The sequence below is a fragment of the Emys orbicularis genome, chromosome 6 (genome assembly GCF_028017835.1).
Source record: "Emys orbicularis isolate rEmyOrb1 chromosome 6, rEmyOrb1.hap1, whole genome shotgun sequence".
NCBI classification, from domain to species: domain Eukaryota; kingdom Metazoa; phylum Chordata; order Testudines; family Emydidae; genus Emys; species Emys orbicularis.
This window is the reverse complement of record NC_088688.1, coordinates 126,291,188-126,434,887: the sequence shown is the minus strand read 5'-3', so window position 1 is coordinate 126,434,887 and position 143,700 is coordinate 126,291,188. Positions and strand designations below refer to the sequence as shown.

The 143,700-nt window shown below is 44.2% G+C and overlaps 5 protein-coding genes across 7 annotated transcripts; 2 read left to right on the top strand and 3 right to left on the bottom strand.

Annotated features, from left to right (window-relative positions):
• The first annotated feature begins 15,241 nt into the window (after positions 1 to 15,241).
• GNE (glucosamine (UDP-N-acetyl)-2-epimerase/N-acetylmannosamine kinase) lies at positions 15,242 to 48,610 on the top strand. Of its 3 annotated transcripts, XM_065406503.1 has the most exons (11): positions 15,242 to 15,420; positions 27,522 to 27,973; positions 29,674 to 29,826; positions 30,520 to 30,732; positions 31,571 to 31,658; positions 32,240 to 32,450; positions 35,372 to 35,501; positions 44,020 to 44,241; positions 45,303 to 45,485; positions 45,725 to 45,841; positions 48,375 to 48,610. In XM_065406503.1, exons 1-11 carry the CDS (start codon positions 15,257 to 15,259, stop codon positions 48,608 to 48,610), a joined length of 2,169 nt encoding a protein of 722 aa, XP_065262575.1. In that variant the 5' UTR covers positions 15,242 to 15,256. The 3 variants fall into 3 exon arrangements, with proteins under 3 accessions (XP_065262575.1, XP_065262576.1, XP_065262577.1); XM_065406504.1 differs by lacking the exon at positions 29,674 to 29,826 and having other exon boundaries at positions 15,257 to 15,420; XM_065406505.1 differs by lacking the exon at positions 44,020 to 44,241 and having other exon boundaries at positions 15,257 to 15,420.
• A 6,458-nt stretch (positions 48,611 to 55,068) lies between these two features.
• CLTA (clathrin light chain A) lies at positions 55,069 to 76,682 on the bottom strand. The gene is made up of 5 exons (XM_065406114.1): positions 76,398 to 76,682; positions 65,370 to 65,407; positions 64,023 to 64,140; positions 61,843 to 61,954; positions 55,069 to 55,541 (listed from the first exon to the last, which is right to left on the bottom strand). The coding sequence occupies exons 1-5, from the start codon at positions 76,621 to 76,623 to the stop codon at positions 55,370 to 55,372; spliced, it is 666 nt and encodes a 221-aa protein (XP_065262186.1). The 5' UTR covers positions 76,624 to 76,682; the 3' UTR covers positions 55,069 to 55,369.
• A 6,536-nt stretch (positions 76,683 to 83,218) lies between these two features.
• Positions 83,219 to 84,994, bottom strand: CCIN (calicin). The gene has a single exon (XM_065406991.1). It carries the CDS (start codon positions 84,992 to 84,994, stop codon positions 83,219 to 83,221), a length of 1,776 nt encoding a protein of 591 aa, XP_065263063.1.
• Positions 84,995 to 92,198: 7,204 nt separating this feature from the next.
• Positions 92,199 to 103,841, top strand: NANS (N-acetylneuraminate synthase). Its single transcript, XM_065406236.1, has 6 exons — positions 92,199 to 92,330; positions 94,996 to 95,211; positions 99,638 to 99,737; positions 101,145 to 101,299; positions 102,591 to 102,857; positions 103,614 to 103,841. The coding sequence occupies exons 1-6, from the start codon at positions 92,199 to 92,201 to the stop codon at positions 103,821 to 103,823; spliced, it is 1,080 nt and encodes a 359-aa protein (XP_065262308.1). The 3' UTR covers positions 103,824 to 103,841.
• A 2,752-nt stretch (positions 103,842 to 106,593) lies between these two features.
• On the bottom strand, positions 106,594 to 143,480 carry TRIM14 (tripartite motif containing 14). The gene is made up of 6 exons (XM_065406235.1): positions 143,409 to 143,480; positions 126,623 to 126,718; positions 123,070 to 123,303; positions 120,758 to 120,920; positions 114,617 to 114,709; positions 106,594 to 107,153 (listed from the first exon to the last, which is right to left on the bottom strand). The coding sequence occupies exons 1-6, from the start codon at positions 143,478 to 143,480 to the stop codon at positions 106,618 to 106,620; spliced, it is 1,194 nt and encodes a 397-aa protein (XP_065262307.1). The 3' UTR covers positions 106,594 to 106,617.
• Positions 143,481 to 143,700: the final 220 nt, after the last annotated feature.

Below are 143,700 nucleotides of genomic sequence, written 5' to 3'. Positions count from 1 at the left end.
AAAACTCCATGGCCCACCTATGCCACAATAACTGATTTTCTGCATATAAAAGCCAGGGCCGGCATGAAGGGTTAGCAAGCAGGGCAATTGCCTGGGGCCCCATGCCACAGGGGCCCCCATGAAACTACATTGGTCAGGCTTCAGCTTTAACCCCGGGTGGCAGGGCTCAGGGACCTGGGCTTCAGCCCCATGTGGCTTTCTGCCCTGGGCCCCAGGGAGTCTAATGCAGGCCCTGCTTGGAGGACCCCCTGAAACCTGCTTGAGGCCCCCTAGGGGGCCCCCAGAGCCCTGTTTGAGAACCACTGAGTTAGACAATATCAGAGACAATCTTGTAATGACTAAAGCGGTGTCATAAAAATTGCTTGCAGATTTTGAGTATGTTCTTATTTTTAACTATGACCTCCGTTTTTCATAGATGAAGGGATGTTTTCCTTAGAAAAAAGTTTATAATGAGCTGTTAAAAAAAAAAAAAAAAAACAAGAAGGCAGTAGTTCTGTTGTAACAGTGATATATGAATCAAGTTAATTTATTATACATCTACTAAGCATATAGGAGGAGGAAGAATTAGTCCTTATAGATTTCATTTAGCAATATAGGACTATGTGCTGTATGACCTTGGCAACAGAACAATGTTGCTAGAATTGTTGCAGGGTCCTCCCTCCACATCCTCAAGGAAAGAAGAAGTTCTCAAACATGTTATACCTTTAAAAAAGGCATAACTGTTAAAGGAAATTAAATCCAAGACTACGTTTTTACTTTCACTGAGACATAGTATCGATAGGAAAGATACAGAACTTTGCAGCTGGAGAAAATGACAGTCTCTCTGAAGGATTGGAACCCAAGCTATTAAATTTCTAAAATAGTCATGAATTAATATTTGATTCCTTTTTAAATGGTGATTGGGTGTAACAGTGGTGTCTCAATCCAAATTGAAAGAATATGACTGTGGTGCCATTTAATACAGTTCTGAACTTGGTTAGGAATTTATTTTATTTATTAGTGTTTATTGCCCTGACAAAACAAAGCACTGGAGTTCTGTTTGGGTTTTTTTCAGTCATACAGGCCACATCTGTGGCTCTTAATCACATATTTTGTCCCACTGACTTTTCTGCAGGATGGAGCTGTAATTGCTTTAGCATTACATATGTCATACTAAGGCATTTTTGTTCACTATACACAGGAAAACGTCACTAATGATAGGGGGAAATCCTTGGAAAGTTGCTGAATTTTGTGAATTAGTAAATAAGAGCCTGTACCTGCAAACATTGAACTACCAGAAGTACTGCTTACTGCAGTAAGTAATCCCACTGTTGTACTGCACTAAGCAGTGCTAGGAGTAGAAAGCATCAGTACTGTTTGCAGGATCAGGCCCTAAGTGAATGAACACAATGAAAATGATTGTCTAATGAATTGCCAAATGTTCTTTGTTCCCTTATTTTGGCGACTAATTGAGTTTTAGTTATTAATGACACTTAATTGTTCTTTACTTTTTTTAGAAAAGGTCATTTGCATCGTAGCAACTCATTACAGCTTTGCTATTAAATGTTTGTGGAGGGGTTGGGAGAAACTGCTTTTTTTCTTCTGCCAAATATAAATTATGTGCATTAGTGAGCTTCCTTGAATATTGTTTCAGTGTTAGGAGAGCCCTATTTGTGTGAGGTCTTGCATTTAAAATGTGGAGGGGGGGAGGGGGGAAGGATGGTGCTTCATTGTGTGATGTAGCACAACATTTTGTTCTTCTCCAAGAGGAAAGAATTTGAAACCAAGCCTTTTACTTAAACTTGACCATTTTTCCTAGTCAAGTTAGCTGGAACACATCCAGCTAAAATTGAACTAAAGGTATTACCATGCATCTACACTAGGTAAAAGGCTGGGTTTAAATTGGATTTAGCAAGCATGTATGTTTAAACCCAGTTTAAGCAAGACCATTTTTCCTTGTCAAGACAAAGTTTATATAGAGCTTTTAGGCTTGGTTTATCCTTTCTGCATTTGTAAAAGTTGGGCTAAGAGCCTAAGGATATTTTCCAACCATTACTAAATTATCTCACTCATGTCCTTGATACACATTGTGGCCAATGGCTATTTTTTGTCTGCAGTCCACAGCCTTAGCCCTGGTCTACACTACGGGGTTAGGTCGAATTTAGCCGTGTTAGGTCGATTTTAAAGTAACCTCGTTCTGTCGACCTAAAATTGACTTCTGTACTCCTCCCCGGCAAGGGGAGTAGCGCTAAAATCGACCTTGCTGGGTCGAATTTGGGGTAGTGCGGGCACAAATTGACGTTATTGGCCTCCGGGAGCTATAGAATCATAGAATATCAGGGTTGGAAGGGACCTCAGGAGGTCATCTAGTCCAACTCCCTGCTCAAAGCAAGACTAATTCCCAACTAAATCATCCCAGCCAGGGTTTTGTCAAGCCGGGCCTTAAAAACCTCCAAGGAAGGAGATTCCACCACCTCCCTAGGTAAAGCATTCCAGTGCTTCACTACCCTCCTACTGAAATAGTGTTTCCTAATATCCAACCTAGACCTCCCCCACTGCAACTTGAGACCATTGCTCCTTGTTCTGTCATCTGCCACCACTGAGAACAGCCGAGCTCCATCCTCTTTGGAACCCCCCCTCAGGTAGTTGAAAGCAGCTATCAAATCCCCCCTCATTCTTCTCTTCTGGAGACTAAACAATCCCAGTTCCCTCAGCCTCTCCTCATAAGTCATGTGCTCCAGACCCCTAATCATTTTTGTTGCCCTCCGCTGGACTCTTTCCAATATTTCCACATCCTTCTTGTAGTGTGGGGCCCAAAACTGGACACAGTACTCCAGATGAGGCCTCACCAATGTCGAATAAAGGGGAACGATCACGTTCCTCGATCTGCTGGCAATGCCCCTACTTATACAGCCCAAAATGCCATTAGCCTTCTTGGCAACAAGAGCACACTGTTGACTCATATCCAGCTTCTCGTCCACTGTGACCCCTAGGTCCTTTTCTGCAGAACTGCTACCTAGCCATTCGGTCCCTAGTCTGTACCAGTGCATAGGATTCTTCCGTCCTAAGTGCAGGACTCTGCACTTGTCCTTGTTGAACCTCATCAGGTTTCTTTTGGCCCAATCCTCCAATTTGTCTAGGTCCCTCTGTATCTGATCCCTACCCTCCAGCGTATCTACCACGCCTCCCAGTTTAGTGTCATCTGCAAACTTGCTGAGAGTGCAGTCCACACCATCCTCCAGATCATTAATAAAGATATTAAACAAAACCGGCCCCAGGACCGACCCTTGGGGCACTCCGCTTGAAACCGGCTGCCAACTAGACATGGAGCCATTGATCACTACACGTTGAGCCCGACGATGTAGCCAGCTTTCTATCCACCTTACAGTCCATTCATCCAGCCCATACTTCTTTAACTTGGCGGCAAGAATACTGTGGGAGACCGCATCAAAAGCTTTGCTAAAGTCAAGGAATAACACATCCACTGCTTTCCCCTCATCCACAGAGCCAGTTATCTCCTCATAGAAGGCAATTAGGTTAGTCAGGCACGACTTCCCCTTGGTGAATCCATGCTGACTGTTCCTGATCACTTTCCTCTCCTCTAAGTGTTTTATAATTGATTCCTTGAGGACCTGCTCCATGATTTTTCCAGGGACTGAGGTGAGGCTGACTGGCCTGTAGTTCCCCGGATCCTCCTCCTTCCCTTTTTTAAAGATGGGCACTACATTAGCCTTTTTCCAGTCATCCGGGACCTCCCCCGATCGCCATGAGTTTTCAAAGATGATGGCCAATGGCTCCGCAATCACATCTGCCAACTCCTTTAGCACCCTCGGATGCAGCGCATCCGGCCCCACGGATTTGTGCTCATCCAGTTTTTCTAAATAGTCCCGAACCACTTCTTTCTCCACGGAGGGCTGGTCACCTCCTCCCCATACTGTGCTGCCCAGTCCAGGCTATCCCAGAGTGCTCCAATGTGACCGCTCTGGACAGCACTTTCAACTCTGATGCACTAGCCAGGTACACAGGAAAAGCCCCGGGAACTTTTGAATTTCATTTCCTGTTTGGACAGCGTGGCGAGCTCAGCAGCACAGGTGACCATGCAGTCCCCCCAGAATCACAAACGAGCTCCAGCATGGGGCGAACGGGAGACACTGGATCTGATTGCTGTATGGGGAGAAGAATATGTGCAGGCAGAACACCGATCAAAAAGAAGAAATGCTAATATATATGCCAAAATCGCACAGGGCATGATGGACAGAGGCTACCACAGGGACACACAGCAGTGCCGCATGAAAGTCAAGATGCTCAGGTAAGTCTACCAAAAGACAAAGGAGGCAAACGGTTGCTCTGGGTCAGAGCCCCATATGTGCCGCTTCTATGATCAGCTGCATGGCATTCTAGAGGGGGACGCTACCACTGCCCCACCACTGACTGTGGACACCTGCAAGGGGGGAGTCTCATGCAACACAGAGGAGGATTTTGTGAATGAGGAAGAGGAGGAGGAGGAGAATGTGCAGCAGGCAAGCGGTGAATCCGTTCTCCCCAGCAGCCAGGATCTTTTCATCACCCTGGAGCTAATACCCTCCCAAGGCGGGATCCCTGAAGGCGGAGAAGGCACCTCTGGTGAGTGCACATTTGTAACTACGTACAGGGTTTAAAAGCAATAGTGTTTAATGTTTGATTTGCCCTGAAGACTTGGGATGCATTCGCGGCCAGTACAGCTACTGGAAAAGGGATCATCCCTGAGAATAGCCACGCGGTGGGGAGAGGGGTGAAGGGATCATCCCAAATAGCCACACGGAGGGGTAGGGGGAGGTGTGTGCTACACATCCACCCGAAAACCGCAGCCCTTCCTTTTAAATGGCAAACCCAACCGGCATTGCTTGCTATGGGAAAGGCGGGTGCTGCAGTTTGAAAGCATTCCCACATGTTATGAAGGCATTAGAAACCAAACCCGAGTACCCTTTGGCTTACCATGGCTGCCTGGAAACCGAATTCTGTTGCCCAGCCGTGTGTGATGTGTCACCATACCGGCAAGGTGCTTAATATAAAAGGCAAAATGCGACCTTGTACCTAAAGCACATGTGCTGTCTGCTGTGAATTGCTTGATTCACTGTGAAAGAGTCTCCCTTTTGTTCTCAGAAATGTATCATCTTAAATTTTACTCTCCCTTTTTATCCCCCCGCAGGTGCAAATGTTTCTATGCTCCCCCTATCATCTCCGTCCCTGAGGTTATCGCAGATTAGAAGGCGAAAAAAACGCACTTGCGATGATATGTTTTCCGAGCTCATGCAATCCTCCCGCACTGATAGGGCACAGCTGAATGCATGGAGGCATTCAGTGGCAGAGTCCAGGAAAGCATTAAGTGAGCGTGATGAGAAGAGGCAGGATGCAATGCTGAGGCTAATGAGGGAGCAAACGGACATGCTCAGGCATCTGGTGAAGCTGCAGGAAAGCCAACAAGAGCACAGACCGCCGCTGCATCCACTGTGCAACCGCCTGCCCTCCTCCCCAAGTTCCATATCCTCCTCACCCAGACGCCCAAGAACGTGGAGGGGGGAGGCTCCAGGCACCCAGCCACTCCACTCCAGGGGATGGCCCAAGCAACAGAAGGCTGTCATTCAAACAGTTTTGATTTGTAGTGTGGCTACAAAATAAGCATTGTGGCCTTGTCCTTCCCTCCTCCCCTCCTCCCCCATCCCACCCTACCCCACCTGGGCTACCTTATCAGTTATCTCCCTTTTTTTTTAATTAAGAAAGAATGCATGGTTTCAAAACAATAGTGACTTTATTTCCTTCGCCAGCTGTGATCGAAGGTGGGAGGGGGGTTGGCTTACAGGGAATTAAAATCAACAAAGGGGGCGGGTTTGCGTCAAGGAGAAACACACACAATTGTCACACCGGAGCCTGGCCAGTCATGAAACTGGTTTTCAAAGCCTCTCTGATGTGCAGCGTGCCTAGCTGTGCTCTTCTAATCGCCCTGGTGTCTGGCTGTTCAAAATTGGCAGCCAGACAATTTGCCTCAACCTCCCACCCCGCCATAAACGTCTCCCCCTTACGCTCACAGATATTATGGAGCACACAGCAAGCAGTAATAACAATGGGAATATTGGTTGCGCTGAGGTCTAACCTAGTCAGCAAACAGCGCCAGCGAGCTTTTAAACGTCCAAAGGCACATTCTACCACCATTCTGCAGTTGCTCAGCCTATAGTTGAACTGCTCCTGACTACTGTCCAGGCTGCCTGTGTATGGCTTCATGAGCCATGGGAGCAAGGGGTAGGCTGGGTCCCCAAGGATAACTATTGGCATTTCAGCATCCCCAACAGTAATTTTCTGGTCTGGGAAGTAAATCCCTTCTTGCAGCTGCTCAAACAGCCCGGAGTTCCTAAAGATGCGAGCATCATGCACCTTTCCTGACCATCCCACGTTGATGTTGGTGAAACGTCCCTTGTGATCCACCAGTGCTTGCAGCATCATTTAGAAGTACCCCTTCCGGTTTATGTACTGGTTGGCAAGGTGGTCTGGTGCCAAGATAGGGATATGCGTTCTGTCTATCGCCCCACCACAGTTAGGGAATCCCATTGCAGCAAAGCCATCCACTATGACCTGCACATTTCCCAGAGTCACTACCCTTGATAGCAGAACGTCAGTGATTGCATTGGCTACTTGAATCACAGCAGTCCCCACGATAGATTTGCCCACTCCAAATTGATTCCCGACTGACCGGTAGCAGTCAGGCGTTGCAAGCTTCCACAGGGCTATTGCCATTTGCTTCTCAACTGTCAGGGCAGCTCTCATCTTGGTATTCCTGCACTTCAGGGCGGGAGAAAGCAACTCGCAGAGTTCCAGGAAAGTGGTCTTACACATGTGAAAGTTTCGCAGTCACTGGGAATCATCCCATACCTGCAACACTATGGTCCCACCAGTCTGTGCTTGTTTGCTGGGCCCAGAATCGGCGTTCCACTGTATCAACCAGCCCCACTGCCGCCCTGATGTCCCAATTCCCACCGCCTGTGCTTTCAGGAACATCTGTGTCCATGTTCTCCTCACAATTGTCCTTGTGCTGCCATCTCTTAGCCAGATTCTGCACATACTACAGTATAATGCGCGAGGTGTTTACAATGCTTGCAGCAGCAGCAGTGAGCTGAGCGGGCTCCATGCTTGCCGTGCTATGGCGTCTGCACGGGTAACCCAGGAAAAAAGGCGCGAAATGATTGTCTGCAGTTGCTTTCACGGAAGGAGGGAGGGAGGGGAGGTTGACGACATGTACCCAAAACCACCCATGACAATGTTTTTGCCCCATCAGGCATTGGGAGCTTAACCCAGAATTCCAATGGGCAGCGGAGACTGCGGGAACTGTGGGATAGATTCCCACAATGCACCACTCTGTGAGTCAATGCTAGCCACGGTAGTGAGGACGCACTTTGCCGACTTAATGCGCTTAGTGGGGACATACACAATCGACTATAAAATCGATTTCTAAAAATAGACTTCTATAAAATCGACCTAATTTCGTAGTGTAGACATACCCTTAGTAGTGTGGGAGGTCCCATCACAGCTCTGCTGTCACAGTATAGTTAAAACAGGTACCCTGCTGGCTTTCAGAACAATGCTAGTTAGGTTACATCAAGCTCTCAAGAGTAGGGGTTATCTTTGTTACTTCTCTGTACTGTGCCTGAGGGGATCATATCATTGATTGCGGTTCCCAGGTTCTACCCTAACACAAATAACTAGAAAATTCCCTAAGGCTATCTTCTTGCTGCTGAAGCAGGAGCCCTGATGAGTGCTTCTGATTGCTCACCATGAAAACAAGAAGCAGAGAGGGCAAGGTATATAAGAATGGAGTAGTGGCCCTGAGACTTGGTCCAAAAGAGGTTATTGGTGGTATTGATGATAGTGATTTCAGATTTGGAAAAGATGGAAAGCAGACTGGAAAGGATCCAGGATGGAGTTGAAGGAGAGAGATTTAAGGCAAAAGTTGTAGATGGGGGGGAGAGTGTGTGTGTGTGGGGGGGGGGTCCATGAGTTTGGATTTGAAGGGAGATAAGGCAGTAGTTGGAGTCAATGAGAGAGCCTTTTTGAGGATGAGAACGCTCCTGGTCCCTGTAAATTCCCAAATTGCAGGATTTGCTGTGGAATCTGCACCTTGCGATAGCATTGTGGTCCTGAATCTTAACTTTTATTTAAATGAAATGTTCCTTTCCTCATATTTACAAAGATATACTTGGGTCATGTTTTCAAGGTTAAACCAATAGAGCGTTGCTTTCTAAGTATGCAGATAGCCTGAAACGTTATCTGAGAGTTACGGACTGCTTGATTCCTCTCAGTGGAGCAGCGTTTCATCGGAAACCTAATGACAATTTAGTGTTAGCACTATTTCATTGCTGATCATTTTTGCACAAAGATCTAGTTGGTGTGCTTATCGCAATCCCAGACAGCCTTCTTCAACTCTACAGTTGCTAAAAGCCCCAGCTATTTCTTATTCATTCTCCCTTGACAACTTCTACAATGGAATTAAGTATTGTCAGTAGAAATATCTGCAGCACATTGAAAATGTGGGGATGGCATAAACTAAATTGAATTTAGTATCAAGGTTTATAAAAGGGACTACTTTGCTGTGTCTGTTCATATTTATATTTCCTTCCTGTTTTAAAAAGGGGAATATTTAATAATGAAGTTGCCACAAACTTTGCAGTCAGCTGCAGAACTTAAATTGAGTTTGCTACAGGTACATGGGGCCTTTGGGAAGACCAGACCATACTTGTATTCTGAGAGGAGAGAACCAGAGGGAGTAGCGAGGCTAAGGAGGGGTTAAGAGTGAGGTCATGAAATAGGAGGCGGGAAGGGGACTCTGGAGCAGGTGACAGGGCTAAGGGAGAAGCCTTGCTGTTAGTGATGAGTCCTCTGAGTAGTAGGATTACTAAACTCAACTAATCAGCTGTAGAAGGTAGAATTAATGTCCAGCTGAGAAGATAATAGGCTACTGCTGCTTTAGAAATAGTGGAAATGTCTGTGACTGTAAGTGGTCCCTTTTAGTATTGCTTTGCTTGCTCAAAACTTGGGGCAAACTTTCCCATCCCCTCCACTTGGGCTCATCTGACTTACTCTTGACTCATGCAGTCTGGCTAGGGCTATTATCTGCTTGTTCAGAATATAGCTCCAGCAGTAATCTCAATATTAACCTTCGCACAAACCTCGATTGTAGAGGGAATGTATAAAGGTTAAAAACAAAACAACCCAGGAGATTAAATCTGGTGCAGGATGCCCATTAGATGAGACATTAAAGACAATCCATTGTAATGTAATGAGGTGTATTGTACCCTTGACATAACTTGACCCACAGAGTACTGGAGGTTAGCTCTTTGTTTTGTTAGGTATTATGCTGTTTTACCTGAGGAGTTAGAAACCAGTCTGTGCAGTGATTCAGGAGTTAAACATGATTTACAGGTTCTTAAAAAAAAAAAAAAAGAGCAGGGGTTGGAATTAAGCCAGTGGTAGATAGGAGAGCTACTTCTTATACATTAATATTTAATCCTCTTTTACCTTCACTGCAGTTTGTGTAGAGGAAGTGAAAAGTTGGTGGAGTTAGCCAATGGAAGATAGCATAGCTTCTTTTTTCATATATATTAATATTTAATCCTTTTTACCTTCACTGCAGTTTGCGTAGAGGAAAGCGAAAGGTAAGGTTTCTAATTGTATAAAAGAGAAAATAGATTTGTCATGCTGGAGACATAATTACATGGGTAGCAGTGGTAACTGTGGTGACACGAGGGGAAGTAGAGCTCCTGTTTTGGGGCTTAATTGACCAGATCAGGTCTCTTATCCCATAACTAGTTTGAAGTCTTGAGTTTAAAGCACTGAAATGCCTGAAGGAAACTAGTTCCTGACTGACTGATAGTATCTTGCAGCTGGCATAGCCAGAGCCCCTACATGTCACACGTGTGGTTTTTCAGGGGAAACTAGGTGCAATTGCTCTATAAAATTCCAGTTTGAGAAATGTTTCTGAGAAACATATTGAAAAAAGTCAGCTAATTGAACTGGCCTGTTGTGTTTTGCTTAAACTTACAGGAATAGGTTTAAAAATAAATCCTAGATTTGGTAGCCTGGTGTGTTCTAGCATTTTCCATTACCCTTTTAATAAAAGGAACTGACTTTATTGCCAAGTAAATGCTATAATGTCTACCACTGACAGCCTGTGTTGTAAAGTTGCTCAGTTCATTTTTATTTTTCTACTTCATGTTTGTTTAAATGTGATAGCTTTTCATATGTGTCTTTGAATGGTCAAACTTTGTAAACACAGAAAACTTTTCCAGCTGCACTTGAAATTGGGCAAGAAGAAATCTAATTCTTAAGACTCTAAAGAATTTCAGAAGGATAGTAAAAGTCTACTTTGAAGGATTGCATAACGCTAGCTTATTGCACCAAGCTTCCAAATGGAGGGTCAGAGTTTGAATCCCATTGCCTTTCATTTAATTAATCAGGGAGTGGTGGTAACATTCTTAACTCTTGTGGGTAGTGCTTTGTGCTACTGACATGCAGCCCCTAAGCAATGCTCTGGAGGGGTCTGAAATTCCTGCCATTGCATAATTAAGGAATCTGACCTGGAGAAGGGCTGGTGCTTGTGCCTAGATAGATAGCAGAGATATTCGGTTTGGCAGAAGGAAGCAGTCTTTCAAAAGTGAGTGTAAAATCAGTCCTGCTCTGGTGCGGTGAGATTAAAGACTCTGTCTTGCCCCGGGAACTCACTGCCTGGCTCTTAACAGGGCCCAACCATAGGGGTAGTATGTGTGAGAGAAGCCACAGAAGGAAGTTAATTGGCATACCTGTATAGCTGTACATGCCCAGTTGTTCACCTATTTATCAAAACGGAACAAAAATGTTTTTTAAAATGTATTCTGTTTATGTGATTCAGTTAAAGCTGAACAGTCTGTTTCCAGATCATTCTGGAAAACTGAAACTTTTTGTTTGACATGTTATTACACAAAAATGAAACACTGAGAAATGTTGTAGGAGATTTTGAGTTCCTAGTTTTCATAACTTGTCAAAAGGACATTATCATTTTAAAAGCTATCCAGTTTCAAGAAGTGTGTTAAAAGTAGCTTTCAGGGGGTGCACCTGTTACCAAGTTTCCCCTGCCTATTTTTGTGTTTTCACAACCACAGTTTTCTATTTCTACAAAGTATGTCTCCTCTGTTGCTGTGTGTAATATCCACACAAACAGCAGGGTAAACTGACCAATGAACTCTTATGAGGAAACAGTGAAACTGAGGCTATGTCTGCACTCCTACTTTTGTTGGTATAATTTATGTCGCTCAGAGGTGTGAAAAAACACCCTTCTGAGCGACATGAGTTACACCAGTGGTTCTTAACCTTTACCGCAGCCTGCACCCCTTTGGTTCTCAAAATATGTTCTTGCACCCCTTATCAAAAATCATTGAAGTAGGTCAGTTCTTTAAACCTAGATATATCATAACTATATAACTATATATATAACTATATGCGTCACATCATCATCTGTGCATGCATCAAGAAATACCCCGCAACGTGGCGGTACACTGTATTTTGTAGCGAGATAATTTCACTACAATTAGCTTAAAAACGTGAAAATAATTTTTTTTGTTTGTATATTACAGTAATTGTTAAAAAACGTATAATAATAAATACATAGGTTTGATGAAACAAAGTAGTTGTACTTACGTGCCTGTGCTTAATTTGTGTTTTCGATGATTTACCTTCTAAAAAAATCTGGCCTGTCTCGCACCCCCAGAAAGGGCATCTCACGCCCCCAGGGGGTGTGTGCACCCCAGGTTAAGAACCACTGAGTTACACCGAGAGAAGCACCGGTGTGGTCAGCGCTATATCTGCGGCAGAGCATTTCCCAATGACAAAGCTACCGCTGCTCGTTGGGGGTGGTTTAATTATGTCGAGGGGAGAGCCTACTCCTATCCGTATTGAGCGGCTACACAAGAGACCTTACAGCGGTGCAGCTGCATTGGTACAGCTGTGCTGCTGTGAGGTCTCTAGTGTAGACCTATAAAGTGGTATGCATTGGCAGTACAGTATTTGACTGCATTTACAGAGAGCCTCTGCACAGTAACTGAAATCTAAACTCTTCATGCAGGATTTTAGGAAACTGTATCAGGGGGTAGCCGTGTTAGTCTGTATCTACAAAAACAACAAGGAGTCTGGTGGCACCTTAAAGACTAACAGATTTATTTGGGCATAAGCTTTCGTGGGTAAAAAACATAGCTATGCATCTGAAGAAGTGAGGTTTTTACCCACGAAAGCTTATGCCCAAATAAATCTGTTAGTCTTTAAGGTGCCACCAGACTCCTTGTTGTTTTTTTAGGAAACTGTAGGGACTCAAACTAAGGTTGGGAAAAGCCATCTTGTCTGCCAATGAAGATAAACTTTAAAAGGCAGCAACTTCAGATGAAGACATGGCTTTGCGAGAAGCAGGTCTGCTGATCTTAATTTCATTAGTGATGAAACCAACAAGAACTCAGTTTCTATGAGTGTTCTGATCTAATTAGCTTGATGTTATACTGTGAGTGTTCATGAACTATCAGGATTGAGTGCTCTCAGGACTCAAGTTAACAGAAGCGGGATTTGATATGGAGCAGTGAGGAAAAGAGGTCTGCGACACCTCAGGAAGGCATAATAGAAGGAAGTATTTACCTAATACGTTAGTATGAAGCCACGAAAACTGAGTCACTTCTGTAGGAGGATATAACTTTCTTATTTGGCTATTAGTTAGCAAGAGATTGAAACTATGTAAGAGTTTCTGGGGAGGAGGAGATTTATTGAGCAATGTGCACACAATGAAACTCTAAGGACAAAAAGAGATCACTCTTCTAATGTAATGTAAATATGACAGACTTCCCAATATTTGTTCTGTAGCTTACCTGTTTGGAAGTGACAAGTGACCTTTTGACAACAAGAGACTAATGGTGTGTAGGTGGGGGCAGAAAACATTCAGGGCCTGATCCCACAGCCCTTTAACTCTTTGTTAACTTTTCAGGCCCTTGGTAAGCATTTAATTAAATGTACATGCCTATTACAAGTTGACTCCTTTATAGCACTCATGACCTAGGTGGCCAGGTACACTGTGTGCAGTGATGTGAATTCAAGCATCTTGTGGTAGATTTTTCCTTTCATGACTTCTAGCGTTATGCCTTTATTTTTCTCCTCTGTGTCAACACTTCTGCACCAAACTGTGAGCTGGCGCCTTTCTCAGCCCTGTTCTACAGACATTCACTGAAGGTTTCCTGCCTCAGGACTGCTCAGCCTTTACCTCTCCCCAGAGGCCACTCCTGCCTCCTTTATATCCAGATTGGGGTAACAGAGTCTTCAGTGGATTTGACTAACACACTGAACCCTTTCCCAGCAGGCTCAACACCTGCTAACAAGGTGAGGGGTGTTGGGTAAACCCTACCAGCCTGTTGTGTGTGAGACGGAAACTCAGATTTCCCTCTCTGCATTTCCTGTGGATGGTTTTCCCATGGAATGAGAAGGAGGTTCAGCCCCTAAACCCAATAGAGCCCCAAGATCTGAGTTCCACACTGTCTTTGGAGCCTCTGGCCCACTCCTGTTCACTCCGGTCTCCACAGCAGCGCAGCTCCAATGGAGAATGAGAGGAAAATGCCTGCCACCTTTTGCTCACCCTCATGGATCTGTGGAAGCCCACTGTGGAGATCCAGTTCCGCAAGTGTTTCCTTTCCCCAGTCCAGAAGTTCACTGTGTTTTCATCCCCTTTGCTTACATGGATGATTCCTGGCCAGTGTGTTCAGGTGTTAAAGATTCTGGAAACTTTCTGAGGCTATCTCCTCTACTGCAAATTTAAAATGTGAGCTAGAATAAGGGTCAGAAGATTTCTGATATATGAAGATCTCTGAACTGAGCCCCAGTCAGTGAGCTGACACTTAACTGATCTTCCTTTTCTGTTGTGAAGGGGAGGTTCAGAGTAGGAAAATTAGTGGTACAAAATTTGTCTTTTGTGAAGCTTGTCATTTAAACTCATAAAATACTCCATTACAACGTTACACCAATATAAGGAATAATCCGATCATTCTTTTTACTTTGTCTTGTTCGTGAAGCTTGAACATCTGTTAAAAAAAAAAGATCAGATGTAATGCCAGTTTATTATATACATTAAAGTTAGGGGACTGTGTCCTGTACTTGCACATGTGTGTCAGGGGAAATAGGAGAGAACTGAGTATCTAGTAGTAGCTGAAGATTGATAAGAATCATGATGTTTTAGAGCCTGATTCTGACTGCAAGCTGGTTTTACACTGGTGTAATTGCATTGACTTCAGTGGAATCACTTCTAACTTACATCAATGCAAATGTGATCACAATCAGGGTCATAGTTATAAGCCTGGTTTAGTGGCAGCCCCACACTTACATACTGTTTCTGCGCTGCTCATAAAGGAGTTGATGCCTAATTTTTAGGAGCTACTTTTTTCTGGTGGTCACACAGTGTCTTTGTTAGTGTAGCCCTGGGTATCTCCCAAGAGTCCTTTCCATTATGGGGTTTTGGGATATGACTGTCATCCAGGAAGATAATATTAACTTTGCACTTAATCTGACCATTTCAAACATTTTGCAGGCTTTTAATTACAATTGAACCTCACAATGTGTTTGCATCATTATCTCCATTTTAAAGTCAGGTAAACTAAGGTTCAAAGGTATTAAAACCTAAATTTTTCACAAGCGTCCACAAATTTTGGATGCCTCAATTTTTGAATGCCCAACTTGAGACTTTTTGGGCCTGATATTCAACAGAACTGAGCATCCACAGCTCCCATTTTAAATCAGGATAGCGCCACATCTCTGAAAATCAGACTTTACATCACTCAAACTGGGCATCCAAAATTAGTGGAAAATGTAGGCCTTCGTGACTTCCCCAAGGTTACATAGCAAGTCTGTGTCAGAGCTAGGAATAGAACCCAGGAGTCCTGACGTTCAGCCCCTTGCTTTAATCACTAAACATCTGTTTCCTTCGTGAAAGCACATATGCATGAACACACACACAATCTGAGATTATACCTATAATTGAAAGCATGTTTTTCCCAGCCAGGTACCTGTTATCTAAATGGTAATCTTTTGATCAGTTAGCACTTGTCCAAATTTCCACGCTGGAATTAGCATAGCATTCTGTCGCATGTCTTTCATTATTTAAGCATGCAATTTTATGGCCGTACAGAAAAATATTAATCTTTGCTTTTTGTTGTTTCAGGAACTGTATTTCAAGAATCTTTCCAAACAAAAACAAATCATGGAGAAGAATGGGAACAACCGAAAACTTCGGGTTTGCGTTGCTACTTGCAACCGAGCTGATTATTCAAAATTAGCTCCTATTATGTTTGGCATTAAGGCGGAACCACAGTTCTTTGAGCTTGATGTTGTGGTGCTTGGCTCCCATCTGATTGATGACTATGGGTAAGATGGAAACTTGCATCTCTGCCATGTTGTTAGTGGCAAATCCTTGCCAACTTGAGATCCCGTATAAAGAATGGTACGTTAGTTATCGCTTAGAGAAGCAGGAAATGTTCATCCTTAGAACTGGATTTTGGGACCCACATATGTTCAACCAAGTATTGTTTCAGATCTGATACATTAGATCATGTTATCCATTAACATTCGGTAAAAGGGGAAATGTCCTTGTTAGGCTGCTCATTCCTCTTTCAAATCAATCATTAATAATACCAAACTTAGTACTTACTTAGCGCCTCCTAACTGAGGATCTGAGCACTTTGGCCAGGCTTTTCCAAAATGACTGAAAGTCACTGGGAATTGAGCCCAACTCTCTCAGGCTACATCTACACTACAGCACCTACATCGGTGCCGGTGCAGCTGCACCTCTGTAGAGCTTGTGGTGGTGACATTCTAAGTCGACAGGAGAGAATTCTCCCGTTGGCTTAATAACTCCTGCCTCCATGAGAGACAGGAGAGCTTTTCCCGCCAACATAGCGCTGTCCACACTGGCGCTTAGGTCGGTGCAACTTACGTCGCTCAGGGGTGTGGATTATTCACCTACCTGAGCGATAGAAGTTATAACGAAGTAACCTGCAGTGTGGACAAAGTCTTAGGCTTCTATGAAAATCCCAGCCTGAATAAATATAAATTAATTAAAATTACTCGTCTTCCTGGAAATTATTTACCTTCTGTTGTAACAAGTAACAGTTATGGTTACTGTAATATTGTTCTCCTTCTTTTCCAGTTTATTTTGAGCATGTTGTATCCCTTTTATCAGTTTCTAAGCTAACAGAGCTAGAGCCATGCAAACACTCTTGAGTACACACCAGTCCTAAATCCTATTTTTGAAAGTAACTTAGGCATGATGGAGACTAAATTTCATCGACTTTCAGTCTGACATAGGCTCCCAGGTGCCTAAGCCACAATTGAAAATAGGACTTTGGCTCCCAAGTCACTTAGGTGCTTTGGAAATCTTTACCCAAAGTCTGTTAGAAAACAATAATTTTGTCTGAGAAAGTTAACTTTGTCCAGACAGCCCACATCTATTTCTAATGGGAGTCCCAGGTTCTTGTATTCATCTGGTGGCAGGAAGGGTTAATCCTATGGACTGGGCAGGTGACTCTTGATTTGGTATCAGTAGGGCTGACAGCACACTTACACTTCAGATCACTTCTGTGCCCCTCAGCAAGCGAGAGGCGTCTGTAGGGTATGTGGCCTTTCCTGCACAACCACTTAGGAAGGCTTCTTCCAAACAAAGACATTCTTGTAGATCGAAACACTAAAAACTAGGGCTGTCAAACGATTAAAAAAAATCACAATTATGAGATTAAAAAAAAGTCGTAATTAATCAGAGTTTTAATTGCACTGTTAAATAATAATAGAATACCAATTTACATTTATTTGTGCATGTTTTTCTACATTTTCAAATATACTGATTTCAGTTACAACACAGGATACAAAGTGTACAGTGCTCACTTTATATTATTTCTGATGACAAATATTTGCACTGTACAAAAGATAAACAAAAAATAGTATTTTTCAATTCACCTCATACAAGTACTGTAGTGAAATCTCTTTATCATGAAAGTGCAACTTACAAATGTAGGTTTATTTTTTTACATAACTGCACTCAAAAACAAAACAATGTAAAACTTTAGAGCCTACAAGTTGGAGCATGAAAGAGCATATGAATGTTTAGCACATCTGGCCTGTAAATACTTTGCAACACCGGTTACAACAGTGCCATGTGAACACCTGTTCTCACTTGCAGGTGCCATTGTAAATAAAAAGTAGGCAGCATTATCCCCCGTAAATATAAACAAACTTGTTTGTCTCAGAGGTTAGCTGGACAAGAAGTAGGACTAAGTGGACTTATGTGAGGTGAATTGAAAAATACTGTTTCTTTTGTTTATCTTTTTTTATCTACTCCCAGGAAAGTCAGTGGACCCGTTTACACTCCCATTGAAATAAATGAGAGCCTTGCCTTTGATTTCAATGGGAGCAGGATTGGGCCTGCTGACTCTTGTGACTGAAGCAGCAGACAGTCAGTTAGCAGCAGGCTGCCGCTGCAGAGTAAGTCTCTAATACAGAGGTGGCCAACCTGAGCCTGAGAAGGAGCCAGAATTTACCAATGTACATTGCCAAAGAGCCACAGTAATATGCCAGCAGCCCCCACATCAACTCCCCCTGGCTCCTAGCACCTCCCACCCACCGCCAGCCCCACCAATCAGTGCCTCCCCTTCCCTCCCCGCACCTCCCGATCAGCTGTTTCATGGCGTGCAGGAGGCTTTGGGGGGGATGGGGGAGGAGCGAGGGCACTGCAGGCTCCGGGGAGGGGGCGGGAAGGGGTGGAGTGGGGGCAGGGCCTGTGGCAGAGCCAGGGGTTGAGCAGTGAGCACCCCTCGGCACATTGGAAAGTTGGCGCTTGTAGCTCCAGCCCCGGAGTCGGTGCCTGTACAAGGAGCCGCATATTAACTTCTGAAGAGCCGCATGTGGCTCCGGAGCCACAGGTCGGCCCCCCCTGCTCTAATAGATTCCCCTTCACAGGATCACCATCATTCCTGCATTGCTCAAGGTGTAGGGGGACTTTGGGCATTGAACCATGAAAAAGATTGCAGCCACCACCATTGCTGCTGCTGATTGCTAGGTATCAGTGAGGAAGGCGCTCACAGAATGTCCTAACGCTATTGAATATGAGGATGCAGTGGTGAGCAGAGGTTAGTTGTAAACAGCCAAAAACAAAATGCAGAGGAAACTATTTAAAGTTAGCAGGTTGAAAGACAGTTTTTCGGGAATAGTATCAGCTCTGAACAAATCCTGTAGGAGGTCACTGGCCAAGATTTATCCTGCATGCACTTGTAGTAAGAGGAATTTGGGAGTGGCAAGATTGGCTCTCTGGAGCTCAACAGAAGAATGGTTTCCTCCCCTCCGGAGGCTGAGCTCTTTGCTGTGCTTGTAACCATTGCTCTGCCACCACGCTTGCCAGCCACGATTTTTAACTTGCAACATGCAAGTGATTCGCCAAGCGTTAAATCTGACAAAATCCTATCGGGAAGTTTGCTCCTTTCCACTAAGGAGGGTGAATGGATCAGTTCTCTTAAGGAAAAGAATTAGAACCCTTTGATTTCTCATCTCTCATTCCAACCAGAGAGTCTGGAACATTTATAAGGTCAGGTATAATGAATATGGTATGTAAGTGCATCACTATACACTTGTAATCAGAACAGCCATCTTTTCTCCTATTATCCTGCCTCTTGTCCTTCACCCCAATTATAGATTACAAGTGTGTTTGTGCTGGTGATAATGACTCCAGCATATCAGAAGTACTACGGCTTTCCCATTGTGGGTGTAAGCTGCTATTAGTACTTGTCATCTCAGCAGCATAAAATGAACCCTCTCTCTGTGGCATTGCTGCGCCTCCTGCAGCAACTATTCAAGGTCTTATAACTGTCTGCATTTGTTCCTGGACTTAGTTAGCTTTGTGTTAGTTTTAATATAATTCATAACATACTCTAGAGGGCTGAGGAACTGCTTGGTCAGGCAGTAAATTGGAATTATTATATTGACAGTAGTGGCCCTTCAGCTGCATAGCAATGGGAAAAATACAAGGGGAAAAAAAATGCGAACAGCCTTGCAGCTGCTGCCCCTAGTGCAGGGATCTCAAACTCAAATCACCACGGGGGCCACATGAGGACTGGTACATTGGCCCGAGGGCTGCATCACTGAAGCCTTTTCATACAACAATACAAAGGTATAGTCAAAAATGAAGAGTAATATAGTATGCTATTCAAAGTCAATGTATTAACTTTTTTAAAACTGTAATGCGAAAAGTCAGTGCTGATTTTGACAGTCATTTCATTTTTGGCCACTTAGCTGGCAGCGTTTTGCATCAACCAGAGCATCAGTATTAAGTTTGACATCCTGAGACGAAACCAATCTCAGTGTTGCTTTCAAATGTTCATCAGTGAGCCTTGCCTTAACACAGATTTGTTAATCTTCATGGAAGAGAAAAACTGTTCACATATATATGTACTTCCAAACATTGCCATTACCCTTGCGGAAGCAGAGAATAACATGGGAAGTCTTTCTTGTGAAAGAAACCGGTAGAATTCTGGTATTCCAGCATCTGTATACTTCTGCTTCAAAATGGTATCACACTGAAGCTCCACTAACTCCATCTGCATTTCCTCTGCAACATTGTCAATTTCCACAGTAAATGGTGTGGAAAAAAGTTGAAAATGTGGTTCAAGTGCATTGAAATCTTTAAACCGCACATCAAACTGTTTGTCTAAGTTAGAAATGATATCTGCATATTCTTTCAAGGATTTGGGTTCAACTATTCCTAAGGAATTCTGAGTTGAGCAATGGACCAAATTGCCAGCAGTCAGCTGTTTCCCCCACAAAGTAAGCTTGACTTTGAATGACTTAACACTGTCATACATCTGCGTTATCACCCGTTTTCTACCCTGAAGCTTCAAGTTCAGTGCATTCAGGTGATCAGTTACATCTGCTAGAAAAGCAAGGTTGCAGATAAAAGTGGAATCAGCAAGCTGTGGAACCTCCTTGTTTTTCATTTTTATGAAGGAATCAATCTCCTCTCTAAGTGCAAAAAAATGCTTCAAAACATCTCCACGACTCAGCCATCTAACTTGAGTGTGATGCAGAAGTTCCCCATATTCGCTGTCCATACTTGCTAGAAAAGAAGTGAACGGTCTGTGATTCAGCCCTCGTGCACATATAAAATTAACGGTTTTAACTACATCGATAACTTCCTTCATTTGTAGATTTTTACTACACAGAGCTTCTTGGTGCAAAATGCAATGTATGCTGGTGAAGCTAATTCCTGGTATATTGAGGCTGTTCAGTTTGGTCTTCAGTAATCCAACCACACCAATGTTTTCAGAGCACATTGATGGCGGACCATCCATAGCCAAAGATACGAGTTTGTTCCATGGCAGCGCAGCTTTTTCAATGCACTCTTCCAGTCCTTGAAATATGTCACGTCCCGTTGTGGTACCCTTTAGTGGCATTAAGTCTAGCAATTCTTCAGTTATATTCAAATTTCAGTCCACACCTCTAATGAACACTGCACACTGTGCGATATCTGATACATCTGTTGTGACAAAGTTCCTCCTCTGTCTTGGTGGGTCCTGCGCTTAGTGGCGGATTTTCTTGCCTCAGAGATTCACCATGTGGGTTGGGGAACAGCCCAGAGACCTTCCCCTCTGGAAGAACCCAAAGTCCAGGTCAATTGGAAGGTTTGGGGGGAACCCGGGCCCGCCCTCTACTCCGGGTTCCAGCCCAGGGCCCTGTGGACTGCAGCTGTCTATAGTGCCTCCTGTAACAACTGCATGACAGCTACAACTCCCTGGGCTACTTCCCCATGGTCTCCTCCAAACACCTTCCTTATTCTCACCACAGGACCTTCCTCCTGGTGTCTGATAACGCTTGTGCTCCTCAGTCCTCCAGCAGCACACCCTCTCACTCTCAGCTCCTTGCGCCTCTTGCTCCCAGCTCCTCACACTCGCACCACAAACTGAAATGAGCTCCTTTTTAAAACCCAGGTGCCCTGATTAGCCTACCTTAATTGATTCTAGCAGCTTCTTCTTAATTGGCTCCAGGTGTCCTAATTAGCCTGCCTGCCTTAACTGGTTCTAGCAGGTTCCTGATTACTCTACTGCAGCCCCTGCTCTGGTCACTCAGGGAACAGAAAACTACTCATCCAGTGACCAGTATATTTGCCCTCTACCAGACTCCTGTACCCCACTGGTCTGGGTCTGTCACACTGTACTCTCATCAAGAGCAATTGAAAATGCTTAGAAGTCTTTTGCCATTTGAATCAATTGTTTTTGCACATTATCTACTAAATCCGTTATCCTGCAGGCAACTGTATTGGCAGACAAGCTTATGCCTTCAAAAACTTTCTTCCTATCAGGACATAAAATTTCGCTGGCCTTCACAAGACATTCTTTTACGAATAGGCCTTCTGTAACAGGTCGTGATGATTTAGCTATCATTTTGCTTATCACAAAACTTGCTCTTACTGAATCTTCGCTAGACTTGTTAATCTCAGAAAAGAAATTTCTTTGCTTGGCAAATGCTGCGTTAAGTTGCCGAACTTCTTCCTCTCGGATTTTTCCGGTGAATGCATCATATTGTTCACGGTGCATCGTATCGTAGTGCTGATGCACGTTATACTCTGTGGGAACAGCAATCATTTGCTGACAAATAAGGCATTGAATTTTATCTTTTACCTCTGAAAAAATATAAATTCTCCCATTTGTCTTGGAAAACTCTCTTTTCTTCCATGAGTGTTCTTTTTTTTGATTAAGTCATTTCTGAGGGGTTTTAATAAAATATAAACACTCAGTAATGCACCTCACTCAAAGGACAAAACATGCACTGACTTCTAGAATTACTTCTGTTAAAGCTCGGCCCCGCCCCCACTCCACCCCTTCCATGAGGCCCCACCCCTGCCCCGCCTCTTCCCACCCCTTCCCTGCTCCTATTCCAACCCCTTCCCCAAATCCCTGCCCCGACCCCGCCTCTTCTCCACCTCCTCCCCTGAGCGCGCGGCTCCCCACTCCTCCCCACTCCCTCTTGGAAAGCCCTAAGCGCTGCCAAACAGCTGTTTGGCAGTGGGAAGCACTTGGAGGTAGGCAGAGGAGTGGAGACATGGCGTGCTGTGGGGGGTGGAGGAGGAAGACAGGGGGAGGGGAGCTTGGCGGCCACAGGAAATAACTCCGCAGGCCGCATGCAGCCTGCGTGTTTGAGACCCCTGTCCTAGGCCTTGGCTACACTTGCGAGTTACAGCGCTGTAAAGCTGCCCCCAGTGCTGTAACTCACTCCCCGTCCACACTGGCAAGGCATTTGCAGCGCTGTATCTCCGTGGTTGCAGTGCTGCATGTACTCCACCTCCCCGAGAGGAATAGCGAGTATTGCGCTGCCGCTGCGGCGCCAGTGTGGCCGCCCAATGCGCTGTGAATGGCCTCCAGAATTATTCGGCAGTATCCCACAATGCCTGTTCTAGCCACTCTGGTCATCAGTTCAAACTCTACTGCCCTGGCCTCAGGTAACCAACCATGTGACCCACCCTTTACATTCCCCGGGAATTTTAGAAATCCCCTTCCTGTTTGCTCAGCCCGGCGTGGTGTGGAGTGCTATCAGCGAATCTTTCCAGGTGACCATGCCTCCACGCGCCAAGTGAGCCCCAGCATGGAGCAATGGCGAGTTGCTGGACCTCATCAGCGTTTGGGGGGAGGAAGCTGTACAGTCCCAGCTGCGCTCCAGCTGTAGGAATTACGATACCTTCGGGAAGGTATCAAAGGACATGATGGAAAGGGGCCATGACCGGGATGCCCTGCAGTGCAGGATTAAAGTGAAGGAGCTGCGGAGTGCCTACCACAAAGCCTGCGACGCAAACGGCCGCTCGGGTGCTCCCCCCGCGACCTGCCGATTCTACAAAGAGCTGGATGCGATACTTGGGGTTAACCCCACCTCCACTCCGAGCACCACCATGGACACTTCAGAGCCGGTGGGGGGGAGGGGGGGAGGAGGAGGAGGAGGAAAACGGGAGTGATGGTGGTGGGCCGGATGGAGACACCCCGGAATCCCTGGAGCCATGCAGCCAGGAGCTCTTCTCGAGCCAGGAGGAAGGTAGCCAGTTGCAGCGGCCAGTACTTGGTGGAGGACAAACAGAAGAGCAGGTTCCTGGTAAGCGGTTTTTTTTTTCGGGAAGGAATTTTTTCGGTGCGGGCTCTTTGGGAGAGGAGGGTTAGGCATGCATGCCTAGATGCGGAATAGTGCATTGATGTGGTTTATCACATCGCGGTAATCGGCGAATGTCTCATCCAGAACGTGTGCAATGCGCTTGCGCAGGTGTATCGGGAGAGCCACCGTGGTCCTTGTCCCAGCCAGGCTAACGTGTCCACGCCACTGTGCCGCGAGGGGCGGGGGGACCATTGCTGCACACAGGCAAGCTGCATATGGGCCAGGGCATTGCAGTAGAAGACCCTCCCTTGCTTCCCAGGTCACCCTCAGCAGCAAGATATCATCCAGGACGAACTCCTGTGGAAAATGTTGGGACAGTGTTCAGTGTAGGTGCCCCCTGAAGCTGTTGGCTCTCCCCAAGGCACAGAAACCGAGAGGACAGTGCAGCCCTGAAACAATCAGTCCCCCTTACTCACCATTTTGAGGCTCCCGTGGGATGTGTGCGCTCTGTTTCGGACGGGAAAATTATGCTATTGTGTAGACCCTGTGTGTTTTCTACTCCTTGAGTGCGGGGGGAATCATTACTCTGTCTGGTATAAACAATGCTGCCTCTGTTAAATGTTGCATTTTGCCTATACAGCTGCATCAACCTTGAGACCTCAGCCGTCCCTCTTATCACCTGCTCAGAGACTGCAAAGACTCAGGAAGAGACTGTGAAAAAGCAAAGAAGACATGCTTCAAGAAGTGATGCGGCAATCTATTAAAGAGAATGAGAAAGCACAGAACTGGAGGGAGAGAGAAAGCAGGATCCGCCAGGAAAATGCAGCGCACCGGCGGCAAAGCACCGGCAGCAAAGCACGGATCGGCTCATAAGCATCCTGGAGCGCCAAGCAGACGCTATCCAGGAGCTCGTAGCCATGCAGAAAGAGGAGCAGTACCGCAAACGCAAACGCCACCCCTCCCTACAGCCCTTGTCCCAAAACTCTTTCCGTTGTGCCCCACTGTCACCTCCAACCCACTTTCCCCAACTTCCATGTTCTTCACGCCACCCGCTGCCTCCAACACCAGTATCTTCACCACCCAGCCCTGAAAACCACAACCCTTACCCTCTGCACTCAACCCCCATCACCATGCAGTTTAGCTGTCCTGAAGTGCAGCACTCACTGCACAGCACACCAGACAGGACATACGCGAATCTGTGATTGTACCGTTCCCCACTCCACCCCCTTGTTTCTTTTCAATAAATAATTTTTTTTTCTTTTCAATAAATGGATTTCTTGGCTTTGAAAACATTCTTTATTATTGCATAAAGTAAAAGACTCCTTAGCCCAGGAAATAAACAGGCACTGCAAGTCTGCTTGTCTGCTAAGCAGACACTGATTCCTAAAGATTGGAACTACTGCACTTCACTCCCGTGCAGGGCACCAGATATCACTGCTGGTTTTCAGCCTCAAATTGCTCCCTCAAGGCATCCCTAATCCTTGTAGCCCCACGCTGGGCCCCTGTAATAGCCCTGCTCTCTGGCTGTGCAAATTCAGCCTCCAGGTGTTGAACCTCAGAGGTCCATGCCTGAGTGAAGCTTTCACCCTTCCCTTCACAAATATCATGGAGGGCACAGCACGCGGATATAACCGCTGGGATGCTGTTTTCGGCCAAGTCCAGCTTCCCATACAGAGATCGCCAGTGGGCCTTTAAACGGCCAAAGGCACACTCCACAGTCATTCAGCACCGGCTCAGCCTGTAGTTGAACCGTTCCTTGCTGCTGTCAAGGCTCCCTATGTAGGGTTTCATGAGCCACGGCATTAATGGGTAAGCGGGATCTCCAAGGATCACAATGGGCATTTCAACTTCCCCTACTGTGATCTTCCGCTCTGGGAAAAAAGTCCCGGCCTGCAGCTTCCTGAACAGCCAAGTGTTCTGAAAGATGCGTGTGTCATGCACCTTTCCGGGCCAGCCTGTGTTAATGTCAGTGAAACGCCCACGGTGATCCACAAGCGCCTGGAGAACCATAGAGAAATACCCCTTCCGATTAACGTACTTGGCTCCTAGGTGGGGTGGTGCCAGAATAGGAATGTGCATCCCATCTATCGCCCCTCCACAGTTAGGGAACCCCATTTGTGCAAAGCCATCCACTATTTCCTGCACGTTACCCAGAGTCACGGTTCTTCTGAGTAGGATGCGATTAATGGCCTTGCAAACTTGCATCAACACGATTCCAACGGTCGACTTTCCCACTCCAAACTGGTTTGCGACCGACCGGTAGCTGTCTGGAGTTGCCAGCTTCCAGATTGCAGTAGCCACCCGCTTCTCCACTGGCAGGGCAGCTCTCAATCTCGTGTCCTTGCGCCGCAGGGTGGGGGCGAGCTCCTCACACAATCCCATGAAAGTGGCTTTTCTCATCCGAAAGTTCTGCAGCCACTGCTCGTCATCCCAGACTTCCATGACGATGTGATCCCACCACTCGGTGCTTGTTTCCCAAGCCCAAAAGCGGCGTTCCATGGTGCTGACCATGTCCGTGAATGCCACAAGCAATTTCGTGTCATACGCGTTACGCGGCTCGATAGCATCGTCAGACTCCTCACTCTCACTGTCACTTTGGATCTTAAGGAATAGTTTGACAGCCAAACGTGACGTGCTGGCGAGACTCGTCAGCATACGCCTCAGCAGTTCGGGCTCCATTTCCCGCAGACAGATCGCACTGCACAGAAACCGTTGAAAGATGGTGCCAAAGGTGGACGGAAACAAAGGGATTTCTGGGATGCTAAGTGATGCATCACGGGGTGTTGGGACAGGACCCAGAATGCCCCGCACCTACACCCCCTTCCCACAACCCACGGTGTCAGAATGGGAAGAGGTGCTCTGTGGGATAGCTGCCCATAATGCACCGCTCCCAATAGCGCTGCAATTGCCGCAAATGTGGCCACAACAGTGCGCTGGACAGCTGTCAGTGTGGACAGACTGCAGCGCTTTCCCTACTCAGCTGCACGAAGTCAGGTTTAACTCACAGCGCTGTACATCTGCAAGTGTAGCCAAGGCCCTAGTGTATATACAGTACTCAGGTTTGCATCCTAGCTATCGCTGGTCCTGATGCTTGGCAGCCCTCTTGAAGCCTTTTACATGTAATTTAAACTACAGAGATGTGATGGAGAAGTCTACTAACTAAACTTGCTTTTAAGTCCCCCACACCCACGAACTCTATTCCGTGGAAGAAGCTCAACATTTTCCTCTGCTACCCAGCCTGTGTAACAACTTGGTTCAAGTATATTGGAAAAAAGACTTTGGTAGAGCTGTGCTAACTAAATGTCTGGTGGTGATTAAAATATGTTCTGCAGTTTAAAGTAAATAGCTTATGGTTAAAGAGTCTTTGCTTTTTCTGGGCTTGTGATATTTAATACAGGCTTTAAAATATGTGAAGTCTAGTAAGTATTTAAAAAAACGTGCTTACAGCCTTTGTGTGACTCCTTTTAAAAATCTGGTTTCTTTGTGCTGAAAACCCAGCCTGGACTTGTTTTTTGTAATCTGTAAGGTGCTACTTTGGGCTGGTCTACACTGGGTGGGGGGGATCGATCCAAGATACGCAACTTCAGCTACGTGAATAGCGTAGCTGAAGTCGAAGTATCTTGGATCGAATTACCTGGGGTCCAGACGGCGCGGGATCGATGGCCGCGGCTCCCCCGTCGACTGTGCTACCGCCGCTCGCTCTGGTGGAGTTCCGGAGTCGACGGTGAGCGCGTTCGGGGATCGATATATCGCGTCTTAACGAGACGCGATATATCGATCCCGGATAAATCGATTGCTACCCGCCGATACGGCGGGTAGTGAAGACATACCCTTTGATTGCATGCTGTAGAAAGCAGGTCAGTGCTTTCAAACTAGGCTGCTTAAAGTTAGGCCCCTAAATCAAAATGGCCTGGTTGTCAGAGGTGCTAAGTAGCCACAGTTCCCACTGGAGTCAGCGGTGGCTACGGGTGCTCAAGCACACTGCAAATCAGGCATGTCTACGCAGGTGCCCAAGCATAGCATCAAGTACTATCTTCGGCACCCTCGTTGGAAAATGTTGGCCTCAGTGAACAAGGATCATTAAAAATTTGAAAAGGTGTCTCCCACAGAGAGAGAGAATCTAGCTGCTTCCTCAAAGTTAGTTAATGGGCATGTTTAGTTGGGGATTGGTCCTGCTTTGAGCAGGGGGTTGGACTAGATGACCTCCTGAGGTCCCTTCCAACCCTGACATTCTATGATTCTATGAAACTGGTAATGAAATGCTTGTGTGCGGTTCTGCTGTCATAAGATATGTCAGTGTGAAAGCAAGCAGTATTGCAGTTTGAGCATTTCTTTTCTTTTGCTTCTTTCTTCAGTAACACCTACCGTATGATTGAACAAGACGACTTTGACATTCACACGAGGTTGCACACCATAGTGAGAGGCGAGGATGAGGCAGCCATGGTGGAGTCGGTAGGCCTTGCGTTAGTAAAGCTACCGGATGTCCTCAACCGTCTGAAACCTGACATAGTGATCGTTCATGGGGACAGATTTGATGCTCTGGCACTGGCCACATCTGCAGCCTTGATGAATATTCGGATTCTTCATATTGAAGGCGGGGAAGTCAGTGGGACCATAGATGACTCAATCAGACATGCCATAACCAAACTGGCTCATTTCCATGTGTGTTGCACAAGAAGTGCAGAGCAGCATTTGATATCCATGTGCGAAGATCATGATCGCATCCTCTTGGCTGGCTGTCCCTCATATGACAAGCTTCTCTCCTCCAAAAATAAAGACTACATGAGTATTATACGTATGTGGATAGGTGTGTATTGCACTTCTGTTCAAAGTTCATAAGATTTCTGTAACAGGCAGACATGCCTTTTTGTTGGCATTCTCATGAAGCTGAGACAGGATTTTATGAAGGGTATAAGCACATTTTGACAGTGCTCTTCTATCCTCTGTCTCCCACCACAGAAATACATATAGACCCAGTAAACACAGACGTAACTGAAAACCTTAGTATGCTGTTTTTCAATGGAATGTTATTCCCTATGTCTTTTCCCCTGCTCTTTTGAAAGCAAAATATCCATGTCCTCTGCCTTTCACACTTTAAGGAAATGTGCCTATTATTTTAAGAACAAAAGCTTTTGGTAAACCAAAAGGAGGAAAAACAACATAAAACTTTCAAATGTTATCATACCACAATAGTCTGTTTCCAGGGCAAGATTAATAACAAGGCCAATTGGTCTGTAGCCTGGAAGACTGAGAAATAGAGGCTCCAACCTCATATATTATTTAACATAATTACATCCCATCAAATATCAGATGTAATGCTTAAATATTCAGGGGCCCCTTCCTCTCTAGAGACCCAAATGTCACATTTTGACTGTGTTGGTTTCTTCAAGAAACTCCTTCATTTCTATAATTTCCGTTCTCATATTTGTAGTCAGGAGAAAGTAACCCTACGTGACCAAAAAAAGTGTAGTCAGAGATTGTCTTTAACATCTAAAACCCTATTGCTGAGTCAAAAAACAAGAGTCAAATTTGCTGAGTTCTTTGTTAAAAAATAAATTAGAACTCAGAACTATTTCTTTGATACACAGAGGTTCAGAATCTTGTTCATATCCTTTATAACCAGACAGCTGGGAGCAGGTCTGACCTAATAATGTTAGAGATTGTGCATGGAGCTAATTTGCAGAAAATCAAGGGAATTTACATGCTGTACGTTGTTTCCTGCACAGTACAATACAGTAGCATGATATATTTCAGAGACTTGTGCTGTATGTCATCCGTTTACTTTCGGATCATTCCATATAAATCAGCATATCTTGTTGGTGTTTGACAGGAAAAATTCTTCAGCCCCTGTCAATTGGGAACTGGGTTCTTGTTAGTTCAATAGTTTAGTCATTTTCAGAATAAAGTAAAATGAACCGGCTACTCTTTATAACAAGTGAAGTATTTATGGTGGTCACTCTCTCATTTCTTTTAAGCAAATGGTGAAAAATCCATCCCTTAAGGCCCAGAAGACTCTCAGGAAACCTGAATAGACTAATGGATTGAAAGGAATACATGATCACAATGAAAATCTCAATCAGATCTGCCTGTTTGCTGTTGTGCCACAGCCTCAGGGTCAAATTCTGCTCTCATTTACAATAGTGTAAATCCAGAATACGTTAATTGGCTTCAACTGAGTTAATCCAGTTTTATGCTGGTGTAACTAGGGGCCTCGGTCTGCGCTCAAAGTACTCTTATAAAGTTGTAGGACCCAGTACTGCAGTTGACTCTGTGCTGTAGCCTTAGACAATAGCAATTGTTCAGAGTCTTACTTACAGTGGTAAACTTCAAACCCATATTCTCCTGTCACTCCCTTATGATCTCTTGTAGTATTGGAGCTCGTGCTAGAAATCAGATTTGCTGTCTAGAACTTGGGGAGGTTTTTGTTTCAGTGGCTTCAGAATCATTCTCCCACCACAACCACCACACTGCTAATAAAACAGTCTCTTTTGGGCTCCCTTTAAACAGGTGAAGATGTAAAACCAAGAGATTATATAGTCGCTCTGCAGCACCCTGTGACCACGGATATTAAACATTCCATAAAGATGTTTGAACTAACGTTGGATGCACTCATCTCCTTTAACAAAAGGACACTAGTTCTGTTCCCAAACATCGATGCAGGTGAGTGAAACAGGTACTTTGTATAAGTGGTTTGGTTTTTATTTTAAACTGGTGAAGAATTGCCCTCCAGATTTTCAGAACTCTCCATGAGTCACTTCACCCTCTGTCTCACTCATAGACCTCTTAATCCACCTGCTTCCATCCTTGTTCATTGCAGCCCTCCCATCTGACTTCCTCTTTCCTCTCTGCATCTTCACTTGTGCTACTTCATCTACCCACATGGAGGTAGCTTAGTGATCTAGGTATAATGTTTGAACTCACTGGAACTGTGTGCTGAATGCAGGATCACCTTCACCCTTCAATCTTCTGAGGAAGATAAAGGGAAAGCATTGCAATTTTGGGGTGACAGACAAGCTATTCTGCTTGCCCACGGGCTCTAAAATGTTTAAAAATATAATAGTAATGAAGAATAATTGGATCTCAGACTCACACTGGAACCCTATGCTCAATGACACAGCTGTGAAGAGTCCTGTGGAGGGCGGGTGAGCAAAGAGTGGTTGGGAACACGTACACAGAGCTGGTGGGGGCAGTCCTAGGAATACCAGTCCGGCTGTTTTCACAGTACTTCTGTGTTAGCATCAATGACAGCAACTAACATGTCATTACAGTGTATACAGTGGCCCCTTCAGTAGCCACAGTGAAAATTCAACTATCAGTTAACATTTTATTCTCAATTGTTGGCTTTTTCCATAGGAAGCAAAGAGATGGTTCGGGTGATGAGGAAGAAGGGCATTGAGCATCATCCCAATTTTCGAGCAGTAAAGCATGTTCCGTTTGAGCAGTTCATTCAGTTAGTGGCACATGCTGGCTGTGTGATTGGTAACAGCAGCTGTGGTGTTCGAGAGGTGGGAGCGTTTGGAACCCCTGTCATCAATCTGGGAACACGTCAAATAGGAAGAGAAACAGGTATGTGTTTGCTGCTAAGTTCTCTGCTAAATTAACTTCCTGGGTGTTGGGTATGGTCATGTGCTTGCATCATTACAGAAGGTAAAGTCAGAGTTTAACAAGCATGTCAGTTTTATTTTTAATGGACATTATCACAGCAGGGACATTTTGACCTATCCGAATAACTTCATTGATCTGTTCCTTCTGTCCTGTTGATTTTTGTAGAAAAGCCTTTTATCCATAGTCCAACTAAAATAAATATATACAGTGGCTTCCACCTGCCAGAATAAACCACTGCACATGTTTTCTTTATGGGTGTAGGTACATGTGACAGGCATAAAACTATGCACTCTGGAATGATCCTGCAATTTTAATATACACATACACCACAACCAGCAGCAGGTATAAAAAGCAAATGTATAGTTTTTCTTCACCATCACACAGGTGCCTCAGATAAGACATGAATAACAGTTTACCCTCCTGTTCTTCTCTGTGTTGTTCTTATATGTGGGAATTACACTGGAGTTAATCAGAATTCTGTTCTCTAAGTGCTTCGCAGGCAGGATACCATATCATGACAATGTTGCTATTGACTTCAGTGGGAGCAGGTCCTAACAGAGCAATGTCAGCGTAGCATCTGCATGTAAGAAGATGACACATACAGAAGTAGGGGCACTATGTGCACATAGGTCATGTTCCTTTTGAGTAGGTGTGAGGCCTTAACACATTTTGCCAGGACACACAAGTAATTGCTTGTTCATTTCAAATTCTGTTCTCCGTTCTCTTCCCCTCCCCGCCCCCCATTATTTATCAAGTAGCTGGCATGCACTAGAATGACATTGCATATTTGATTATCTAGGCGAAAATGTTCTTCATGTTCGTGATGCTGACACACAGGACAAAATACTACAAGCTTTGCATCTCCAGTTTGGACAACAGTATCCTTGGTAAGTACATATATCCGCCCACTACTCTTTAGGGGACCAGAGAAAAGGCCCTTAGTTAGTACTGGGGTGGAGAATAGACTTCACCACATTTATCCAAGGTTAGCTCCCCACTCAAGGAAGAAATAATCATCTTAGATGTCTTACTACATACAAAGGAAAGCGGTCTGTGAATCTCAGAATCATTGTACAATGTTGGCAGCTTGGAACTCATACAGCAAAGCTCTGCTGCTTGATGTCTAGGATTCAGTGTCAACGTCTAGCATTCTTTAAGAAAAAAACAAATAATGCTGTAACCTCACGGACCATGGTTAAATGAGAGCCCAGGGCAAAAAAATGATGGTAATTCCACACTTGTGCGACCTGTAGCTGGATAGCCCTTAACCCCCTCCAGATTGCTAAAGCATCCAACACATCCTGTGGCACACTCACAGAGACTTGAAATGCATTATTATCATGGCAGATAACATGTTATAGTTATTAATAACCTTTGAGATGTGAAATATGGTGGCCTTCTATTTTATAAGTGCTTTACAGACTTGCTGTTTTACTTACACTATAATTGGTGCTTTTTTATATTACAGCTCAAAAATATATGGGGATGGTAATGCTGTCCCAAGAATTCTGAAGTTCCTCAAATCTATTGACCTCAAAGAGCCACTGCAGAAGAAGTTCTGCTTCCCTCCTGTAAAGGAGAACATCTCACAAGATATTGACCATATCCTAGAAACTCAGAGTGCCTTGGCTGTGGATCTAGGTGGAACAAATCTCCGGGTAGCGATAGTCAGTATGAAGGTAAGTACTATTCCATGCCTTTAATAATGTCTATAGACACCATGGTATTCGATGGGAAAGTACTGCATTGGGGATAGTGCAATGCAGTACTGTCCCAGGGGGAGATCCTAGGTGCGCTGATGAAGTGTGCCTGCTGCTGTGCTCCTTTATGGACTGTGCAGCTGGCCAGGTCTGCCGGCCAACGTGGAGCAAGGCAAAGCCATGATCCCACTGGCTCCTTCTGTCTGAGGGGCCATGCACCCACAGGGGAATAGGCAGGGAGCAGTTCCTGCGCTTCCCTGAGCACAGGGACTACAATTCAGCTTGTGCCTTTATATAGACCACACACAAGGGGAGAGACTCCTGGTGCCATTTTCCTCACTTCCCACACCACCCCCTCATATACCTTAGTAATGGACATGCAGAATATCTGAAAAAAAGAAAGAAACTAGACTCCAAGGATAATTCACTGAAGAAGGAACGGATAGTTCAGGTCATGTGATAGGGAGTTTTTCTCCTCTGTCACCAATGAAAACACAACTAGGCCAAAAGTTGTTACTTTCTGATGGCTGTTGGACCAACAGCAGGTGATAGTTGTTCTCCATTTGATACCTGAGAACAGGAGCCCAGCACTCTAAACCATCATCAGAATAGAAGGCAATTGGCACCCAGGCTGGAATTCTCAGAGAAACCCAGGACTGCATGAGACTAACCAACCCCTTTCTCTGCTAAAAGTGATTGTTCCAGAACACATTGAGGCATGTTGTGGGGTAGTGTGGGGAAACGTGCACCATCACAGCCTGCGTGGTAGATGTTCTGTGAATAAAAGACTTCAGTCTCCAGGGCTGTCAGCCCATCATCTTTCACCACCAAAGAATTCATGGAGCGTAGAACATTTTTCTTTGGCCTAGAGTTGCGTGGCTTGTACACAGCTAGCTCATTTAAGTGAAGTTTCCCAGAGTGGGCGGTATGCCCCTGGGGCTGGCATGAAGAACTAGCTGGGGAAGCACAAATAGGCCTCTCAGTTGTTTCCCAGAAACTTTAGCATTAATTAAAAAAAAAAAAAAAAAGTGTCTAGCTGTTCTGATTGTGAAGAAAACCTTGAAAATGTGATCCAGGCGTAACTGATGAAGAGATGTTTGCAAAAAGCCTGAAACAAGAGCTTGGAGGTGTTAACTGCCTCATTCACTTGACTGGGTACAACTCAGGCACCAATAATGATCCTTTAAATTTGGTCACTATTGTTAACGATTTCACCACTCAAAGCATCTAAGACAGGAGAGAGAGTGTTATAATGCGAAGATGTACACAATCTATTCTGATCTACTGTAAGGGTATGTCTAAGCTAAGGAGACCACACTGGCATAGCTAGGTCCCTGTAGCTACAGCGGCATAACCCTATATTGTGGATGCAGCCTACACGGACACAATGAGTTTTTCCATTAGTGTCGGAACACCACCTCCCTGAGCGATGGCAACTACGTCAACTCCTCTATCAACGTAGCACATTTACCCTGGGGTTAGGTTGGCATCGCTACAGTGCTCAGGAGTGTTTGGTTTGGTTTTGGGTTTTTTCGCACGCCTGGCAGATGTAGTTATGTCGATCTAGCCCTAAATGTAGACCAGACCTGAGTGACACCCTGTTTTTGAATATGCGTTTAACAACAGATGGCAGAGCTGAAGGTGCAGTTGGTTTAGTTTCCCTGAAGGGTGGGACTCAGTTTCTGAAAGTTTGGAAACCACTGCAAAGCCAGAACAAAGCGATTACCTTTAAAAACTTCTCTAGTTACTTTTTTTATTTGTTCCTGAAAAAACAAAAACTGGTGGAGGAAACTAAATGAAGATGAAAGGAAAATAAAACGCCATCGTTGATGTAATGCTGACATTTGAGTGAGAACCAGCACTCAAATGTCAGGAAATTCCCAAAGCTGAAGTTGCTTTGGTAACGTTAAGTCAGTCATATGGTATATATGCAGCATGGTCTATTCCTTTCCCCCTTGTTAAATGTAAACCACAGTGCAATATACTGCAACCAGAAAATACACAGGATGTGCTTTGTGACAGAGATAACATCACCAGGGCATACCTTCACTTTGAAATGTATTCACTTCTTAGTGTTTGATCTTGCAAGCTTAACATTGCATTAACTTTCGTTTTCCCCCTGCATCCACACATAATGAATGCTTCCATTGTTTTATGAGTGTTAGGTTATAAAAATCCTCCTCTCCTTCATCCCCCACACAAACAGACGTCAGAGATTACATTACTGCAAAAAAATGTTTCAAAGACTGATATTCAGAGTCAGCATTGCTGTGTAAGAAACAATATTTATAACAGATGACCTTTAAATTCTCTTAACAAGCTTGATAAGACTAATTCCTGCATCTGAATTCCAAGCATGTGTGTCTACTTAAGTTTCCTGTTGCCAGTAAAATAGCAATATTTATGACACCAAACAAACTTTTGTTTAATTGTATTTAAAACTAAAAAACACTTCCTTTTTAATCCAGCCACTGATCATGAAGCTATTTGAGTTGTCCCTTCCTCCCCTTCAGTGCTGGGACAGAGCAAAACCTCCAGCATATCACATTATGGGTTGCTGTTTGCAGCAACTTTATGACAGCCTGTGGCATATTCTGTTGCCAGCTTCAAGGTCCTTGTCTTAGATGTATGTTGTATTTCAGCTTGTAGGGCTTGATTGCAGAAACCAGTGTAGGGCGCCACATGGGTGCAAGGGGCCTGCCCACACAGATAATCTTGCAGGGTCAGGGCCTAAGACTTGTATCTTTTTTTTTCTCCCCAGTTGGAGGTAGAGCTGTGGCCTTTTGCAAATATAAAATTGTTTTTAAAGCTGACGGGTCTGTAATTTAAACAGAAGAGAAGTCATTCATTTTGCAGGGCATTTAAATAAGTGGACAGGCCTGACCGTTTTTCCCTCTTAGGGTGAAATAGTGAAGAAATATACCCAGCTCAATCCTAAAACCTATGAGGACAGAATAGGATTGATTCTCAAGATGTGTATGGAGGCTGCATCAGAAGCTGTAAATCTGAACTGCAGAATTTTGGGAGTGGGTAAGTTAATGAATATTGAATTTTTCTTCCAAGACTTTAAACACTAAATGAGATTGTTCCAGTTGTGTTAAAAAATTGATCCCAGGCATTTTCATAGCTTTTATAGTGACAGTTTTATTCCTTTATTTAGTGCATATGATAAGGGATGCTTTTTAAATGCATGTGAAAATGAGGGGCTGAAAACACAGACTAGAGTCAGCCCTCTCTGAGTAGAAACTGTGAAAGCTATCCACGAAGCTATGCCAATGCACCTCAGTCCCAACCTACAACCCCACAGTATTTCCAGAACTGGTCGTTTCCTAAGAAGAACTTGCCATTCATGCTGATTTCTGTGGCGTTTGATTCTAGGGCCATGATTCTGAATAGCACTGCCTGGCTCGTGTTGCTGAGGAGATACAGCCCTGAGGGTGGTGGGTGGCAAAGGTTGTTTTTTAACCTACCTTGACGTGGGGGCCCAGCCCCAGAATTTGGAAAGCATAAGTTAGAGCAGCCCCTGAAACTGCCACCGCTGACAGACACTTCCTACAGCTGTCTGTGGCGAATAACTTGGGTGCCAAGCCCCTTGACTCACCAGAGCAGCATAAAGAGGCCAAAACACAGTCCAGAAGGGATGCTTATGTCCACAGAGCTGGAAGGCAAGATAGTTTTTCATTTACTATTTCAATTACACTGTAGCAGAAACCCATTTTAAATTATTTTGTTTATACTGTAACCGGTCCCAGCTTCATTCTGCTTAATGACTGACTAAAAGCTTTGTTCTGAAACATTTATTTTAGTGGAAAGGATTCTGTTTAACCAGAATATTAGAACCTCATTCCATTTTGGCCAAAGACAAGTTTTGCTCTAAAACCAAAATTCTGATTAAATCACATGGTAGAAAAATATTACTGTCAACTCTTGAAAATTCTTATTTGCCATAATGAGCCTGGAAAAACTTCAGTGGTGAGTACATAAAAGCAAAAGAAGCAATGTACACGTGTGTGATCCAGATCCCTGAACTGAAGGATTACAAAAAGGCAATTTATAAATTCTTTATTGCCAGAGAGAACTTTTTTGAGAAAATTCCATCTTAACTTATTATACTACTACATTAAATAACGGAATCTTTCAGAATAACGTCAGTGAACAAAAGGTCCTGTTTGACATCTGATGTTTCATTTGGACTAAAAGTTTTCTGTACTTGGCCTCAGAGAATTAGTTTGTGCTGAAGAATTCACTTTAATATAAAACAGTTGTGAGGAGTCATTGAGAAGTCGTCATTCTTAAGAAAATAAAATGCTATTTTTCTACACATGACAATCCCAAAGAAAGAGATGTATTTTGTACTTCAGTTCAGTACTTTGTTCTCAGTCATCAAGTTCAAATGAGCCTTGATGTAACTTTGGAGCTGTTGTAATCTTAATGATGATTTTTGTTGTTTTGTCATTATTAAAATAAAATTGGAAATAAAAAAAATTCAAATAACTTGTTAGATGTGACGTGAAATCGAAAGAATTATAGAACACCTGCAAGGATGTTTTTGGGATATTCTGACTTCCATTTAAACAAATGGCAAAGGGACATTAGGGTTATTTTTCAGGTTATGGAGTGCACACTTCTGAGTTCACCTCAGCTATTCAAGTAATAATACATGCCACCCACAGCAGTAAGCTACAAGGCAAGGCCTCTTCTGCTTCTAGTATTGCAAAGTGTTTTCAAAGTTCTTATTAGATCTTCTCTTATAACCTACACAATATAAATATCATCAGTCACTTAAAAAAATAAATGCACAGTGAGCTAATTCCTGCGCAGTTACAGCTGTGTATCCTTCACTGAACTTAACTTGGTTGCATAGATGGTAACTGAGAGCAGAATTATTTGCAATGTTGGAAAAACAGGACTTACCTGAAAAGTATCCTCCAGCGCTATTTATGGTCGATGTGATGTCACCAGCACAATGCCTGCCGGGCCATCACGCCAAGATGGCTGGCCATTTGCGAACATGAAAAATGGTAACTTTTTGAAATGCCCTAAAGGGAATCGTAACTTTTTTCAGAACATATTTGTGAATCACCTTTCTGGCAGACACTGTGAACCAAATTCTGGGCTGACTTACTCCCCGTGTACTGGGAGTTCATGTGGATGTAAGTCCATGTAGAATTTACCCCTGTATCTATAACTCCTTATTTTGTACTTAAATACTGCAGTGCAAAAGATCACACATTAAGTGAGACTATCCAAGACACAGCCAGATTCAGCCCTGCTGTTATCTTACTGATGATTGACATTAGGGATGAATTTGGTCCAGCAGGACAAACAGAGACCAGGTGTAAATAGGTCCAGCACCTCTGGAAGTCTCCTGGCCAAATTCAGCAGTGACTTAAACAGTGGCAAACTTCCGACGTTGAGTGTAAGGTGGTCAGATATTAGGTGTTAGTGACCAAATGGTGTGACTTGCATGGGTGTGGCATTCAGTGGGTGTGCAAGCGACGTGTAATTTACATGCTGAAAGGGAGGAGAGATGTTAGAAATAGCATCTTATAAGATAAAAGGGTTAATTTCTCCAGTGCTGTGTGCCTTGTCATCCTGCACACCTGTGCAGTGTGTGTGTCAGATGCTACCAGATCAGAGTGGTATTGTGGTACATCCACTTCATTCAGGTGCAAATGATGACCCAAGGTGCAGGGCAGTGGAAAATCAGACCCAAAGACTGTGGGCCTGATCCTTCTCTTCCACTTGTTGTTGGCTCTGTGTGTGTGAGAGGCTGTTTTATTTTATCTCCTCCTCTTAGTTGCATTTCCTGTCACATTTCCCTTTCCTCCTCCTTGTGCAAGTTGTACTCATTTTGCACAGCTACTGAATATTAACCCAGTGCAAGCTGCACTATGTACACCTATTTTTTTGTGATGAGACTTGCACAGCTGCTTATGTCACTGCTGAATTGGACGCAGAATCATAGCTGTAATGCTGAGTTTAGTTGACTTGTCATGTGACTTTTTGTAACTTTTTTTTAATCATTATTGGACTGATTTTTCAGAGGTGCTCAACAATCAAACCACATGTGAATTTGTAATCCTGGTCTGTGGATTTCTGGGCGATACCATTTTTGGAGTGTTCTAATTAATCAAAATTAAATAAACCCTTATAATAATAGAAAGCTGTCCTGTCCCCTTTCATCCTACAACTCTCAGTAGAGGGACTGTTGCAAAGGGTAGTGTGGACGCTGATGGAAGTGAGCACTCCAGCGTTTAACAAAACCTTTGGATATTTTCCCCAAGTAGGAACTATTTAAACAAACCTGTTGGGCCTGATTCTGATGTAACTCCATTGATTTCTGTGGGTCACTCCTGACTTACATTGGTGAGAGATCAAAATCAGGCCCATTAAACTTTTAATTGGCGACTTAAATATTATTAGCTACCAAAGACCCTATTGTCCTTGCACAAATTAACTATCCTAGTGAGTTATCTTTGCTCAATATCTGACTAATGACTTTCTGCTGAACGTTACTTTCCTGTACAATGCATGAATTTATACCCGTGACTTAACTCTTAATCCTTGTATCCAGTGGTTCCTGCTATGTTACGTGTGTGAATGGATTCTGCACTGATTAAATAATGGATTTTCTGTGCCAAGCAAATCTGTTTTCTGAAGCTGCATTCCAGGGTAACCAAGTTAACTGGCTAACATAACCCCAGCAAAATACTAGTCTTAGTGTGGGTTTACAAAACAGGACATCATAAATTAATGCAGGTGCTAAACATCATTACAATTTAACAATATAAAAATTTTGCATACTGCAGCTACTTAAAATGTTACTAGCTGTTGAATTCATTGCGTATAACACTTGGCTGTTTTGGGAGTATGGTTACACATTCTGCTGTATGCATTGTACTGTGGTGAAGAAAATGTAAGTAGTAGTTTGAAAATTTTTGTAGCTTTCAAGCAATTTCTTCTGCATATCTCCATGCTGTAACAAGACATGTTCCCTCTAATTGGGTAGTTTTAGATAAGCATTTTTGTTGGCTTTCTACTACACCCAGCGCCAGTCTGTCTCTGCTGGATATGTTGGAAATCAATAATAACCTTGGCCATAAAGTATGCCTTCTCTCAGCTAAAGCCCTCTTTCATGCATAATGGGGAACATTTATATTTGGCCTTATGACCAAGTTTCAACCAGTTGGATTTGATTTAAAAAACCCACACACCATATGTATATAGTGGTGGGAACCATGTGATAAATGGATGCATGATTCTTTTCCCTACCCATTTGACTGCCTCACCTGCACTCTGCCCACTATTCCAACACTGGCAGGACTATTTTATTATTTAATTACATTACAGTCCCAACTAGCCTGCCTAATCAGTGTTAGGGCCCCATTGAACGAGGTGCCATACCTTCCAAACCTCTGAGCAGCTCCAAGCAACTTCTTTTTTTAGTATAACAGAATACCTTTGCAGAGAAATGTTTCCTCCTTCCCTTGACAGAAATGTTGAATTTGTCCCTCAGTTACACTAGTCTAAGGACCGGGGTCATCAGGAAGTATTCAGCTGTGCACCAGTGATAGGTTCATGATCCAGTACTTTGTAACGTATCAGAGCTAACAGTGGGAGCTTTATTTCATTAGGAAGATTAAAAAGAACAAACTCCATTTTCCAGTAAGATGTCAGATGTTGAAATCCAGATACTGTGATCTATGGAAGTAAAAATGCAAATTTAAGTGATTTTAGAACTTTCTGTCTTAATTATAATTATCCTGTCCATCCAAAGTCTGGGGTGTGAAATAAGAGGAATAATTTTAAAAAAATTAACCATCAAGCACTTCTAAAATAATTTTTCTGTAAAACGTGTGGCATATTCCAAACCCATGGTTAGTGGTATAAACGTTTATTTGCACTCGTTAAGGCTGACCTGTATAACTCACTCTTGTCATTGCCACTCATGAGGAATGCAGCTATTCCAAACTCATGCTGATCTCACCTTTATATCATGCCACACCCTCATGCGTTCTCTGTATAAAAGCAGTGACCAAAATGTTTATACTTGCATATCTTAAGCTAGCCACCCTAGTATTTATTTAGACACCTCAGTAAGTGGACCCACTTTCCGAGGTGCTTTGCATTCACGTTCCCACTGACGTCAGGAGTTTTCATCTGAGTATAACCATTGTCTTCTCAATATAAACTTGACTAATAACTCTTTACTCTGTGTATTGTTCTCCAGGACAAATCCCATTCAGACATGTACTTCAATACTTTACTATCCAAGTTCCACTGTTTCTCTTTCATTCATCCTAAATGTTTATTTATCCACTTTCAGCAGATTTTACTGATCGTAGAATCATAGGACTGGAAGGGACCTCAAGAGATTATCTAGTCCAGTCCCCTGCACTCATGGCAGGACTAAGTACTATCTAAACCATCCCTGACAGGGGTTTGTCTAACCTGCTCTTAAAAGTCTCCTATGATGGAGATTCCACAACCTCCCTAGGGAATTTTTTCCAGTGCTTAACCACCCTGACAATTAGGAAGTTTTTCCTTATGTCCAACCTAAACCTCCCTTGCTGCAATTTAAGCCCATTATTTCTGGTCCTATCCTCAGAGGTTAAGGAGAACAATTTTTCTCCCTCCTCCTTGTAACAACCTTTTATATACTTGAAAACAGTTATCACGTCCTCTCTGTCTTCTCTTCTCCAGACTAAACAAACCTAATTTTTTCAGTCTTCCCTCATAGGTCATGTTTTCTAGACTTTTAATCATTTTTGTTGCTCTTCTCTGGACTTTCTCCAGTTTGTTCACATCTTTCCTGAATGTAGTGACCAGAACTGGACATAATACTCCAGTTGAGGCCTAATCAGCGCAGAGTAGAGTGGAATAATTTTTTGTCATGTCTTGCTTACAACACTCTCGATAGTACATCCCAAAACTATGTTTGCTTTTTTTTGCAGTAGTGTTATACTCTTGATTCATATTTAGCTTGTGATCCACTCTGACCCCCAGATCCCTTTCTGCAGTACTCCTTCCTAGGCAGTCATTTCCAATTTTGTATGTGTGCAACAGATTGTTCCTTCCTGGATGGAGTACTTTGCATTTGTCCTTATTGAATTTCATCCTATTGACTTCAGACCATTTCTCCAGTTTGTCCAGATCATTTTGAATTTTAATACTATCCTCCAAAGCACTTGCAAGCCCTCCCAGTTTGATATCGTCCGCACACTTAATAAGTGTACTCTGTATGCCATTATCTAAATCATTGATGAAGATATTGAACAGAACCAGAACTGATCCCTGCGGGACCCCACTCGTTATGTCCTTCCAGCTTCACTGTGAACCACTGATAACTACTTTCTGGTAACGGTTTTTCCAACCAGTTTTGCACCCACCTTATAGTAGTTCCATCAAGGTTGTATTTCTCTAGTTTGTTTATGAGAAGGTCATGTGAGAAGTATCAAAAGCTTTACTAAAGTCAAGATATACCACAGCTACCACTTCTCCCCTATCCACAAGGCTTGTTACCCTGTCAAAGAAAGCTATCAGGTTGCTTTGACACGATTTGTTCTTGACAAATCCATGTTGACTGTTACTTATCACCTTATTATCTTCTAGGTGTTTGCAAATTGATTGCTTAATTATTTGCTCCATTATCTTTGCGGGTACAGAAGTTAAGCTGACTGATCTGTAATTCCCCGGGTTGTCCTTATTTCCCTTTTTATAGATTTGCCCCTTTCCAGTCCTCTGGAATCTCTCTCGTCTTCCATGACTTTTCGAAGATAATTGCTAATGGCTCAGATATCTCCTCAGTCACCTCCTTGAATTTCATCAGGCCCTGGTGACTTGAAGACATCTAACTTGTCTAAGACTTTGTCTACATTACCACTTTTGTTGGTAAAACTTCTGTCTGTCAGGATCGTGAACCCCCCCCCCCCCCCGACTTATATAAGTTTCACCAGCACAAGTGCTGGTGTGGACAGCGCTATGTCGGCAGGAGAGGCTTTCCTGCCGATATAGCTAACACTGCTCATTGGGGGTGATTTAATTATGCTGGCAGGAGAGCTGTTACATGGGAGACCTTAACAACGGCCTAGCTGTAGTGGTAAAGCTGTGCTGCTGCAAGGTCCGTAATATACACATAGCCTAAATCATTTTTAACTTGTTCTTTCCCTATTTTAGTCTCTGATTCTACCTCATTTTCACCGGCATTCACTACATTAGACGTCCAGTCGCTACTAACCTTTTTGGTGAAAACTGAAACTAAAAAAGTCATTTAGCACTTCTGCCATTTCCACATTTTCTGTTACCGTTTCCTCCCCCCCCCCCAATTGAGTAACGGGCCTACCCTCTCCTTGGTCTTCCTCTTGCTTCTCATGTATTTGTGGAATGTTTTCTTGTTACCCTTTATGTCTCTAGCTAGTTGAATCTTGTTTTGTGCCTTGGCCTTTCTAATTTTGTCTCTACATACTTGTGTTATTTGTTTATATTCATCCTTTGAAATTTGACCTCGTTTCCACTTTTTGTAGGTCTCTTTTTAGTTTCAGATTATTGACGATCTCCTGGTTAAGCCAGGGTGGTCTCTTGCCGTTCTTTCCTTCGCAGTGGGATAGTTTGCTCTTAATAATGTCTCTTTGAAAAACTGCCAACTCTCTGGAATTGTTTTTTCCCCCTAGACATGCTTCCCATGGGATCTTTCCTACCAACTCCCTGAGTTTGCTAAAGTCTGACTTCTTGAAATCCATTATCTTTATTGTGCTGTTTTCCCTCCTACCATTCCTTAGAATCATGAACTCAACCATTTCATAGTCTTTCACCTAAGCTGCCTTCCACTTCCAAATTCTCAGCCATTTCCTTCCTGTTTGTCAAAATCAAATCTAGAACAGCCTCTCCCCTAGTAACTTTCTCCACCTTCTGAAATAAAAAATTGTCTACAATACATTCCAAGAACTTGTTGGATAATCTGTGCCCTGAATTGCTGTGTTTCCAACAGATGTCTGAGTAGTTGAAGTCCCCCATCACCACCAAGTCCCGTGCTTTGGATTATTTTGTTAGTTGTTTAAAAAAAGACTCATCCACCTCTTCTTCCTGGTTAGATGGTCTGTAGTAGACCCCCTACAATGACATCACCCTTGTTTTTTACCCCTTTTATCCTTACCCAGAGACTTTCAACAAGTCTGGGTTGCTTATTTAAGATGGACAAGTCCTTGGTATTATACAGGTTTTTTTTATATATGGCTAAGAAGAGGCACAGAAGGGTTAAGCAACTTACCCAACACCGCCTAAAATAAGAAATTGAATTTTCATCTGGTTAGCTGGGACACTGAGCACATATTGATAAGGATGCTAGAATTCTGTTAGTTCTTGTTTCATATCATAACTGATGTAATATATTGCAAGTGAGGCGTAGGACTGTTTTTGTTTAGATTCAGAAATATATCATTTAGTGTTAAAAATAAAAATCCTTTTCCTCACAAGGAGCAAATAAATTGTAGTTCCAGAGTTATTTAGCCTTAGCCTTGATTTTTCTCTCGTGTGTTTTGGGGCTCAGGTATTTCTACAGGTGGACGGGTGAATCCCCGAGAAGGAATCGTGCTTCATTCCACAAAGCTCATTCAGGAGTGGAGTTCTGTTGATCTGAGGACCCCGATATCTGATGCGCTGCACTTGCCAGTCTGGGTGGACAATGATGGCAACTGTGCTGCTCTGGCAGAGAGGAAATTTGGGCATGGAAAAGGAGTGGAAAATTTTGTAACGCTAATCACTGGTACAGGTAAATGTGAACACAGAAATCAAAGCACTGAATTCCTGCTGTCTTTATGTCACAAAACAGCTGCATTAGTGGGAGCCGTCCTCCAGTTCCAACACTGTAATATAATTCCCTTCCAGCTGCAGAAAATGTAGGTCCGATCTGGAGCTGTATGTAGTAGCTAAATGAGGAGCTCAGCTTGACACATCATCCTAGTAGCACATTGTGGCACTTTGATGGTGGGTCTGACATACTTGTTTGATTAAAAAGATATGGACCATTTACACGGGTGTCAGTCACCTCAGCTGAAGAATCCTCACTTGTTAAAAACAACAACAACAACAAAAAGCCCAATCCAAACCATACTTGCATATGCATGGCTAGTATGTCTCTGCTAGTGTAGACTAGATGTTAAAAGACATAATCTGGGCTGATCTTGAGCTAATGAACCTGACTTCACACATCCAATATCACCACCGCTGCATTGCGACATCCAGGCCTGCCCACTGCCATCCGAAATAGCGAGGGAAGAATGCTAATGAATAATAAACAATAGTTTGTAATGCAAACCACAATTTTATACTAGATCTAGGACAAGAATTCTAGATGCACCACATCTGAAGGATGTGATTTACTTTTAGTATTTACAAGTTTTGATAAGATTTTGCTTCTTAAGCATGAATTAAATATTTGTTTCATGCATAAAGAATTTAGGACTACTATGACAGGAATTATAAACTCGCAGGCTGAGACATAATGTCTACATGTGCCCCTCAATAACCCTCTTTGACTAAATATCTCATGAATAAATTATACCATGACATGACCAATGAACTATGCATTATATGTGTAAGTTCACCTTACCATCCAGGGGCTGGGGAGACTTATGCATTTACTTGCACCAAGTGCATTAAGCAGAGAAGAGATTTGTAATGACTACTCCTTTATTTGGTCCTAATACAGTGATGCACAGATACATGTATTTAACTCCTTCCCTTTTAAGATAAGGACATGTAAGTGCCCTGCTGAATCAAGGCCATTATGTTACTGTTCTTTTACTATCAGAAATTTGTATATGCTTATAGGAATTGGAGGTGGAATCATTCATCAACATGAATTGATCCATGGAAGTTCCTTTTGTGCTGCTGAACTTGGACACATTGTGGTGTCTCTAGAAGGACCGGAGTGCCTATGTGGGAGCCATGGATGTATAGAAGCATATGCCTCTGGAATAGCCTTGCAGAGAGAAGCTAAAAAACTACATGATGGTAGGTGTATTTTTTACCCTCTTTTTAATGTAATTGTTCAATCTTCTATAATGCAGCAATCAAATGCAAAGAGCGTCCAGCCTAAAATGGCATTTTAGGCATGCCACTGGGGCAGCCTTAAAAGTTACCTTCCTTTTTACAGTTCAGTAACATAGATTCACACACCCTGTTGTATCGTTATTCCAACTGCAGATTTGTTATTAATGTTTCCCTCCGGGCTTTCTCTTTACCCCAAACAGAGGATCTGTTGTTAGTGGGCGGAATGTCAGTGAAGACGGAAGAGACCATTAGTGCTGTGCATCTCATTCAAGCAGCTAAACTTGGGAATGCAAAGGCTGACAGCATTCTCAGAACAGGTAAGAACCTAGACCTAGGGTGGGAAGCCCACTTAGAACGAGAGAGAAATTCCCAGAGCTGTAGAATTGGTATTTCACCACAGCAGGCCAAATCCTCAGCGCAGCTGTGATGGTTTCTACAGAACTACACTTGAGTGAGGGATCTGGCCCTTTAAGCGTGGCAATCATGGATAGGAGCGGTACCAATGACTAGTGGGGAATTGTGAAGAGAATGGGCTAGTGATCCTGTCCTGTCTCCAACAAACTGTATTCTAGGACCGTGTTAGAGACTTGGTTAAACAGATTACAGATTGCATGGTCATGGGACCCTTCGCTATTTCTTTTGGGATTTCCTGCTCCAGGGGATTAGAATATTAAAACATCATGCTTTTCCTTTTCTTGTGGCAAGCAAAATAGCTCTGGCTTCACACTGAAAAAAAGGTCAGGTTCTGATAATTCAGTATTGGTATGAGAAATTATGGGACACTTCAGTGATGGGCCAATAAATATATATGCTAGGCAGCCAAAATGAAATGGTTTCTATGAAGCGTTGTTCCAGTTTATACAATACTTTACAATGCACAGTTTTTCTGAGTTTTCAAAAGAAGCATTAAATATAACCAGTTTCCTTACAGGTTTCAGAGTAGCAGCCGTGTTAGTCTGTATCCGCAAAAAGAACAGGAGTACTTGTGACACCTTAGAGACTAACAAATTTATTTGAGCATAAGCTTTCGTGGGCTACAGCCCACTTCATCGGATGCATAGACTGGAACATACAGCAAGAAGATATTTAAGAAGTTTCCTTACGTGTAACCAATATAGCAGAAGGAGGTAGAATAGCATTTTCTTTCCTTTGTTTCCCCAAGCACAGCAATATGTGTTGACTTACCTCTCTCATCTATATCATGATATAACGTTACCTGGCTATAAACCATTGAATTTTTCTTTTACTCTCGAAAGAAAAGAGGATGATGAGCCCAAGTGTCCCAGCTAGCTGTCCTAGTATTATACACTAATACTTTCTCTCAAGAAAAGGAATACATTCTGTTGTAATTCTAGTGTTCTGGGCAGAAAATCATAAACGTCTGTCATATGGAATTAAAAGCTTTCCTGACCACAGTATTAATTACTCCTGAGGGAATTCTGCACCAAAAAAGTTAAAAATTCTGCTCACAATATTTTTTAAATTCTGCAAATTTCATTTTGTCAATAAATAAATGTGGAGGCTCCAGCATGGCAGGGAGGAGCACAGGCCACTGGCTGCACAGAGGTGGGAGATCACCCTGCAGGGCCGTTCCCCCCCCCCCCTCCTTGGAACATGGACTTGGCAGTGAGATTGCACCTGACTCTGAGACAGCGCAAGGGCCGGGCCTGCCCCAGAAACACCCCGGAGCCCTGCCCCTCCATGCCTGGCACACCAGGATCCAAGTGTGGAGGGGCTTAGTATGGGGAGATCCAGGTGTGGAGTGAGAGGATTCTGTGTGGCCCAATCTCAATGCACAGGGGCTCATTGGGGTGTTCCGGGTGCAGGGGCAATGGGACGCTGCAGTGGGGTCCAGATGAAGGTGGTTGGGGCTCAACAGGTTTTGTCAAGGTGTGGGGGGATGGGGCTCAGAAGGTGGGGTCTGGGTGTAAGGGGCTCAGTGGGGGGTTGGGTGCTGGGGGAGTAGGGCTTAGTGGGGTTTGGGTCCAGGTACCGCTGTTTGGGACTCAGTGTGGTGGGGGTTTGGGTGCAGGGGGCTCGTCAGGGTGTGTGGGGTGGTCTGGGTGCAGGGGTGGGGGTCCTGATGCAAGGGGTGAGGCTTGGTGGGATGAGGGTTCAGGTGTACGGTGACCAGATAGCAAGTGTGAAAAATCGGGACAGGGGGTGGGGGGTAATAGGCACCTATATAAGAAAAAGCCCCGAATATCGGGACTGTCCCTATAAAATCGGGACATCTGGTAATCTTATGTAGGGGACTCATGGGGGGTGTCTTGGTGCAGAGGGGGTGATGCTCGTCAGGGAGGTCTGGGTATAGGAGGGTCTGGATGCACCAGAGTTGGGCGGACCAGGGAGCAGCTCCCCATACAGTGACCCCTCCCACTGTGGCTGAGAAGCGATGGGGGCGGGAAGCGGGGGGGGGTGTGTGGAGCTTCCTGCAGCCTGGAGAGGTTTCTGGGGGTGGGTCCTTGCAGGGAAAGAGGAGTTGAGACTGGCCCAGCATAGGAGCCACCGGCCGAGGTGTCCCTAGCCCTGCCCCTGTCCCCACTCCCTCCCCCACAGTGATTTACCTTTCCACCGGCTGCTCTGGGCTCCCGAAACAACATGCCCGCACTGCTGGAGAGAGGTGCGTGACTGCTCCTGCAGTTTCCCTTTGCTTCCCTGTCAGAAAGTCATTTTTCTGCGGGGAAGCAAAGAAATCTGTGGGGGACATAAATTCTGTGCACATGCAGTGGCGCAGAATTCCCCCAGGAGTAATTAATGTGTTTAGAGACACTAGGTCAGACCCTAATGTTCAGATTCTTCTGTGATATTGTCTTTTTGCTGTAATGGCTCTTTCCTTTGTTTTCACAGCTGGGACAGCTCTAGGCCTTGGCGTAGTGAATATCCTGCACACCATGAACCCCTCTCTAGTGATCCTTTCTGGAGTTTTAGCAGGCCATTACGTTAACATCGTCAAAGACGTGATCCGTCGGCAGGCTTTGTTCTCTGCTGAGACAGTGGATGTAGTTGTCTCAAATCTGGCGGACCCTGCTCTGCTTGGAGCTGCTAGCCTGGTGCTAGATTACAGTACACGCCGAATATACTAGGTACCTGGGGAAGTTCCAGAAATGCACAGTCCAGCTGTATAACTGTTCTGGAGGGTGGAGGAAATACTGTGCCCAAAGTATTTCCTGCTGACCATCAGCTTTATCTTCTGTAGTAAAGCAGACTAGTGTTTTAGGTAGTTAGTTACTACTTCAGTATTTCCTTATTGTAGTAATACCTCTTTGTATTTTTTTCTACATTTTAGCCAAGTTCAGATGAAGTAATGTGCATTTCCATTTTTTTGTTCACCTCTGTAGCTTGGGAGCTCAAGTGTTGCTTAAGCGATGCTAGAAAGACTTATCCATAAGCACATTCCAGTGTTCTCCCGGGATATATTTGGTGAGGTGTGCCAAGTTCTAGACAACACTTGGGAACCTTGGTCCTGTCTCGTAACTGTGTGAAACTAGAAAAGCCTGCAGACAAGGACTGGTTTGTCTGACTCAGCTTTGAATTTCCTCGCCCTCACGCACAAGTGGATGTGCTGCAATCCTAACCCATAGGGCGTCATCCCGCTGGGTGGAAACAACACAGAGGTTGCCTCTCAGGAGATAACCCTGGCAGCCAGAGCTCCTCTCAGAGAAGGATTCTTTTTGTTGTTATTTATTTGTATTGTTGGTGCCGAGGGGTCCCAGTCAGGGATCGGGGCCCTGTTTGTGCAAAAGGAAAGCCTGTCCCTGTCCATATAAGCTTACACGATGCAACATGTGGCCAAACGGGGGAGTGTGGGAGCAAGGTAGCAGAGTGTCATCTGTGCCTCCTCAGCAATTGCTTTTGGCAGTGACCAGCAGTGAGTTATTTGAATTTGACCTGTTCCACTAATTTGGATGTAGGTTGGGGCGGATTTCAGTTTCTCCGGGTTGCTGGTCTGCCACAGCATGAGTCTGTCCCATGTTAGCATGCCAGGATTATTCACGCCTTTCGGCTGGACTACAGCAGTGCAATAGCCCTGGGCATGAAGCCATCAGCACTCAGGAAACTCAGGCTACCCACAAGCACATCAGCCCTGCCCTCTGCTTCCTAAACCAGCTTCCTGGTATGGAATACTCAATCATGTTCAAGGTCGTGGCCCTTATCTTCAAGGTGCTCCGTGGCTTGAGCCCAAGGTGTCTAAAAGACTGCCTAAAGTTCTGGTATGAAGATCATGATTGACAACTGCGCTCCTCTGGCACAATGAAACTTTCAACCCTACATATCAAGCTTCTCTGAGCAGGAGACACAGCCTTCGCACGAGCCGGCCAGAGACTGGAACAGACTCTACAAGAACTGAGACTATCACAAACCTCCCCACCTTCCGCTCCAAGCATCAGAGGCATTTCTTGGACCATGTCTTCTCTAACATAAATATGCACCCCCCCCCCCGCCCCACCTTTTCCAGTATATCTGTGTGTATGCTAGTATAAAACTTCCAGAACAAAACACACTTCTCTGCATCAAGGGGGGTGAGAAAACCGCCATGTGACAGAGGTTAGTCCCCTGGCTTAATGCACTGCTGGAAGGTGTGCAGTCAAGCCCCTAGGAGCCAGGCATGTGACGTGGGCGCTGAACACCAGAGCAAAGAGAACAGTCTCTGCCCACAAGAATACGGCACTGAGCCTTTAGACTCCAACCCAAGGCTCAGGTGCTGAGTTCTGTTCTCTCTCTGACCACCAGTATCTGTCCCAGAATGACACTGACCGCACCAGACTTGCCCAGTGATGGGCACTGTTCTCTGTGAAGGAAACCATCAAGATTCTACACCTTCTTCCAATGAGACCAAGGTCCTTGCAGGGCCCAGTGTGGCCTCCAAACCTGGTGGGGTTCTTCTCCCCCCCCCCCTTTTTTTTAATAGCAAGAGGACACTTAGCAGAGGATGGGGGGGGGGTGCTGAACAATTCCCTTGGAGCATCCCCTCGACAAACTGGTGCTGTGAACGGGGGACAAATGGCTGCATGTGAGATCCTGCCTGCTGTTCACCAAAGTCCCCTCTCAGCTGCAGTTTGATGGGCACAGGGGGCTCAGTGTCACTCAAAGCTACAAGCGAGAGGGCTTGGCTTCCACTGAGACCTGGGTAGCCCAGGCTGTTGCAGACCAGAACCTCAATGAAGAACTTGTTCAGAGTAAGGTCCCTCCCAACATGGGTGGTTTCACTGCCACTACTCAGGCTTGCTGCATATCGAGCTGGGTAAGGCATAGCTAGAGCACATCGGAACTAAAGCCAAGGAAGGAGCCATGGAGCTTAGTGATTGTATGGGACCAAACAAAGAAAAAACGGGAAGGGGAGGGAGGGTGGATGCTAGGGTCAAAACAAGAGCATGGGTTGGGGACACTGAGCAGAGACGCTTGCGTAGCACCCACCACTGCAAAGGAGTCTAAAGTGGCAGGGGACACTGCACTGAGCTGTGGGATAGGCAGGCTCCACTCAGAGAACATCCTTGGCAGTGGCGTAGCTAGGTCCTAAGTGCAGGGGGAGCAAACCTAAAAAAGGCGGCCCCCCTTGGCTCCTCCTCTGGCCACGCCCCTCCCCTTGGCTCCTCCTCTGGCCGCTCCGCGCCCCCCCCCCCCCACTGGCTCCTCCAGCCGCACTGCACACACACACACACCCCTTGGCTCCTCCGGCCATGCTGCGCCCCGCCCCCCCTCGGAGGGGCTCGGTCCAGGAGGAGGGGGCCGGGGGCGGGCTGGCGGCGAGGGCTAGCTGGGGCTGGCAGCTCCCCCCAGCGGAGCAGCAGGCACAGCCTTCGGGGAGGCCGGAGGGCTCCTCATGGCAGAGGTGGGGGGAGAGCCGTACGGCTCCGGCCACGTTCCAGGAACCGGGGCCGGTGCCCTGGGGCCTGAGCCAGGCCGGAACTGCCGGGACCGGGCCGGCGCACTCGGCCGGAACCGGGGCCTGAGCCCGGCCGGAGCTGCTGGGGCTGGGGCCAGCGCCCCGGTACCAAGCCGAGCCGGCGCTGCTGGGGCCGGCCGGGGCCAGACTGGGCCGTGCCGCACCTCCCCAGAGCCCTCCTCCTTGCGTTTCCCCCCCCCCGCCCCAGTTTACCTGCTGCTGCTGGCCTGCCCCTGCTTGTTTTCAGACTTCCTGTGAACATGTGATTCGCGGGAAGCAGGGGAGGGGGAGGCGCAGGGGGGGGGGGCAGAGCGTTCAGAGGAGGGGGAAGTGAGCTAGGGGAGGGGTGGACAGCTGCGGGGCCCTTTTAGGTGCGGCCGGCCCTGCTCAGGCGCCGCTTTTGAAAAATGTGATGAGGGGAAGCGGCCACTTCCCCTGCACCCCACTAGCTACGCTACTGAGCCCTGTGAGCTCCCTCCTCCTATGGTGGGGGATGCCAGCTGGGCCAGTGGCAGGAAGGTGACAAGGAGGCCTTGTGCCTGCAGCATGGTGTGCACAGATAAGGAGAGGTGGGGAGATGTGAAGCCAGAACCTCAGCAGGAGGAGCCACAGAGGGGGAAGTGTTGGGACTCAGTGAGCCACACCCAGGCCATGTCTGGGCTCATGGCTCCAAGGAGTTGCTGATTTATGAGCCTGCCAGGCCATGGAAGCCAGTTGGAAAGACATCACTTAATGCAAGATGGGCCCTCAACCTGGAGCACAGGCCACCCTATCATCCTTAAACCAGCCTTGCAAAAGCACCCTGCAAACACATGGTCCAAGGCACAAAATGGCCTTGCCTGCCCTCTGCCCAGTGCTTAGGAATGGGGAAGCTGCCAGGACCATCTGTTCCTGTCCAACTCTCAGGGGCGTGGGAGGTAGGAGTTGCAAGGCTGCTTTAAGCGTTCAGTCTGTGTTAGCTTGAGTGTAATTTCTGGGTCCAGTTGTACTATACGAGGCTGCAGTGTTGGTAGCCCCAGGAGTGGGGGAGACAGCCCAATGGTGCTTCATAGTGCCACCTGCTGCTGGGCCAGGAATAGCAGCCAAAGGGCTCCTACCTAAGGGGTAGTTATGATGACAAAAGGCAAAGGAGAAGATATTTCATAAAAGGGGGGGGATAAGGGCTGAAGAAAGGTTTGATCAGACCTGGGATTTCTTGACACACCCCCCCCCCCCCCCCACACACACACACAAAGTTTCTTCCCTTTTGGTGAACCTACTGAAGGGGTATTACTGGGCAGCACTAGGGGATACACACAGTGGCATGCTAGTAAAGATCCAACATCTCAAAAGTGCCTAAATCCCATTGATTTCAATACTAGTGAGGGGCCTAGGTGCTTTAGAAAATCCCACCTGCTATCTGGCTCTTAAATACCTTTCAAAATCTGGCCCCCAGTGACTTGGGCACATTCAAAAATGGGACTTAGCTGCCTTTGAAACTGTTACTCTCTGTGGTGATTGGGTCCCTAGCACCTCCACTGAGCAGGATCTAGTCTGTCAGTGCAGCTGCTACAAACATTCTCCTGGGATTTTCCCTTTAGAAATCAGTGATGTTGCACAAAAAGAGTCTCTTCAAGTAAATAATTGGGTGGGGCTTTGCTAGAACAAGATGGTTCAGCTTTTGAATGGTGTTAAAGCACTTTCCAATCACTTGCCCCTCTAGTATGCCTGAATTACAGCACGTTAGAGGGTATTGTTGCACTTGAATAAAAAACAAAAAAAAGGTATAAAGCTCACACCCCTCAGCAAGTAACATAGGGACAAGTGTTCTCTTGTGAAATGAGAGCTGTATGTCATGTCTGTTGTGTGGGATGCTGTGGAGTAGCCTGTGCACTGTGACAGACTAGCTGCATGTATTGATTGTGTATCTTCATAGAATTTTCAAGCAGTTGCAGGTAAAGTCCTTAGTCAACAATGTTATGGAGAACGATTGATGCTACACTGAACTTCTACAAGGAACGTTCCTTTTTTAGACCAGCACCAGCGTTATGTAGTAATGCACTAGGAGCGCCAGTGGAAACACTGAAGACAAACATGGTTCTTGTCTATTTAGAGCTATTTTTAACAGGTAAGCCATCTGTAACTTAATTGGTAATGAGAATCTAATTTATTCTCATTAAGGCACCTCCTACAAATGGTAAAAGCGTGTACTGGTCCTTGCAGAATATGATACTTTTACACCACACTGTTTCTATATAGCAACTCCGTTGAAAACTGGTTTAGGAGGCTTGCTCACTCATACTGAGCAAGATGAGTGGATTTACTCATTCACACCAGTTATCATCCTACTGCTTATTGTAATTATACTTTAGGGTTTCTGGGTACTTGTTAAACTTTTAGTTGTTGGCTGGATAGTTCACACATTTCAATTGTAAAGTTGCATGAACTGGCACCCTGCCCGAGCTGTACTTTGTAACAGACAGACTGCCTGGATATTCAAAATGAAGTTTTAAATAAACACACATGGACTTTTTAAAGTTTTTTTTTTTTTTAATTGCTTAATAAAGAGATTAAGCGTTATCCTTTCTTGTATCTCACTTTTTCTGCTTGTCTCATGAACTTCCCTTCTCCTAACAGAAGGGAGTTGGTTGAACGCACCTGTACTCAACCACCACCACTACCTAGTTCACTTGCCTTCCAGCTGTTCTACAAGCTAGTGGAAAGAACCAGCACTAGCTTGAGCTCTCAGTAATCGCTTCTACATAAGGAAGCTAACGTGGTTGGCAGTTACGGTAGATCCATACATCCTGGCAGAGACAGAACAGTATGAATGAATCAAGTGTATATGCTTAAAGTGAATGACAGATTCTCCACCCTGCCCCTTTTATCATCTACATTTGGGCACTCTTAGGGAGCAATTGAAAATATTGGGAATTTTCCTCCAAAAGGCAAAACAAGAGGGACTTGATGCAGTGATAAGCTCTTGCTCTACCTATCACACAAACTAGGGGCACTCAACACAACTGACAAGTGCTTTTCCATAGATCATTATTCTCCCCACCCCCACAGTATCTGCACACTTCAATGTTTAATGCCTTTATCCTACCACCACCCTGGTAAGGTCACCCCCTCACTCCCTTTCCTCAGCCACCCCAGCTGTGCCTACAGGACACAGAAGCATGAAGAGCAAGCCTACCAGCCTGCCCCTTCCCTATTGCTGGCAAGCACCTGTCTCTGAAGGGGCAGGAAGGGAAAATAAGCAGGGGCTTCAATGTTAGATCAGCAGATTGTCTGTGGGCAGCATGGCTCTATAGCTGTACCTTTCCTCCAGAGCTTCCATCTGGTATGCTGGTTAGCCATGAGCCAGGATGGAACTAATGTTCCCAAATCAGTTTCAACTGGTGGTTGCAGGGAGGTTCTTAACTTCTTGAGATTAGAGCCATAGGGGGCTTTAAAGGTGCAGTCATTGCCATCAGGCAGCAAGGTGGATGTCCTGCACAGCTGTCTGTCACATCACTAATTCCACCCACAGTGGGTGAGGCTAGTGCTTTAGATCTTCTTCAGCTGCCACTCTAACGAGGCTAGAAGTTTGCTCCTGGACACTATCTGGATTGAAAATGTCTCCTTTGGAAGGGAAGGTGGGGAAGCTACCTCTGTCTATGAAAGAGGACACACACGTAACTGTTTAACAGACCTTTAATATCAGTACAGTTGAAAGTGACATCTCAGTGCACAAGAGTACAGAGAGACTACAGTTCTGGAGGTTCTCTCCTCCCATTTGGGACAGAGGAAGGAAACATGAGGAAGAACATGCAATCACAAACAATGATCAACTCTAGATACTTCATGAGGTTTGGTCCAAAAAAAACAAAAACAAAAAAAACCACATTTAAACATAATTAATCCAATTACTGCAAACACAGCTTCTCTGAGTAAGGTTAAGATATTGCATTTGTAGTGTTTCCATTGTGCTTTTCCTTCAGCGAACCAGCGGAGCCTGCTTGAGTGAAATAAGGATGGAGCGCATGCGGGACACATCTTTTGCCTGCTTACTAGACTTGGGATTAAAGTCACAGAGCCGAGCCACACGTTCCCACTCTGTGCCTGGGGAAGTTTCTTCCACATCATTCACAAAGGCTTCTTCAGCTGCCCTAGAAGCAATGCAATACTACATGTTAATGTCAGATCTGTACACCCCCCGGAAGCCACTCCTTTCCCTCCATAGACTATGGTTCAATTTTACACGTTTCATAGGAGAATGTAACCTGACAGCTGCTTGAGAACATTAAGGCTTGTTAAGCTCCCCTACCCCAACCTTGGAGATGAACAGGTTGCAGTAATCTGCTATGCACAAGCAGTGCAGAAAATTGCTGTGTAAAATGTTGGAATACAGGTGTTTGGTTTAAGAGTAGTTAGTCAATCGTGGCCTAAGTACGCACACAAGTAAAAGTTTCAGGCACTCTGACGTAGGCATTTAATTTAAAGCAATGCCTTGGTACATTAACTATTGTTTTTAAGCCTTCAACTCTTATCAGTTTGCTTTGGATATTTGCCAACTGGAAGTTTACCATCTACTGAAGTGCAAGATTGAGGAATAACTTCCATTTGGTTTACAGATACTCCAAGGCGTGCAGGCCATCGTAAAACTGTGTGCTGATGGTTCCCAATGGTGTAGAGAAGCAGCGTGGATCGAAGAGGAATTTAAGTCATAGCTCCCATGCTTGCATCTGCTATAGACTTACGAGGCATGTTTTGGCAAAGGGGAGGGTTACACTGAGTTCCGCTAAAAGGATAACAGTTCCCCTGCTTTTATCCCAGATGTACTCAGTGAATTCTTTCCAACATGTAGGTTAGCAAACCATAAGCATCAGTGTTATCCTTTTGGCATCCCTGTGCTGCCAGCAGCATTGCTCCAAGGCACATGTAACCCTTTGATGCCTGGATTAAGCAAATTGTGGGTCCCTGGTAGCCACATAAGGGCAAGAGCAGTAAGCACTTTGAGAGAAATCAAACCAAATCCATCTACTCCAACAAGCAGTACAGAGAAAGCAATGACCGTGATCATCCTATGGAAGGGAAGGGGCAGCACTGGGCCCAGGGATGATTTGAGTACAAACACCACTGAAGACAAGGGTCACTACAACACTGCTACTTCATGTGACAAGACACTTAAGGGGGGCAGTGAAGATTTTTACTTAACTGTTCTAGGCTGTAGCAAGGATGGTTTATGTTTGTGCTTAAAGGTGAAGAGAAGGAAAGAAACAAGGAGAGAAAGTTTAAGTCAGATATAGAAAATGAGAATGAGCTTAATGCAGATGATAAGCTAGCTGGACATGCACTAGTAGCTCAGTCTACATTCAGGAAACATGCTGCCAGTTTTAGTCTGCAGCCGTTACACGGCACGTTTCCTTTTGCATTGGCTACATGGAGACTGGTACAGGAAACAAGTGTTTTAATTCCACGGCTTTCAGTGGAAACTTCGGAACAAGATCAACCACCACCTGTAAATCCAGCATTTCACAAGTCTCGGCTTACATCCACCTACAGTTAGGCCATCAATTCCACACTGGAACTTCAATCTGAATTCCCTCAGACAAAGCCATTCTACTGTTCTCACCAGTACACCTTTAAAAGGGGCTTTAGTATCTGAAAATGGTCATCTTTGAATTCAAGTCTATAAACGTAAAGGAAGAAATTAAAGCATATGAACAAGCCAAAAAAGCCACATTGTAATCCTTAAATCCATTAGTGAAAATACCCATCATTCCTTGGGGGTTGGAGACCAGGGCTTTCACTTAGAAAAGCAGAGCTAGATTGAAAGGCCCTTGGGCTTACTTGTCTGTCTGCACACACAGCATTGTTCTCCAATGTTCTGGCTGTCTGGTTTCATATGTTGCATGTAATGGAGCTTTCACCACTCTATCCTTTGGGAGATTACCCAAATGGGAATACACAGATGAAACTGGGCAAACAATCCTAACTTCCTCCCCACCACCCCGATTGCATATTAAGGCCTACTTTTTCCACAGTTGAGTGCACAGAGTTAAGCACTAAAGAACTGGCCTGATTCTCAGAGGTGCTGAGCATCTGATGTTCTCGCTGACTTCGACAGGAGCTCTAAGTGCTCGGCACCTTGGACAGTCAAATTAAATCCTTTTATACCTCCCTCAAATCAAGCCTTCCAGCCTCAAGTGTTAGTTCATAGAAAAGCAACTTTCCTATTTAACATCTTGTCTGTAGAGGTGGTTAGGGCCAAAAGCAGCATCTGGGTGAGAAAGCACCAACACCAGAGAGGTTTGTTACCTCCATGCTCATAATACACCTTAGTGTGCAACCAAGCTTCCACTGGCCTGGAAGCAGAGTTTAGTCTTGCTGTCATTTAGCTGGTATTATGCTTTACCAGCAGTGTATTATTGGTGGTATGCATGCTGCATGGGTTAGTACAAGTGGCATCCAGTAGGTCTCCGGAGACCCTCTACAGATCAAGGTGACATTTCACTTCAGTATTGCAGCTCAAATACCACACTGTATTGTAGGAAGAACTACTATATCTACACCCATCAGCCTTTGATGCTGGACTCCAAATACTCAGTTTAATGTAGTCACCAAATAGAATGTTAACCGTCTCTGAAGGATACAAAGAGGATCAGACAGACAGATAATTAGTAGTTAAGCAACATACACATAACCAATCATGTCAGCGAAGGGTTGTTTGTAGAAAGCTTCATCTGCCACCCTAGGCAGCAAGTAGTCCAAGAGGAAGGCAAGCAGGCAGGAGAAAAGAGAGAAGGATGAGAAGCAGAGAATATAGCGGAAGACAGGTTAGGTAAAACAAGAGAACGGTATTAAACTATACACCAAATCAGACTGAATCTGTAGTTAGAGGCAATACGCTGAGCTGGAAAGTGACTAATATTCAGTTGAATGTTCTGCATCAAGGTTTCCCCATGGAGGAACAGCTTGACAAGCTTTGAGATACCTAGCTGTAGACTCAACTAGTTCAGGGAGTTAGATCTGGGTGGACTCATTTAAATCAAAGCTGTTTAAATCAGGAGGAATGATTTAAGTGAATTAAAAATTGTTTTCATTTGTACTTTAATTATTTTCATAGAATCATGGACATGTAGGGCTGGAAGTGACCTTGAGGGGTCATCTAGTCCAGCCCCCTGCACTGAGGAAAGACCAAGTAAACACAGACCATCCCTGACAGATGTTTGTCCAATCTGTTCTTAAAACCTCCAATGACGGGGATGGGGATTCCCTTGGAGCCAATTCCAATACTTAACTATCCTTGCAGTTCAAAAGTAGCTAACTTAAATCTCCCTTGCAGCTGATTACACGTATTACTTTTTGTCCTACCTTTGGTAAACATGGAGAACTGATCACCATCCTCTTTTTAAGAGTCCTTAACATCCGAGAACTGCTACTAGATTCTCACCCACCCAAAAAGTCTTCAAGACTAAACATGCCCTTCTTCTGGCCTTCCCTCACAGGTCAGGCTTTCTAAAGCTTTTATTTTTTTGTTGCTCTCTGTGATTCCCAAAGGTTGAGTCTCATTGGTTGGTGGCCATTAAAACATTTCTATGGCTAAATTATAGCCTTTACACTAGATTTGGTGCTTTCTTTGGCAAGTACCGAGAATATAATGCATCTATACATCTTTAGGTAAGCAACTATATAGTTTAACGTGATACATTAGCAAACTTCAGGTAGTTTTATTCATTTTTTAATGCTGTTTTTGTGCACTTCTAATTATTTTTGAATTTCCATCTAGATAGAGCTTGACACGTCACAAGTAATTTTCTTAATCTAGTATATTATCGGTGATACATTAAAATGTATCACCGATAATATACTAGATTAAGAAAATTACTTGTGACGTGTCAAGCTCTATCTAGATGGAAATTCAAAAATAATTAGAAGTGCACAAAAACAGCATTAAAAAATGAATAAAACTACCTGAAGTTTGCTAATGTAAGAAAAACATCAAAAAGCTTATCAAAACATTTGCATTTCAAACTCATTTATTAAACAGGAGGTATTTGTAGTTCGTGAACTATTTCTAGTCGCCATGCCCTTTGAGATTTTAGAGCTAGTAGACCCTTGCACATCTAGTTTTTATTCATAGATCAGAAGATGAAAACAAACTTTCCTGCTTTTTCAACTCTCAATTGGTTTCTTAATTTTGAATGAACTAGTCATTGCACTGAACTAATAGAATAAACTGAAAAGAAAGAAATATTGTCTTTTGCAGGTGCAAAAGACAACTGCTGATGCAGCACTTCAACAGATTCTGGTTTCAAGTGCTCAGCCAGTGACTTCCACCAGCTCAGTGATTTGACTCTTTAAAACCTGGCAAATAGGTTCTAGATTTTTGTATTTAAATTACTTTTAATAGATCTATGTTAGGGCCTAAGCTTGGTTTATTTAAAAAATAAAAAAAGCTTGCAATTAAAAATCTGATTAAAAATTTTTTTTTAAACCACTCCACACACTTATAGATTCATAGATTCTAGGACTGGAAGGGACCTCGAGAGGTCATCGAGTCCAGTCCCCTGCCCGCATGGCAGGACCAAATACTGTCTAGACCATCCCTGATAGACATTTATCTAACCTACTCTTAAATATCTCCAGAGATGGAGATTCCACAACCTCCCTAGGCAATTTATTCCAGTGTTTAACCACCCTGACAGTTAGGAACTTTTTCCTAATGTCCAACCTAGACCTCCCTTGCTGCAGTTTAAGCCCATTGCTTCTTGTTCTATCCTCAGAGGCATGTACGTCCACCATCTTGGAGACCTGTTTGGGATCATTGAAAGTTACTACTTTTCCACTTGGAAGTCTTACAGAAGAGCCATCCCAAGGCTGTAAAGACTGTCAATCACACCCATTTCGGCCAATGCTCTTCCAAGTTCACCATTACCACAATGGAGGAGGGGAATGAACGCCTCTTCCTACACTGTGAGCTCATCCCCAGTTACAAGCAATTCACATCAGTTATCTGAGGGTTTAACAGTACCTGAACTCCAGGACTCGGCTAAAGGAGAGACTTTTGATGACATTCTCAACTTCACTGTCCGTCTACCCAGAAATGTGTTACTCCTACCCTCAGCCGCAAGATGTGAGCAGTATGGAAAATTCATTTGCATGAGAAATGAAGAGTAGGGGTGTTGCCAGAGTTCGGAGGGGAAGTCCCAAGCCCACCATTTGATTAGTACAAAAATATTACTCTTCCCAACCCCATGGGAGCTTCAGCTCCTCTTCCACCTCAAAGGACCAGGCCTGCCTCTCTTGCTCCCATTATGCAGAGGCAATGGTTAGGTGAGGGAGAGATAAGGAGTTAGACTGACCCCTTCCAATGAGGGAGTTGCCCCAGGAAATTCCCAAGTTTAAAGAGACCAAGTGGACCATTTGACAAGTCCCTGTACTTCTAACATAGTTTTGCTATCTAGTGGGCAAACCATTGGCTGGTATGAGATGTTTATTCTTAATTTTTAAAATGGATATAGAAGTCAGGTTGTTAAGACCATAGTAATGACTTTATTTAGCATTGTTCAGCAGCCAAGAAGGGGTTATGGATCAGCGTTCACGTCTCATTCCCGGTCAGTACCTGGCCCAAGCCAGAGAAGCTAATGATGGACCAGATTCAGCGATGAATCCTGGTCACATGCCCCCTGAGGCACGCTACACATACGCAGAGAGAAACAGAGAGGTTAAGAATTATTGGCCAAGTTTACAGCAAATCAGTGCTGGGTTCTGCTCCCAGCTTTAAGACTCATCTCCCTGCTCCAGCCTTTAGAACATGGCTACAAATTCAAGAGGTCAGAATTATAATCAGAGAGTCAGATTTTGGGTCAAAGTCTGCCACGCCACCATGAATCCGGTCACTAGAACGTTATCTAGGATAGGTGGTCACCCCTCACTTGGGTACGGACACCTTCCATTATCAAAAAAATCAAGTCTCTACCCACCCAGTTAGCAAGAACAAGATGATTAATTGTTGGGATTTGTTTAACCTATCCTGTGGGGTGCCGAGGTATTGAGAGGTTATTGTGGGAAAGCCAAAAGAGATGTTCTTGCCAGCGAGGTTGAGCAGACCATTCAGCACAAGTTAAAAATCTTACCTTTGCTAATTATGCTGGCTCTAACTACACTGATGCACTAGGCCACATTAAGCAAGGTCACGTCTCCAGGTACCAAGAACATCCTCCTGGAACTTACCATAAGATCTCTGATAAGATGAAGAAACCCACTTACAACTAAGAACCACTTTCACAAATTGATCTCTTACTGAATACCTAAGACAGTTTCACTGGTGGTCCAAAAGCACTGGTGTATCTTTAGTCTATATCCATTGTCAGACAAGTATACAAGATGCCAACAGCACTCTGGCTACATTTCTATTCCTTCCACAAACCTCAACCATTCCAAAGAGCTACAGAAAATCCTTACCTGTTGTTGACTTTTGTTTTCTGTAGCTGTTCATCTTGCCTTGCATACCAGTCTTCCAACTCCTTTATTGCCTTCTCTTTCCATTCTGCTTCCTGCTTTCGAGAGTTAGCATCTGAAGATTTAAGAGACACCATAACACGGCTTGTAAGCCGACGTCATGCATTTTGGGGCTCTTACAGTGTTTGAGACCCAGGAACCTCGTGTGAGGATTAAAACGGTGCACCAGTTAAACGGTACTGTGACCAAATCTGATCAGACAAGGGAAGTGTAAAGATGTTAGGCATCTCCCTGGACATCTCCACACCACAGAACCCTTCAAGGAAGGAGTACCTTGTGCTACTGAGCCGGGCTAGTGAAGGCATGCTGCAAAAGTGGACACATGCGATAGCCTTGTGTTAATCCTATTTGCAGACTAGCTAAACTCTATTCCCCATGCTCCCAACAAGTCTACTCATACACAGCTAATCTGAAGCTGGATGCAGTTTGGCTGATTACTGCATTTCCTTTTTTTGATAAAGTATTTCCCCAAAGGGTATAAAGTAATGCAGTTGTCTTGCCTAATGCATTTCCCCAACTTCTCCTGCGTCAGCTCTACCAGCACCAGAATGGTACTTATTCGGCATCAGTGAAGCAGAAGCTGGCCACTATAGATCTTTGTGGGGCTTAGAATTTAGAAGAGCAAGTTCAGTGAACGTGCCAGGGGCTTTCATCTGGTCGGTATCTACTGAAGAGAGCAATTCCATTAGCAGGCCACTTTAAAAACCAAGATGGTACTTGTCACTTTCCTAAACTAGGTTCTCAAAATACCTGGTTGCTAGCCATACTTCTGGCAAGCAGCCATGGCAGAGGAGGACAGTGCCAGCCAGGCAGTGCGGGAGTGATCCCCTTTTCTCTCTCTATGCTGCTAACAGCGTTCCTTAAGTCAAATACCTCTTCAATGCCTAGTGAAGCAAACTCTGGGGCCCTGGTACTTGCAGAAAGGCCTAAAAGAGGCACACACTTATCTTTCAGATAAGGCCAACTCCATCCACTCCAACAAGTAGTGCAGAAAAAGCAATGATATTATCCCACTGAAGGCAAGGCTTGCTACAACACTGACTTCAGTAGCTTTCCTGGTATCTCATGAAGTACAACACATTCTCCCCCGCTTGAAGTGAGAAGCTGGCCAGGTTGACCTGCTTGTAGACTCTTTGCATGCCTAGGTGATAGCATTCACATCGCTTGGAAGGAATTCCTCAGTCATTTGACAGGTCACTAGTTGATACATCATTTTGTTTAACTCGTTTTAAACCAACCGCTAAGATCCTTTTGGTAATAAATGACTTCAGTGCTCTATTAAAGACTGGGCAAATAGAGTAAATGGTAATGAGAGGCAACAGGCTTACACGTGGACTGGCCCTATGCTCACCACCATTTCTTGCTGGCAGAAGGGAGGCTGGATTTGTTTTCCTTTTGACACCCGTTAAAACATGAGGCAGGTCACGAATATGTGTGAGCTTCAGTTGAACTCCTTATGAAATTTGATCCAGCAACAGACCCCAAAAGAGAGACAGCAAGGGGGTGGTCCATGTTTAGCTAACCTATATAAGCCACACTTACACCATACTCAGTATTTAGAGGCAAGGCCTTTGTCTTCCCATTGCTGCCGGGCAGGGCTGAAGTCTTAAAGCAGATCCTTCCACCTGTCACCCCAAAGGTTCTGGCATGTAGCAGTGCTGAAACCCCTTCCAGGCAGGCTGGAGAAAGAGGCTGAGCAGAGGTCCCTCTGCTCTTCACTTTCCTTTCAGTAGGGCTCTCTCCATGACAGAGATCAGGCAGAAGGGTGCTGCTGTGTGCAAGACACCATTCAAGTCTCCAGACGCCAATATGAAGGTCACTATTGGTTAAGAAGGAGCAATTTTGTAGTGGCCAGGTTTTCCAGCTTTAAACAGAGCTGGAAATCTCAGATGCCCAAGCAACTGGGAGATTTTCCCCTCCAGTGGGCAGCATCAAGCCAGCTCCCCATTAACAGGGAGTCTGATTGGGTAGCGTGTTTGTCAACAAGAAGAACTGAGGGTTAAGAATTTAAGATGGCAGATAGGCAAGTGAAATTTAAAAATTCAACTCTTGTATGAAGGAATCAAGGTAGAATTTGAATAGCAAGCCCTGCAGAGAGACAGAAACTTCACGCTTTTCCTTACCAAGGACTTCTAGGCGTTCCTTTTGCTCCTCTCTCCATTTACGGATACTCTCTGGTTCTGACTGCAGTCGATCCACATGTGAAATAGCGGCATAGCAGTCTGTTGGCCCATTGCTCTCCTTAAAAAGAGGAAACAATTGGAAAGTCTCATACAAGAATATGAACACTATTTTAAATACCCTAAACACAAATGGAACGTGTGCCTTAGCACTTGAGAAGGCTATTCTTGGGTGTTTCTAACAGGGCATGCCAGCAACAGATGCTGCTAGTGGATTATGAACAAGGGTAACTAGCAAGGAGAGGTTTGCAGTAGGATTAGTGCTTTACTAATCCATTGATTTCCATTGATAACTGAAGTTAATAGATGGACAAAGAAGAACTAAGTTGTCAAGTAACATTTCTAAGGATATTTACTTTGCATATTTTGACATGTGATGTCAGTGTTTTAATGGTGAAAGCTTTAACTTGTTGAATCTCAACATCTACGGTCATTAAATAATTGTCTGACACACACCCCATAAGTCCCCACAACTGTGAAAATTTAATTGTTTAAGCATTTTTAAAGTTATAAAAAACAAAACACTGAATTCTGCCCAAATGAATTCTCCCCTGCTCTTTATGGAACACCACAGAATCTTTAGCTTGTGCCTAGTCAATGCTGACCATGATTAAACTTGTTAGTCGAAGCACATCACCTCTAGTAATGCAGTGCCAGCCCTAAGTATCAACTCAAGTCCTAACATGGGACCTGAGTACATGGCAGTCTTCCCAGAGGAAGGCATGTTACCAATTAAAATATGATGTCAACGTGGATTTTTGATGTAATTTGTCTTCCACCCAAAGATGGGAGTGTACTCTAATTGCCTGGCAGCTATGGAATCTCACAGAGTATTACAAGATTAGAGAGTGGATTAGTTTTTCCCTTCATTAATAAGTCAGGAGATTTAAGTCTAGTAAAAAGGCAAACAGTGGGGAACATTTCTATTTAGATTAAGAAAGCTAGTTTAACCTATGAGTAACCCTACTGTAAGAGGCTAGAAACAGCTTTTGAGAACTCACTTAACATTTAGGAGGTACAGGTCTGTCGCATCTTACGCGCATTTAACATGCGCAATTTCAGCTTTACGCAGTCAGCAAAAAACAAACAAAGAGAAAAACAACAATTTTAATACTGTACCTGTAGTGCGGGCGATTCCGCCCGCCATTGAACTCAATGTAATTTTGACTATACGCGGTTTTCGCTTTACGCGCTAACCGCGGAACGGAACCCCCGCGTAAGATGAGACAGACTGTATTCTAAATTCACTCAACAGGTTTTTATTGTTCAAGATAGATATCCTTTCATTACCTGATAGAGCTCTCCATTCATCACCCCATCAACAGCATCTGTAAGGTAATGGCGACTGTAGGTTAGACAGGTCTTGGAGCAAAAATTAAGATCACAATACCTAAGCCTTAATATGATTAAGCTCATTAGTTGTAACATTTGCAGACAAAACTGTCTTGAGTAATTTTGTAAAGTCCAAAGCTGACTAGGATGAGTTACCAAGGGATCTCGCAAAACGGCAGATGAAATTCAGTGTGGATAAATGCAAAGTAATGTAGACTGCAAAATGTACTCCCAACTATACATACAAAATGACGGGGTCTAAATTAGCCGTTGCCACTCAGGAAAGATATTTTGGAGTGATCGTCTATAGTTCTCTGTAAACATCTGCTCAATATGCAGTAACAGTCAAAAAAAAAAAAAAAAAAAACACGACTAGTGAGGGGGATAGGAGAGAGGTCTATAAAATCATGACTGGTGTGGAGAAATTGAATAAGGAAGTGTTATTTATCCCTTCACAAATTAATTTCAGGAATCAATTCCAATGGAATTAACAACAGGCAGGTTAAAAAAAAAAAAAGTATTTCTTCACACAACACAGTTAACCTGTGGAACTCTGTGCCAGGGAATGGTGTGAAAGCCAAAATATATAACTAAATAATTCATGGAGGATAGGTCCAATCAATGGCTATTAGCCAAGATGGTCAGGGACACAACCCCATGCTCTGGTTGTCCCTAAACCTGACTGCCAGATACTGGGATTGGATGACAGGAAATGGATCCATTGATAAATTGCCCTGTCCATTCCCTCTCAAGCATCTGGCACCAACCACTGTCGGAAGACAGTATACTGGGCTAGATGGACAATGGGTGACACCCAGCACAGCCATTCTTATGTTCTTAGATATTTAAGAAGCAGGTAAGGAGTTGCTTAAAGTTTTGCTATAGTGTTGTTGAAATGTGTGTACAGTGATTCATGTGATCCTTAATATGCAAGTTTTGCAAGGAATTTCTGTTCTCAATAGCTACCATTCAGTGAGCTAACGAGGCAGGGGTCCTGTGGAACATGTGATCATGTAATTACATACACATTAGAGAGCCAATTAAGATTGCACAAGCAACCTTAAACCTGGAGTTTAACTTCTGAATGCTCAACTTTGCAATTTTAGCGTTTTTAATGTAGCTTTAAGATGCCATTGTATATTAGAGAGAGAGACTTTAAAGGTCACTACAGCACCTAGATACTATGGGGAGGAGCATTTTGAGTGCATATATTGAAAACTGAAGTTTTCATGTATAATTACACCGTTGCAGAAACAGATGGCCTCTGCAGATGAATTTCAATACTATATATTAGTTAATATTGCTGACTAGAACTATGACCAGAATGTCCCCAAGAAGGATGTATGTGCACCTTTGCATTTTAGAACTATTTTTGTGCCTAGACATTGTAAAGCAATCCTCTTAGCATTAGAAAGCAGTAAAGACAGAAGAAAGCAGTGAAAATGGTAGTAAGTTACTTTCTGCATGTTAGTTCTTTGAGCTTCTCAAAATTTGCAACTGGAATACAAAGTTGCATACTGACCCCCATCTCATCCGTGCATACCACCATTACCTCTTTTGTATACGGTACCAATATTCACCACAAGCCAACACAAAAGCACTAAAATAGAAGCAGTACTAGAAGCCAAGCATTCTCTTATTGCAACTTTATTCAGGTAGAGTGTTTGCATAATTCAGTATCAACGGTTTGGAATAAGTGTCTGCTTGCCAGCCTTGGGACCAGTACAAATAATGCTGGAGTTGTGCAGCAGACAGCCTTTGCTCCGGAAACATGAAGAGTCTGTCTGCTTTCCTTAGGAGAAAAGCTTAAATATATCCTGCCTGGGAGCCTTTCCATCAGCCAAGAACAATACCAAAGCCGCTCAGTGGCTTTGGAGCCAGTGGCAGATTTAGACAGACAGGCTACAAGAACTGCCTGTGCCATTGCATCCTGAAGAACCTCCAGTAACCAATCCTGTTGTGCATACTGGCACTTTGAGGGACCTAATCTCTCCAAGCCGAGACTGTTACAGCAAGGTGGAGATCTGACACTCCGGTATGCAATGCATTTTGAGATGTAACAAATGAACCCGAGTCAATTAAATGGTAGTGGATCTGGGCTGTAGAAGACAGTGGCAAAGCCTGAAGAAAAACACTCGAAACTCTGAGAGGCTGGAGTTAGGGAGAGAGAGAACTTTCTTAGATGTCCCACTATGTGGTTGGGGGAGAAAGAAGAGAGTGCAGGAAATGAGTCTTAAGAGCCCTGAAGAATTTCTTCTGCACATTTCAGAGGTCAGCAGCATATGCTAGGAAAGAGACAAAGGCCAAATGAAAATATAGGGCTAGCTTAAAGAGGGGAGGAAACACAGGTCCTGAAAGAGAGACTTAGTGAGAAAATACCTCTACTCCGATATAACACGACCCGATATAACACAAATTTGGATATAATGTGGTAAAGCAGCGCTCCAGGGGTGGGGTGGGGCAGGGCAGGGCTGCACACTCCGGTGGATCAAAGCAAGTTCAATATAATGTGGTTTCACCTATAAATGCGGTAAGATGTTTTGGCTCCCGAGGACAGCGTTATATCGAGGTAGAGGTGCATTTTAATTCAGATTGCAATAAACAGGCATCTAGAAGAGATCAAGCAAAGCAAGGAAATGTCTCTGTAATGTTTGCTATCCCAGCCCAGCCTCTGGGGCAGCTCTCAAATCCGATTTGTACATTTGAGAGTTAAGGCTATGTCTTCACATGGGGCAGTTTAAAAGAGCCAAAGGCTCTTTACATAGGGCACCAGATACCCCAAGGTAAGGCCCAATTGGTAGATCAAGGATCTCTTCATGAACAGTTCAGAACCAATTTCATCGTGTTTCTCTTTAGTATGACACGCTGCTCAATTACAGACACAAAACCACACACTGTTGACATGAAAGTCCATGCCAGTTAGTGCTATCAACTCCCACTCTGCTTTGTCATGCCCTAGTGACAATTAGTATTTAATCCAGTTACTTCCAAAGTGTTCAGTGCAGTGCTCTTAATTTAGCCCAGCCCTGACTAACCAGGGTGGCTTTCCACAGCCCTGTCCAATGTGTCAAACACTATACTCAAGACTTCACACATACAGCTCAGATTTAACATTTTTCCAACTTTTGTTCCATTACTCTTAATTGCAGCTGCCTTGAATACTCCTTTCCTTGAGGGGTTACTCTTTTGAATACCTGTTCTAATCCCCACTCCAATCTCTTAATCTATTAAACTAAGTGTTCCCCTTCATTACACAGAAAAGCCCCACAGCACATGGAAGTGATTCTGTGGCATGCTCTCCTAGCAAGAGGATGATGAAGTCCTTTCATATGAAAGCTGCTCAACTGGGTCTCTACACATTCAGGAAGGGAAGGGTACTACAGCCACTCACTGTCCTTCTGAAAAAGGGACAGGGGTTACCTACATCAGCAAACCATCCTATTCTTCACACACACCCCCAGGGCTTGCTGCCAATTTAGGAAAGCAGTCCCCGCAGGGACCATGGCAGTGCAGCCAGGAACCCAGGATGACATACAGTAATTCTGCAGATGGCCATGGCTTCTAACAGGTGTTCACAAGATTTGCATAGAACCCAAGATTTCTACAAGTTTAGGGATTTGAAACCCCACCAGTACTGAGGCAACCCACTCAAGAACGGGGCAGGTGAGGAGACTAGGTGGCAACTTCAAGTTTCCTGTCCTTTAAACAAGTTAGTCTGCTACCCAGTTTTTCTGAGTAAAACATCTTTTTACAGTTATCTGAACCTTCCTTTCTAGTGTACTTCTAAAAGAGTTCCCCTAACTAGATTTTGCAGGTGACACCACCATCTCGTAAGAGTGGTCTCTATGTGCCTCATCAGAAAAGAAAAACCTAGTGGAATTAGGAAATTGAAGACACTTCTTGCCTAATGTTAAATTATTAATTTAAACAGAAGTAGCAGAACAAGGGTTTCATTTTCTGACAAATTCCTTAAGAAAGCTGAAATAGTTGTTTAAATGTTTTAAAAAAGCCAAGAGAAGTCACCACCATGTTACCCTAAGTAATTGGCAGAATTTAGCAACTGTGGTAGGAACACAAGACCTGCTTTCCTACTCAAGCTGTATGAAAGAGCTAGAGCTCATCTCCCCTACAGAGGGGCACTATGCCACATAGAGAGCTCAGAAGCTCCGTTTAATTATGACATCTCATTTCCCCTTCTGAGATGTATTAGTTTGATTGTGAAACTTGACACTATTTATAGGACCAGAATTCCTTTGAAGGGCTACAATGGAACATACCCAGCTGATACACCTAATGTTAGACAGTTCTCTTTGCAGTCATGCTGTCAGACTACTCTGTTTACAGTATTAACTGGCTGGCTCCTTCCTAGGAGTGCGCATTGCTGGGTAAACTATCTGCAGTTAGAATGTTATCCTCACTACAGCAAGTCAACGCAAGGGCTCACTAGTTAAAGGACAGACAACACTGAACAGTAGCTTTTGGAGATGGGCCTTTCCACTTTGTCAATGTCCCATTTAAAAGTATTATCTAATTAACATGGTTGAACTGTTTTTCCTTCCTTACAAATTACACTAGTTAATAGGACATACAAGTTTACTCAAGTGTGATGGACATTAAGCTGTAACCCAATGCCTGGTAAACCTGCAAGCACCAGAAATTTTAAAGAGATTCTAGAAAAGGTCAGCTCAGCAAACACCCTGAGACTCTTGCACTCTAACAGTGACACCTTTGCATTAACCCCAGATCAGCTTCATCGTCATGGGGGGGGGGGGGGGGGGAAGAGAAGAGAATTGGTAAATGCACTTGCAAAATAGTGCATTTGGGATATGCTCTTAGGAACACTTGATTTTTGTTTTATTCCACGTCTCTCCCCCAGCTTTCTTCATCTCAGCCAGCATTGACGAGTTGCAGTAACAGAAGAGCAAACAAGCCAGACAACAGCCCAAATCAAGACTATCCCACCTCACCCCCTACACAAGCTTCCACTAGCGCCTCCATTTCTTTTCTTTTTTTTTTTTTTTATTAACTTTTTTTAGAAGCTTTATTCTTGGTAGGCTGCAAGTTAATACCCGCTCCACAAGATTCTCTCCTGTGGAAGAGGTAATCAAGTGAAGACTCAAGTATCCCAGCCACACAGTCAGTCATTTAGGAGGGAGCCCACCTAAAATCTTCTGCTTTCTCTGACCCCACAAACTTCCAATTTCAGTTATGCCTTTTTTTCCCCCCGCTACTAAAGATAACTGCAAGCAGAGGGTCTACAAAGTAGATTCCAGACCCTGTTCTCTCCCCAGAGAACAGTGAGTTACCCTTCAGATCCCATTAACTCTTACCAGGTTTTCAAATACAACCCCTAACTCATAAGAGGGCAGCTGGAAGTCTACTGCTGGCCCCCTCCTCTTCCAAATGTTTACAGAGGCCGTGGAGGGAGGTTATACAGACACTCCCAAATAGCAGGTGTGTGTGTGTGTGTAATATATATATATACATATATACATATATACACACACACACACACACCCCTCTACAGTAGTATAGTGCACACTGTAGTTTAACTTTACAATTGCAAAAGATAGGTCTAAGTTCAGAAAAACCAAGTCAAAAGCGTTATTTGCAGAAGCAACTGCAGACAAAAAAAAAAAAAAAAAAAAAAAGGGTGTGTGTTAAGTGGCTATTGTCCCCTTAAGCACCCTGCAAGCTATATCAGAATTACAACCTATCATACAGGAACAGCCACCTTACATTGCCTTGCAGCCTGAAGATAAACATACAATTTACTGCCTAAATTAAGCATTCCACCAACTTCAAGCCACATCATTATGCAACAGTTCCAGAATAGTCACTTCACACTCAAAGAACAGTAATGAGGTAGTCCAACTCCCTGTGAAAACTGTGAAAGTGACTGGAAAGAAGATTAGCAACCAGAAAGTGCCCACATAGCCTTCTTTAGACACCACTGACATCCACAGTAGGGTACACCAGTAAGCAGTTTGCCCAACTCTGCAAGTAATCATGTTATATTTATTATTCTCCCATTAACTGAGTAGCAACAGTTTTGGAATGCACTGTACATGAGTAAGGCTAAGATTTTGGTCATGGATATTTTTAGTAAGTGATGGACAGGTTATGGGCAATAATGAAAAATTCACAGATGCCCATGACCTGCTCCTGACTTTTACGAAAAATATTTATGACAAAATGGGGAGCCTGGGCATCTGCCATGGGCTGGGAGCTACAGGGGCCCCCAGCACACATGAGGGCCCAGAACTACAGGGTCCCCCTCCTACAGCAACTCCCAACTGCAGGGCCCCTGTCATCCAGGGGCTCCTGCCACCTGGGGTACCCCACAGCTCCCTGCCTCCACAGGCAGCAGGGGACACTGCAGCTCCCAGCAGAGGCTGGCTGAAGTCACAGAGGCCTTTGGAAGTCATGGATTCCATAACTAAATCGCAACCTTATGCATGAGCCACCAATATAGCTTAGCCTGGTTTCCACAGTGTTTCTTATGGAAAGAAAAAACATGCTGACATGTTGATGCAGTTAACTTCTATAGCAAGAAAAGATCAATATCCAGGCAGTTTGTTTTCATAACGTGAACTGTACTTCCAAAAAAAGGCAAGTCTTTACCCTTTGTTCTACTGGAAGGTCTCTGCAACCTTGGAAGACAGGAGATATCAACTTATGAATAGTAGCTTGCTCTATGGAAAACTAAAGGTTAATTCTAGCTGGAGCTCTCCACAGATAACCAGGCAGTTACTGCAGTTCAGCTGCTAGTGCTCAAACAGATAACAGTGAATCCTTTTGTTGCTTTAACCCTTTCCCTGTTATGTTCCTATGGCAGAGGAAGTCTAAAGTAGGGTGACCAGATGTCCCGATTTTATAGGGACAGTCCCAATTTTTGGGTCTTTTTTTTAAAATATAGGCTCCTATTACCCCCCACCCCCGTCCTGATTTTTCACACTTGCTGTCTGGTCACCCTAGTCTAAAGCAGGGACCAACACCCAGTTGGCCTAGCTGTGGGAACAACTAGTAGATGGGGATGCTGTGATCTGGGGAACCAGGGAGATAGTGGTGTGGATTGTACGATTCCACACAGAAAAATAGGCACAGGCCTGTAACTGGGGAAGGGGTGCCTAACAAGAGACATAACGAGGGTCAAAATTGGTCAGAAGTTTGATATGGCTCCATTTTTACACTTGTCCCGTGTCTTGAGAAATCTTGTAATGGTAATGTTCCACCTTTCCATTGGTTTGATTTTTAACTGAGCAAGACTGAACATAACACTAAAGTGGAATTTCTTTCACATGCCTGAGCAGACAGCCGAACACTGCGCTATTATTTAAAAGCACACTTACAAGCTGCTCCAGCATATCCTTTCACAAACACCCAAGCTGAAGCTGGTAATTACTTTCCACTGCATAATTTCATTTCTTACATTGTAGTTTGTTATTTCCAATGGAGGTACCTATAACTTCATTTCATGACTATTATATAAAGTCAGATTTTACTCTGGTAATACAGAGTCTTACATATAACTCATCCTATTTGGTATGATCTGTAAATAAGGCAGTTCAAATGGTTAAAGTTAAAAAAAGTAAATCCACAAATCCCCTGCTGCTGTGCTTAAGCATTTAAAATTAACACAGTGCAAAAAGCAGTTTGCTTGCAGTTAATTACTTCTATTGTGTATTGTACAAAACTATTACATCTCACCAAGAAGAATTTGACAGCTGTCCTGATACACCTTTTGTTGCAACCTTTATGCAATTTTATAGTCAGAGGTGGAACTAAGGATTCCGAGTAACCTCACCTCCCAGAGAAGCAGGTCAGTAGGAAGGTTCAAATTCTTGGCATCATCAGAACTAATTACAGCAGCTCAAACTGAAAGTCAGCCTTCTGTACTGGATTTTGGGGAAAACACCTATTACATTTAATTCGAGTGGAACTGAATGACCGATATTCCCAACTAAAATATGAAGTTCTATTTTATAATCCTCGTCTACTCATTTGCTCTAGAATCTATTAGCAACAGAATTCTGTCTTTTCTATATGGATGTCAGAAATGTGAATTTGTCATTTAAAAAGAGAAGCTTACTAAAAAATTAGAGTTTTTCCCATGTCAAGCCAAATTAATTTTGGAAGGTTCAGCAGGTTCTCTGTATTAGAGAAGGAATCATAACAGTGAGATGGCCACACTATGGATGTGGAGCAGAGGCTGACTTTAGATCTATTTATTTCAGAGTTGCTCTGCTGGAGACAGGAAAGATTATAGGGGACATGAGGAAGCTTCCCATAGAGGAAGTACTTTTCTGTAAAAATAAAGAAATTGTTTCTTGCTTTTTAAAGAAGTCACTTAGGCTGGGAAGAAGTTACAGCTGTATGTCATTTAGAGATCTACTCATTCTAAGACATCAAAATCTATGTCAACATCAATTAGGTTACCAAAGACTTCATGATAAAAACAAAGTGCATGCTCCTTATAAATTCATCTGCTGCTTATTCCTGGTTGAAGTCGGAGTGCTCTGTGAAGTCGCTCATCTATACATGCACTAATTGCTATCAGAGCAGGATGGACTTGGGGCAGGAAATAGAAAACAGGACCAAACACCAGAGCGCAGGAAGTTACTCCCATGTAAACATCCCTAGTAGAAAGTTGTTAGAATACTCTACAAAGAAGAGTTTATGCTCCATTATGAATACTGACAAAGAAGGGCTGCATCCGTGACTAGCTTAGAAGTAGCCCTTAATGGAATAGTAAGCACCATGGAAGCTTTACGTTTGGAAGTCTCATGCTCTTCCAGTCCACCTAGTCATCCCAGCTAGACTCTACAGTGTCTTCAGAGTAGAAGTGTTCAGTTAAGGGACTATACGAGATAGGAAAAAAGCAAACTTGATCATTCAGTAAATCTCCAACTTCAAAGCTATAAAAAAGTCCTATTTCTGTATATTTGAGATGTTTTAATCCATCAAGTACTTTTAAAAAAAAAAAAAAGAATTACATTATTCAACTTAAAATATGGAAACAAGTAGCAAGTCTAGCAGAGTTGGAGTATCCATAAAAGTGTAATGGAGAAAAATAGACACAAGGTGGGCAAGGTAATATCTTTTATTGGACCAACATCTGTTGGTGAGAAGGTGGTCACCTGAAGAACTCTGTGTGGCTTAAAAGCTTGTCTCTCTCACCATAACCTCTCCCACCTTGTCTCTCTACTATCCTGAGACTGACACAGAGCTACACTGCATACATACATGGAGAAATGTGTAAGACCAACATACTCAATATTTCAACAAATTCTAGCTTGCTAAGAAATACAAAGAGCACCTTTCCTTGAAGAAAAAGCAGCATGTATTATGCAAAGGCAATTTTTCCAAGTTAGAAAGAGGTACAAAGGTTACTAAGAAACAATGACTGAAGGCTACATAAATTAAATATTAGCCCAGTGGCTAAAAAACACCATACTGAAAGAGGCACTCACAAATGCTTCAGAGCTTAGCTTGTCCTTGGTGGAAAGGATATAGTATATACTGGATCAGTCAGTCTCATCTACATTTTTCAGACAAGCTCATCAGCTTCTGTTTGTGCACCTAAATGAAATGGCCAGATTTTCATAAGTACTCAACAGGAACTGCTCTTTTCTACATCTGGTTCAAAGCCTCCACTTCTCATTTAAAGAAGAATGTATAACTAAACCCGGGGGTGCAACTCTAGTATTGGAGGTAATACTGGAGCTTGTCATAGTTATCAGAGCTTCCTCCGTTAAATCTTTTCAACTTTATAGAAGGTATTAATTTAGTGACATCAAGCCTGCAACTTCTATGCATCCTTCAGCTAATCTCAGGGTTCCAAGATCCATGGTACATTGGTCTATTTGTGTGTCAAGAATCCTGACCAGTTCAGAGTAAAGCTAAAGATTCACAAAATTAAGACTGAAGTGTTAAATACAATACAGGACCATCATGCTGTTTTAAGCAGCAAATATTTTGGTTTGCAAGTCCATAAACTGAGGCTAATAATGGTTCTTTCAACCCAATCACAAATAGATGGAGAAAGTACTGTTATTAAGCTATAGGTATAGCACTGAAGAATTTGTTTTGCAAGATATAAGGAAAGTTAAGATATTCTTAAAATATTAAACAGAATTCACTATTCATTTTAAAGCAATACTAGCAAACCAGAAATTTACAATATTAAGTTTAATTTGTAACTGCTAAACTTCATTGATTTAGTAATTTTAAAAAGGTACTATTTTCAACACTTGCAGGAGAAAGGAGAATATGAAAAACAGTGCAACATACTGAAGTGAAGGGCTAAACAGACATTTTTTTCAGGACAGGGCGTCTGCCTACTGAATACTTTTCCCTGTGAAATTCTGCTTTATAAAAGATGCCTATTCATGTAGTGTACAGCCACTACACAAAGCCAGACACGTTGCAACGACTGCCGCTCTAAGAAGGGGAGTGATGTTATTAGCCAAAACAAGTTTTATCCGTTCAGCTAGAGAACTGTAGGGGCAATTAGGAAGCTCCCAGTAGCTAGCACGATTTAACAGTGGTTACCCTCCTTCGGCACTCAGCTACTCAAATGCAACCACGGAAGAGATGAAAAGGCCCAGAGAACTGAAGAGGTCAGAGCCCCCCCAGAAGCCAAAGCCACATGCCCTGCGCCACTGTGGCTGGGTTGGCTTGGGCAGGTCCCGGCTCCCGGGGTGACAGCGGTGGCTACGGCCCGGCGTGCCACGTCTCAAGCTTCGCTACAGAGCAGCTCGAGAGCGGCCCGTTTGAGGGCTGTGGAGGGGGGACAGCTACTGCGGCGGAGCCGCTGCGCCTTGCCAGACAGGGCGCCCCTGGCCCGGCCACCAGGGAAGGGCCGGACGCGGCTCGGCCCAGGCGCGCCGGAGACCCACGAGCCGCCCAGCACCGAGGCCCTGGCCCCGCGGGAATCGACCCCGAGACCAGCCCCCCCCCGCGGAGCCGGAAGAGGGGCCCTACCCGGCGCGGGCCCGCCGTGGCCCTGCAGCCCCGCCGGCACCTCGCCGCTCTCCAGGATGCTGAAGCCCTCGTCGTTCTCGATGCCCGCGATCTCGCTCTCCTGCTGGGCCAGGAAGGCGGCGGCCGGGTCCTCCTCGCCGCCGCTCAGCGACCCGTTCCCCACGCCAGGGCTGTCCCCGGCCGGCGGCTGGGCGGGCGGCGCGCCGAACAGATCGAACTCGGCCATGGCAGCAACGGACACGGAGCGCGACGGGCAACGGCTGGGGCGCGAGCGAGGACAACTTCCGGTCCGAGACCGACACTTCCCCTTCGCTCCCCCGGAAATCTAACGCCGGGGAGGGCCCGGCGGGGACTGAGGGCGCCACTCACCAATGAGCTGAGAGCACAGAGGAAACACTCAGCCAATCAGCAAGAGGCAGGAGCGGGGGATGACAAACCCGCACGTAACTCCAGCAGCGCCCTGAGACGGGTGAGGCAGGGACGTGAGTGGCGCTGGGACCAATCAGCATCCCCCACTCCATTCCATTCCCCCCTCCCCTCTCCCGCTAGGAGTAGGGGCGGGTGAGGTGCTACACTGTACGGAGCTGAGTGTGTTCGTGCGCCCCCAGGGGCATTGCACAACTGTCTTGTGTATACACGTGTCCTCTGTGGGGGTTACATTGTCTGTATTCCGTGTGGGCGGGTGTGACAGTGTGGGCGTGTGCTCTGTGTAAATATGCGTGTGCACTCTGCTTGCACGCGCGTGTGAAACGCGGTGTGTCTGTTACATTGTGCATTAGAGACAGAGGCGTGAGAGGGCCGGTTCTCCAGCTGTGTACGGCTCCGATACTGTTCCAGACTCCCCGTGTAGGGATAGCCACACAGTCAGCTAAAAACAAAACTGTGGAAGTAGGGTGCCTGCCTCCCTTGTGAGTTTGTTAAAATGGGATGGGACAACTAGTATGTTGTGATGTCATCACATACCATCAAAATGTCATCACCCGCCCAAAGGAAATGCAGACTGACCATTCCCTCCTGCTTCAGATGTGTTGTACTAGGAAATAAGTCAGTAAACACCGGGCCAGTACGGCAGAAGAGTTTTCCCCAAAAGTGTAATAAATGAGTATTACACGTTCTGGTGCCTGCTGTGGAAAGTCAGAGACAACAATGCAAGATGCTAAATTTGCTAGAGGTTTTGCAATTCAACTCCAACGTGAAATCAGAACAAGGATGCATTTCTTTTAAAAAATAATCTTGTGAAGACAATACAATAAAAATAATAATTCCCATTGCTTATATATAACACTTTTCATCCATAGAACTCAACGCACGATACAAAGGAGGTAACAAAGTTCAGTGGAGTGTATTCCATGTTCCTCTTGGAGTTCTAAGTGACCCTACCATATAGTTTGTTCTCACTTCACAATTCCACCCTTTTAAGGCCTCATCCACCATTCTTTCATTCCTAATACCTTCCCTTAATCAGCTAGAGCAGGGGTCGGCAACCTTTCAGAAGTGATGTGCCGAGTCTTCATTTATTCACTCTGATTTAAGGTTTCACGTGCCAGTAATACATTTTAACATTTTTAGGTCTCTTTCTATAAGTCTATAATATATAACTAAACTAGTGTTGTATGTAAAGTAAATAAGGTTTTTAAAATGCTTAAGAAGCTTCATTTAAAATTAAATTAAAATGCAGAACCGCCCAGAGCGGTGGCCAGGACCCGGGCAGTGAGAGTGCCGCCGAAAATCAGCTCGCGTGCCGCCTTCGGTACACGTGCCATAGGTTGCCTACCCCTGAGCTAGAGTGTTCAGCCTTCCTCTCTCTCTTTCTCCTGATGTCCTGTGTCTCTGAGAGAAACTGCTGGCTCTACACCACTGTGTATTTCTTTGGAAATGATTGCATTCTCACAAACAACATGATTGTGAGGAGTCAAGATCAGGAAAAGAAGAATTCTTAAGAAGGTCCTGATTTCTTGCAAATGCTTCTAACAACAAAGAATACGGAAGATGGAATAGGGAAGATGGAAATATATAACAAATAACCAGAACTGTCTCTAAATACGTTTTGCATAAGATGCCAGTGAATCTTTGAATAGTTTTCACATTTAGAGCACAGGATAATTGCTATCTCATCTACATCAGAATGGCTTAAATTAATCTGTGGTTTAAAAACTGATGCTCTGTGAGGGGGTGATGAAGAATCCCCTCCATAAATGATTTGACATGACTCAGGGCTGAAGGATGCAAGTGGAAACATCTCAAATTCAGATGCATCTTGAAATATTTTTTGCATCATTCTAACAACCAACTTCTGCTTTTGCTGTCCCAAAGATAAGTGATTTGGGAGGTGCACTCCATCTCCATTGCTGAAAGTTGGGCCCCCCTTCTTCTTACATCCACTGATATTTCACACTCGCAGGTAAAGCTTTGTACAGGGAGGTTAAATGAGTAACTCTCAATAATATAAATCGTAATTGAGCAACTATATTCTTCAGGCATCTCTGAGAATGTGGGATTTGTAAAAATGTGCCCACTCTCACTAGAAAGACACTGTGTCGATGAAGTCTTTACTTAATGTTTCTGGCAGTGGCCAGAGCCCCGGGCCCTTTAAATCACCACCAGAGCCCCGGGTGGTGCAGGCCGGGCAGCGTGGAAGGGCTGTCAGGGGGAGGCTGATCCCCCCGGTCCCAGCCCTTCCACCTGAGGCCCCGCCCCTTCTGGGAGCCCGGAGCTGGGCCCCCGTACTCGTAACTAATTTTTCTTACTTTCACCCCTGCCTACAACTGGCATTTATCTAGAAAATGACTGGCATTCGCAGAACTGTAATGCACAAGAGCTGGGGGGGGGTATAGAAATAAAAAACTGATGACAGTTAACATTAAGTGGGCATGGGTGACTAGGGTCTGATCCAAAGCCTATTGAAGTCAATGGAAAGATTCCTACTGTCTTCCATGGACTATAGATTATACTCCTAATCCTCATCTTTTTTAAAATCTGTGACAACTAATTTGCAACAGAGGGTCCTGTGGCACCTTTAAGACTAACAGAAGTATTGGAGCATAAGCTTTCGTGGGTGAATGCCCACTTCATCAGACGCAAGGCAGTGGGCATTCACCCACGAAAGTTTATGCTCCAATACTTCTGTTAGTCTTAAAGGTGCCACAGGACCCTCTGTTGCTTTTTACAGATTCAGACTAACACGGCTACCCCTCTGATAACTAATTTGCATATATTCCCCAGTTTAGCTAGAGCCATTTGATACATACTTTGAAAAAGATGAGACTCTTTGTTTATATCAGATTTTCTTTCTTTCTTTCTTTCTTTCTTTTTTTTCGGAAACTTTTTATTAAAGCAAAGATACAATATAATGTTAACATACTATAGCATATAATCCTTATTACCTATTCAGAATCAAGTTAATATTCAATGAATCTGGCTAAAGATTCTAGATTCTCTGAGTACGCTTAAAAGAGTGATCCAATTTCTAAATACCTATCCTCTTTTTGGCACATCTCTTACGTATGTACTTGCTGTGAAAGCTTTTCCTTTACAAGGACAGTCCATATTTTACTTACCACACAATTCTTTTATATCCGTTTCTTTCCACTACAATTCCTCTTCCCGCTCCAGTGGACCTGGATATGACACAACTTTTCAGATAGATTTGTCATCTTGAGAGTTAATTAAATGTAGATGACTAAGGCTACATCTACACTACGGGGGGGGTCGATTTAAGATACGCAAATTCAGCTACGCGAATAGCGTATCAGATCCGCGTGAGGATGGCGGCAAAATCGACTGCCGCGGCTCCCAGTCGACGGCGCTTACTCCCACCTCCGCTGGTGGAGTAAGCGCATCGATTCGGGGATCGATTGTCGCGTCCTGACGAGACGCGATAAGTCGATCCCCAAGAGATCGATTTCTACCCGCCGATTCAGGCGGGTAGTGTAGACCTAGCCTAAACCTCTCAGTCACTATTCTCTGTTTCTCACAGTGCCTACAATGTGCTAATCACTTTCCAAAGATAAAAGGCACAGTTCCTACTCAAAAGAACTCACATGGATGGAAGGTGGAAAAAGAAGGATAATATACAAATAAGTAAAAGAGCTTTATGGTCCTAAGCAACATTTTGATAGTACTAAGTGATCCAGAGTGGGGGTATGGTCTTTCTTTTTGGCATAGACATGTAGACTATCCCAAATAACTCTGTATCCTTGCTGTTGTTATAAACTGGTTAGGTTTTGGTAGTGGTAACAATAACAGTGTGTTTTCAGGAGGTATGCGAATGAGGAGAAAGAAGTGGATCTGTGGACCAGCTCAGAAAGGGCATTCCATGCATGAGGGGTGGTGTGGAAAAAAGCACAGAGATAAGCAGTCAAGTGGCACCAGCAGCAACAGGGAGGGAAGGAGGGTGATGTGAAAAGAGGCCAGGAAGAATAAGTAAAGAGGGTTTTGAAGGCAAGGACAACAAGCTTGAAGTAATGGAATGGAGGCAGGGAAGCTAGCGGATGAGTCACAGAGGGAGTGACATTGTTTCCTTGCCCGGTAGTTTCACAATCTTAACAGCTGTTCTGTGACTGGACTGGAAGAGGCCAATGTGAGTGTTTGGGCGTGCAGAGCGAGTTACAGTAACTCTATATAAAACGCTATCAGCTTGAAATAAATATCTACTAAGAAACAAGAGCAAGTTACCTGTTTGCAGGCATACCTGAAGCACTTTTTCAAGTAAAGCAAATGATCTCTTCCTCAGGGGAAAGGCTGAATTATAAAGAATAAAAGTACTAACCGGGGAATGTAAACAACTTCAACTTCCCATCTAAATAGACTTACTTTATCCCCAACCCCACAATAGGAAAGAATGCACAACACCAGTGAATCTAAATATTGACAGTGATATGGAAATACTTCCTTACTGAGGAGTTAGTGAATTAAATCCGGAAAAGATAACACTGAGGCTCCATTCAGCAAAGCACTTACATACATGCTTATCTTTACACATGTGAGTAGTCCTATTGATATCAGTGGCCTGAGTAACAACAGTGAAGACTGAAGTTCTCCAGCTAAAGGCTGGCCTGCCAACTTGCTTCAACCTTGACCTGAGTGGGAGAGTCATCCTCCATAGCATTCAGTTCTTGGGGTCTCTGCTGAAGCTGCTAAGGACAGTGCTGGTGGTTTCTGATGTAAGTACCTATCTACTAGTAACAGGACTGATACCTCAACTCATGTCACGTAATCCAATGCCCAGCCGGCAGAGAGTAAAGAATAAAACTCCATCTACATTGGGAAACTGGCCCATTCCTGCCAACACTTGTCCGCAATGGAACCCTCTGAAGAACTGGTGATGAAAAGGGTTTTACTTCTAGTGTAGGTAGGATAAGAGCAATTTCAGCACCACTGCAAATAACTGCGTATTGCTTTATTTCCATCTCCTTTAGGGTATGCCTTCACGGGATCTGGAGGTGTAATTTCCAACACGAGAAGACATACCAGCTAAAACAGAAGTGTAGCCACAGCAGCAGGAGGAACTCGCCACCTTGCATACCTAGGGTCTCAGATGGGATTGTACGTGGGACTGCTACACTTCCATTTTTAGCGCATTAGCTTGATCACACCTAGCGCAGGTATGTCTCCTCAAGCTGGAAATTACATCTTCCAGCTCTATGGTAGACGTGCCCTTACTTTCAGCCTTATGTCTCCCTCAATAAAGTAAGCAAAAATCCTCATCAATCCACCTACCATACTCCTTCTAGGTCTCTAAAATCATTCCTGAGTCCATCAAAGCCTCAAATATTCTTGGTAAGTCTCAATCACACTTTCTGTAACTGTGAGGAAAACAGTTCTGTACCATCGACACTAGCCATGAAAGCATTCTCAACATTCGTTCGGGAAGATCCATTGCTGGCAGCCATCATCACTTTGTAGAATAGACGAGGCTCTTGAGTCACTTCAGGACCCTGGGTCAAGCTAATGACACATTCCATATCCCTGTACCACTCTCTGGCCACCTCTGTATTTTTTAAACTCTGAGTTTTCCCTGACTACCCAACCATATCAACTAAATATACCTCCTTTGAATATTAACATATCTTCTAACCCCCGACCTGATCCTACTTCCATGTAAGTCAATGGCTAAGCATAAGAACATAAGAATGGCCATACTGGGTCAGTCCATCTAGCCCAGTATCCTGTCTTCCAACAGTGGCCAATGCTCCAGAGGGAATGAACAGAACAAGTAATCATCTAGTGATCCATTCCCGGTCGCCCATTCCCAGCTTCTGGCAAACAGAGGCTAGGGACACCATCCCTGCCCATTCTGGCTAATAGCCATTGATGGACCTATCCTCCATGAATGTATCTAGTTTTTTTTTAAAGTAACTATTGACTTCCATGGGAACAAGAGCAGGCCTTTGATTTGTAAATAGATGTAGATATCCTTTGTTGCACAGCATTCTTTTGAACCTGGCCAGACCCAAATATGGAATGCAACGTGTGACCGAGACCCAAAATGAGGGGCACCCAAAAAATATTCATGCATGAAATTTAAAACACCGTCAGACTCCTTTCAGTTTAAGAACTCTTTCTATAATCTCAGGCCCATGATTCTCTATTGCTGAAATAAAGAATCTTCAAAGTGAAGGAACATCAAATTTGTAATTTTGGGATACAAATAAGTGACTGTTCCTTGGAATGAGGGACCACTGATGGGCATGCTAAATAGTAACATCCACTGGAATCTGCTATGACATAAAGAAACAAAGTGAATTAATAATGTATCATTTGTTTGTATCAGCGATTCAATCATTCTTTATTGCTAGGAATTGTATTTGTTTTTTTCCAAATTAACTTATTACAATTTTTCGGAGAATCTTGCAAGGTAGTTTAACTGTACAGCAAGCTGGGCAATCCAGAGCTTCCGGAGGATCGGACAAAACTTTCCATTCCCCTGTCTTTTGGTCTAACAGGTAGGCATTTGGATTGACAGAATAATCTTCAGGACGCTTGTCACCTGCACAAATGATGCCTCCACACACGAACACCTTGTTGTCACCAATAGAGCATACTGCATGAGACAAATCCAAAGTATAGTTATTTGGCAAGAGAGGCACAGTGTTCGTGGACTTGTTGGCTTTAAGCTTCTGCAGGTTTATGTTCAGACTTTGTTTGTGGCTCTGTATGCTCAGGATGTTGTCCTGTTGAAAAGACAACAGAGGTTTGTGATTGAATTCAATGGGAAAGGTGAGGTACTGTACCACTTCTCCTGTCTGAGTGTCAAAACAATCCACCACCCCTACTCGGGAGAAACGCCCATTGACCAGGCATCTTCCCGTCACAATATAAATAGACTTGTCTTCCTTTGTGATCAATGCAGTTGCATCCATAGGAATGCTCATCTTCCCAGCCAGTGTCCACTTCTCTTTCCTCTCGTCATACTTGTAGATATTAGAGACATATTTTCTTGGGGCTGTGCTGCCTCCTACAGAGTACACCACTCCCCCACACGTCACCATGGTATGGAAGACCAAACCTATGGGCAGATCAGGCAGTTTAGTCCAGGAGTTGTTATCTATATCATACCTCCAGGCAGTCTTTAAGCCAGATATCTGCTCCGTTGTTCCTCCAGAGACGTAGATGTACCTTCCTACTGCAGCTGCACTGAGAGCGGCTGCTTTATACGGCATCTCCGTTAGTTTTAGCCACATGTTCTCCTCAATAATGTAAGCAAAAACCCCATCATTGAATCTACCATGCTCTTTCTGACCTCCTAAAATCACCACTGAGTCCATTAAGGCCCCCTTTCTTTGGAAAAGAAGCAGACTTTGAGGAGTTTCTTGCTTTCTGTCACTCAAAATGGTCTCCATCTGGGCCAGGGGGCCAGAGTGACTCTCAAACAGCAGCACTTCGCGGCTGGCAGCCAGCAGCGTCTTGGTCGAGACACCAGTTAAATGAATGTAGGGGAAGAACTTTTTGAAATACTTATCTCTTTCTCCCCGTTTGTGTTTCACCCACTGGAGCAGGGCAAGGAACGCTTGATCCTCGTTCTGCACGTGAAGGTTCTCGTCCTTTAGCAGCTTGCCAAAGATCTGGTGGGGGCACTGCAGGAGGTCTGAAATTCCCTCTGGGCCTGACCAGTAGTGGAAGTTGTCACGGATACCAGCATAGGCACTGTTTGCCACCTCTTTCAGCTCATAAGTGTTGGCTAGGAACAGGTAGCACAGGCAGTTGTTCTTCTTGAGGGACCTAAGGAGGAAGTCAGAGCAGTGGGCTCTTAGAGACTCCGAGCTGAAGTAGTTCGCCCCCTTCAGCAACTCCTCCACATTCTTCTCAGACACCAACACCTTACCAGTGTAGAAATAGTCCAGCAGCTGCTCCACCAAGGTAGGATTCAGGAAATTAGCATCGATGATGATAAAGAGCTCATCACCTATCTTCATGTCATTGCTTGAGATCAGATTCTTCACGTGGGTAGACACAGCTGCCAAGACATTGAGATGGGCAGAGAAGACCTGCTGGTCCACACTGAGTACCATGTCGCAGAACTCCCTATTCTTTCTCTGCTTGTTGAGGGCCTGCAGGACCAAGCTGTTGTGGTTCTTTTCTGTGAACTGCATCCTCATGTTCTTAGTATGGTTGGGCAAGAAACAGGGATGAGAGTGCAAGCTGTAGGAGGACTACTTGTCAGGTGTTATGAAAGCCCCACTCGGTGACAGAGGAGTGATGTCATCAAGTATAGCGGCCAGGTCACAATTCAACACCTGTGACATGTAGAAAAAGAGTCTTTTAACAATCTGGCTAGCTGTGATATAGAGAGAGTATGAATTGCTGTAGTATCCAGGCATGGAAATAGTAAAATAAGAGAGGCACAAGACAAACCAGACTGGGCTCTTCTCTCACCTACCTGGGGTAAGAGCTATATATGCATTTATATAAAATCATTTTTGCCCCATCACTATGGCTAGGTTAGGCATTTGCAGGAACATGCATTTTGCACTGAGCTTTCAAGGTGGTGGATCTGGAATGCATTCTGGTCTCCCCTGGTAGATTATTTCACTGTGTAGGGTCCAGTACCCAATTCACCCTGCCTTCAGCTGCCAATATTCTTACTCTAGGAGCATCTGTGTCCCCAAGAAGCACTGTGGTCTTATAAGCAGGTAACCTGGCTCCAGCCCATTAAAGACTTTGAGGTTAGGACCGGATATTGAAGTGGGCCCATTCCCAGAAGGGGAATGTGGAACTCTGGTGTCATGTGTTCCTTGCAACTCAGTAACAGGCTGCTGCCAAGTGAAAAAGCTGGAGTTTTGGGTTGGCCCTCATCGATCACCCCAAGTGGAGGGAATTACAGTCACACGATCTAGAGGTGACAAACATGGATTGTGAGATCTTTGTCTGATCAAAGAGGTGAAGTCTCCTGTATCTGCAGAGGTGGAAGAAGGCATTCCTGGTATTGTTGTTACCTGATTCCCAAGAAGCAGGGATGAGTCTTGCAGTGCTCCAATGCTTCATGTTACCTGGGTAATCTTGACAGGTGCCTTTGGTCGTCATGTTTTTTTAAGATCCTCAGATTGTTTACCTCTTCCTACCAGCTATCACTTCTGTCTCACCTGGATTGAGCTTCAGTCAGGGGCTTGTCTCCTGTAGGCATTGTGATGTCTGTGTCTCATCTGTGGGCTTATCTCACATAGGCTTTGTGACACCAGCACTGCTGAGAATGAGCTGTAAAGCCTGTTGTTGACATCAGCACATTGATAGCACTGGAGTCTATGATGCCTAATGATTTTTCCTAAGGTTGTTGAAAAGGAGAGGGCAGGACTGATCCCTGTGTGAGAGCTTGGAGACAAGGAGCTGTTGCCCATCACTACTCTCTGATCTGTTGGAGAGAGGCGACTGGATCTAGATTTGAATTATACTGCTCACCCAGACAGGTGATGAAAGCAGGTCAGTAAGACCTTGCAGCTGACGCCTGTGAATCAGTCAAGAAGTATGAGCATGGAGGTTTCAGCTCCGGCCACAACAACAAGGAGACCATAAGTGCAATGAAACCCATTTCTGTATTGTGACCTGCTCTGAACCCTGCTTGTGAAGGTTCTTGGATGCTGGCAAATGTACATTCTATTGGAGTTACATCATTGATAATGTTTGTATGATTTTACTTAGGTAGGGCAGGTGGTGATCTGTGAGACTGTTGTTGTCCAAAGCTGGTTTCTGGAAAACTGGCTGGACTATTAGATGCTACAGGAATGTGGGCAGATGGCCTTCCCTGTTAAAAATTTTGACTTAGCTAGTTTTTGCTGGATTTCACCAGCCATGATGAGTAGGGATATGATTCACATCCACATCCACCCTAATTGAATTGGCCTCGTTACCACTGACCACCCCCCACTCGGAAAGGCAACTCCCATCTTTTCATATGCTGTGTATTCATATACCTGCCTACTGTATTTTCACTCCATGCATCTGATTAAGTGGGTTATAGCCCACGAAAGCTTATGCCCAAATAAATTTGTTAGTCTCTGGATTTATGTTAAATAAATAAATTAATGGAGATATCCTATCTCCTAGAACTGGAAGGAACCTTGAAAGGTCATTGAGTCCAGCCCCCTGCCTTCACTAGCAGGACCAAGTACTGATTTTGCCCCAAATCCCTAAGTGGCCGTGTAGCGAGGCGGTGGGATACCCCACAGCCCCGCTGAGGGCCGAACCTCCCCTAATACCAACGTGGGCGGAGCCACCGGGTCCAGCGCCCGCCCCTCCGAGGTCACGGCCCCGATCCGGAAGTATAAAAGCCCGCCTGCAGAGCTCAGTGGAGCCCAGGTCGGCGGAGAGAGCAGACGTCCATGGCCGAGCTCCCGCTTGGGAAACAGCCGCAGGCCGTGACCGGCCTGCTGACTCACCGGGCCGGTCGAGCCTACCTCTCGCCCGGTACCCTGAGGAGGACTGGCCAAGCCTGCCCCGTGCCAGGTACCCTGAGGAGGAGCCGAGCCTGCCCTTCGCTACCTACCCGGAGGAGCCGATGCTGATGAGAGGAGCCGATGCTGGTGGAGAGCACCGACGACACTAAGACGGCCCAGGTACCATACGAGGGGGAGTGTGGAAGTAGCCCAGGGGCAGCCGACCCCAGTCTGGCTGCTGTACTGCCAGAGCTGATGTCAGTGTGTTGCAGCCAGGATCCCCACTGACAGCAGCGAACGTCCATCACTGCTAGGGCCCCGGGCTGGGACGCAGTGGAATGGGAAGGTCTGCATCCCCCCTGCCACCCACTCCTTGGGTGGCAGACTCCCCCTTTTTCCCTGGCCTAGAGAGGCTGGGACCTGCTACAAACCCTGACCCAGCCCCTGGTTAAAGGCCTGGGTTACTGACCGACTATTTGCTTGCTGCCCCGCCCTGCCCTAGGGCCGGGACTGCTATAGACATTGCCTCAGCCTCTGTGTAGCGAGGCGGTGGGATACCCCACAGCCCCGCTGAGGGCCGAACCCCGGCCGAGACTGTTACACGCCCCCTCAAGGATTGAAGTCACAACCCTGGGTTTAGCAGGCCAATGCTCAAACCATTGAGCTATCCCTCCCCCCTTACCTCTACTTGTTTCTATTTGTTAGTCTCTAAGGTGCCACAAGGATTCCTTGTTGTTTTTATTTAAAACAGAGTATTTCATAGAAAATAAAAGAATCAGAGATTAAAGGGAGTGAATAAACAATTCCACATCTTACAGTCACACAAAGTTCAATCAAGGATGAAGTTGAGAGCGGGATCATTCATCAAACAGAGATTCCAAGTGTCCACACTTTAACAAGTATATCATTTTTTAATCCCAATTAAAAGATGTTCTTTTGTACTGAATGATCAATGACACATTAATTTTTCCTGAGGTTAAAATGCAGTAAATGCCAGTAAAACACTACCACACCCAACAAATGCAAATATACTGCTCATTATTTCTCTTGTTAACATAGCTGACCTGAATAACTGACTTGTGTCGACTCAGAAACCTGCTGTACAAATGTAACAATCAGCTTTTTATCTCACTAATGCAAATGCCTACCACAACGTCATCATTCTTTAAAGTTTTGGGTGGAAAGTCAGTTAGACATTAGTATTTTCTCTTGCTACAGTCTGAATGGTGAATCCTCATGGAAGAGGAGTATTTTCCTTACATCACCTTTGCTTCTGAAATAAAGCCTTCACACATTGGTAGAAAAGAGCTTTGGTACTAAATCTGCAAATAAAGAACCCAGCCTGGAATGACTGGACCTAAAATACTTGGAGACCTGCAGGGGCAGAGTAAAATGGAATAGGGCCCAGCTCCCTCAATATGTTAGGCTTCCTTACTCTCCTTTCCCTCCCAATTCACTCAGCTGGAAAAACTACACAAAGTTCAAGGCAGTGGAGAATCAGGGCCCGGGGGCAGCTCAGGCAGCCCGTGTGCCAGTCACATCGGCCGCTGCTGGGGCAATCTCGAGCTACCGCCCCTCCCACCTCAGCAGCAGCAGAGTTTGGGTGTGGGAGGGGGCAGGGGGTTGGGGCACGGGATGGGGTGAGGTGGGCTCTGGGTGGCGCTTACCTGGGGGGGGCTCCCCGGAAGTGGCGACATCCCCCTCGCTGGGAAACATTAAATAAAACACAAACCAAAAACAAAGGGCCTTATTCATGACTGACAAGATATTTGAAATTTCAGAAACATACAATGTGAAGAATCTTATCTAATATTTCTGAGGTGCTAGGTTCCAGCAACAACAGGTGTTTTAAACCATGCTTCGTCAAGATTAGAGTGGGATGTTTGGGGTAGAAAGGTATGTATGGGAGTGTGCCATCCATGTATCAGGAGACCCCACCTAGTAGCTTGTTTGGACTATCTGCAAATATCTTTAGGAAATGCAGATAGATCGCAAGTGGTTCAATTACCAAAGTGTGTGTGTGTGTGTATGTGGGAGGGGGGTTTAAAAAAATTCCAATGGAATGTTTCCATTCATATTATTTCATATAATTTGATCATGCCCCTCTTATTAACAATTCTGTCCCCTTTAGCTAACAATTCTGATTATGACATGTGAGCCAGAAAAGAATCCAGATGGCTCTCCCATAGCTGCATTACCTTTCCAGGAGAAAGTAGTAAAGTTGTCCTTTTGTGACTAAAGTAAGCAGCCAGGACTCTGAACACATACTGGGAGTGGGGCTAGTGAGTTAGATGACACCATTTCAATAGTCACTTGCCTGAGCACAAATAGTTCCTACCTAGGGTGACCAGATAGCAAATGTGAAAAATTGGGACAGGGGGTGGGAGGTAATAGGAACCCATATAAAAAAAAAGCCCCAAATATCAGGGCTGTCCCTATAAAATCGGGACATCTGGTCACCCTATTCCCACTCCCATCCCCCAAAGGAACTTGACAATGGGAGGGGAGGCTAAGAGTGGGGACCAAGTGGAGGGTGGATGGGGCATTAAGTGTTTAAATTGCCTGGCTCACTGGTGGTGTCAGTGCTGTCAACCGCAAACATTAAAAATCATGTCAGCCTCCCTCTGCCCAAGAAATCATGAGACTGGCTTTAAAAAATCATCCATTGCTGCATGAAGGGTAATCCTTGCTACCATAGGTGCCGATTCTGTGGGTGCTCCAGGGCACCCACATCCTCCAGGGCAGGAGCACCCACGGGGAAAAATTAGTGGGTGCTCTGCACCCACCGGCAGCCAAGCTCCCCTCACCCCCTGCCCCACCTCCTCCTCCCCCTGAGCACACCACGTCCCCACTCCTTCGCCTACCTCCCAGCGCTTCCTACCCGGCTGCCACCAAACAGCTGGTGGCGCTAGCACGCTCCCGGGGGGGGGGGAGGAGCGGGAACGTGGTGTGCTCGGGGAGGAGGCAAGGAAGAGGCGGTGCCAGGGCAGGGATTTGGGGAAGGAGTTGGAATGGGGGCGGGGTGGGAAGAGGCAGGGCAAGGGCGGGGCCTCATGGAAGGGGTGGAGTGGGGACGGGACAGGGACCGGGGGGCGGAGAGGTGGTCCAAGCACCCAGGGAAAAGAGGGGAAGTCGGCGCCTATGCTTGCTACCATGGATGTCACGTCTCTATACACCAGTGATAGTGTAGCTGCCTGCCTCAAATATTTACAAAACAACGGACAACCCTCCAATATCCACCCCAAACACATTGCCAGACTCATCCATTTCATCCTCACCCATAACAATTTTACATTCAACAACAAACAGTTTGTCAAAACCACGGATAAGGGTTCCCCAATAGGTCAACCTCTTCATGGACCACTGTCATAACTGTAAAGGGAAGGGTAACAGCCCTCCTGTGTACAATACTATAAAATCCCTCCTGGCCAGAGACTCCAAAATCCTTTTACCTGTAAAGGGTTAAGAAGCTCAGGTAACCTGGCTGACACCTGACCCAAAGGACCAATAAGGGGACAAGATACTTTCAAATCTTGGTGGGGGGAAGGCTTTTATTTGTGGTCTTTGTTTTGGGGGGTTGTTCCCTCTTGGGACTAAGAGGGACCAGACATCAATCCAGGCTCTCCAAATCTTCTGAACAAGTCTCTCATATTTCAAAATTGTAAGTAACAGCCAGGCAAGGCGTGTTAGGTTTATCTTTGTTTTCTCAACTTGTAAATGTACCTTTTGCTAGAGGGTTTACCTCTGTTTGCTGTAACTTTGAACCTAAGGCTAGAGGGGGTTCCTCTGGGCTCTTTGAATTTGATTACCCATAAAGTTATTTTCCATCCTGATTTTACAGAGATGATTTTTACCTTTCTTTTCTAATTAAAAGCCTTCTTTTTAAGAACCTGATTTATTTTTCCTTGTTTTAAGCTCCAAGGGGATTGGATCTGGACTCACCAGGAATTGGTGGGGGGAAAGGGAAGGGAGGGAATGATTAATTCCTCCTTGTTTTAAGATCCAAGGGGTTTGGATCAGTGTTCACCAGGGAATTGGTGGAGGAGTCTCTCAAGGCTACCCAGGGAGGGAAAGGTTTTGGGGGGGAAGACAGAGTTTCCCAAATAACTAATAAATCATTTGGGTGGTGGCAGCAAAAGCAGATCTAAGCTGGTAGTTAAGCTTAAAGGTTTTCATGCAGGTCCCCACATCTGTACCCTAAAGTTCAGAGTGGGGAAGAAACCTCGACAACCACCTTGAAGAAGAATTTCTGGACAAACGTACCAGGATCTGTATGACATATACGAGAGAGGTCGATGATATTTTCTGGACAGATGGTTTAAACGCCCTCATAGATTTCCACCACAACTCCAGCAACTACCACCCATCCATTAAACTGTCTCTGGGACCCTCCCACACCACTTCCTGGACAAAACTGCACATGGCAGCAGGGGCTCCGAGGAGAAAGGCCTTGGCAGGAATGCGATGCGAAGTGAAGGCTGAAGGGACCCGAAAGGAGGCGCTGACCACAGCCGGGGTAACACGTGCTTTGGGCGCGTTGCCAGACTCCGTTGTGACCAGGTTTAAGCTGATAAGGATCACGTTATTCAGAGTTCTGGCTGAGACCTTTTCTCGGGACCGCGTGGGCCCCGCTCACCACGGCAAAGCGCTGCCCGTAGCTGGGCTAGGCCCCGGCTGGGTTACCTAGGCAACCAGCCCCATCGCACCTGGCTGGCCGAACCGGAACCGGACCTTCCTTAGCCCCACCCTGCCGTGTGCGCATGAGCCGCTCTGATTGGCTGGGCTGCGCCGGCGTTCGTTCGCGGGGATTGGCTGAGGCTCGGCGTGACGTGACCCGGGCTCCCTGCCGGCGGTGGCGCGCCGGGCTGGGGCAGTAGCGGTTGGCGGCCGTTGTTCCCGGGGCTCGCGCGCGCTCGCTCGCTCGCCCGCCGCGATGCCGCTGGAGTTCGAGCTGTGCCCGGGCCGGCGGGTCGGGGGGGCCCAACCCTGCTTCATCATCGCCGAGATCGGCCAGAACCATCAGGGGGACCTCGCCATCGCCAAGCAGATGATCCGCATGGTCAAGGTGCGCGCGGCCGGGGCGGGGCTCCGGCCTGACCAGACCCGGGCTCTGCTGGCAGGGAAGGAGGGACTAGGGGGCGGGGTCACCGTGGGGGGAGGGGTCTGTAGGGGGGAGGGGTCAGTGGGGAGCGGGTGGGGTTCGGAGGGCGCTGGGGGGAGGGGTCTGTGGGGAGCGGGTGGGGTTCGGAGGGCGCTGGGGGGAGGGGTCTGTGGGGTGTGGGTCAGAGGGCGCTGGGGGGAGGGGTCTGTGGGGTGTGGGTCAGAGGGCGCTGGGGGGAGGGGTTTGTAGGGGGAGGGGTCTGTGGGGAGTAAGGATGCTGGGGGCAGTGGGTGGGGGTCGGAGGGTGCTGGGAGGAGGAGGGGTCTGTAGGGAGCATGGGGCTGGGGGGAGTGAGTGGGGTTGGAGGGCGCTGGGGGGAGGGGTCTGTGGGGAGTGGGTGTGGGTCAGAGGGCCCTGGGGGGAGGGGTTTGTAGGGGGAGGGGTCTGTGGGGAGTAAGGATGCTGGGGGCAGTGGGTGGGGGTCGGAGGGTGCTGGGAGGAGGAGGGGTCTGTAGGGGGGAGTGAGTGGGGTTGGAGGGCGCTGGGGGGAGGGGTCTGTGAGGAGCAGGGGCACTGGGGGGAATGAGTGGTGTTGGAGGGCACTGGGGAGAGGGGTCTGTAGGGGAGCAGGGGTGTTTGGGGAGGAGCTAGGGTGCTGGGGACTGTAGGGGTGCTAGGAGTGGGGCAGGGTTGCTGTGTTGAAGGGTCTATGGGGGAGCAGTGGTGTTAGGGGGAGCAGGTTTTAGGGGCAGGGGTGACCCCAGAAGCCCTACAAGGGGATGAGGTGTGCTAGTCGCTGCTCCCTGTGAGCAGTGAATTTCAGCACCACTCCCCAACAGCATCACTGCCTTCCCATGTACCCTCTCCAGGGATCAGGGGGCCCTGGGAGTGCAGGTCAGTGAGAGCCCTTGGGCATGGATTGGCACAGTGGAGCTCTGAGCTCGCCTAGGTGCCCCACAAGATTAGAGGCAGGACAGCAGTCCTCTCCCAGCTGGTGATGTGTCATATTGAAAAAGATTTATCTAAAGCTGTATTACAGGTTAGTGAAGTGACCTCAAAAGCAGGAAGTGGCCCAATTAACCTAGCAGGGTCCTCCTTTGACTATATGATCGCATACTGTTTATGCAGGATCCTTCCTCATTCACCACATGACTGAATACATGCGTGGAGCCATTTGTATGGTGTCAGAGTGTTATTTGTATAATAAAAGTCAGTGTGTAATTGTGAAGAATGGAGTTGTTTTTTTTAACCCTTATCCCTCTGGTAAATCAGAGCTGATTTGAATCGTATCCATGAAAGGCAAATTTGCCATTTGGCTCTATGTCCCTGTCAAATTTTAAGTTTCTTTCATCTCCCACTGAGGTGCCAGAGCTGCTGGGGGTTTTTTTTTAAGCTGCATTTTTAAATAGAAAATTAGCTTATTTCCCACACTATTTGTAATTGAAAACATCTGAACCATTTTCCCAACTTAAAAAAAACATTGATCAGGGACTGAACAAGTGTGTCAGATTTTAGCTAATAAAACAAGAGATTGTAAAAATCTTATAAGAAACTGAAAAAGTCCTACCTATACTATATATGCTAGTGTATGAGTGATTGCTGTCCACTTGGCACTGCAACTTTGACTTGTGTTATTTTAGCTGAACTTCCAAACAGCACTCTTTATTGAGGTGAACCTCTGTGATTTACCAGCTCTTCTTTCTCTCTTGATAGTGAACTCAGTGGAGTTGGGTTGCTTTATATATATATTTTTTTCTTTAAAGTTTGAGCTACAATCAACCTCAGAACTTTCCTTGATTTCAGTACCTATAACAGCAGCTATTAGAGATTGGCAGACTGAACTTGGGGGAGAAATCCGAGCAGAATTTATTTGGACTCTTGACCTTATGTAAACACTATGTACTGGTTTTAGAGTCCACATTTACAATAAAGGTCAGATTGAGCAAATCCAAGCTAATAAATCCCCAGATATTTTTATTTTTCCTTCCAGAATCATTGGACCTTGATATAATTAGAAATCTTGTTAAAAGTTACATTAGTAGTTTGGCAGTTTATATTACCGCTGTGCTCTTTTTCAAAGTCTGGGATATATTGGTTAAATAAGAAACGCACATTGCAGGAGAAGTCTGAGTATTGATTACTTTAAAAATATATATCTAAAGGGAGGGTGACTTAACTAAAGGAAAAATGCAGTTTCAGTGTTGTTTCTCTCAGATAATTGCTGCTCTCCTGGGTATAGTTCTTTGCATAGTGAAGCACAAGGCTAATACATTTTTTCTTACCATCATGTACTTACGCATTTACCAGGCTGAGAGTATGTCTATAGAGGATCAGTATTCAGTATGGAAATAATTGATGTGATTAGCTGTCAGTACACATACATGGTTTTTTAAAATGTTTGTCTTTGTTGCATGCTATCCTAAATTATTTTTATGGTCACCCTCACACAATTACTTACATTAGCTCTGTCAAAGATAGGAAGACACTTATTTTGAGACTTATTTTCACGTATGAGAACGTTAGCCAGACTTACTTTGGTTCTGTGTGTTTCTTTTCAGCAGTACTTACGAACTATAGATTCAGTGGCACCTGTCTTGTGCAGATTCTAAGATGATGATATGTCTTGCAGGAGCGTGGAGCAGACTGTGCCAAGTTCCAGAAGAGTGAGTTGGAGCACAAATTTAACAAGAAAGCCCTGGAGAGGCCCTATACCTCCAAACACTCCTGGGGAAAGACTTATGGAGAGCACAAGCGCCACCTGGAGTTCAGTCATGACCAGTATCGAGAGCTAAAGAAATATGCAAAGGAGATAGGCATCTACTTCACAGCCTCTGGCATGGATGAGGTACATGAGCTGTAGTGGTACAGAAAGCAAAATGCAATTCTTGCATTAATACAGTTGTAGTGTTGTGTAATTCATACATAAAACTATCATCAAGGGTCTGGACTCTAAATTACAAAACAAATGAAAACTAGTGCCAATGTACAACTTTGTCTTTAATCAGTCCCATTGTGTGTCAGGGCTTGTCTACACTGGCACTTTACAGCGCTGAAACTTTCTCGCTCAAGGATGTGAAAAAATACCCCCCTGAGCGCAGCAAGGTTCAGCGCTGTAAAGCACCAGTGTAAACAGTGCACCAGCACTGGGAGCCGCGCCTCTCGTGGAGGTGGTTTTTTTTGAGCGCTGGGAGAGCTCTCCCCTAGCGCTCTGCCATCACTACACAAGCCCCGGCAGCACTTTAGCGTTGCCAGTGTAGACTAGCCCCCAGTTACAGTTGCATGTTTCCTACCCAAAAATGTCCCCCAAATACATTTTCTCATATGCTGAAGTGCCTACCCACAGTGGAGCAAGTTAAAGAAAAGGTCTTATCCAGAACTCTGAATAACTTGATCTTTATCAGTTTAAACCTGGTTACAACAGAGTTTGGCAATTCTCCCATATTAGATGTTACCCTCTCTATGGTCAGCTCCTCCTTTCAGGTTCCTTCAGCCTTCACTTTGCATCAAATTCCTTTCCTGTCAAGGCCTTTCTCATCTGAGCCCCTGCTGCTATTTTGCAATTTTCTCTGTTTGCTATCCACCATACCCCCTTTGCTTGACCCAAACCACGAAACTAATGGTCCCTTTTCTTGTCTTCTCTTACTCTTTGGTCAGGAATCCTTCCATCCAACTCCCTCCTCCTAAAACACCCTGATCCCGTCTGACGGTCTCTCAGCCACTCTGCCTTCAAGTCCTCTCCTATAAACATATTTTCTCCATGAAGCCTATAATTCATACTGCTTCCATCAAAGGGGTGTGTGTGTGTGTGTAAAGAAATAAAAAAGCCCTCTATAATCCTCAACTGTTGTGCATAACTGACCTCAGCAACTACATAATCTTGATGTTAACATAATCCTTTGAACATGATGTATAGCTGAAATCTGGTAACTGGAAAATTCAACAGGTACAGTCTTATTTTCAGTGTGTTTCAGCTGAAGTGCCCGATAAAGTTTCAAGGATTACTTTGTTTTTCAATTTTGGCCTAGAAACAGATGAGCAAAAATACTGTTGTGGGTCACTTCATGCTGCCTTCAAGTCAAGGAGGCTTGCTAAATAATGGATATTGAACTTTTACATTAACAAATAAAACCCAACAATCCCTCATGTGCTCTTGCATCTGGGATTTTAAAGTGGGATTTTCAAAAAGACACTTTTGAAAACCCCACCCTTCATTCTTTGGTGTTTGATCTACAAAATGTGAAACACTTACCATGAAGGGCCGAGCCCCTTCAACTCCCAATGGCTAGCTGAAGTTGTTTAGCACCTTCCAGGAGAAGTTCTTTTTTTACTTTGGATACTGATGTCTTGTGACTGAGGCAGCCATCCTAATTTAATTGACAATATTGACCCGCAAAAATGCATAATGTATTTGTCTAAGAAGCTGCCTGCAGCTCTCATCATGACTAATGTGTTTTGACTATAAATGCTTCATGCCGTGAAATAATATTTTTCAATTAGTAATATTAAACTGAACATAACTAAATGGAATTTTGTGCTATAGAAGATGTAGAGTTAAGTTTTTAATAATATGAGGAAGAAATTTTGATTAATGTAAAGTAAATATAAAGGAAGTGAGTGACTCCTTTATATACTCTGTTCCAATTTGTAGTGAAGACAAAACAGAGTCCCAGTGAACCACTCTGTGCACCATGTGCGTCATTCAAGGTTATTTCCCGTTCCTTGAATCTCTCCCATACAACTTGCCAACTTTTCATAAGAAATGATTCATAGATTCCAAGGCCAGAAGGGACCATTGTGATCATCTGGTCTGATCTCCTGAGTAACACAGGCCATAGAATTTCCCCCAAATAATTTTTAGAACATATATTTTTAGAAAATGAGCACAGAGTTAGAAAATAGCGGTTATGCTTAAGAAAGGTTGGGCTCCATATCTCTCTCTTGTGTAATCTTCCCCAAGCCCTTTCAATGGTAACAGGGGGCCACAAATCTAATTTGTTTATTTAGTTCAAATAATTATGAAGATCCACAACAGCATAAGCACAAGAAATTTGATTTAGCATCATAAAGGTGGGACAAATTAGACTAGATCATAGTTGCTTTTGTCTTTCCTCTTTCTGGCAGAAATCCTAGACCCAGATCCTGAAAGATATTTAGGCACCTAACTCCTGTTAATTTCAATGGTCTTAACCTCTAAATAAACACCATAACTACAATGAATGAGTTGCAGAATTTGCTGTCCTTTCCAGCATTGACAAAGTTGTGTAGCTATTCTAATGTCTTCCCAAAACAGAGCAAGTGTGGAGGAGTTTTGTAACAGCTCTGCTGATTAAATGGTTTTATTTTTAATTCCTCCAGATGACTCCTCTACTTAAAGAGGCCAGTTACAATTGGAATGGCAGTCATTGCCTGATCTCTGATAATACCTGAATTATTTTGTCTGCAGCACATAAGTTTTTAGAAGAGGGTTGAGTATAATTAACATTTCAAAAAGCTGTTGCTATTTCATGTGTTCTGGTGCAGCTTTATATTTATCTTCTTAGTTTTAACTACTTCTAACTACTGAATAAACAGCTCTTAAATATACCATTATAGAACCTCTCAATAGTTTTGAGACTTGTAACATTTTCTATTCTGACTTTTTTATTTAAAAAAAATGGGCGGGGGGGAATCACTTCTCTTTAGAAGGGAAGCATTCTATAAACAAAAGCACCCACCTGGTAATTTACATCTGGGCCTCCAGAAAACAAAGTCCTAAGAGAGGAGTTGATCACTGGTTCAGAAGGTTGGTGATACCTTTCACCTGTGGGGTCATTGATTCAAATCCAGCCCAAGCTGATAACTGGCTGAAAGTTGTTACCATTTGATGAGTGAAATGAGTTGATCTCAGTCCATTTTTAGTGGACAAAGGTCCACATCACAAAACTCACCAGCAAGCTCCCCATAGACCAAGACACATCAACTCAAAGAGGCACCCAGACCCTCTCCATAACAACAGATGCAAAACCTGTAGACCTGTAGACCTATCTCTACTGCTACGATGATCAATACCTCCCTACAGCACACCATTCAAAATCCTTGGGTCCTACATATGCCATGTCTCATCCGGTGCACTTAATGCCCCAGTAACAACTATGTGGGTGAAACCAGACAATCACTATGCTCTAATCACACAGAAAAATAAGTCAAAAACACCATATTACCTCTGGGTGAACACTTTTCACAAAATGATCACTCCATATCTGACCTCTCAGGCCTCATCCTCAAAGGGAACCTGCCTAATACCTTCAAAAGACATGCCTAAGAGCTTAAATTCATAACTTTGCTAGACACTAAAAATCATGGACTTAAGTCATAAATCCAGTGTCTTTATTATTACAACAACCTGTAACCCACTAACTCTTCTTTGTCTTATGACCGTGGAAGTGTTAACTGGCCACTTCACCTTAACAGTCTCTTACAATATGTTAACAACATATGCTAAACAAATGGTTCCATCTTGTATTTAGCTGTGACACACTGAGTGCCTTTCCCAGACCTGAAGAAGAGCTCTATGTAAGCTCAAAAGCTTGTCTCTCTCACCAACAAAAGATATTACCTCCCCCCATATCATGGCTACACTACCACCTGAAGCAAAAATCACCAGCTCAGCTGAATCTGATTAACACCACTTGAGAGAGGCCAAAGATTAAAAACACCTGGAAGCTGCACTACTCTCTGATGCCTAGAGGTGGGACCTTCAGTTCATGGTGGAGGCACATTTGGCAAATCTATGTGGTGAAGTTAGTGCTTTTGCTGTTCATTCTGTGGATAGCAACATGGATACTTTGATATAGCACCAAGGATCTCAAAGCAATTCACAGACAGCAGATATCAGTCTCTAGCACTATCTGTCCAGTACCTTTCCTGACCAGTAAATTCCATCACACCATAGACACTATACTTAATCTTGCTAGACTTAACTTCTTGGGCCAAATTCAGTGCTGTTTGGGGTTTCACAGGGTGTTAGTCTGCAGAATTTGGCCCCATGCATTCAATATGTTGTCCCTGATCCAGGAGTGGAAAGTGATGTGATTGGTGCTATAGGGTAAGTTTTCATTGGAGTATGTGTGTGCATGGCCTTGAACTTTCAAATACTTTTGTTACAATTTCCTAGTCTTTCTTATGGAAAAGAAGGGCTCAGTTATCCACTGTGGGTGATTCTTTGTTGATGTTGAGTAGGACGACGACTGGTAATTTTAGGAATTCAAAAAAAATGTGTTCTCTTTTCATAGATGGCGGTCGAGTTTCTGCATGAACTGGATGTTCCATTTTTTAAAGTAGGATCAGGGGATACTAACAATTTTCCATATTTGGAAAAAACAGCAAAGAAAGGTGAATGGTTTTATTTTTGACTGTTTTATTAACCTTCACTGAGTCCCAGCAGATTAGGTCCCAACCATTTCCCTCCCACTTGAGACAACGATCTGAAAGTTTCAGTAACTTCTCAATTTCAAGTTATGTCTCTTTGTGAATTCCTTTAGCTATCGTCTGTTACAGCCTGGACCAATCTCTCTCTCTGACTGGACCACCAGTCTGTTGTGCATGAATCCAACTGCTGGATCCCACATACTTCTAAGCCCCTGGTTCTAGCTCTGGGTTTCTCAGGCACACTCTCAGGTGTAGAGTGCATGGCTAACATCCTTCTTGGGCAGTGGGACCCTGCAGTCCAGCCACGTTAGACCCCAAAACCAGTGACCTAGCTCTCCCAAGCCCTACCTCTCTGTGGGCACTCTGAGCTTCTTTATTAACCCCTTCAGTGACCGCATGGCAGGAAAGCAAGGAACACAGGCATAGTAACGGGATTTCTTAATCCCAAACAATTTACTCTTAACAGTACAGTAGAGAGAGAGAGAGATCTTTAGAAAAGAACAAACAGTCCTAAATGTAGTGCCCCTTCCCCCCCCCCCCATGATTTCACCCATCCTATGAGTCCTGGGTGTGATCAGCATCCATAGGCTAGTCAGCCTGTCCTGCCTCCTTAGCCTAGTTTTCTTGTATGTCTCTGTGGTCTGGCCCCTTTCTTAGAGAAGCTCCTCTGTTTTAAAACAGTCTCTGTTCCTCTTTTTCCCATGTCCTTTAGCTAGGAGCGTTCTGGGTTCCAGCTGCCTCCCTGCTCTCTCCCCTCTTGGCTTAGAGCCCATGAAACAAAATGGGGTTAGCAATTTAACACAGACATACCCCCAACCTGTCACAGCATCAGTTTTAGCAATCAGGCACACTTAACGTAATGCATCTTTAAATAGAATGCAATTGCTTGCAGTGTATTTTAGCGTTAAGTGAACAACAGACATGGTGTTTTTGTTGCTGGCATAACATTCTTTCTAGTTTAACTAATTTCAGTCAGCAAAATGAAATCCTTGACAAATGCTTAGGTGCGGTGATCTAGCAGCTATGACATCTAAGGGATTGTCTACACACATAGTTGTTCTGGTTTAACTAAAGGTGTGACTTTTTTTTTTTTAACTGATTTAGTTAAACTGGAGCAAAAGACTGTGTGGACACATTTAGTTTAGTTTAACCAGCCTTATATTGCTTTAGCTTAAATCAGTTTGGAACAAGTTTCAGCTACATCAGAATAAGCTACTCTTGCACTGAAATAGTGGTAGTCAACATTTTGCACCGGTTTAACCGAATCTGTTTAAATTCACTCTTATGTTAAACCAATGCAACTTGCATATATAGATTAGCCCTAAGTCATGAAGCCTTGGGAGAAAAATGACTGTTTGTTTTCCCGGCTAGGTCGCCCAATGGTAATTTCCAGTGGGATGCAGTCAATGGACACAATGCACAAGGTTTATCAGCTTGTGAAACCGATCAATCCCAACTTCTGCATTCTCCAGTGCACCAGCGCTTACCCTCTTCAGCCTGAAGATGTCAACCTCCGTGTGATAACGGTCAGTGAATCACATGTAATGTACAGGGTATAGGGAAGGCAGGGCACAGATGAAATAATGCACTTTTACTTAGATTCCTAGATCTTGGGGATGCTGGTATTTGCTGCTGAGAGGGCAGAAAATGTCATGTTTTTCTAGTTCCCCTAAGGATCAAAGTAAAAGCTTCTGCTGGAGCCCTGATTGGCAGAATTTGGCATCAAGGAATTTGATTTGATTAAATTTGATTAAAATTGATTAAAAAAATTAAAATGGAGATATCCTATCTCCTAGAACTGGAAGGGACCTTGAAAGGTCATCAAGTCCAGCCCCCTGCCTTCACTAGCAGGACCAAGTACTGATTTTACCCCAGATCCCTAAGTGGCCCCCTCAAGGATTGAACTCTCAACCCTGGGTTTAGCAGGCCAATGCTCAAACCACTGACATATATTACCAGTCGACACATGCACACTTAAACAGTGCTGGGTGTGAAATATGCATGGAAATATTATCTTGTGCCTGCACTCTGACGTGGCATAAGACAATAATGTGTAGGCAATTAGACACTAAGAACCTAGATAATAGGTCAGGTCAGAAAACTTTTAATTAAAAATATTTCCAATGAAAAGCAAGAATGTGACTAAAATGCATCTGTGCCCTGAGGTAGTATGCTCCTGTTGGTAGTAGGCACATGGATATTTATGATTACTAAGGATACTACAGTAAGAAAATAAATGTTTGCAAAACTGTGGAAAATATTTAAGCACATGCTTAACTAAATGCACACGAGTAGTTGTATTGTTTTCAGTGAGACTACTCACTTGTGCATATATAAGCACTTTTAGGATCCGGTCTGAAGCATCCTCTGCTGCAATGTTACATGTGGTGCTTTATTTTAAAGTTAGTCTGTATCCAAAGGATTTTATAGACAATTTTAAATTGGTTCAGTCCAGTTGACTCTTGGATGGGAACAGAGAGACACATTGTTAGTGTAAGCCACTATCTTTGGGGTTTAGGTGCTGATGGATACAACTTAACTAGGAAAAACACCAGAGAAGTTTGAAGGTACAAGGAGCCTACCCTTCCTTACTCATGCTGGTTGTCCCAGTGAACCCCTTAAACAAAATCAGGCTAGTCACTAGTGCAGTGCAGTAGTTCGTATGAACTGAAAGCAGGATTTACCTGTTAAACAGCCAACCGTTTGTTTTATGACACTAGTGGTCTGTATATTCACGTACAGTCATTGTTACATTTGTTCTCTGTGACTCTGAAATTGATATCCTTATAATTCAGATCAACTTTGTTGTCATTCAAGGCGTATCAGTCAGCTTTTCCAGATATCCCCATTGGCTATTCTGGACATGAGTCTGGCATAGCCATTTCAGTAGCAGCAGTTGCTATGGGTGCTAAAGTACTGGAACGCCATGTGACTTTGGACAAAACATGGAAAGGAAATGATCACCAGGCATCCCTGGAGCCGAATGAACTGGCAGAATTAGTGAGAACAATCCGTCTGGTGGAAAAGGCAATGGGGTCTCCAGTCAAACAGCTCTTGCCCTGTGAAATGGCCTGTAATGAAAAGGTAACTTTCCTTTTGAATTCACATGTAGCTAAAGGCCAACTAGACTGACAACTAATTGTTCTTCGTTTAGTATGTAGGAGAAGCAACTTGCAAACTGTAACTGCAGATACTCTTCTACTCCCATTAATATAGCTCCTTCTGCCTCCCCATCCCAAACCCTTTTGCTGCTCATGTGTAGACACTGCTAATGCTTCAGTTTTTCTTAGCACAGACTTACTACCGCGTATAATTCATTCATTCGTTTTGTCAGCATATAAATATTTCTACTGATAATCTTGCCAAGGCGGGCAAGTGCAGTGCAGCTCCAGTTAACCAAAGGTTGGTTACAGTGCCCTCTGGTAGTCAGGCTTGAGCCTTAGGCATTCGTAGACCTCTTCTCTTCTAGTAACTTGACCAGTCTTGGGGAAGGCAGCAGGCTCTCTTCACTGTAACTAGAAGAACCCCAGTCAGTCACACCCCTGATTCTAGAAAGGATTTGAGTGACACCTGTGCCCTCAATACAACGTGGCATTCAGCTGTATTTACAGTGAAGATTTCCATACTAAAACATCTTCACTAAACTGATTTGAAAGTTTAGTGAAGTGAGTGCATTTGAAAGTAGAGCAGACAGGGGAGAGGAAAGTCAGTGAGTTTTCTTTGTAGCTGGTAAGAAAAAAGAAAGACCTCATTTTCAATCTTTCGCTTGTCCTTGATACTTTATGAATTAGAATGCACTTGGTTCAATAAACTAATCCTCTTCTGTTGGTATTTCTGTAGCTGGGGAAGTCTGTGGTGGCAAAAGTGACTATCCCTGAAGGTACGGTGCTGACTCTTGACATGCTCACAGTGAAGGTGGGAGAACCTAAAGGATACCTCCCAGAAGAAATTTTTGATCTGGTTGGCAAAAAGGTCAAAACAAACATTGAAGAAGATGAAACAATCACTGAGGATGCAATAGAAAATCATGTTAAAAAAGTGAAATGCTAAATGTAAGCATTCACATCTGTATTGTTCATAACATGCTGTGCAGGACAGTACTGCAGCCATACTTTTTGGAATTAATAGTGTGGTAGATTAGAAATGAAGGGATTTAGGTATGAGAATCTGAACAGAATTTCTATTTCATGTTGGCAAAGAGATATTTGCTGCAAACTTACATGAAATTATGAACCCCGTTTTATTAAAGTTGTGTAATATTGTGTTTAAAAAAGGATGTAATCTTCAACATCACCAAAGATCCTGTTCAGAAGCATCTTGTATGCTGCTCATTGTCAGGATATCACGGTAATGGTTATTTGGGTGAGAAGATGAGTGTGTGGGTTTATTTCAGGTTCCTTTTGGGATGATCTAGATCTAAGATGTCAATATGTGCATACCAGTCTCAGTAGCACTAGCCTAGCAGAAACTTCTCTCATTAGACAATTATGCAGTAAATATTCCCGGTGGCCCCTTTTTTTTTTTAAACACCTTTCAATCATCTGATGCTAGAGCCTGGATTACATAAGAACGGCCATACTGGGTCGGACCAATGGTGACCCTAAAAGGTAATTATCAAGTGATCTCTCTCCTGCCATCCATCTCCACCTTCTGACAAACAGAGGCTAGAGGCACCATTCCTTCCCCATCCTGGCTAATAGCCATTAATGGACTTAACCTCCATGAATTTATCTAGTTTTCTTTTAAACCCTGTTGTAGTCCTACCTACAGCACTGCTGCTCCACTGTGACAACTCATTTGTGTCTCCCTGCTACCTTTCTGCCCCTTGGTCTGTTGCCTCCCCATCATCTCCTTTACCGTGAGAACTGCAGCCTCCTGCTGCGGCAGCCCGTGCTCCTCGCCAACTTGTGCACTGACTAATGCCTGCTGCTTCGCTCCTGCATGAAGGAAGCAGGGTTACAGGCTAGAAGAAATGGCAGCTGTGGGCTGCCAGTCATACGCTCTTCAATTCCCTTAATAACTGGAGCAATACCTTATTCGAATTCATGTTAACTAACTGATAGCAGAAGTCATTTTTATCAGTGAAGTTGATGGAACTTTCTGCCTCTTATGACTTTAGGTATCTTGGACACCCTGACAATATAAGCAGAGCTGTGGGCTGCTTAATGTTGATCTTAAACGTACTACTGCAGTGCCAGGAGACTGTATGGCTATACATTTAAGATGGGAAGAGGTTGTTTCATTCAGCTTCTTGCTTAAATTGTATGGATCGTGCTTGTGAGCTTCAGTTGATGCAGCATGCTTGCCTTAATAGAAGATGATACTAAATGATTGTTGAAAGAAACATTTTTATTGAAAACAAACAAAAATAAATCAAGTTTGTCAAACAAAAGCTGCTACTTTGCCATTTCATTTTAAAGAGGAGACCTAGCCCTTGCATTTTCTTAATATCCCATGCACAGAACATTATTGTAGGCGTGCCTCTGGCATTGGAAACCAAGGCGTGTTCTAGGCCTGTGCTCTCACAAGGTTAGCGAATACAGTAGTTAAAGCACTACAGGTGGCTCTACACTAGAAAAAGGACTTCTGTGGATAGAATCTAAGAAATCCTTCTGAATTTAAAGTATTATGGATTTGGGAAAAGAACAAACCACCACTCTTATGCACATCCAACTTTAAGAATACAGTAACTTTGAGAGCAACAGTCATAACAACCCGCTTGCATGTGAGTGTGGTAAAACACTAGCAGCGCTAATTGAGTGCCTTTGAAAGTAGAAAGCTAGAGAGAAATTAAAGTAGTATCTCCCAGCTCCATAAGCTCTGCAATGGAAGTGACAATGCAGCTAGAATCTAATGTGGAGATGGTCCTTTTCCACATGCCTCCGACTTCCCAATGGGGAGTGATGGGGCTGTACAGCATCACAGTGCTTCCTCTCGCACCACCTTCAGAACGGCTGCGGTGTGCATTTCTGGAGGAGGAGTGCATCTAAAGAAAGTTTCACTGTAAAACAGTAGGACAGGCTTCCCTCAATGACCAGTGTGCTGTACTACTTAAATCAGTTCAATTCAAGCTCTACTTACTGGACCCCAAACACCACTAGCTAGTTAGTGTCGATATAAAAGTCCTCACTCCAGGAAAATCTGAAATTAGTTTTAGGCAACAGTGAAAGCAACCCTTTGATTGTTCTTGGAAGTGGATGAAGCTTTTTACCATGAGCTATTTCGGTTACTGGATCTGTTCTCCAAATTCAAACTGAAATAACAAAATTAAACTAAAAGTTGCATCTTACATAAGCCAAGCTCAGAGTAATACCTATGCAAGATGGTAATCTCTCCAGCCAGCTGGAGGTAGGGTAGTAGTTTAATAAAATGGACTACTAGCTCCTGTTCCAAAAATCAGTTGCATAAACTATGACAGCTATCACGTAATTAAAATAGGACTGTGTTCTATTTTGTAAGCCACAATCCACTACAAAAATACAGTGTAAAATTGCTTTAGTCTTTTAGACACCCTGAGGAGGATTCTTACAATTCCATAACCTGAAGTGCCATTCATAAATGGCAGAAGAGCACTTGGAAAATACAATCATGTAAAAATCACTCATCTATAATAGTATCTTCTGGGGTATTTGATTTGACAAAGACCTGAGTATTTATCTATACTGGGTACTGAGAATCACATTTTAGTGATCAGTATTGAGTAAGAAATGTAGCTAAAGCCTTTAAAGCCTTACAGCGTGGTTGCTGTAATCTGTGAGAATTAATTTATAACTCCTTTTAAAGTGGTTTTACATACAAATAATTGCAAAGCAGGCTCTAGTTCATGTCTTTGTCTCATCACTTCTTAAGTCAGTTTGCAGATTGTTATTGCACCTTCCCACAGCCTAAGTGCTGGGTAAAGAGGCTCTGTGAACTTGCAGCGGAACGTATGCAGGTGGGCCATACCATCTGTTACATTATAGAACGAAAGGATGCCAGCCTCGTAATCCAGGAAAACACCAATTCGTTCTGGATCGTCATTGATCAGGATCAGGGTCCTCTCTCCCTTGTGAAATGCCCAATATTCAAGGTCAAACCTTTTTATACACCAGGATGCTCTGTTCCACCCTAATCGACAAGTTTCGGCGTCTCCATGTCTCTTGATGGAAGGGTACGCTGCTCCAATCCACCATCCTTGTCCAGCGTGAAGCACGTCCACTTCCCAGTAATGGCTCCCAGAGAAGAAAGCATCTTTGCTCAAGACTTGCCATAATTTATCAAATCTCTGGGGGCTATAAGGGTAAAATTTCCTCCTCCAGCTGCAGCTTACTGTAAGACGATCCTCAGACAAACTCAACCTGGGATGAAGGCTCTCGTATTCCAAGGTTGGAGATCTCGCATCTAGAACCAAAACCGTAAGTATGTTACATGTAATTACTTGAAACTTGCATGAGTGACTAATAGAGATCTCTTGAGACAAGTCAGGCCTGATTCCTGTGAATGATGGCAAGTCTATCAGACCGCTGAAGGTAACTGTGGTAGAGGACTGTAACTTTGTTGGGAAAATGCAACTAAAAAAAAAGTGGGGGGGGAGGGAGAAGGAAAACTGCATTTTTGATTACTTGTAGTTTAAGAAACTTGTCAAGGGAGAGACCCTAAAAACAAGCTATAAATTTACATACTAGTTTAAAACATTAGTAAAATGTAACCAAGGAAAACTGCTTTGCATAAGACTGGATGGAGGACATGCAGTCTTATGGGAGAACCAAATTTTAACCAAATTCAGTACATTAAATAACAAATAAGTATATAATATCATTATATATATAATACCAACTATTGCTGTAGATTTTTAAGGACAAGTTTATTTTTCTTAGAACTGATTTTTCTACTTGACTCAAATGGCTGCAGATGCCTCATGGAAAACTAAGTAAACAGTCTTATTAGTAATGGTTTTGCTGCTGCATGCCATATTTTCTGAATTATTTTTCCTCCCTGCCTCTCTCTCTGAAGATTATCAGGATATTTTGCTTGTAAATAGGATCTGTGGTCTTTAAACATCCACCTGTCTTTTAGTGTCACACATGATAATACTGTGATGACGTATTTGGGCACTGACGTTAATAACTAGTGATATATAGTAATTACACAGTACTTTTCGTGAGCAAAGGCCAGAATAAGGATGTGAATTTACATCAGCTGAAGATCTGGCCCTAGATTTCAAAGCTATCTACAAAATTGGGCAAGTATAATTTTTCTAGTTTTATAGAAGGGGAAACTAATACAATATGGCTAAGTGAGAATTAAACAGCAAGAGCTTGTGTTTTTATGCAAACAGCCTTAGTAATAAAAAATGACAGAAAAACAGATTTTTTTTTCTACACACATGCTTTGTGTGTGTACACACAATAGTTATACATATACACATTGTGGACCTGATTCTTCCAATGACCTTATGTAGTCATTTACACCAGTGCAAGCTGAGTCCAAAGTGGGTGTGAGAAGCTACCATTCTGATTTAGTAGTATTTTACTTCAAATTTGTAGTCCGTACAGGTGCAAATGTCTAGAGAGCCGATTTGTCACTTCCTTGCACAAAGTATGTGTTTATCAGTGTGTTTTCCAAAGTGAAAGTCTTTTACACTGTCTGAAAAAATTAGGCCTTGTCTAGACAAGGAAAGGTGGTTGGGCTTAGCCAGCTCATGTTAGCTGCTCTAACGTTTTTCCTAGCCTACTTAAAGCCTCATTAGCCCTTACTTTAAAAAGCAAAATGACACAACTTATTAAAGGTGTTCGCCCAAAGCAGCACTCACATGCTTTCTTAGCAAATAACTTTGTCCACAAAGCCTTGAGTGACAGCCAGAGACACAAGTGCTTAGAATTTTTAACAAACTGGATTGTTTTGTGATTTGATCTTTATATAGTCACCCATATATGTGTGTTTGTACTGTTTCCTGTTTAGGCGGTCAACTCCTTGGGCTGAGGGTTATGTCTTCCATTATGCTCCATACAGGGCTGAACACAATCAGTTGCTGTACAAGCCTTGGTGGTTAGGGCTCACGTGGGATGTGGGAGACCCAGGTTCAAGTACCTGCTCCTAATCAAACAGAGGAGAGACCAATGTAATAGAAAGAGAGAGCCTGAGACATTAGGTCTGGTATGAGGCCTGAACTAAAGTCAGGCCCTGTTACAAAGCAGATACCTGCTTGCAGGTTCAATATCTGATACATGAACTTGGCAAGAACAGGGCTGGTATTGCAAAAACACAAGCAGTCCTAGGCACTAGGTATTCACGTAAACACATTCCAGCAGGATAGTACGAGAACACCCCGATACAAGGGTATGGTGTAAACACACTCCCCAAAGATAATACAGGGACACACTGACCTCTCCTAAGGATGAGGTCAGGATGGCAGGGTGAAGGATAGAGATGTTTTGATTGAACCCACATGTACAAGGTAAAGAGTGTAACTACCTATGTCAGAGGGGCTGTGATAAATGAAGGTGGGGGAAGCTCCCTTTTATGGACCCCCCAGTTAGCTATAAAATCCGTTAGTAGCTGTTCTCTACTTGCTTTACCTGTAAAGGGTTAAAAAAGCCCATAGGTGAAAGGAAGGGAGTGGGCACCTGACCAAAAGAGCCAATGGGAAGGCTAGAACTTTTTAAAATTGGGGAAAAAACTTCCCCCTTTGTCTGTCTGGTTGTTCTCCCGGAGAGCAGGGACAGGGCTGGAGCTATGCTGTAAATGCTTGGGCCAGGTATGAAAATCATCAGCTCATACCTAGAAACTACTCATTTGAAACCCCAGATATGTAAGTAGATCAGGAAATGTCTAGGAAGATGCGATTAGGTTTATCTCTTTATGTCTTGTGGTCTCCTCTGTGCTAACCGCAGGTGCTTTTGTTTTGCTTGTAACCTTTAAGCTGGACCTCAAGAAGCTATCTTGATGCTTAATCCTTGTAATTGGGGTTTTTTTTAAACCTAGCAAAAAGCTGAAGTTCCAGATGTATTTTCTTTCTTTTTGTTTTTAATAAAATTTACCTTTTTTAAGAGCAGGATTGGATTTTTGTGTCCTTAAGAGGTTTGTACATGTTGTTTAATTAGCTGGTGCAACAGTTAACATAAGAACATAAGAAAGGCCGTACTGGGTCAGACCAAAGGTCCATCTAGCCCAGTATCTGTCTACCGACAGTGGCCAATGCCAGGTGCCCCAGAGGGAGTGAACCTAACAGGCAATGATCAAGTGATCTCTCTCCTGCCATCCATCTCCATCCTCTGACGAACAGAGGCTAGGGACACCATTCTTACCCATCCTGGCTAATAGCCATTTATGGACTTGGCCACCATGAATTTATCCAGTCCCCTTTTAAACATTGTTATAGTCCTAGCCTTCACAACCTCCTCAGGTAAGGAGTTCCACAAGTTGACTGTGCGCTGCGTGAAGAAGAACTTCCTTTTATTTGTTTTAAACCTGCTGCCTATTAATTTCATTTGGTGACCCCTAGTTCTTGTATTATGGGAATAAGTAAATAACTTTTCCTTATCCACTTTCTCAACATCACTCATGATTTTATATACCTCTATCATGTCCCCCCATAGTCTTCTCTTTTCCAAACTGAAGAGTCCTAGCCTCTTTAATCTTTCCTCATATGGGACCCTCTCTAAACCCTTAATCATTTTAGTTGCTCTTTTCTGAACCTTTTCTAGTGCTAGAATATCTTTTTTGAGGTGAGGAGACCACATCTGTACACAGTATTCGAGATGTGGGCGTACCATGGATTTATATAAGGGCAATAATATATTCTCAGTCTTATTCTCTATCCCCTTTTTAATGATTCCTAACATCCTGTTTGCTTTTTTGACCGCCTCTGCACACTGCGTGGACATCTTTAGAGAACGATCCACGATGACGCCAAGATCTTTTTCCTGACTCTTTGTAGCTAAATTAGCCCCCATCATGTTGTATGTATAGTTGGGGTTGATTTCCTTTGTTTTCTTTCTCAGCAATTCCTGGGGGGAGAGGGAGGTGAAAGGGCTTGAGGGTATCCCACAGGAAGGAATTCCCAAGTGCGCCTTCCTGGGCGCTCAAAGGGGTTCTGCACTTGGGTGGTGGCAGCATCTACTCATCCAAGGTCAGAGAAAAGCTGTAACCTTGGGAGTTTAATACAAGCTTGAAGTGGCCAGTATTAATTTTTAGAATCCTTGCGGGCCCCCACCTTCTGCACTCAGAAGTGCCAGAGTGGGGAATCAGCCTTGACAGGGGCAATGCCTAACTTGTTTGTATCAGTGTATAAAAGAGGGGTCACAGAGGGGGTGTCTTTGTCCAGCCGAGGGGGAGCGGAGAGTCCTGCCGCTCACTGAGCCGAGTCCATTGTCACAGGCATATATGTCTTAATATCCCCATAGAGTCTACCGGGTGCTACTCCTGTGCTTCAGTGACGATAAACCTGGCTGGGCACCTTTGCTACTGAACGGAGTCGGTGGTTTTCTTGGGCAGTTCGATCAAGGTCTGCTACATCCGCGATCTGCACAGCGCTGGTGCAGCACACAGAGAGCACACACACAGAGCCAACAACTGACAGCAACCTGAACCTGGGTCTCCCAAAACACAGGTGCCCTAACAACCTGGCTATTCTGGTGTCTACTCCCCTACCCCCCATGCCATCCTGGACCTGAGAGACATTCATACAAAAAGTTTTGGTTTCAAAGAATCAGCATTTTCCCACAAAAATCTTTCACCAAAAAATTCCCAACCAGCTCCAATCTTGAACACACTCTACAATAAAAAGGAAAAGGGTTTTGCCCTGGGCTAACTATCAGCATCAGTGCAGAGGAAGCTACTGCTGAATACTGTGCCTGGAGAGCAAACCTACCAGCTCTGTGCCCCTGTTCTTCCTTCAGACACTGGTTAGAGCAGTGGTTCTCAAACTTTTGTACTGGAGACCCCTTTCAAATAGCAAGCCTCTGAGTGCGACCCCCCTTATAAATTAAAAACACTTCTTTATATATTGAACACCATTATAAATGCTGGAGGCAAAGCAGGGTTTGGGGTGGAGGCTGACAGCTCGCAACCCCCCCATGTAATAACCTCGCAACCCCCTGAGGGGTCCCGACCCCCAGTTTGAGAACCCCTGGGTTAGAGAGAGAGAACAGTATCTGCCTGCAGTGGATGTTAATTGATGCAGAATGTTTCTCTAAACAGAAGAAGCAGCTGACCTGTAACCATTATTGTTGTGTTACTGATATTTACATGGCCGTGATTTGTAAACCTGTTAAAACTTCCTAAATAAATAAATAGTTATAAAAAATACATCTACTGCAATTCCTCTTGGCAGTCTCTACTGCCATCCACTGATGCGACATTGATGACAAAAAGAGACTGAATTGGCTTCATTAAGTTGCACAGACCTACCAACCAGGCCCAAATGTGGGATGCAATTTGTGACAGACACACCAGATGAGGGAGACAAAAAAATTACTCCTGCAGGAAATGTAACAAGCAGGAGGAATCCTTCGCTTGGTGTAAATAACTCTCTAGAATCTCTGGCTCAATGAGTGCATTGCTGGGGTCAGTCAATTTTACCAATAAAAAACAAAGGGATGCTAATTTGTATAGCATGCAGGTAACTCTGGGACTAAAAGGGATGCTGGCCCTCAAAAGGAGAAGCAGTTGAGAAGTCTGGATCCAGTTACTCTTTTTCTAGTTACAGCTTGTAAGGTTATAAAAATAATTGAAGGAATATACTGTCAGGTCAAATATGGCTCAAAATTTGAGATAAAAAAGAATGTAAAACCTAAGTTAAATATTTTCATGGGAGAAAATGGAGTGTGTGTGTGCGCACGTGCGTGTGTACACACAAACATTCCACTGCAGGTTAAGCTCAAAATTCCAGCAAAGTGCTCAAATTGATTTGAACAAACAAAAGGAGCTTGGCTGTTTTCATTCTCCAAAGGGAGAAATGCTGTTTGTTTATTTGTGCGTTACGGGTGAAAGGTAAAGTGTATTATTACTAAAACTGGAAGAATTTTAATAATCCAGTGTTATTTGTAACTAGGACTTTACAAATCCACCAGCCTGTGGAGCACTGAACACCTCCCCTAGCAACCCAGCATTGTCAGCTTTGTGTAACCAAGAAATTGTATTTCTAGCCCGTATGATTGCAAAGGTAACTTCCCAAATGCAAAGTGAATGTAAACCAATGCAGTGCTGTCTTCCTGACTCTGCAAACACATCTCCTGAAATAGAAAGATGCAAAATGCCAATCACCCAAATCATGGGTCCAAGTCAGCTTGACAACACCTAGCTCTGCTTAACCTTAATATCAAATGCTCAGAGTGACACCTCCCAGCAGATTCAGTGCCTAAGCAAGATCAGTGTCTAGATCAGGGGTCGGCAACCTTTCAGAAGTGGTGTGCCGAATCTTTATTTATTCACTCTAATTTAAGGTTTTGCGTGCCAGTACTACATTTTAACGTTTTTAGGTCTCTTTCTATAAGTCTATAATATATAACTAAACTATTGTTGTATGTAAAGTAAATAAGGTTTTTAAAATGTTTAAGAAGCTTCATTTAAAATTAAATTAAAATGCAGAGACCCCCGGACCAGTGGCCAGGACCCAGGCAGTGTGAGTGCCACTGAAAATCAGCTCACGTGCCGCCTTTGGCACGCGTGCCATAGGTTACCTACCCCTGGTCTAGATGAAAAGCAGGTAGTAGTATCTGACCCCAGGCAAGACAGAAGTGGTGCAAGTGGAAAGAGAACTAACCAAGAGCATATCCTTCTCCATAGAGAGGCTTTGCCACTGCTGCTGGATTCCCAAGCAGTAACAGCTGCTGGAAACCCATTCTTCCATTTCTGTCTGGCCAGAGGCCATGCACGTTAGCCAGAGAGATCCACAATGTCATGATTTACAGGCTAATTTAGTGCAGTGCAACAGGGTTGGGATGAAGGCATCAGTCCCAAGACTGCTCCACTGACTCAGAATATGGCAGCCCATCCAGTAGCTAAGCAACACAGGACAGCATGAGCACATCACACTCCCACTCCCGACACTGCACTGACCCTCCAGTGTGGATCCAAGGTTCTGTTTCTGAGATTCATGGTCCAAAATGGGTTGGGTCCAGGCTACTCTGACCTTCTGCCATCAAGGACAATGGAGTTTTTAACAACCAGGGTGAAACTTAGACGAGCAGGAGACAGCTGTTTCTCAGTGACTGGCTCATGGCCTTGAAATTGGAGTAGCCACAAAACCCACCATCTTCCGGATAAAATGCAAAACTCAGAACGTTACCACAACACACACTACTGATAATAATAAATTAAAGAAACCAATTTACTTCATAGCCTTCCTCTGTATTCTGGGAGAGAGAGAGACACCAAAAAATCAACACCAAGTAGGCGACATGGGGGACCCATGTAATTCCGAAAGGTCTTGTCTATGTGGGGAGTTATTCCTGAGAAACTCCATGGGGGGCTGCTCTGCTGAATTTAATTAATTCACACCCTACCTTATTCCAGATTAACTTTCAGATGTAGACAAGCCCTAAGAAAGGCAACTATCATGAGGGTGCGCAGAATATGAATATCTAAAGAAGCTACATTAGATACACTAGCCAGTTCATAGGCTTGCAGGTGTAAATATAAATGCTGGGTCAAGATTTTCAAAAGTGACAGCAATTTTTGTTTCCTGACATGAGACACCATAGAGGGGTCTGATTTTCAGAAAGTACTGAGCATCCCCCTTTGAAGGTGTCTCAAGATAGGTCCCCAAAAACTGAGGCATCCAAACTCAAGGCACTTCTGAAAATCCTGACCTTCGTTATTAATTCTGGGAACACAGGAAAGTTCGGTTTAATGTTACTTACGTTTTAAAAATAACGATCGATCAACTGTAGATGTTGTTTTCAGCAACGCGCCAGGTTCCTTCTTTGAAGTGGCATTGAGGCTGCTGAAAATGTCTAAGGCACAAATGAAAAGAAGCTGTTTAGAAAACGTTCTTCTTGGGAAGACATATCTGCTGCTTATAAGGGGAGTTTGCAGGGAAAAGTGCTTTAAATTCTAACAGCAATCTGGGCTAAGCAAAATTTCACATTCCCTTTTTCCAAGTTGATTGGCTGACAATTACTATAAATTATCTTTACTAGTGGAAGGGGAGTTTATTTTGTACAAAATTCTACTTCCCACCCTAAGTCCATTTGCTAGCATGGATATGCATAACACACAACAGAGCCAGTCAGAGAGTCTGGGATGCAACACACTCCACTAATCATGCTACAGGACTGAATCTCTGGTTTCTAAGCATCCAGGGGAAAAAACACAGCAGAGAGCGTATTCTCCCTATACAGATGATTGTGAAATGGAACGTAGCCAGACAGTTGATGATTCATGCAAAGGTGCTGTGATCCCAAAGGCGGTTACAGGGTACTATCACTCATTCCCTTCATTACATCACCAATAAACTTCCAGGATTCCCCACTGCTCCTGAAGCCATCCTGTTGTATCATGCCATACTTGACTCAATGTTGTCTAGTGCATCTTTCACAACGGGGTCAACTCAGGGATAACGGGGCGGCCTGTGATATACCAGAGGTCAGACTAGATATCTAATGGTGCCTTCTGGCCTCGTAACCTATGACTCTATAAACAGTTGGGGTTTCCATATGGCTGGGGTGAGAAGGTTGTTTTTCTTCATGGCCCTATATTCCACCAGGGGTGCCCTGTCCTTAAAAATGCATATCAGCCACATGTAACAAAATAAGCTAGCTCAAAAAGTGTTCTAGTTCAGAATGCGTTCAACACTCTGGGGAGAATATCTGTTATTATAGCACTGCTATTTAACGGGATTACAGAGTATAACCTTGTTTTACACACTGGGCTAGCCACAGTGTGATTAGGAGTGAGATAGTGCAGCTATGGGAGCTGGGCCTCCTACGTTCAAATTAGGCAGCCCTTCTTAGGAGGCTTTAAACTAGGTAGGTTATTATTTAGATCTGAAGCTCTTTGGGGCAGGGACTGTCTTTTTGATCTGTGTTTGTACAGCACCTAGCACAGTGGGTCCTGGTCCATGACGGGCTCACCAGCTTTACTGCAATACACGTAATAAATAACGCCATGAATAATAATAATAATAATAATAAAGGGGGAGACTGGGAGCTCTTTCAGTTAACTCAGTAATGGGGCACTTCTAACAGAGTATGGCAGAAGACAGAGTTGATCGAAAACAAAAGCAGAAGACAACGCTCAGTGTATTGGCATAGCCATCCATTTGGAACATGGAAAACAGGCATGAGAAATGTTGCTAAGCTATGGCCATTGGAGCTGCGTAGGAGGAGTCTCCCAGCAGGCATGTCAATACCGACAGGTAGACATTATGTAGAAAAAAACAAAGGGAAGAAGGGGCGTGTATTTATCACTAGAATAGCTAAAGTACTTATAAGGCCAGAAAGCTCTAAACTGCTGTCACAGAGAGTGTCGTGGTGATAAAAACAAAGGAGAGATGCGCATGAGCAACTGCTCTAGGCTAGTAAGGCTATAGGAGAGACATTTCTCAAGTTACTCTTGCCTTCCCTAACACAGCTGCATATGCATTTAAGGCATTCCTAAATAATATAGGAGACAACATGCAGATGAAATTTAGTGTATATGTGATGGCTGGCACATGTGATGGCTATAGCGCTAAAGAGCCAAGGCTCCGTAGCTGGGGGCTGTAACAACTCATATTCTCTGTGGATTGGCACAGAGGGAGACCTGCATACACATTCACCAATAGGTTACAGTGAGATGCAAAGGAATTCTGGGAATAATCTGAACTAATGGAACATCTTACTGGGTTCTACATTACTAGTCACAACTCAGGAGAAACATGTTGGGGATTGGTCCTGCGTTGGAGTTGGTCCTGCTTTGAGCAGGGGGTTGGACTAGGTGACCTCCTGAGGTCCCTTCCAACCCTGATATTCTATGATCCTATGAACCGCCGAAGGGACTGATTCAGGAGGAAAGATTAGAAAAGCTACATATGGCTAGCTTGGAGGAGGAGATGTCTGCCCTACAATCAGAAGTGTGACTGCAGCATGAGTAAACACTCCGGAGCTGGCTGGATCGAACGAGCTTGCCCAACAATTGCAGGGAAGCTGCAGCAGCATGGCTGTACAAGCCCACCCGGGACCCTGGGTATGTAGTCAAGTAGCTAGCCCATGCTGCCCCGTCTTCAGGGCTATTGTTATTCGAGCTGGCTAGCTCAAAGCTAGCTTGGGTATGTCTACACATGCTGCAGTCACATCTCTGACTGCAGGGTAGACAGACCCTATGAGGCAATTAAAGGGAGGACACAAGACTACAAATACGTGAAGGATGCCAGCCCCAAAGACAGACAGGAAATAGTTAGGGCCCTACAAGAGCAATGAGACAAAATGTAACAGGGAAATTTAGGTTGACTATCAAGGAAAACTCCCTGATGGCGAGATTGTGGAACAGTCTCCCCAAGGTGACAGTGTAAATTCCATTGCTACTGAAGGACCAGTGGTTTTCACAGGCCTTTCCCAGCAGTAAGTTCTGTGAGCTGGCTCTCGTTCCAAAGGGCTGTCACTCAGCACCCTTTCCTCTCTCTGAAGGCACTGGGACTCCCTATTTTCAGTAGTTTGTAGCTAGACAGAGGCCAAAGCTAGAACCATTTATCCTGGTGGCTTTTGGGAAATGGAACCTGCATCTTAATCCACCTTGGTTTACGTTTGGCCAAAAAGAGCAACAGAAAAGTCAAGACCAATGAGGTTTTGCAGAACTGCCAGCAACAGGCAGACACATATCATAGAATCATAGACTTTAAGGTCAGAAGGGACCATTATGATCGTCTAGTCTGACCGCCTGCACAATGCAGGCCACAGAATCTCACCCACCCACTCCTGTAACAAACCTGTGTCTGAGCCATTGAAGTCCTCAAATCATGGTTTAAAGACTTCAAGGTGCAGAGAATCTTCCAGCAAGTGACCCGTGACCCACGCTGCAGAGGAAGGCAAAAAAACCCCAGGGCTTCTGCCAATCTGCCCTGGAGGAAAATTTCTTCCCGACCCCAAATATGGTGATCAGCTAAACCCTGAGCATGTGGGCAAGACTCACCAGCCAGACACCCAGGAAAGAATTCTCTGTAGTAACTCAGATCCCACCCCATCTAACATCCCATCACAAGCCATTGGGCATATTTACCGCTAGTAGTCAAAGACGAATTAATTGCTAAAATTAGGCTATCCCATTATACCATCCCCTCCATAAACTTATCAAGCTTAGTCTTGAAGCCAGATATGTCTTTTGCCCCCACTACTCCCCTTGGAAGACTGTTCCAGAACATCACTCCTCTGATGGTTAGAAACCTTCGTCTAATTTCAAGTCTAAACTTCCTGATAGCCAGTTTATATCCATTTGTTCTTGAGTCCACATTGGTACTGAGCTTAAATAATTCCTCTCCCTCCCTGGTACTTATTCCTCCGATATATTTATAGAGAGCAATCATATCTCCTCTCAGCCTTCTTTTGGTTAGGCTAAACAAGCCAAACTCTTTGAGTCTCCTTTCATAAGACAGGTTTTCCATTCCTCGGATCATCCTAGTAGCCCTTCTCTGAACCTGTTCCAGTTTGAATTCATCCTTCTTAAACATGGGAGACCAGAACTGCACACAGTATTCCAGATGAGGTCTCACCAGTGCCTTGTATAATGGATTTTCTATTTTGTTGCAGCCAGGCACCTCACATTTGGTTCTCTGTCTCCCTGCCCTGCCAGGACCTGCCTGCAGCTTCCTTTACCTCCAGTCTTTCCCACAAGTGGGAATTAATGCTCCTTGAATTGTTCCATGGAGACAGACAGCCCCGGGGGGGGGGGGGGGGGGGACAGTGTCATTGAACTAAAGCTGGAATCCAACTTTCACCCAGGAAGCCAGAAGAGGATGAGGGGAAAATCAGAAGCACTGACTGGTGAGCTGAGCTAGTCAACTTGGAAAATAGTACAGCAGTAAAGACCTAGGGAGCCAGTTTGAGGAGCTGCTGAAGCTGGTTATGAGCTCCCCCATTTCCTGGCACAAATGCAGAGGAAAAAAGTTTCTGAGTCTGACCAAATGGGCAACATGATGGAAGCCTGAGAAGTGGAGCTAGGATACGTAGAGAGCATAAAGAAGAAAAATCCATACTCAAAAATAATCACCGTTGAAAACAGTAAATGAATCTCATGTCAATTAGTATTTTTAACTATGAGCCATAATTGCATGTTTATATAAGGGTGGGAGATACAAGAGATTAATGTTGCTGTGGAATTTAGTCCCATTGTGCCACAGAGTATACAAGGCCATGATCATAAAACACATGCTCTAGGGGCAGAGATAAGGTTGCACATTCAGCCTTAAATTAGGTCAATCCTGACTTTTCATGTCTTTACTGTGCAAACGTAGCATTATATGAATATAGGTTATTTTAAATTTAAATTTCTTAGGTCTTCAAGAAGTAAAAAAATGGGGTAGGGAAAAGAAAAATCCTCAGGAGAAAGCACTTCAAACTCCAGAGCTTCAAAGTCCTGCTATCTTGCCAAAAATTACAAACTGCACATGTGAATTTCATAAAGTGGAACTGTTTGCGGACACTACCTAACCTCTGCAATACTTGATCAAAACCACCAGTTGACCAAAGTCAACTGTGTACTGACAAAAGTATAACTCTTAATTTTTATTTGGCTACATGATATGAATATATATATATCAGAGCTTACAATTTTACACCTTCTTAACATCTTAATCACCATTAAACTAGTTGGCATTTACTAAATTTATACCGGAATTAAGGTAATCATCATTCAGCTAACTCAGTTTCTTGGGAAATGACCCAACAGAACAGACACCCCAATACACCATGTCCTTATAAAGCTCAATATATACTGCAACTTCTATATACACCAAAACACTTTACACATTAACTTCAATTCCACTACTCACATTTTTAAAGTTAGGCATCGGCATCAATACATTGCAGAATTGGGGCCTATATACAGACAGCATTATGGAATTGTAGCAACCACGATTTAACTATCTTGAGGTTGAAAATCTAATCCAACTCAGTTTAGACTTCAACCTTTTGCTCCCGGGAAACTATATTTGAAACTGGATGTTTAGCCCACTAAACCCTCAGCCAGAGTCCAAAGATCCACCACTATTCTAAGTAGCTTCTCGCTATTTTCTTTTCTTTCTAAAAGTCAACTTCTCTCTTTCAGAAATATTTGTACCAAATATCCAATCCCTTCTATTCCTTCTCTCTGAGTGTATTCCAATTTACATATTCCCTAAGAAGGGAATATGTACTCCCTCTCATCTATGCCATGCTCTTTGCTTCTCCACATGGCAGGGCACATATAAACAGTTTGGAAATAGATTTATCTTTTCTAATAGTTCTAATTTCTTAGTATTTATTTTCAAATACCCAAAAGCATGCTAGGCACATGACAGAAATAAGAAGACAAACCGTCTCTGCCCCAAAGAGTTCACAATCCCATTTTACAGATGGGTAAACACTGATGTCAAGGGACTTGCTTAAGGTTGCATACCAAATAAATGTCACACTCAGGACTAGAAGCCAGGTCTTTTGGTTGGCTTCCTGGCCCACGCCCAATTCACTGTACTCCAGGTGTGCCCTCCAAAATTATTATTTGTACTGAAGTAACTCCAAGGAACAATCGAAGACCAGAGCTCCACTGTACAGACACTGAGCAACAGTAATGCATGTTCAGATTGTACTGACTACATGGCAATGGTGTAGAGGTAAAAGGCAAAGTGGGTAAAGCTAACCTAAGCTAAACTCCTTACTCGCCAAATGAGAAGCGGGTAAAAGTTTACCTGCATTTACCCTTGGCTACACTACTGCTATATGGTGCCTGTCTGCCTGCGAGCACTACTGAGTGCCAATAGTGAACAAAGAATAAGCAGACAGCATGAGGCTGCAAAATCGAAAGGGTTAAAAACACGGCACGGCCAATGGTACCTTCTTTCAGACGAGCTTCTAAAGGTTTCTGCAGAACGGACTGAATAGCTCCTGCGAAGCCCCTGTAATGGTTCATAACATGCTCAAACGACATAGGCACTGGGTGCCACTGTTCCGCCGGAGCCCTCTGCTCCTGTATTTCTTTTTCTGATGCTGTGTAGTCCTGCGGACACAGAATCAAATCCTAGAGTCAGGCAATACCTTTTGGCCATTTCTTCCCTCTCCAAACCCCCACCCGGGCTCAAAAGCGGAGGTGGAGCCACAAATCTGCACTCTCTTTCTCCAGCAAGCAGGGATATATCAAAAACAATCAGTAAAACCTACTGTCCATAATAACCCAGCCCTTTAATTCTCCCCATGTTTGGGCTGCTTAATGCAATGGCAATAGCCCACGTGTTGGTGCAGCCAGCCTGCATCCCAGTGTAAGGAGTGAGCTGGGTACTACTGCAATCTTGGGGGAAATGTTGAATTACGAAGGGAATCTGGCCTGCCTATAGCCTTGTTAGGGTTCAGTGCAGAAAATACAAGGGCAGGCTCTGAATTTCCTACCCCTGCAGCGTGCACAGGCCAGACTGCCAAGAGCTCAGCTCCTATTCAGGTGCCTAAAGTGAAGTGGCCAGAGTTTCAATAGCGCTCCACGCCCAGCAGCTCCCACTGGTCTCATTTGGGGTGGGTGGAGGTGGACTCTCTGCTATTCTCAATGGAAGTTGTTGGGTACTGAGCACTTCTGAAAATCTGCCCCACAGCTCTTACTGCAGAGTGGTACAGTAAATCCCTGCCATAAAAAATAGGTTGTGAGGCTTTGGGAGGAGCAAACACAGGGCTTCCCAAGCAACTGACATCGAAGGATCAAGTGTCCTCCTGCATTTGTGTCATAATTTTGCAGGTCTTTATGCCGTTGTATGAAGAGGATCACGGAGAGAGATACGGGTAGCATCTACCAGTAGGTGATAGTGTAGGCCCCGCCTTCCAGAAAATGATGCTTGTCATCTGTGAGACCCTAGGAACTTCTGTGGTGTAAGTGAAGAGAACAATTGACAACACTCAGCTCTCAGAGGTTTCTTAACAGGTATCCCTTTCCTCACATGTTCAGCTGGGCATGCTCTGCACAGGGAGGGGGCTGGAGGTGCTGACCTTGTAAAAAGGTACAGGGATATAGGACAAATGGGTATAATTTAGCCCCTCTCTTTTACTTAATGGTAAAGATCCAGGTGATCTAAACCAGCGTTTCTCAAATGCCGCCCCAGGGTCTTTTCTTCCGGCCACAGCCTCCTGGGTGGTGATTGCGGGGGGTGGGGGGTGGGGATGAAAGCAGTGGGGCTCTGGCTTCCAGCTTCAGCCCTTGGGTGGCAGGTGACAGCCCTCCAGTCGTAGGGCTTCGGGCTCCAGCCATAGGCTCAATCCCCCGGCCCCACCATTCTGCCCATCACCCCTGGCCCCCGCTGCCTCCACCAGCCCTGGGCTTTGGCTGCGCTCCCAGCCGTGGGACCCCAGGATCCAGCCATTGGGCTTCGGGCTCTGACCCCAGGCTCAAACCCCGCCCCCCATTACTGCTGGCCTCTGCTGTGTCCTCCAGCCCTAGGCTTTGGGTGTTGGTCCTGGGCTCACCACCCTCCCCATTGCCACTGGCCCCCCGCTGCCTCCCTACCCACCTCCCCATCCAGGGCTTAATTTGTCCCCCAGCTTGCCAGGGCTGAGTAAGTCTGCTGTGAAAGGTGATATTTATATGTTCGTTAATATCGCTTTTCACTGCCTCCCAGCTAGCTAGCAAGTCTAAAAAAAAAACCAACCAAAAATGCAAAAGAAACAACAACTACCACCACAAAAGACAAGAACATGCAAAGCACCTTATCTGTGTTTCTATTCAGTTTATGTCCAGTAAAGAATAGAGACAACTGTACATTGTTTTTATTATTGAGTTTGCAAAAAACCCCTACATAAATAAATTACAATGATTTGGACACGTATATGTGCAAATGTATTTGTTTTTCCTAAAGTTAATTAAGTATTTTAGGAAAAATTGTCAGAGTGGCCACCAGCAGGAGTTGGTGACCGAACTCTGAGGCCACCAAAAATTTTGTGGTGAGAACCCCTGCATTCTAAACCCAGTTTAAAGGTGGAATCGGGACTGTGTGGGTTACTAACGGGAAGAAGGGCAGGAGCTAGACTATTCACCAAAACAGAGAGGCAGTAATAAGGGGGAAAGAGAGGATAAGGCACTTTGTACATATGTATCTACAGAAGCAAATACAATAAGCCTCCAAAGTGGTTCACCATTAAATATCAGAGGCAGAAAGAGAGTACAATGCTACCTGTAATAACTGAATGGGATCACTTCGCAGCTGGATCTGCCTGACTCGGTCTGAGAAGCTCTCTATGATTTGAATTCGTTCTTGACATGACTCCGTCTGCTGATCATACATCATGAGGGCCCGTTGAGTCTTTTCATTTATGAATTTTTTTGTCAACCTTTCCTCTTCATCAAGTAGTAACCGGAGTTCGGTGAACTTCCCTGCCAGAGACGCTTTACTAGCCGAGGTGTGTGCCTACAGATAAAAACAGAATGGCAGACACATTCAGAGTATAAGTGTCTCCGATGTTTCTCTGTCAGACTTTAAAAGTTACATTCCCACAAAGTTTTACTGATCTGTAGCTTTCCTTTACAAAAATGGAATAGCCACAGTCCAGACAACCACACTTGTTTGGGGTTTTCCTGCTACTGTCCTGGGTGAAAAGACTCAGGGACAGATTCTGATACCCTTACTCTCATTGACAGCATCTTAACTTCAGTGGGACTACTCACACAGTAAGATACTACTCACACAGTAAGAAAGGGCATCAGAATCTAGCCCTTAGCTAGCAGTGTCTGGAGTGACATCAGGCAGACTCCAGAAGTCTGGCAGACGTGGGATCTGGATTTCTGTGTATGCTTGAAAGAGAATATTTTATGTCCCATTATCAAACAAGTTAGGTAAGTAGAATAGTTGGAATGAGGGCATCTTAATGTGAGGGACAGCCGGCGTCAATGTCCAAACCAATACGGAAAGGTCTCCGGATCGCACGGATAGCCATTTGCTGGGTACACTATGGAGATGCTTTCAGAGCATAAGCTCCTGGGACCATTTCTACCTGTATGTGCTGTACAGGGCTGAGTACGCTGACAGTTCTCCACACAGAATTAGTAATAGTTTCCTGTTTTTATTGGACGCAGATCCTCACATGATGTAAATCAGTGTAGCTCCATTAACTTCAACAGAGCTACATCAATTTACACCAGCTGAGGAGGTTTATCATTTGCTATGTGTAATTATTTCAGTACAGCTCTCCCAGATATGTATGTTCCACTCCCACTAACAGGTGGCTGATTGCAGAATTGAAACTAGGGGCAGGATTTCGGTTTCAGGCGAGCCCCCGCATCTGCTAGCACCAGGCGCAGGTGCCTACAGGAAATACACTGTTCTGCTGCGGAGCTGAAGCTGTGATGTCACTCTGAGGTGGGCAGCGGTTGGCTAATTCTCCCTAACAACAGACAATATGGGTCTATGGCTTAGTCTGCACTATGCCCAGTTTGCCAGCACAGCTATGTTCACTAGAAGTGTGAAAAAAATTACACACACTCCAAGCCAATGTAGCTATGCCAGCAAACACTCTGGGGTATGCAACTATCCCGACAGAAGAGTGCTTTTCTCAGCTTAGCTAATGTTGTTCTGGGAGGTGGCGTAGCTATACCATCAGAAGAACTCCTTCTCTTGGCTACGCTGCGTCTACGCTAGGGGGCTCTGCCAGCATTGCTATACTGGCCACGACTCTGTAGTGTAGACAAGCCCTCTGTATCAGTTTGACTGTGATTGCTATTTGACATTGAACATAAGAATGGTCCCACTGGGTTAGACCTAGGGTCCATCTAGCCCAGTAACCTGTCTTCCAACAGTGGCCAGTACCAGGTGCCCCAGAGGGAACAAACAGAACAGGTAATCATCAAGTGATCCATCCCCCGTCGCCCACTCCCAGCCTCTGGCAAACAGAGGCTAAGGACACCATCCCTGCCCATCCTGGCTGATAGCCATTGATGGACCTATCCTCCATGAATTTATCTAGTTCTTTTTTGAACCCTGTTATGGTCTTGGCCTTCACAACATCCTCTGGCAAGGAGTTCCACAGGTTGACTGTGCGTTGTGTGAAGAAAGACATTGGGCTTGTCTGCATGGGAAACGTTTACCAGTTATACCAGTACAGTTAAACAGGTATAACTCCCCATGTGGGCACTCTTATTCTAAAAGACTGGCTTTTTTCAGTTCAGCTTAAACCCCTCTGCGACACTCTGTACCCCAAAGCAACGCCCTGGCGCCCCCATATTTACCATGGTGATAGGATTATGATATGATTTGTACAAAGTATGCCTTGTGAGGTATCATTCTAAAAGTCTTGATCTGTTGAACATTAATATCCTGTTGGATTGTATGTGCTGTCATCGTATCTGCAGTTATAAATATTGACTATGTACCACTATTTCAAATGTGTTTGCTCCAGGGGTGACACCCCGCAGGTAGTTTACATCCAGTCTAGCCAGCACATTGTAAGTGGACTATTCAAGGTGATGGCCCATTAAGAAACCCACCCGGTGGGCCTTCCTGTGAACACTTCATCCAGTATATGGATAATGGCTGCTATGACTCATCGAAGCATGCAAGGGCATGTGACTAGATCATGTGATACTGGACTCCATCTTGTGCCTGCACTTTCCCACAAACTGGGCTGGGGGCTTTGTTTGGGACAATGACGTTCCCTCCACATGGCAGAAGCTATAAAAGAGGGGAAGGGACATCATCACGTGGCCTCTCTCCCCCCACAACTCAACACTTGGAAACACGACTAGCGGACAAAGACTTTGACTGGGAAGGGGGTCCCAGGCAGGAAAGGTGGATTCCAGCCTATGTATGAAAGATCTGCAAACTGTTTGTACTATCAGGGTGAGACACTGCTTGATTCAAATCCTGACTAATTAATAGAACTCAGATTGCGATTTTGTTTTATTTCGTAGGTAATCTACTTTGATCTGTACACTTACTACTTATAATCACTTAAAATCTCTCTTTCCATAGTTAATACATTTGTTTTACATTTTACCTAAAAATAGTGTGGTCTGACTGAATTGTATGAAAAATCTTAGCTCAATTAACAAAAAGCTTGTGCTGTGTTTCTTCCATATTGAGGGAGGGGCGGATGGGTTAATAAACTTACCCTGATCAGGCTTTTGACCAGGGCAAGACGGTACAGTTCTAGGGTCCTAGGCTGGGGGGAACTGGCTGAAGCCTCTCTATTGTTGGTTCATGAATGACTGGCATGAGTTCATGAGTGACTCGGGTCTGTCCCTGCCCATGAATGTTTGTGCGAGTGCAAGACCTGGAGGGGTCTGCAGCTTGTCACAGCGTCACAGTGTGGACGGGAACCCAGGCTGGCGAGACAAAGGGCTCAGCGGTACCCCAGTTCCAGGTTGCACCCCGGGAACATTATTATTATTTTATTTAACACCCATCACACGCTCCCAAAGTGACATAAACTAAACTGCTAATAGGCCCTCTTCTATGGTTGTCCACATAGATGGTTATACCGACATAACTACAGCAGTTTATAGTCACACCTTACCTTATACCCATATAATCTTCCCACACAGACAAGCCCTTTGCCAGTTAGCAAAATACTGGGAACAGAAAAGTTAATCATAACATTTACAACAGAAACTTCACAGCAAGTTTACTTTCGCTCTAGAAAACCATGCTTGTGATTGAGTAGCTGTCTAGGCTGCAGCTTGGGTGGCATCTGAAAGTTGCTACTCCCTGATTAATAAGCAAGTTTCCACTTTACCTTAAGGTCATTAACAACTTGTTCTATATGTCTTATATTGCCAACTTCCTGTTTCTTTTTCAAGTCTAGCTCCTTCAAGAACGTTGTCATGAATTCCTGTTCATGTAAAACAAAATACATACTTGGTCATAAACAATGGTTACAAACATTGTAATTATCCATTTTACTTTCTACAGCAGAAGAATATAGTCAGAAACTGCCCAGATCACGTATTTATACAAGGTAAATATCGATACTTGTTAACTAGATCACATATTTGAACATTTAAGCAGCCCATCTGTGCTAGCTCTTGCACAGTTCAAAGACATGTACAAGGTGATATCACTTCTGCAAGACATAGGAAAACTTACTGGGAAAGCCTGTTTTTTCACCCTGAAATCTCTATTGTTGCTCAGACAGAAATAATACCACCTGCATATGTGTTTAGCAGTTAAAGGATCCCAGCTGAGCATTTTCATTTGGAAAATCACCCAGGGATCTATTACCTTGCCTGGATTCAAAATCCAGTGAATATGTGTGACACTTTTCAGTGGCAATAGATGTTTTCTGCTCTAGGATGTAGCACAGAGGCTGTACTATAACCAAATTTTATGTAAAGATTAAGCAAATTTATTCTGGCAGATTTTCCTTTACATACCAGCCCTGTTCCTCAATAGGGTTGTTTATGACAGGCAGCTATGAGCATGCTATAAATAAGATGGTCACCGCTATTTAGAAAGGATGTAGAGAAACTGGAAAGGAGCCAGAGGCGAGTGACCAAGATAATCAGAGGTATGGAATGCAGCTATGTGAGCAAAGGCTGAAGGAACTGAGTATGTTTAGTTTGGAAAAGAGGAGATTAAGGGGGGACATGACAGCAGTCTTCAAATGCTTGAAAGGCTGCCATATAAAAGATGGAGGAAAACTGTTCTCTCTTGCCACAGAGGAAGAGGCAGTGGGTTCAAACTACAGCACAGCAGATTTAGATTAAATCTCAGGAAAAACTTCCTAACTGTAAGAACAGTAGGACAATGGAACAAAGTGTCTAGGAAAGTCGTGGAAGCTCCTTCATGGAAGGTTTTCAAAAAGAGGGTGGAGCCATCTGTCTTGAATGGTTTAGACACATCAAATCCTGCATCTTGGCAGGAGGTTAACTAGATGACTCTTGCGGTCCCTTCTAACCCTATGATTCTAGGATTGCAAGACATAGCAATGGTGGAGTAACTTTAAAAAGGGTACATATTGATTTTTTTCCTAACATGGTTCAATATTTTAAAGTGTGTCTTTGTTTATTGGCTGAACTACATTTACTAATTCAGGTCAGATTTTGATATCCTTACACTGGTTAGTACTTTACTCTGTGAGTAGCCCTGGTGATTTCAGTGAGGCTATTTGCAGTTAAATACTGCTCCCCATGAGTAAGGGTCTGAGATCCGGACCTCAGAGATTAAGGTGGAGATTTTCCAAAGCAGCCGGCTCCCATTGGAAGTCAATGGGCATCAGTGCCCAGATTGTTAAAGCTATTTAGGTGTTGCTGCGCTTGCTCAGCGTTGAACAGCTATCTGATTTAGGAACCTAGATCTCATTTTCAAAAGGGAGTTAGGCACTTAGAAGTCTAAATTCCATCAATGACGGGATTTAGATTCCTAAATCAATTAGGTGTTGCGATGCTGAGCACAGCAACACCTAAATACCTTTTATAATCTGGGCCTGGGTGCCTATCTGCCCTTTTGTGGCTTGGAAAATCTCCCCATCAGCCTGTTTCCAGCATTCATATAGACCCCATTCCACATGGATTCCTACGGTAGTCGTGAGTAACTGTTTGTATGATGAAGCCCTTAGTTATTTTTTTACATATTAACAGCTTAAATTGTGATTTTAAACATAAGAGCCATACCATGTCCCAAGTAACCCTTTCACATTGTTAGTTCACTCTAATAATACAGCATGATAAGGGATTCAGAAACCTTTAACAAGCACAGTTAATAGTAAACATCGTGCCATTGAAAACTCCCAAAACTGTGCCCTTGAGCATTGGGAACTTCAATGGACTCTGAAAGGGACATGTTGCAGTTTTGGAGACATAACAGAGTTTTAACTTGTGATGTGAAAACACATACAGAAAGAAATGAGCTAGAGAGAGTGAAAAGAGGAACAGAATTAACCTAATATACATATAAAGTTACGGTTCACGGTGGGTGACAGTAACACAAATACGAATGTTTTGACATGCTTTGAATGAGAATTTCCTTTCTTTTTAGAGAATCAAAGTAAGGAACAGTTTTTCAATCCCTTGAATATTTTTCAGAGTTTGAAATTTTTTTCATCTCAAATAAGGATGAAAAGTCAAAATCTCAAAAATATTTGCGAGCACACACAAAATTCCGATTCAGGTAAATCAGAATGTTTCATTTAGAAAATTTCAAAACATTTTGACATTTTCTTTTTTAACCTAGTTAGCTTAATTATTTAAACAAAAAGTTGTTTCAAATCAGAAAAACGCAATTTTTCATTCAGAAAATGTCAAAATGTTTCAAAACTTAGTGTTTTTCAACATTTTTTCAAGTCGGGAGATTCATCAAACCCGAACCTGCTTCATGAACAGTTTTGGTTCCAACAAATTAGTATTTTTTGATGAAAAAAAAAAGTGATTAATTGAAAAAATTCCCAACCAGCTCTAATACAGAAGGGACCAGAACAGACTGTGCAAGCTGCTCCTTTCATTGCTCTGGACTTTTTGGCTGGTACCTTCAGGCAGGTCAGTTGTGAGAGGTTTGAAGCCTGAACACTGCCTCAGTTTGCACAAAAGGGTCATAATGCAGGTTTTTAAAGCTCCCAAAAGTATGTATTATCTGATGGCTGAAGACACTGCTGGGTTCTAGCGAGTTTAACTGGGTCAGACTGTGACAAGCTGGTCCATGCTGATCTCCTCCAGATTAGCCTACTGCGGTTGACCACCCAGGAAATTGATGCTTGTGCATACTTCCTCTGCCATGGTACACAACGAAGCTTGAGTCAAGATTGGCTGTTGTGCATAATCTTGTATGAATTGCCAATATCAAGTAAAAATTGTGTTCCTCTCTAGAATGCATGTCTATAACCGCCGCTCTGTTTAAAACAAACCAAATCCAATTGCCGTTTTATTGGAGTGAAAGAAAAAAACCACTTGGCTGTATCTGGTACAGGATGTCCCGCACTTCGTTGCTTCTGCAGGCTGAGCTCATTGCACACACAGTGATCCATTCATAGATGCTAACGCCAGAAGGGACCACTGGGATCATCTAGTCTGACCTCCTGTGTAACACAGGCCAGAGACCTGCCCCAAATAATTCCTAGAGCAGATCTTTTAGAAACACATCCAGTCTTGATTTAAAAATGGCCAGTCATGGAGAATCTACCACGACCCTGGGTAAATTGTTCCAATGGTTAATTATTCTCACTGTTAAAAAAAATCACACCTTATTTCCAGTCTGAATTTGTCTAGCTTCAGCTTCCAGCCATAAGACTGTTATAACTTTCTCTGCTAGACTGAAGAGTCCAGTTTCAAATATTTGTGATATAAGTGCTCCCCACACAGAGCTCCCTCTGAAATGGGTGCTTTTTAATGGCGGTGCTCAGTGCTCGGACAAAAGAAAAGAGGCACCATCAGATCTGCGTGTTCTATACACCTGCTGATTTCCTTGCATCCCTACATCCCCGCAAAACTAGGTTCCTAGGTGCTCTTCTCCCATCCCCCTCAAATGTCAATAGTTTCATTATTTCTTTCCTTTTGGTCTGGAAATCGGTCATTCAGGGTGTTGACATTTGAAACTGCATTGGAGGAAGGGCAGAGCTGAGACAGGGGCATGCCGTATTGTTATGCTGAAAGGTGTTAATCCTTTAGTTCTTTGATCTATAGACAATTACAGACCTGGATATAGTTGAGGGATATGCATTCCAGAGGCTTTGTGGGTTTCTTATTTCCTTGTTCTCATTTTCCCATTTTTATCAAAATCAATAGGCTTCTGCCCACTGGGGCATAGAATTTTCCCTGAAGTTTTGGAAGAGATCAGATGCAGTGTTCAAAAATTATTGTGTTATATGCAAACAGAGAAATGCTATGAAGTTGAGTGTAGACTTGCTTTGTTTGGCCAACATGGACACCACTGTCTCCTCTGACTAAGATTTTCAAAGCTGGTTGCCTAAAGTTAAACTCCTGGGTCCATATTTAGGTATCTATGCGGCCTGACTTGACACTACTGAAAGTCAAACAACTTACTTAGATAGCTAGGTATAGATTTAGCAGCCTAAACTTTAGGTACTCTTGGCCTCTGTGAGCAGAGGAAAAGAAGTCCCATTAGACCTCTGATTGGGGCACAGAAGGAGTAATCTGCCTTCAGAGCCAGGTGGATAAAAATTAACGATTTTTTTTTTAAATGTAAAAAATCTGATTTTTTTGATAAAATGCTTTTTGAAGAAAAAACCTATCTAAAGATAGTTTTAATTAAGGTACATTATAGCTCAAAGATATCTCATAATGGAATAGGGATTATAAATTCTAATTCTATAGTATGAGACAATATATTCATGTAATGTTTAAGAAAAGTTTTGTAAATGAGTTCCAATAGTTTATGGATTAGGGACACAATCTTATGAGGATCCAGAGGCTTCTGTATAGATTATTTAGGTTTATCTTTCTATCTACCCAATGGGACTCAGTGCTCAGCCTAGAAAATACCATTAGAGATGCTGAGTTTTGCAGATCTCAAACTGTGGATTTGTGTTGCCAGAGATAACATGCTTCTTAACAGCAAAAATGTTTTTAAATAAATAAATACATAATATATAGAGGTGAGAAATAACAGACCTCAACCCTATTGTCCCTCTGCAAATTTGTGTACAGAGAGTCAATCTCTTACCTCTCTCTAAAAGTGCAAAGTTTCAAAAAGTTGAATGAATAAAAGATTGGTGGGGATGGACTAGATCTGGACAAGGAGAAGAAGTCTGGAGATAAATGTGAGAAGGGAGGGACAGGCAGTAGAAACAGAAGTGAAACTGTTTGAGCAGCATATTCCAGAATGCACTTTTATGTAGAAATCCATGATTAGATCGAGTTTTCCTGACCAGTAATTCAGACCAGTCATCTTAACTTCTCTACCCGGAAAGATAATCGAGCAAATAATTAAGCTATCAATTTGCAAACATCTAGAAGATAATAAGGTGATAAGTGACAGTCAGCATGGATTTGTAAAAAAACAAATCATGTCAAACCAACCTGATAGCTTTCTTTGACAGGGTAACAAGCCTTGTGAATGGGGGGAAGTGGTAGACGTGGTATATCTGACTTTAGTAAAGCTTCTGATACTGTCTCGCAGGACCTTCTCATAAACAAACTAGGGAAATGCAACCTAAATGGAGCTACTATAAGGTGGGTGCATAACTCGTTGGAAAACCGTTCCCAGAAAGTAGTTATCAGTGGTTCACAGTCATGCTGGAAGGGCATAACAAGTGGGATCCCGCAGGGATCAGTTCTGGGTCCGGTTCTGTTCAATATCTTCATCAAAGATTTAGATAATGGCATAGAGAGTATACTTATAAAGTTTGTGGACGATACCAAGCTGGGAGGGGTTGCAAGTGCTTTGTAGGATAGGATTATAATTCAAAATGATCAGGACAAACTGGAGAAATGGTCTGAAGTAAACAGGATGAAATTCAATAAGGACAAATGCAAAGTACCACTTAGGAAAGAACAATCAAGTTGCACACATACTGGGAAATGACTGTCTAGGAAGAAGTACCGCTGAAAGGGATCTGGGCGTCATAGTGGACCACAAGCTAAATATGAGTCAACAATGTAGCACTGTTGCAAAAAAAGCAAACATCATTCTGGGATGTATTAGCAGGAGTGTTGTAAGCAAGACACGAGAAGTAATTCTTTCCCTCTACTCTGCGCTGATTAGGCCTCAACTGGAGTATTGTGTCCAGTTCTGGCGCCACATTTCAGGAAGGATGTGGACAAATTGGAGAGAATCCAGAGAAGAGCGACAAAAATATGATTAAAGAAACATGACTTATGAGGGAAGATTGAAAAAACTGGGATTGTTTAGTCTGGAAAAGAGAAGACTGAGGGGGGACATGATAACAGTTCTCAAGTACGTAAAAGGCTGTTACAAGGAGGAGGGAGAAAAATTGTTTTTCTTAACCTCTGAGGACAGGACAAGAAGCAATGGGCTTATATTGCAGCGAGGGAAGTTTAGGTTGGACCTTGGGAAAAATTTCCTGTCAGGGTGGTTAAGCACTGGAATAAATTGCTTAGGGAGGTTGTGGAATCTCCATCATTGGTGATTTTTAAGAGCAGGTTGGACAAACACCTGTCAGGGATGGTCTAGATAATACTTAGTCCTGCCTTGAGTGCAGGGGACTGGACTAGATGACCTCTCGAGGTCTCTTCCAGTTCTATGATTCCGAAGTGGAATTTCCGAGAGGAGGACCTGCAGAATTTCCTGCCATGTATGCCACTCCCCCCACTTCAAATGCAAGCGCGTGCGCACACATACACACTGCAGCACTGGTCATAAGTGAGTACTTAGAACTGCCTGGAGAACATTTCTGCAAAGCTCCGATTTGAGTCCCAGCATACATCTGCTTGTGAGGTCTTCACTTTTTACAGAGGATGAACAAAATAACCTCACTGCTTCAGGAGCATTGCTAAAACACTGTCTCCAATACGAATGGCAGGAGCCCATCTCGCACAGCAACACAAAATTTTGACCAGCAGTGTATTCAGTCTGCGTATTTGACTACACTGTCAGAAAAGACAGCTTGGATGGAAATTAGGGGGTTACAATGCCAGAGCCCAGGCTGGTGTGCCAATGTCCCAGCTCACCAACTACACTTAGGGCTTGTCAACATCACACAGCTTTTAGCGGCAGGGCTGTGTTGACACAGCCCTGATGCTAAAAGTCGGCATGTGCAAACGCTCTTTGTTGTCACTTTTGCAGACAAAATACTTCCACCGCCGCAGGCGGCATTCAGTTTGTCGGCAGGAGCACACTGCCACTTGCCACGGCAAAACTTGTGTCTTTTTGGGGGGCGGGGGGCCCTTTTTAAGCACCCGTGAAAGACAAAAGCTTTGTCTACAACTTGGAAGTGTAGACAAAGCCTAAGTATTGATGCCATGTCCTGGAGAGTGCCTCTTTCTCTTCTACTGAATCCACAGCCAAAAAATGAAATCTCTAGCAACAAGAAACCAGCAGATGTCAGCAGAGGCTAGATATTTAAAGAGCTCAAGCTCCCATTTCAGCATCAAGATAAGCAGCTGGATTGATTCTCCACTGCCAAGTTCCTTGCAAGAGTCATTTACACCGGTGCAAAGTACATATCAAACTCTAGCATCTCAGAATAGTTAGTAGCATTTGACCCCACTTTGCACTCATTTTGCTTAGGTGTAAATGACTACACAAGGCACAAAGCTGTGGTGAAACAGGACCGTAGTATTTTAACTTGTGAGCACTGGGTTTATATTTTGAAACTCTTTGAATACGATAACTATTCTTTCCTCCCCCATTTTCACTTGCTCATATCTTTCTGAAACATTCTGCTTTGAATCTGAAACTTTCCAACCCAAGAATAACTTTTCTGGAACGTGTAAGGAAAACTGTTTCAGTTACTGGGGGACGGAGGGCTTTTTCTGCTTAAAGGGTATCTGAAGCATGAAGGAGACACACTTAACATGCTCTTTACTGTCACAGAATCAGAACTATTAAACAACCTCCTTAAGAAAAGGATTGATCCTGCTTGCCAAATGCAGCCCGCAGGCAGATCACCAAATGGAACCTTCTCCGGTCAATGGTCATTACACGGCAGGTTTCCAGGGTTGGGGGCTCCTGGGGGTGACGACCCTCGGTTTGCTCTCCCACCAGCGAGCCCTACAACCTCACAACAGCCAAAACAACCTGGCTCCCTGTCACAGAATCATAGATTATCAGGGTTGGAAGGGACCTCAGGAGGTCATCTAGTCCAACCCCCTGCTCAAAGCAGGACCAATCCCCAACTAAATCATCCCAGCCAGGGCTTTGTCAAGCCTGACCTTAAAAACCTCTAAGGAAGGAGCTTCCACCACCTCCCTAGGGAACCCATTCCAGGGCTTCACCCACAGTAACTCACTCAGAGTGGGGCAATGAAGCGGGATGGGCCCGTCTACACAGCTGGGTACCAGGCAGGGACTCTGCAGGTGAACCAGGGTCAGGCACTACGCCCGGTCCATACAGGATCAAGCTCCAGGCAGGGGCCTGTGCCCAGGCCCTAGAGGGGCAGACACCAGGCAGGAGCCCGGTCCATAGAAGGTCCGCGCCCGGTCCATACGCCCCCCCCCCCCCATTACCTTGGTGCCCTGCGCGGCCTGCCCCACCAGGCTGACGCGGTGGCCGCGGTGGGCGCCCAGCACCGGGCACAGGGCGCACACGCAGAGCGCGCAGTCGGCGCAGAACAGCTCCAGGGGCCGCTCCCGGTGCTCGGGGCACCAGCGGCCCCGCTCCCGCAGCGCCCGCAGCTCGGCCGCCGCCTCCCCGGCCGGGCCCAGGCGGTGCCCGCGGAAGGCGGGCGCCCCGCCGGGCTCCCCGAGGTGCGGCCGCGCGTGGGCCCCGCAGTAGGAGGCCAGGCAGGTGAGGCAGCTCCACTCCGCCGCGCCGCCCTGCCCCGCCGGGCACAGCTCGCACCGGGGGCCCGGCTCCGCCCGGGCTGCGGCGCCGCGCTCGGGCTGCGCCATGGCCGGGCTGCGCCTCCTTCCCGCCGAGCCCGGGAACCGAAACTCGCCGGCCGGAGGGGGCGGGCCTGGCCGCCCCGCCTCAGCCCGCGGAGCGCGCCTCGCGGGCCCGGCCCCACCCCGGCTAGGGGGAGCCACCCAAGCCCAACCAGCCACCTGTGCTCCGGCCTCAGGGCGCCCACGCGTGGGGTAGCGGGCAAAGGCCCCGCGTGGACAAGCCCCTGGGGAGGAAACATGGCCCCAGCCCCTGCTTTTGGAGCAAGCTGGCGGTGGGGCGGGACCCTTACAAGCGGCTGAAGGCCCAGCGCCGTGCACCCCCCTTATCAAATCCACCCAGCGCCTGCCACAAACCTGCCTCCCCAACAGCCTCGGGCCCCCCTTGGGCCTGCTCCGAACAAACCGTTTTGCTGGCATTGCCGTGACAGGGAGTGGTGTGAACCTACCCGGCTACGCCAGCAAAGGCCACCCTGGAAATACGGTTGTACTGGCCCCAGAATCGTTTCAGGGGTAGAGCTCGTTCCACTGGGGGAAACTGGTATAAATTATACCATCCAATCGATTGCAGGGATAAACTGCGTCTCCACGATGAGGTTTTGCCAGATAGCCACACTGGTACACCCCTTCTAGGGTAGAGACTCCCCACAAAAAGATTAACCCCCGTTATCCTAATTAATGCTAACGGATTTTTGGAAGAGATATTACGCTCATGCTTCTGGGGTTTAGCCCATGTCTAACCCCCCAGAGATCAGAATGAGTCCTATGGGCGGGAGGGGGGCTCACTGAGGGGTTCTTACACGTTTCTCTGAAGCATCCAGTGCTGGCCCCTGCAAGAGACAGGATACTGGACTAGGTGGACCATAAGTCTGAAGCAGTTTGGCAATTCCTACATTCCTAGGCTGAGTATTACTGCCCCCGCTATAAGATAGGCCCCTATCAGACACATCTGTATTGTATTCAAACATCCTCACAGACATTCCTGCTGCTCGTCTCTAAATCCAGCTATCCCTCCATCCCAACATAGGATTTATATGAATGGAATTTCCAAACATCCTTTTTAGTCATCTCTGTGCTTCCTACGTCTGGAAAGATGTGCACAAGCATCCACACTTGGCCTGATTTACATTGGCGCTAAGGGACTTCTGCACCACTCTAGGCGCATAAATGGGCCTGGTTGTAAATAAGGCCCCTTTGCACTAGCAGAGCTTCAATAAGAATCAGGACCAATAAGTCTTTAAGAGGACTTGCACACAAGGAAAAAGTCAGTAAGGTAACAGGAAACCACACAGTGATGAGAGACTACAACCACAAGCATCTGTTAAGTACAAATATAGACAGACATGCAAAGAGTTTATGGAGAACCCAGAAAGTAGAAAGACTAACAAGGAGATGCAATAGATCCAAATCTACCTACTAATCCTAAATCTATTTCCTAATAGAGAATTGACAAAGAATAATAGGGAAATCTGATACCACTCACCCCAAGCTACATGACAATCAAAATCAGAAGCAGGCTCACAGAATGAAGCAATGCAAGGGTCAAATGCAATTATTATGTAGTCATAGAAAGGGGTATTAAAATTAATGAGTGTGAAAGAGGTGGGAGAACCCTAAAACACCTGATCACTAAGGAAAAGCAGAATTCAGTTCCTCCAAAGGAGCAAGAGGAAGGAACAAGTAGCGGCCAAAATGGCTTCACAAGGGACTTACACAGACACCTGAAGGTTGAACCAAAATCTGATGCTGAAAATAGACAATTAGGCCCTAGTTCAGCAAACACTTATGCATTACTCACATGAGTAAAGTTACGCATGTTCATAAGTGTTTAAAGGACTGGGGCCTTAGACACCAAATTGGTACATGGTATAGGTAGTCGGTGCCTGCAGGAAGATAAGGACACACAGAAGAGTAGAAAGAATACTATAAACTAATGAGGATATGGAGTGAAAGTGGGTGGAACTCCCACTGAAGTCAGAAGCTACTTGGCTAATCGGAGATTGGTAAAGCACACCCTTTTCTGTGAAGTGCATATGGCTAGTCAGCACAGCTGCTGAACCTCAGAGTATGATGTTCTAAAGTTCCTAGTCACTTATTCAGTATGAAATTGTTTGAGACAAATAAGGTAGTCTTGGAGTTTCTGATGTTTTCAGGGTCTCACTTCTCAGGCAGTTTGACAGCCTGAATGGTGAATTTTCTTTTTTAAATAGTGATGGGCTTGGGGACGTTAGGCTTCCTGGCTTATTTAAGGGTTTAGGGGGCAGGGAGGAATGTTTATAATAAAAGTACAGAGTTCTTGTAAGTTTCTTGTCACCTGGATTCTGAATGTCCTAGTTTTAGATCCTGTTTTTGTGTAATTCCAGTGTTCGTCGGGTCTTTAATGCTTCAAGTCACAGATATGTACTTTCAACCTTAACAAAGTCCTCTGGCTGGTATCGTCATGCAGCTGTCTTGTTATCTCTAACCAGATATGGTTGCAATGTGTATTGGGAAGCTTCTGACCAGTGAGGTTTCACCCCTGTGCAGAGGGCCAGCAAAGCCTTCAACATAGGGTGTAAATGCCCCACCGCCAGCCTCATGGTGATTCGTCACTGTGGTGAATTTCACCCAGAGGGAACAATTAGGGGAGAGGGCAAGGTCAAAGCAAAAGGCAGGTGAAAGCAGCAGAGCAGTCCATGCTGAGGAGAGAGGTGGATGGGGACTGTCCTTGCTTCTCACCATCTGGGTACCTTTACATCTGCCTGGCCATCAGGCTGTGAAGGGAATATAGCACGGTACAGTGGGAATGGGGCTAGGAAGCCACTGCCAGCCCTTTGCTAGTGCTAATCCCAGCTCTGAAAGTGACTTCTTGTGTGGCTAGGGCAAGTCCCATGACCTCTCTGTATTTCAGTATGCTTGTTCCAAAAATGGGGATGATACTCAGCGGCAAAAGGAAGTTGGTGAAAGTGCTTTGCAAAAAGAAAAAAAGCATTAATGCCATCAGTGTCAAACATTGGAACTTAACACAGAGGACATGCAAACTAATGGCACAGGAAGGACTTAGAATGTTAAACATTAATAAGGGAAGGCTCCTATGCAAATATACCACTCCCGTCCTGCACCGACAGACTTCTAATCTGCCCTTATAAATCCTGCAGGCACTGACCTAGAAGGCCATCAGAACTGTAGGCTAGAAAAAAAATGGCTTCCTGTCTCAGTTTCCTTGTAAACACTAACACTGGGCACTTCGGAGTTTCCCATCAGGGAGAGTGCATGTACGACTAGCAATGTGCATTCCACCCAACGGGCAGAAATGACTTGAGTAAGCAGTAGGACAGTCAGGCTGAAGGAAACTGAGGCTGGAGGCCACTTTTCATTTCCAGCCTCAAAGTAAACATAATATTAAGTACATACACACAGGGTTTTTCAGTCGAGGCCAGCAGCTTGCAAGTTTTGTTTCGCTAATAGGATTTTTTTTTAAAGCCTGTATGCTGCTTTGTGTAGTAAATTGCTTGTATAGTTTTGGTCTGAGCGAGATGTAGTTTTTAAAGTCTATTTTAGGGCTGTCGATTAATTGCAGTTAACTTACGTGATTAACTCCAAAAAAAATTGCACTGTTAAACAATATTTTGGATGTTTTTCTATATTTTCAAATATATTGATTTCTATTACAACACAGAATACAAAGTGTACAGTGCTCACTTTTGTTGTAGGAGCAGCAGTGAGCTGTATGCTCTGTATAACCTGTATGTTCAAAAGGTCTGTTAAACCTTCTCCCCCCCCCCCCCCCTTCTCCTCTCCCTCTTTAAATACCTGTGAAATGGCTTTTCCCCTCCCCCTCCCCCCTGGAATGCTTGTGGGATGAATGGGCTGCTTGAGCAGCTGGAAGATCAGAAGAGCTCCCAGGTAGACAAGGTGTCTGGCACTCTGATTAGGCAGCAATCACACACCCAATGCATGGACACTGTCCGAGATGGAGTGTGACCAACCAGACACAGCCAAGTCAGCTCTAGTCACAGGCCATGAGGAGCAGGTCCTTAAAAGGGGAAGGGGCCATGTGCTCAGGAGTGCACTCACAAGCTTGTACCTCCCGTGAAGGCCCTTTGCCCGGACCACCTGGCCAGTGGTTCGCCGCATTGCATTCCATCGTGCCTTGGGAAGACTGACCTTCATCGCACTGCCCATCGCTGCACTGTGGGACACTTACCTTGAAGGATCCTGACATCTCCAATGCTGTGCCTGTCCTGGGAGCGCGAGTATGCGAGTGAGAGTGTGCCCCCACCCCCCCTTTGAGCTTAGCTATCAGTATAATAAACGTGCTGCTTTCTGCCAGACTCTGGTGGGTCATTAGTCCTCCCCAAGCTTACTAGCTGGCCCAATTTTGGGCAACAACTTTATATTATTATTTTTGATTACAAACATTTGCACTGTAAAAATGAACAAAAATAATATTTTTCAAGTCACCTCATACAAGTACTGTAGTGTAATCTCTTTATCATGAAAGTGTAACTCATAAATGTAGATTTTTTTTGTTACAGAACTGCACTCAAACAAAACAGTGTATAACTTTAGAGCCTACAAGTGCACTCAGTCCTCCTTCTTGTTCAGCCAATCGCTAAGACAAACAAGTTTGTTTACATTTACGGGAGATAATGCTGCCTGCTTCTTATTTATAATGTCACCTGAAAGTGAGAACAGGCGTTCGCATGGCACTTTTGTAGCTGGCGTTACAAGGTATTTACATGCCAGATATGCTAAACATTCATATGCCCCTTCATGCTTCGGCCACCAATCCAGAGGACATGCTTTCATGCTGATGATGCACGTTTAAAAAAAAAAAAAAAAGAGTGTTAATTAAATTTGTGACTGAACTCCTTGGGGGAGAATTGTACGTCTCCTGCACTGTTTTACCTGCATTCTGCATATATTTCATGCTTTAGCAGTCTCGGTTGATGACCCAGCACATGTTCGTTTTAAGAACACTGTTACCAGATTTGCCCTTTGCTTTGGGGTATGCTCATTTATTAGGGTTACTCTTCTGGGGGGGATTCTGTACTTCTATCAATGTACTGCTTGTGTCTTGTGTGTTCTCATATGGAGCTCTACTTCTCCCTGCTGCAAGTTCCCTCCCAATGGAGCTATCCTGCAGGACCTCGGGTCCCCAGGGCTGGGTTCTTCCAGCCCCAGAATCAGACGAACATACACACACATTAACAGAGCGCGTCTGAGAGGACTGGGTTAATCAGCACTCCCAAGCTGACCCCTTATATGTCCCTGGACTCAGTATGCTGAGTCGAGCAGCACCTCCAAGCTGTCACCCTCATATGTCCCAGGTTCAGCATGTCCCTGTCCCCACTTTCACGTGATCAAAATCAACCTTCTGCTGGTGGCATCTGACTCAGATGATGAAAAATGAACATGTCGGTCCGCTCTGCTTTGGATCGTTATCGAACAGAACCAGTCATCAGCATGGATGGATGTCCCCTGGAATGGTGGTTGAAGCATGAAGGGACATAGGAATCTTTAGCGCATCTGGCATGTAAATATCTTGCGACACCCGCTACAACAGTGCCATGCGAACGCCTGTTCTCACTTTCAGGTGACATTGTAAACAAGAAGCAGGCAGCATTATCCCCTGCAAATTGAAACCAAACTTGTTTGTCTGAGCGATTGGCTGAAGTAGGACTGAGTGGACTTGTAGGCTGTAAAGTTTTACATTGTTTTATTTTTGAATGCAGTTTTTTTTTATGTAATTTTACATTTGTAAGTTCAACTTCCATGATAAAGAGATTGCACTACAGTACTTGTATTAGGTGAACTGAAAAATACTATTTCTTTTGTTTTTTACAGTGCAAATATTTGTAAACAAAAATAAATATAAAGTGAGCACTGTACACTTTGTATTCTGTGTTGTAATTGAAATCACATTTGAAAATGAAGAAAACATCGAAAATATTTAAAGAAATGTTATTCTATTATTGTTTAATTGTGTGATTAATTATTTTAATCGCTTGACAGCCCTAGTCTATTTATTATTTGCAGGCTCAAGTGAGGTATAATTTGAATTCTCTAGGTCAACAGCCATCAAAAAGAGCTGGATCAGTGAGTTGATCTTGCATTAATAAATGTTCCAAGAATTTTAAGGATTTCTAAGCAATGAGAATGTATTTTAATATTTAAAAAGACATAAAACCTCTTTTTATTTATAACGGTAGTAACGGAGTGCCTTGCATTACAGCATCCTGTGATGTGGGGAAGTATTGATCCATTTTACAGATGGGGAATGGAGTCAGAGAGATTAAGACCCTGATTCAGGAAGGTACTTAAGCATTTGCGTGCGAGTGGTTGCTGCCAGACAAGGAGTGAGTGGCTGAGCCAGTAACTGAACCCAAAGTTTCTTAAGTCGCAGGTCAGTGCTTTAACGCCAAGGCCATCAGCTTTCCTCCCTGTTTTGTTTCCAATTGTTTAGACAACAATAGGGTGGTCCTTCAAAATCATAGCAAGCAAAGTAGCATTCGTTTAATGATTCCTAAGTAGAACTAGTAAGAAAATGGATTTTCCGTCCCACTAAAAAATTCAAGATTTTGAAAAATTTTATCCTAAAATCAGGAAAGAAAGCCAAAATTTCACAATTTATCACAAAATCAAATGCTGAAAAAAATTCATTTTGGGTCAGTTGAAATGTTTTGTTTCTATTTCAACCCTTTAAAATATCAAATACATTTCTAAGCAAAAAATAGTTTCAAAACAAAATATCAAAACTTTTCATTCCAAAAATGTTGAAATGGGACATTGACATTTAAAAACTTTCCCCCCCAATTGTTTTCAAAACCAAGTTTTGTCAAAACTGATACAATTCTGTAGTTTTCTCAAAACGGCAATTTCCAATAGAAAAATGTTTCATTGAAAGTTTTCCAACCAGTTCTATTTAAAACTAACCTCCTCCCTGCTTTTAATGGTGATCAGCCTGGAGCCTGCTCCTACAAACCTTTCTGCACATGGCTAACTTTACTCACCTGAGAAGTCACTGGGGCTAATCACATTCGCAAAATCAAGCAGATGCATAAGTGTGTGCAGGACTGAGGAGTTGGTTTGCAGCCCTACTGCGTGTCAATGGCATTTTTCACCAGGCTTAATACCCTTGTGTGAGACCAGTGTGAATTCAAAGATTGAAACGTCACTCAAGCAAAATCCTGACTCTTTTTGGAGAATTAGTTTATTTTTCAAGGTTAACCACTTTGGAAGTGCTGAGAAGTGGCGGGGTGAGGAACAGAATGTTTATTTTAATTACTGCAGTTTCATTCTGGGTCAGGCTAACCTGTTGGGATCTCTTTTGTGAGTCTGTGTATTTTAAGTAATTTAATTTTACAAAAGATTAGGAGGCCTTTAAAGTGCCTTCAATAGTGCTGCAAAAGCTTAATTTTCATGTTCAATTTTTATTTTCTTCAAACATAAAAAAAGCTTTGAAGGTCCAATTTTAACTTACATTGATTACATTTTGTTTGTACTTCCCCTCCCCCCCGAACATTTTCATTAGGAAAATAAATGAAGGCAAGAAGTATTTTCCTGAGTTAATTACTTCCATTTTTCTTAATTAAAAAAGTGGAAAGTTTTTTGGGGGCATAAGAAACATATTAGTTTATATACTCCTTGCTATTTTTTACAAAGTTACCAGTAAACACTTTTTCTACAGGATGTGGCATTTTCAATGCGGCGTTGTAATTATTTCTGTACACTTGAATTTTTAAGCACGTTTCTAAATTACATGGCCATTGGTTAGGGAAATAGAGCAAGATTCTCTCCCTCTCTCAAGAAAGGGTTTTGGGATGATTATTGTAAAATGCAAACAGGATGGTTTAAAAATACACTTAAGCAGAAGTGTGCAGTTCAGATTTTTTTCCACATTCCTCACATATTATATTCAGTTCCTTATTAAAATAATCCACTTGTTAAAATGGCAGACTCCACACAAACACCAGCTCAACACACAAAAGACTTAAGAGCACCCCAAGGACAAAACATCCAGGCCATGCCCTCCAAAAGTATATGATTAAAAAAAATAAGCTCACTACACCGAGTTCTGAATGTCACCTGATCAAATGGAGCACTGTGTATCTGAAAGGGGTTATCTGTCCAGACTGGATTGTAAGATCCTTGGAGCATGGGTCTGTCTTTTCCGGTTTCATTTTTACAGCATGCGGTCTGAGGGCTCAGTAAATAAATCTGAAAAAAAAAAGATGTTAAGATCAATTTAAGGTTCAGAGTAGCTTAAAGGTAAAATGCCTTACCAGGTGTTATAATTATCCCCAAACCAAGAGCTAGTCCAGGTCTACACTAGAAAAGCGTTGCCAGTGCAGCTATATTGGTATAACTAGAGCGGCAA

What these genes read in the sequence shown, in the direction of transcription:
- GNE (XM_065406503.1), top strand. Translation starts at nt 15,257, where the DNA reads ATGGAGAAGAATGGGAACAACCGAAAACTTCGGGTTTGCGTTGCTACT. An exon ending in TATTATACGTATGTGGATAG is followed by an intron (nt 27,974 to 29,673) that starts GTGTGTATTGCA and finishes CCCTTTAAACAG; the next exon opens with GTGAAGATGTAAAACCAAGA. An exon ending in TCAAATAGGAAGAGAAACAG is followed by an intron (nt 30,733 to 31,570) that starts GTATGTGTTTGC and finishes TTGATTATCTAG; the next exon opens with GCGAAAATGTTCTTCATGTT.
- NANS (XM_065406236.1), top strand. Translation starts at nt 92,199, where the DNA reads ATGCCGCTGGAGTTCGAGCTGTGCCCGGGCCGGCGGGTCGGGGGGGCC. An exon ending in GGAAAAAACAGCAAAGAAAG is followed by an intron (nt 99,738 to 101,144) that starts GTGAATGGTTTT and finishes TTTCCCGGCTAG; the next exon opens with GTCGCCCAATGGTAATTTCC. An exon ending in TCAACCTCCGTGTGATAACG is followed by an intron (nt 101,300 to 102,590) that starts GTCAGTGAATCA and finishes TTGTCATTCAAG; the next exon opens with GCGTATCAGTCAGCTTTTCC.
- CCIN (XM_065406991.1), bottom strand. Translation starts at nt 84,994, where the DNA reads ATGAGGATGCAGTTCACAGAAAAGAACCACAACAGCTTGGTCCTGCAG.
- CLTA (XM_065406114.1), bottom strand. Translation starts at nt 76,623, where the DNA reads ATGGCCGAGTTCGATCTGTTCGGCGCGCCGCCCGCCCAGCCGCCGGCC. An exon ending in TGAATGGAGAGCTCTATCAG is followed by an intron (nt 64,141 to 65,369) that starts GTAATGAAAGGA and finishes CCTCTTTTTAAG; the next exon opens with GAGAGCAATGGGCCAACAGA. An exon ending in AAAACAAAAGTCAACAACAG is followed by an intron (nt 55,542 to 61,842) that starts GTAAGGATTTTC and finishes CATTGCTTCTAG; the next exon opens with GGCAGCTGAAGAAGCCTTTG.
- TRIM14 (XM_065406235.1), bottom strand. Translation starts at nt 143,480, where the DNA reads ATGCTCCAAGGATCTTACAATCCAGTCTGGACAGATAACCCCTTTCAG. An exon ending in AAGTTGTTAATGACCTTAAG is followed by an intron (nt 123,304 to 126,622) that starts GTAAAGTGGAAA and finishes TTTTATCTGTAG; the next exon opens with GCACACACCTCGGCTAGTAA. An exon ending in ATCCCATTCAGTTATTACAG is followed by an intron (nt 120,921 to 123,069) that starts GTAGCATTGTAC and finishes CTGTGTCCGCAG; the next exon opens with GACTACACAGCATCAGAAAA.